This window comes from Botryllus schlosseri, chromosome 9 (genome assembly GCF_051294905.1).
Source record: "Botryllus schlosseri isolate E-star chromosome 9, Bs_hap1, whole genome shotgun sequence".
In the NCBI taxonomy this organism is placed as follows: domain Eukaryota; kingdom Metazoa; phylum Chordata; class Ascidiacea; order Stolidobranchia; family Styelidae; genus Botryllus; species Botryllus schlosseri.
Genome location: NC_137244.1, coordinates 22,928,912 through 23,052,180, shown reverse-complemented (window position 1 = coordinate 23,052,180; position 123,269 = coordinate 22,928,912). Strand labels below are relative to the sequence as shown.

At 41.0% G+C, this 123,269-nt stretch overlaps 16 protein-coding genes and 1 pseudogene across 19 annotated transcripts; 9 read left to right on the top strand and 8 right to left on the bottom strand.

Annotated features, from left to right (window-relative positions):
• Positions 1-7,142: 7,142 nt before the first annotated feature.
• Positions 7,143-8,855, top strand: LOC145446741 (glandular kallikrein-3, submandibular-like). The gene is made up of 5 exons (XM_080325096.1): positions 7,143-7,156; positions 7,216-7,366; positions 7,450-7,579; positions 7,623-7,798; positions 8,520-8,855. Exons 1-5 carry the CDS (start codon positions 7,143-7,145, stop codon positions 8,733-8,735), a joined length of 687 nt encoding a protein of 228 aa, XP_080181222.1. The 3' UTR covers positions 8,736-8,855.
• A 117-nt stretch (positions 8,856-8,972) lies between these two features.
• LOC145445991 (uncharacterized) lies at positions 8,973-17,627 on the bottom strand. Its single transcript, XM_080324174.1, has 7 exons — positions 17,489-17,627; positions 14,803-15,186; positions 14,200-14,256; positions 12,353-12,448; positions 12,168-12,270; positions 11,236-11,316; positions 8,973-10,481 (listed from the first exon to the last, which is right to left on the bottom strand). Exons 2-7 carry the CDS (start codon positions 15,133-15,135, stop codon positions 9,727-9,729), a joined length of 1,425 nt encoding a protein of 474 aa, XP_080180300.1. The 5' UTR covers positions 15,136-15,186; positions 17,489-17,627; the 3' UTR covers positions 8,973-9,726.
• Positions 17,628-22,536: 4,909 nt separating this feature from the next.
• On the bottom strand, positions 22,537-35,363 carry LOC145445996 (chymotrypsin-like elastase family member 2A). The gene is made up of 9 exons (XM_080324179.1): positions 35,283-35,363; positions 34,339-34,482; positions 30,428-30,583; positions 27,506-27,633; positions 27,350-27,432; positions 26,726-26,879; positions 25,948-26,050; positions 24,819-25,000; positions 22,537-22,847 (listed from the first exon to the last, which is right to left on the bottom strand). The coding sequence occupies exons 1-9, from the start codon at positions 35,353-35,355 to the stop codon at positions 22,635-22,637; spliced, it is 1,236 nt and encodes a 411-aa protein (XP_080180305.1). The 5' UTR covers positions 35,356-35,363; the 3' UTR covers positions 22,537-22,634.
• A 19,338-nt stretch (positions 35,364-54,701) lies between these two features.
• On the top strand, positions 54,702-57,160 carry LOC145445981 (ATP-dependent zinc metalloprotease YME1L1 pseudogene; annotated as a pseudogene).
• A 3,485-nt stretch (positions 57,161-60,645) lies between these two features.
• On the bottom strand, positions 60,646-67,525 carry LOC145445988 (anaphase-promoting complex subunit 7-like). Of its 2 annotated transcripts, none has more exons than XM_080324170.1 (12): positions 67,319-67,525; positions 67,024-67,215; positions 65,248-65,382; positions 64,998-65,178; positions 63,941-64,122; positions 63,033-63,225; positions 62,882-62,976; positions 62,376-62,532; positions 62,083-62,318; positions 61,932-62,022; positions 61,394-61,510; positions 60,646-60,886 (listed from the first exon to the last, which is right to left on the bottom strand). In XM_080324170.1, the coding sequence occupies exons 1-11, from the start codon at positions 67,426-67,428 to the stop codon at positions 61,439-61,441; spliced, it is 1,644 nt and encodes a 547-aa protein (XP_080180296.1). In that variant the 5' UTR covers positions 67,429-67,525; the 3' UTR covers positions 60,646-60,886; positions 61,394-61,438. The 2 variants fall into 2 exon arrangements, with proteins under 2 accessions (XP_080180296.1, XP_080180297.1); XM_080324171.1 differs by having other exon boundaries at positions 60,646-60,876.
• Positions 67,526-69,114: 1,589 nt separating this feature from the next.
• LOC145445990 (uncharacterized) lies at positions 69,115-80,396 on the top strand. Its single transcript, XM_080324172.1, has 9 exons — positions 69,115-69,283; positions 70,466-70,599; positions 73,261-73,373; positions 73,441-73,524; positions 73,606-73,738; positions 73,805-73,952; positions 75,824-76,242; positions 77,606-77,679; positions 79,455-80,396. Exons 1-9 carry the CDS (start codon positions 69,227-69,229, stop codon positions 79,856-79,858), a joined length of 1,566 nt encoding a protein of 521 aa, XP_080180298.1. The 5' UTR covers positions 69,115-69,226; the 3' UTR covers positions 79,859-80,396.
• Positions 80,397-80,560: 164 nt separating this feature from the next.
• On the bottom strand, positions 80,561-86,359 carry LOC145446009 (uncharacterized). The gene is made up of 4 exons (XM_080324194.1): positions 86,111-86,359; positions 85,135-85,267; positions 81,507-81,664; positions 80,561-80,960 (listed from the first exon to the last, which is right to left on the bottom strand). The coding sequence occupies exons 1-4, from the start codon at positions 86,357-86,359 to the stop codon at positions 80,808-80,810; spliced, it is 693 nt and encodes a 230-aa protein (XP_080180320.1). The 3' UTR covers positions 80,561-80,807.
• A 39-nt stretch (positions 86,360-86,398) lies between these two features.
• LOC145446011 (protein BRICK1-like) lies at positions 86,399-87,112 on the bottom strand. Its single transcript, XM_080324197.1, has one exon. It carries the CDS (start codon positions 86,630-86,632, stop codon positions 86,399-86,401), a length of 234 nt encoding a protein of 77 aa, XP_080180323.1. The 5' UTR covers positions 86,633-87,112.
• Positions 87,113-87,122: 10 nt separating this feature from the next.
• LOC145445969 (protein RRP5 homolog) lies at positions 87,123-92,765 on the bottom strand. The gene has a single exon (XM_080324135.1). It carries the CDS (start codon positions 92,763-92,765, stop codon positions 87,312-87,314), a length of 5,454 nt encoding a protein of 1,817 aa, XP_080180261.1. The 3' UTR covers positions 87,123-87,311.
• Positions 92,766-92,790: 25 nt separating this feature from the next.
• On the bottom strand, positions 92,791-95,225 carry LOC145445995 (transcriptional adapter 3-like). The gene has a single exon (XM_080324178.1). It carries the CDS (start codon positions 95,223-95,225, stop codon positions 93,939-93,941), a length of 1,287 nt encoding a protein of 428 aa, XP_080180304.1. The 3' UTR covers positions 92,791-93,938.
• Positions 95,226-95,244: 19 nt separating this feature from the next.
• On the bottom strand, positions 95,245-96,225 carry LOC145446010 (p53 and DNA damage-regulated protein 1-like). Its single transcript, XM_080324196.1, has one exon. The coding sequence runs from the start codon at positions 96,076-96,078 to the stop codon at positions 95,674-95,676; it is 405 nt and encodes a 134-aa protein (XP_080180322.1). The 5' UTR covers positions 96,079-96,225; the 3' UTR covers positions 95,245-95,673.
• Positions 96,226-97,812: 1,587 nt separating this feature from the next.
• LOC145445999 (replication factor C subunit 2-like) lies at positions 97,813-100,914 on the top strand. The gene has a single exon (XM_080324181.1). The coding sequence runs from the start codon at positions 99,255-99,257 to the stop codon at positions 100,239-100,241; it is 987 nt and encodes a 328-aa protein (XP_080180307.1). The 5' UTR covers positions 97,813-99,254; the 3' UTR covers positions 100,242-100,914.
• Positions 100,915-100,936: 22 nt separating this feature from the next.
• LOC145445980 (mediator of RNA polymerase II transcription subunit 17-like) lies at positions 100,937-103,374 on the top strand. Its single transcript, XM_080324160.1, has one exon. The coding sequence runs from the start codon at positions 100,949-100,951 to the stop codon at positions 103,019-103,021; it is 2,073 nt and encodes a 690-aa protein (XP_080180286.1). The 5' UTR covers positions 100,937-100,948; the 3' UTR covers positions 103,022-103,374.
• A 27-nt stretch (positions 103,375-103,401) lies between these two features.
• LOC145446001 (hydroxysteroid dehydrogenase-like protein 2) lies at positions 103,402-105,631 on the top strand. The gene is made up of 2 exons (XM_080324183.1): positions 103,402-104,075; positions 104,714-105,631. The coding sequence occupies exons 1-2, from the start codon at positions 103,402-103,404 to the stop codon at positions 104,925-104,927; spliced, it is 888 nt and encodes a 295-aa protein (XP_080180309.1). The 3' UTR covers positions 104,928-105,631.
• Positions 105,632-105,653: 22 nt separating this feature from the next.
• Positions 105,654-108,486, top strand: LOC145446002 (hydroxysteroid dehydrogenase-like protein 2). 2 transcript variants are annotated; one of them, XM_080324185.1, is made up of 2 exons: positions 105,654-106,324; positions 108,348-108,486. In XM_080324185.1, the coding sequence occupies exons 1-2, from the start codon at positions 105,657-105,659 to the stop codon at positions 108,484-108,486; spliced, it is 807 nt and encodes a 268-aa protein (XP_080180311.1). In that variant the 5' UTR covers positions 105,654-105,656. The 2 variants fall into 2 exon arrangements, with proteins under 2 accessions (XP_080180311.1, XP_080180312.1); XM_080324186.1 differs by lacking the exon at positions 108,348-108,486 and adding an exon at positions 107,619-107,693 and having other exon boundaries at positions 105,654-106,403.
• A 1,815-nt stretch (positions 108,487-110,301) lies between these two features.
• On the top strand, positions 110,302-112,102 carry LOC145446000 (hydroxysteroid dehydrogenase-like protein 2). Its single transcript, XM_080324182.1, has 2 exons — positions 110,302-111,062; positions 111,760-112,102. The coding sequence occupies exons 1-2, from the start codon at positions 110,317-110,319 to the stop codon at positions 111,950-111,952; spliced, it is 939 nt and encodes a 312-aa protein (XP_080180308.1). The 5' UTR covers positions 110,302-110,316; the 3' UTR covers positions 111,953-112,102.
• A 151-nt stretch (positions 112,103-112,253) lies between these two features.
• On the top strand, positions 112,254-117,613 carry LOC145446005 (glutathione S-transferase omega-1-like). Of its 2 annotated transcripts, none has more exons than XM_080324189.1 (6): positions 112,254-112,567; positions 113,239-114,242; positions 114,512-114,617; positions 114,953-115,181; positions 115,258-115,426; positions 117,263-117,613. In XM_080324189.1, exons 2-6 carry the CDS (start codon positions 114,215-114,217, stop codon positions 117,436-117,438), a joined length of 708 nt encoding a protein of 235 aa, XP_080180315.1. In that variant the 5' UTR covers positions 112,254-112,567; positions 113,239-114,214; the 3' UTR covers positions 117,439-117,613. The 2 variants fall into 2 exon arrangements, with proteins under 2 accessions (XP_080180315.1, XP_080180316.1); XM_080324190.1 differs by lacking the exon at positions 117,263-117,613 and adding an exon at positions 117,088-117,158.
• The last annotated feature ends 5,656 nt before the right edge of the window (positions 117,614-123,269 follow it).

Sequence of the window (123,269 nt, the reverse complement as noted above, 5' to 3'; positions counted from 1 at the left end):
GATGCCACGAAGTCCAACTATATAATCACTATATGTGACTGAAACACTGAAAACACGGCACCGAATAGTCGCGCAGCCAAATGACTTAACATTGATAGGTTTACGCGCACCTATAACATATAATCGATATTTTCAGAAACTGGAATGTGGGGATCTTGGAGCGAGAATGGCCCGTGCAGCAGAACTTGTGGTAGAGGCAGAATTGAATTATCCAGAATTTGCCAAACGACCAAGTGCAAAGGTCGTAAGAAGCGGTATAGAACGTGTCGAATGACGCGATGCCCAGGTTGGTTACATAATGTAAAGATAGTTTAGATATTAGCTGCAAATACAGGGTCATATAGAATTCAACATGTCAGAGTCATCTGGAATTTGGGGGCAATGGAGTACATTTGGGCCGTGCACCAAGTCATGCGGAAACGGCGTAAGACGGCGAAAAAGGGAATGTCAAACACACGGATGTCAAGGGTCGGCAATCAGTGAACAGGAATGCAACACCAATCTATGCACTGGTTTGTCAATTCTTTTGTGATAAGAGTATTCCCGGCTAATTCTATTATCGTGGGGTTACCATATTTTGGAAATCTGAAAAGAGGACACTTTTTCAGAATTTTCAGACTTGCAAAACCAGAGAAGAATTCTGAAAAAACAGGAAATTTTTCACACTTTGTTGTCGGTTGACTAAAAAAAAGTCATCTTTCCCGCCCAGCACCCAAAATACTTTCCGCCCATCTCCCGAAATACCCGCCGGAGCGTCACTTCGGTGCTGATTTACGTCATTTCAGTCGCATTTTGCTATAAATATGACCTACCGGGGCCTACGATACCTACATTCTCAAAAAAGAGGACAAAATCTCAAAAAAAAGGACAAAAGGGCGTCCTCCGAAGACACTTTCAAAAAAGTTAAAAAAAAAAAGAGGACAAAGCCTCTTAAAAGAAGACGTATGGTAACCCTATATTATCGTCCATAGTGAAGCGCATTTCATTTCAACTTTCAAGCTATGCCTCAGCGAGAATCATATCTGCCCGCTATGATTTGGTATTGCTTCATAAACGTTGCATACATGTTTATCAACTCAAAGTGATATTGATTATGAATGCTGACCTCAAATCGTACATATGTGAGCGGGCAACTTTCCTATTTTACTATTAACCCGACAATACTTCTGCCACATATTTCGAATGATTGATTGTAAGCATCTTTGTTCGATCAGCATAGAAGTGGATATTATTCTGAGGAAGAATATATCACATATCATTGTCGTTATACCAAGACTATCCAAGCTATCTTGTTCTGCCAACATATTCGTTTATTGTCGTTATTGGCGTTATTGCCTTGTTTGCCGCTGATGAGTTGAAGCCTAAGCCTGACGGAACCACTGTATCTACTATTTGTTATACAAGTGTTCTTTCTGCTCAGTGAATTCACTGTAGACTTAGCGCATAGATAAAAATTTAAATTACCCTGTGCTTGAAAGAAAATGAGGCAACGGTCTGGCCCATAGTTATGTACCTCGGAGTTCAGGCTTATGGATCTGTGGCCGATGGTCGCAGACACTCGTGAATACTGAATATATTCAACAATACAACCTCAATCAATGTAATCCAGGGGTCGACATTCGGCAAACTCCGGTTCGCCAGCTGTTTTGATCAGGTTCGCGAGCACCTGTTAACGTTTTCCCACAATCCGAGAAGGGTTGGTTCGATTATGTTTGAAATAAGATCAGTTTTGTTTGAAGGTTAGTCTCATGTTTGAAATAAGGATAGCCAAACATAATCGTACCAACCCTGCAGCACAATCCGGCGCGCGACACAATTTTTGTTCTGCATTTAATTCGTTACTACGCATCTCGAAGCAATGAGCATTCATATCGTAGATTTCTACTACCAACTTTGATATTACGCACGTAATCAAGCAACATCAACCACCCCATTGAATCCCTACACATCACGTTATTATCATAATTTAAAGAAAAATAAATTGCTTTCGAATAGCCTGTCGAAAATAACAAACGTTCAATAAGCATTCAAAGTAGCATAACCTTCGACGTGAATGCGACATGATTGGCCAATGGCCATGATGAGCAATGAGCATTCTCTATATCGGTTAGCGTATATCTTACCCGTCAGACTTGCAAATGTTATACCTGCGAGTCGAAAGGGTTGACCGTCTAGTCACCCCCTGATGTAAGCATTAAGCATCTGCAATCTGCATTCTGCAACTAAATTAATTTAATCATGACGTCATATGTACACGGCTAATTGGTTAATATGTACGCCGTCCATTGATTGGCTCGAAGGCTTTCCGTTAGGGCTTCCCTTTAGGAAGATTATAGTCCGCCTTTTTCATGAAATCGAAAACGTCCTCCGAGGGCGCCTAAATGTCCTCCTTTATGGAACAAGATTTCCAGTACAAATTGTAGAATCAGCAGATTTTTAGACCTGTAATCTGACTTTTATGATTTGTAAAAAGTGACATCCTTACCGGATTCCAAAATATGGTAACCGGCCTATTTCCGGTGTCTCTAATCAACAGCAGTCGACACACATCGACTTTTACGTGTTTACTGTTTAGCTTCCAATAAAGGCTGCGCCAAATTATTATGTTCAAAGCATTCCGAAATTTACACGCGGTGCACATCACCACATGATGTGCGGTAGAGAGGCACGCCAAGTCCGGCGTTCGAAAAGTGTATGAGCGATCGTTGCATTGATTGAGTCACCCAGTCGCTATCACAATTCACATGATGCTATCCTAAAGTGAATAGTGATTGCACGAATACTCTATCGCACTGATTCTCAGCCGCCTGTCCGTCAAATACAGGGCCGGTCACCCGAGGCCCGCGTAGTAATATTATCAAAAATGGATTGCACAGACTGTGAACTTGCAAGGCCAACCAAAAATTTGATTATAGTCTCGCCGCAACACTTGAGATGTGATGACTAAAATATCAGTTCCGACGCATTGGCAGATCCAAAAGCCAGTCACATTTTAGTAGATCTTTGTACACTACAATAAAGCAGAATAATTTGAAATAGATTTACCAAAAGTAAAAATTTTCTACACGCTTCGCGCAACATGTTGTCACTCAATTTCTTGCTTTTAATATTGTTACCCCTTTGTGAAAATGAAAGAACACCTAATGTATCAGATTGAGTCTAACTAAATTCGCGATTACGAGACAAAGTGTCGTTCAACATCTGCTACCTTGCTTTTGCGCTCGCAGAAAGACCGTCGACTAGTAAACCTAGGCACAAAATGATTGACGCATGTTGGTCGAAGCTTTTGATATCGATATGTCCATTGTCCAGGCGTTGAATTGTCCAGTCCTTGCAAACTGAGCCCAGCGATATACAGCAGGCCCGCAATATAGTCAAGTGACAATATTATTGACCTATGAACTTCGAAAAATCTTCGCGCTTAGCGCTGCTAGTGGCCCGCGCAATAGTTCGTCAATCGAATGTGAAGGTTGGCCATCCCTGGTCAAATACAATACAATTTAATATCTCAACTGAAAAATGAATGGATTTGAACCCTCGGTCATCATCGAGCACATACTTTCATATCCTGCATAACCTAGGCTTACCATATTTTGGAAATCTAAAAAGAGGACAATTTGAGACTTGCAAAACCGGAGAAGAATTCTCAAAAACCGGTGAATTTTTCCCACTTTGTGATCGGTTGACTAAAAAAAAAAAAAGGTCATCATTTCCGCTCAGAGCGAAATCACCGTCTTTCACTCCGAAATACCCGCCGGAGCGTCACTTCTGTGCTAATTTACGGCATATCACTCGCATTTTGCTCTAAATCTGACCTAAATTTTCAAAAAAGAGGACAAAATCTCAAAAAAGAGAAGAGGGCGTCCTCCGAGAACACTTTCAAAAAAGTCAAAAAAGAGGACAAATCCTCTTAAAAGAGGACGCATGGTAACCCTAGCATAACCTATTTTTGTTATAGCAGTTAATCCGTGTATTCAACAGGATATTGGTTATTCTCCTGATACCATTATAATATATTACTCGCATAACAAGGTATATTACTCGTATAACAAGGTATTTGGAGCGCGTGCACGAAAACATGCGGAGTCGGTACTCAGTACTACTACGATTCTGAAACATGCACGGACCCCGACAATCCAAATTGCCTTCGTACATTCAAAGAATGTAATACCCAAAACTGCGAATCAAGTACGTTTATCAGAAGTCTCCAACTGAATAGTATACAATAGAAAATGAGTTACCCCTCTAGAAACGTGTCCCCCAGGCTCCGAGTATCGTTACGGCTCAAATTCATCGTGCTGTTCGATAACAACGCATCGGAGAATAATCGGTGGCAGAACTGCCGATATAAAGCAGTGGAGCTGGATGGTGGGTTGAGTGAGTCTCAATGATATCTGCAGCAATAGCAACGGAGATATTATTCCTTTATTAGGTCTTACTCGAATTTCAATCCACTGCTATATGCGGAGGATCACTGATTACATCGAAGTGGGTTTTGACAGCAGGCCATTGCATGGAGTAAGTGATACTAGTAGCCTAAATACACGTCAATGTCGATGATATATTATAGCTAATATTTTAGGGTTACCATATGCTGGAATCGGTAAAGGAGGACACTTTCACCAAATCAGAAAGGTCTTTGCCATTTAGCGTCATTTATGCCCGTTTTCAGCCGAACCTGTCTATAATCCTATAGCTGTAAAAGCTGTAAAGGAGGACGAATTGTCAAAAAGGAGGACATTTAGGCGTCCTCGGAGGACATTTTCAAACACCTGAAAAGGGAGGACAAATCCTCCTAAATGACGACGTATGGTAACCCTACAATATGTACACTTCTACTTGGTAGCTGACCAACTGACTGACAACTTATTATTTAATCGACAGTTCATTTAATTGTCAGTTTAGTTATGTTTGAATTGATGCAAGAGTATACGAGTAGAATTATGGTCTTTTAGGCATAGGGTTCGGTTTTTCATTATGGTATAGATGACATTACTGCAGGGGTCTCTAAATTTTTTCGCCAATGTCGCAATGGGTCAGTTGGTAGTAGGCTAGTTAGCATACACCAGAGGTATCAAACACGCGGCCCGCGAGAGCATTTTTTGCGGCCCGCGACGGCATTTTGAAATTTCCAGTATTCAACAATATATTCAAGTGTCATATCTTTTTAGAGATAAGAACTTAACGTTCACGCTTAAACTATTGCAAAAACCACTGAAATCTTAGCAAACTTCACTATCACATCACTTTTAAAAGCTACCACGCGGTAGAAGATCAGCTATTACGTCACCTTTCTAGCTCATGATGATAAAACATGACCCGTTGATGATTGTTGACTGAAAATTGAGATTTGGTTTGGTGCGACCTTCTAGTAAAATTACTCGATTTCGGACTGACTGGGTGAATAAATAAAAATGACTCGAGTTTAGTCGGGTCAAAGGTTAATATCATAGAAGGACTTGCAACTCGGAACGGTGACTTGGTAATCCTATGGACGCAACAACCCCCGAAACCGTCATGGGGAAGAGCAATATATCAAAAGTTCGTAGCTTTGTGTTGTGTTGTGTAGGGTATAGCTATCTAAACAGGACAGTATGGCCGTGGGGACAGTATGGTCGTGGCGAGATAGAGCAGTGGTGTAATCCGCGGCTGCAACACCACTGGGTTGCGGGTTCGAGTCCGGCCGAGGTCGACTTCAAAATTCCTATACTTAAGTGTTGGAGGTTTCTCTTGGCTCCTCCTCGCCACCTCATCCGCGTAAGCGGTGTCTTGCAAAAAGCCTAGAAGTGGGCCGTGCTATTAGTCGGCAGTTACGGAATAAAAATGAAGAATATCGGCCTGGTGCAAATGACCATAGTAGTCGACAAACACCATGAATACCACGAACAAATAAATAAGGACAGTATGGCAACCATTGGTATTCTGTGTCCCCCGTGACGTATGTTGGTTACATGCTGAATGTTTGTTCTCCTTAGCCATGTTATTATCGGTGGCGAGCAAGGTAGTAATACGCTCTATACTGCTGTAACACCAATGAATTCTTCGCCGATTATACATTTCTATTCCAAGGGTTCTTAACCAGGGTCCGTAGACCAGATCGGGGTACGAAGTACCACATCAGGGTGTACGATATACATTGTGGAATTAGGCCTGTATGCTGTGGAATCTTGTCTTGGAAAATTTTTTCCACTGGAAAATCGTATTCGCACACCGCGCGATTTTATTTGAATGGTACCATCAGAAATTGTGTTGAATATGGACAGGGGCAACGAGAAATCTTATTGGGAGCACAAGGGGTGCGATCGCTAAAAAGGTTAAGAAGCAATGTTATAAATATGTCTCAATAATGATTATATTAAAGTTGTTATTATGTTCCAATAATAATCGAAGGCAAAATCTAAGGCTGATTTAATTTGACTTGGCAATGGCAGTAACAGTACCCTCTACATATCACGACTACATCAAAACCAAGATCAGGCTGCACCACTCAAATGCTCTGAACTCAGATCAATCTTCAGTATATTTTAAAATATTTTACGTAAAATTGTGGCACGTCAAAGGTCCACTAGCTGCAATATTATAACCCGGTAGTTTTACAATGTCATGATGCATCCTCTCGCATGATTTCTATAACTCATTAATTAAAAAATTTATGCCCGGCACAAAAACAAATTTATTCAAATATTTGAAAATGTGATTTTTTTCGTGTCAAGCTTTAATAGTACAATAGTAAATTACATTTCCATGATGTTTGTGGAATGCTTGTCTGAAAGTTCCCGTCAAATGAGGCCTATACTTGGATATTATACATTGAATATCCCTATTATTAATGCTGAGGCCCGCGGCGTCATCAAAAATTAGGAAATTGGCCCGCGACCACATTTGAGTTTGAGACCTCTGGTTATCTCACTATAGCGCGTTTACGAGGTGTGTTCAACTTTCAGCATAACTAGTTCTTAGTTCACATTGAATATAGAAAATTTATGTATCAAGTCAACCAAAGTGTCATCGCTCATCGGCAACGGCTAGTTAATTTTCATATCCGCGGTTTGGCGGCTTACCTATCAGTAGGTAGTTGCTTATAGTATATCAATAAAATGACCTTGCCATAGTCGATTCCAGTAGCCTACATCAGGTTAAATATGCACGATTGCACGTAACTGCAGTTTCAGCGCTAGTATCGCTCAATTTTTACGATAGCTTTTCGCATTGCAGCGAGCTTGGATTGGCAGGAATCCGTGGGCTTAAAATTTACGTTGGCATCCACAAGTTCGCCGACAAATTCGAGGCAAAACCTTATGCTGCCGAACAAATGCAAAGGCATCCGAAAAACAAAGCCCTAACTTATGACATCGCTCTGGTGAAGGTATGAAGTATATTATCTACATCCAATTATTATTTTTCAATATCCTGATAGTTCACTGATTCACCTCTGATCTTGTTCGTCAGTTGATCAATGCCATCGACGTGTCATCGAAAAATGTAGGCTTCATCCCACTTCCAAATGGCGAATCCACTCCACTGGATTCAACATGCTTCACAGCAGGATGGGGACTCAGTAGGACAACGTTGAGATTCAGTGCACCCTGACATAGGACGATGATATTATACATACTTTCCAGCCAATCCTCTCCTGTTTACACCTTCGGATGACCTCATGCAAGTCGATGTACAGATTTTGGATAACGCTGTATGCCACAAGGCACATCGAAGTAGCAGGGAAGTGAAGGATTACATTTACACGACAGATAACTTGGTCTGCGCCGGTAGTCTGACGAAAAGTAACGACGCGTGTATCGTGAGTTTACATCATTATTGTCACTATTGGTTAATGCTGAGCACTTGGCGCAATGGTTCTTGACCTTTTTCGAGCGCGAACCAAATCTGAGTCTTATTTGCATCTCGTGACCCAAACGTCAGATGTCGAGAAGGTGCAGACAACCAGTTCTACGCTATGCAGTTTTGTGAAAAACAATTCATTTTCGGCATGTTGTTTCTGGTCTGCAATTCCTGGGCCGGAACAGAACAAGACATATAACCTTTCGGGCAACATGCGAGCCAGTGAAGTGCCCTGCCAAAAGGATTAATCACCCCGAATGGCGATTAAAAATAGTGAACAAATTCCCCACGTTCTCACTAATAGTGAAATATTTTGTATTCATCAACGCATGGACAGGGTCAACGCCGCATCACGATTAAAACAAAGTGAACATATTTTTGGTTGTTCAAAATTGTATTCAATCCGACAATCATGGATATTTTGATAATTCTATGCTTTGAAAACAACACCGTTAATAGCATAGCGACCATATGACCCATAATTTCGCCCTGAAAATAAAGCATTCCACTGAAAAGCAATAGTATGGAGGACATATTTTGTAATCATTTGACTGGTTCGGCCCGTGTGGGTGACCAAAAGGTTTGAATCCGGCGTCGATTCAAGTCGAGTTGGGCACCCCTGCTATAAGCTCACTGTCCGTATAACGCGCGTCAGGACTGATGCGCCGAATTAATTTCAGGGTGACAGTGGTGGACCTCTAGTTTGCCAGCGGTGTTCTTCATGCCAATGGTATATCGCCGGCGTTGTGTCATTCGGCCCAGAAGGTGACTGCGGAAAGTCAGGATTTCCGGGAATGTACAGTAGGGTCGAGAAATTTGAAGACTGGATACATCATAATATTCCGTCGCTGAACACCAGCGTAGCATCAAAATGCGATTACCGATTTGGACCATGACGGGAAGACCCGAATCTGCGCAACCACTCATATCTGACGCATTCCGTACCGAAACCGCAAAAACACTCCCGAAACCAAGGCCCCGGCATCATGAAAGGCACTGCTACGTTCAACAGACTAAGTTTTTCCAAGTTCGTCCACAATGTTTGCCGTTACATTTGAATCATTTGAATTGACCGTAATTTTAAGCTATTACTACGTTAACGGTCATTCGGGTCTCATAATATACTCTCAGGCTTCTATATACTGAAGTTGATGTATTTACAAAGAGGCATCGTCCATTCCAATATCACTGAGAAAGAAGTCGAGGAATCTAATCATCGTGGGTGTAAAATCGTACAGAAATACATCCGTAGCATCTCGTGAACAGAGTTCCCTTCATCGGTAATTGACATTTTGAGTATCCGTTTTCCCTATAAGTGGACAGGAGTTAGGCCGATTTACAATAATGACGTATCTCCTCTTACAGCCTTCAACTTGGGTGGCGAAAGTAGTAAAGTTACTTCGGTTTATAAAAAAGATGCTAATGATAAAGAGGCCCGAGGACCTACAAATATATATTAGTGTGCGTGTGTGTGTGAGAGAGAGAGAGAGAAATAATTAGGAACACAATTAACCCATAAACGTAAAATTCGCGATCCATTATTCCAGCATTTAACATTCATATTATATTTTAAAAAAGTATAGATAATTCTTGGATCAATCCATGTCGAGCAAAGTGGCAAGCACAAGAATTGGAAATGATGTGTAGATGCGAGAAAATATGTAACTTCCAGTCAAACGGAAATAATCTTGAACTGCCCGATGCGACACAAAAGTGATGTTAGTCATTTAGAATTTGTAGATATTCTTTCGGGGAGTAGACTGAAAAGGATGTCGACAGGCACTTCATTATAGCCAGCACTTGGCATTACCAAGACACGGGTCACGCATAACGCCCGAGAACTACGTCAATCGTAACGTTACGATAATCGCGTTGCGACCACGATCTTCAAGTGTATTCCTCGCAGTCTTGCTCGTACTGCATCGCGATAACATCAGGATTATCACTGTGGTAGTTTTCCTCGTCCTCGCCCACCGAAGTCAGATCCCCCGAATCGAGCTGCGCTTCTAATTTCCTCAAGTGCGCGTCGTACCACGCAGCCTTCGTACGCAACAGTCTCATGTGAACGTCGTGCTGAGCCTGCGCGTGTTCCATCTGCAGTCGCATCCTTTGTATGTTGGATTCGTGCTCTTTTATTCTGGCGGATATCAATTTCAACTTCATTTCCTGGATCTTTTGCGAGTTCGCCTTCGTGATCATGGAGTAGTTCAGCAACGGGCGCGCGTTCCTGGACTTGTTTAGGTAGTCTACACCTAGCCTGCGACGCGTCGGCTGCGTAAGCGACGGTTTCAGAGAACGCACTGTTCTCACGTTGGTGATGATTGGTTGGGCGCGTGATCTCGCAGCTGTGAACGACGTCCTCTGTGAGGCGATAGACGACGATAGCGGTGCCGGCAGCAGCGGTGTCGCAGAATGGCTGTGCTGTGGCGGTACTGTTTCTTCGTTTGCGTGACGTGCGTTTGTAGTCGTGTCGTAGGGCGATGGAAATCGATTGTCGTCTGACGGCGTAGGACACGACTCGTTTGTAATCCTGCGTCGCATAGACAAATCTGTGGGCAATAATTCCCTCGATGGTGAGGAGCTTTCGATTCCCGTACCAGCATCGTCTTCTTCCATTGAAGTCTCGATGAAACCGCCAGAAACTGCAATGCCAATTGAGCGTATGAGTAGGCCTATGTCAAATTTCCGATTCAATTTGAGAAGCTTGCACAGTCTTGCAGCTCCACAAACTGATGGAGATACTGCGATTCATGTAACTCACAGAGAGGTGGAAGCAGTAGGCCTAGTGACAAGCACTGCTGCTTTGTAGGAGTACTCAGTAGGTTTTGCTCACTTTCACTTCAACAGTTTTTACGAAAAATAACTTACTTTTTACGATTGGGACCTTGAAAAGTGAAAAGTAGTTTTGAGATAAGTGATTACATCACTTTTATGGGTGAAATTTTCATAAGATTGCATCGCGGTAACTGGATATATTTCCAAGATTGTACCTATTGACATCGGTCATTCTACGTTGGCCGCGAGGATGCATCTTGCAATTTCAAAAGTAGCCATATCCGGTAACTACTAGAAGTATGCGCCTAATCGATGAAATCTACTTGTTCAAAATACTTGAGTACTTTTCAGACTTTTTTCTACAGCGCTACTTTCCCTTAAGTAGCATCGCTACCTTGGCCACATCTGGGTCCTGATCAGATCGGGCTTATCTGGGTCGACTTTGGAAAATATTTCTGCCCGATCGCGCCGAATGACCCGTCGGTCACTCAAAGATATAACGTATACAATGGTTTTCGGTTTCAGGGTATAATATCAACATTCGGATGCAAACTACTTTACACAGCCCGATTTGTCCTGATCTCATGCGCGTTCACTGTTCACTTATATGGCTTTACGTACCTTTCGCAGCTGGTAGTGCCATAGTGGCGTTTTCTTCGCCTTCGGCGGTAAGAGTAAAGGCGCCACTGAGAGACGTTTTTCCTGTGATGAAATTGATAAACTATGATATATCTACGAAAACGACTTTCAACATATAGCGTATGTATTTTATGTGGAACTCGATTTATACATGGAGGATATGGTATTGATCAACTGAGTAACAACTCTCAAGTGCCCAAGCCCATGTATCACTCAAATGCAACTGAATGTATATCGCTCAAATGATTTACCACCGAAATGATTCACATAGTAGGCATCAATGCGTCATCCAATTGAGCCGAATTTAAGTCACTCACTTGATACGCACAGTCGTCATTATCTATCCAACTATACGCGAAATTGTTCGGCACTTGTTGACGCTATATCACATTCCACCCTACACTACGCCGGAAAGTGCGTTATTAGATATTCGATGCTTTTACCCGAAAGTGGCAAAGTCAGTTTCATCAAGAATCAAGATGTCGGAATTCATTCAATCAAATTGAAAGGAACCTATCATGCGGCCTAGTCACATCTGTGTGGACAAGCAATATGGTCTGTAACTAAGTAGGTTATCCCTGTTCTTTCGAAGCAGGCTACTCAAGAATAGGTTTTGTTTTTTAGAAAACACTTCCCGTATGATAATAATAATAATTATTATTACTTGTAACTGACTTGTAAATCGCTACTTCTACTTGTACTTGAGTTCAAATTTACGGCGTTACTTCTACTAAAATACTTGCGCAGCAACGATGATTACTTTGACCACCTCTCGGAATTACTAAACTGAATGCACCACAACATTAGGGATATGCAGATAACAGAGATTGTCTTCAATAAATATGATGGAGCAAAACTGGTCTTGTAAGGCACAAAATACTGGCTTTGTGCATTATTTGCAGGCGATCCGTTACCTTGAAGTTTTTTTCCGCTGTACAGGGCGGCGGGATCGATATTTCCGCGATGTTTAAGATTCTCCCAACATTTCCGCAACTGCTTGATGCTCCTCTGGCGGACCTACGCGCGGAAAGACACGTCATAAATCGATCATACAATAACGACATCACAAGAGTGTGGAAATCTCACGCGCAACACTTACATTATCTTTGGAGTTGTATTCGATTGAGATCGCCTTCCACGCAGCGTTGGGTACTCTGCAGAAGGACGAAATTGAGTTCTTCTGATTGAACACACCCTGGAAAAAGTAACAAGCTATTGATTTTACGACACCACAAGCGCGCTAAAAATTGAACAGCGAGGAAAAACGTGAAAATCACAACTTGAATTGATTTTACAACTTCGATAAACAATAGCCTACATAGCAGATAGTTTATGAATTAAAATATGATCAATGAATTAAAATATGATCAATAACTGATTGGTGGTACAAAAACTTGAACACGGTTTTTAACAGTAAATTCATATCTATTGACTCGAAGAACTTTGCGCGTGCCTGTCATCAAGAGCAACCAGCACGACAAAGTATAGATAACTAACCTACGGATAGACGCGCATCACGTGATTCACGGTCGAGTGATACTACAGTCGCAGATTTGTTGTCGCTTCATAGCATGAAATGGCAACATAATTGCTAATCCCATAGAGGACGACCCGAGCGCTCAAATTGATTTACGTTGATGTTATTCGAAAGCTACAGTCGCGCTGATTCTGATAATATACATTAAATTTTCATCAAGGCAATGGAACCCCCCCGAAATAGCCTTCAAAGTCTGAAAATCGGCATTGTTCTAAACAATCGCAACGACGCAGCACAATGACCATAACAATGGTCCTTGCGTGGTTGCGACTGTTCAGAACAATGCCGATTTTCAGACTTCGAAGGGTATTTCGACGGGGTTCCATTGCCCTGATCAGATTTTGATGTATATTATCAGAATCAGCGCGACTGTAGCTTTCAAATAAGATCAACTTTATAAAAATTTGAGCGCTCGGGTCGTCATCTATGGGATTAGCAATTACGTTGCCGTTTCATGCTATGAAGCGACGACAAATTTGCGACTGTAGCATCACTCGACCGTGAATCACGTGATGCGCATCTATCCGTAGGTCAGTTATCTATAGACAAATGATACAGAAAACAGAACAGAGATGGATTCAAAACCAAATGGCGAATGTGAAGCAATAATGAAAATTTATAAATAACATGAATGGAAATTCAAGTATAGCAACAATGCAGCGTATATAGCAACAAGCAACTTGAAGAAGTAGTGCCCGTGAGGAATAACATACAAATACAATGAGACAATGCAGCAACACAGAAAAAAAATTGTACAAAAATACGGACGAACAGCTAAGCAACAACAACTAGTGTGAGATTTTAAGACTATACAAAAATTCTTTCTGGCGACAAAGGACCGGGTTGTTTAGTTTGATGAAAGTGGATTCCAAAGCTGTTAAATGAAATATGGATCTACCCTTGGATAAAACTGAAAACATGTCGTCTGAATAGTTGGAGGCGCAAGACGAGTTGTCGATCAAATGCTGGCCAATTGAAGAACTGCATCCCGACACTTGGCTGTACGATTGGGATTTTGATGCGTGTTTACATTGCTAAGTGACATTTTCAGAAACAGGAGACTGCGATGCCGATCTTGTCCTCTTAGGAACATGCTGTTTGATGCGTTCTAGCAAGCGCTGGGATGTGCGTCCCACGCACCGACTGTCACAGTGGCATTTGTATTCATATATGACCAGACTTTGATGAAAAGCATGCAGCACATCCTTTCGCGTGTTGGGCAAAATTTGTTTCGTTGTATATACAATCCTCGCATCAACAGTGTTGTAACACGATTCGACGCATGATCTGATTGATTTGGTGGATCGGACATCTTTCGACTATCGCGAATTGTAATTGCAGCACGCGATTACGTTGACACCTATATCTAGAGACATGTGCGTAGCGAGGTTGTCTGTTTGTATACTTACCAAAGTGGGGAGGTTGGTTTGCGTTTGTCCCATTTTCAAGTAGACGTGCTTCTGTATCTGTGAATAATGGGACCGTTAATAAATATCTCATCTCAGAATTTATTTTCACAAGTTTCATGGCAAAATGGATGGACCGATGGAAACAATTACCGTTGTAACCAACCAATCAAACAACAATTTGCATAAACTTTCAGGATGGCATACGCTAATTGAATTAACGTCGCCAAAAAGTCCGGTAAAAGTTTGACCAACGTTCAGGAAAGTTCAAATTTCAAATATTCCACCAAAACAGTGACGATTGGAGTCCGAGTCATTGCGTATCAGATATCACAGTCATTGTAAGGTCCGGACTGTTCAGGCAATAATATATATTCATAGGAATTTTACTAGTCTCAATTTCCAATGAAGAGCGGCCTAGACAAGCAGTTCCATTGTGCGATTTGTGGTTATCCACAAATGATAGTTCCTGATTGAGTTACTGAACAAGTCAGTTCCCTAGAATCTACCAGACATTAGTATATATCAAGCACCCCATTTCAAACAGTTAATTTCACATCAGCAACGCGTATGCGGGAGTCGCAATGTGTTGGTCTGCTGACTTACCAGGCAGCAGAGGAATTCCTTTTCTCTCTTTGTGAATGGCACCCTCGATCCGGCCGAGCCGAACTGGTTCGCCATCCAGCTTGTCGTCGCGATGGAATCAATCACGGAATCAATGGTCGTGTGTGGCTCCAATTTTACACCAGTGATCGCCGTACTGCTGCCAGGCGATGATGTGGCGAACGATTCGTTCTTAGAGTCGAACCCCGCGGAAATCGTGTACGGAGAGCTTTTCGCAGCACCCGAGGAATCAAACAGTCCGTCATTCAGGCCCATATCTTGATTTACGAGTGAAGATTCGGGAGAATTATCCTGCCGTTCGCTGTCGTCAGGCATGCCAGTTTATATCTATGATGTCGTTACTATAGTATACTGTACCAATATAGGCTGCGAAATGGAAGAGTGGATTTAGAAACCATAATACAGCTAATGGGTAACGACATGTCCATAAAATCAGCATAAGAACTTTTCCCATTTGAGATAACATCCACTCGGCGCCTACCATAAATATTGCAGGCCCCGATCCACTCATATATAGATGCGACTTCGCCATCTGAAATCAAGTCGGCATCGAAGCAAAGTCAGTCATACTCAATCATCAGTAACCATGACAAAATCACTCGGTAACGCCAGAGTTTTATTGTAATTTAGCAATCGTGTTGAACACGAAATCGCCGGATATATTATATGTGTAAGCAATCTTATTTCCACACACAAATATCCATAATTTTATAACACTATGAGGTATGCGAAAAGTTTCGAAATAACATGGTATTGATATTTCATAAACTTAGCTTCTCGCTGTCAAGAATCAGGAAAAGCAAACACAACACCAACGAATATACGGTACACGATAATAATTATATTCTGTAAGAAATAATTTTACTATGCTGTGAGTAGGCCTACTACGCATACTCTTGGGATAAAGAGAACGTATATTTCAAATTCAAGTGACTATGGTAGTGGCATGCGCAGAGTCGATAGTCGGTGATCAGAAAGTATACTTGTCATGGTATTCTGTAGCTAGATTGTCACGGTTCGTGATGCGCGTGTACTGTCACTTCTGATGCTACACAGGTTCGCGCATTGTAAGATCACCGTTAATGTTAATGGCTACTCCCATTGAAGATACCGCGCGATGTATGAAAGCATTTTAACGTGTAGTAGATAAGTTAGAAGGGCTATCGAACATATTCTCTATCGCTACAATTATGGCTATCGGATGTGTTGGCACCGGCACTCATATAGAAAACCTGATCGAGTGCATAGCGTGCACGATCGGCCGAGGGCCGAATATCATGATCACTGTCGACTGTCTCGCCTACTTTTATTCACAATCCTATCTGCGATATCTCCAAAGTAACCACCAGCAGCCATCATTTCTAGCTTCCACACGACTCGCGAGAGTGACTGATATTAGCGTGCAACTCATTCGTTTTTTTATCGTGACGAGGCATTAGCGCTAACGATTTTGACAATACAAATCAATATGTTGAAACAAAGCGAGACATCGCTTCAAATACATGATATTATATGACTTGAATGTTTCTTTTATATTTCAGATCTAAAACCAACTTCTGAAGTAGAGCGTCAATCCGTGTCATCTCACCCTTGTGAATTTCAAGAGAGCAGGTAAAATTGGGGAATGGGGAGGCATCAGTTTTAATCTCAGATGCATTCTGTTTTACGCAATAAAACTTGGAATTATCGCGTGATACCGAACAAACATTGGATATACTTGGTTTGGTATGGTATCTGATTAAAGGAAGTCGCTCGGCGCGCGCACTCCTTTCGCCTACGCTATTTGAGAGGTGCGTGGTCATTGAAATTCGACTCTTTTCCTCTCGAGAGTCTCCGTTTGAACGAGGGTATACTATATAATCGATACCGATGAGAGAGGATGTGGAATAAAACCAAGCCGAAATTCAGCGGCGCGAAGATTTCTCGATTGTTTCCTTGCGCCGCAGCCGCTACGCGCTGGCGGTTGAGAAAAATGCACGATTGCTTGAGTATAAGCGTACGCAGACCATGCAGTATACTCGATATGGTTACACCTCGGAAACTGAGTCAGACTTGTGATGCGTAGCACGAAAAGTTCAGAGGACATTACGCGTTCATTACACGATTCTATGGACTTGAGTACCAATTGCCACGGACACCATCATTAACGCAAACACAGAAACAATTGAATATCCAGTATATCTGCCACGATATGTACAGAGCAAGTCTTCGACAGTAGAAGGTCGAAATTCAATCCCTCGGGGACAAAATCACCTCATTTGATGTGATTCGCAAAGCGTGCGCATAACACGGCAGCTGCTCGCTGGAGGTCACATCCGTTGCATCATAAGTGCATCTTAATGCATTCGATTGAGCGCGGAAGAAACGCAATTAAGAGGACGAAGAGATTAATACACCATTGCGGATGTTCATCATTATAATAAGTGTTTTAAAATATCAAAATATTCAACGGATTCTTGAGTTTCACATATTCTAAAATGCCATCAGTAACAATACAAGAACGCAATGACACAGTCGATACGGAAAATATTTCGTTTAAATATAATTCGGTTATACCGTTTATTCAATTCAACTTGTTACATTAGTTTACGAATCACGCAGCTTTCGCTTGTAATTTTTAAACCACCGAGCAAATCAAGATAATTGAAAATGAACAAAAATCACTCACCCTGTAAACCCGCGTTTCCACCTCAAGTACGCAGTACGCGACAATAGCTCAGCTTGAGTAAAGAGGGTCGAATCGACTCACTCAACGTTTATATACCCGCAAATGTACTCAGAGGGAGAAAAAATGCGACAATCCGTGACGACACTCTCTCGTTTTCCGCGCACGACTGTCGTCTCTCGATGCCAGCGCACGAAAGCGCGTCACTCACTCGAGAATTTACTTACAGCGACAGGGACCGCGGCCAAGTCGTGGTCACTCGAGACTGCGCTTTTCGTGCGGTCCGGCGAGACGGAAGGTTGTAATCAATCGCTTTCTATGGCTTGTCGAGACTGTGTCGTGATACAACCTCTGCGCATCGATGATGTGATAATTTCGTGAGAACTGTTTTGTTTGCAGAGGACCGGTTATCTCCAATATCGCAGTGCCGTTATACATTCTAATCCGCATGACTCTATCAGTAAGGTTTGCAAACGACATGCATGCTTCCGTTCGCAGTTGTAACGGAACCTCAATCGCGAAACGCATCACGCGTAGACATGTTTCGAACGTGATACATTATTTACTCAGAATCGCTCGGTATGTCGCGATAGTATAAAGCACGAATAAACAAATGTAACGTGCTCAATTACAATGCCAAATCAGGCAATTACATACCGAAAGTGTGTTGTTTGAAAAACTGACTATAGTTTTGCATTTTCAACTTCTACTCTCTAAGCGGTGTCTTACAAAAGCCTAGAAGTGAGCCGGGCTACAAGTAGGTAGCTACGGAATCAAAATAAAGAATATCGGTCTGATATAAATTACCATAGTAGCCGACAAACACCTTGAATGCCATAGACAACAACAACTCTACATTATCTAGGCGAGGGGTTCCAAACCTTTTTGACACCGCAGCCCCCTATTTTTTCTACTTTTCGAAAAAATTAAGAAACGTTATTTTAATTGAGCAACTGATTTACGTATACTATAGTTACTGATAGTTAGAATGAATAAATGATATAAATATAACACACAATAATCATGCTAATGATGTCAGTTATTACATATTGAGTTAATTTGATGGTTTGAAAATGTCTGAGGCTGAGTTTGGAGGAGGGGTGAAGAAAGTAAACTAGATCTAGAAATAGTTTATTGCTGTAATAGTATTTTTATTACTATTTGATATATTTCTTTTGCTACAGTGGAGTAAGCTTGGAGATGACATTTTTTTAAATCCTTTTACGGCCCCTCTGAAAGTAAGCTCATGGCCCCGTAAGTTAAATTGAGCCATGAACACCACGTTAGGAACCGCTGTTCTAGGCCATGATGGATATCTGATTAAAAGACCTCTCCCCGTCGTTTCGGCTATACGTCCAATCTTTTGATTATATCACAATCAGCATGCTGTGTAGTGAATTGATGAAAATCATGAAGTTATTATTAAACTGATTCTGATACTCTGCATTCGTATACTGGATGGAATGTTGCGACTCTGCGACACTCAGTCGTACATATTATAATCAACTACGTCCGGTTCACAGAAATCCTATATCAATATACTAATGTGATGGGAGACAGGGGTGTAAAGCAGCAGGCATCATCCGACATGTCATGGTATATTTCGTGAATGCTAGGGTTACCATACGTCCTCCTTTCGGAGGACCTGTCCTCCTTTTTGACAATCCATCTTTCTTTAAAATGCCCAAAAAGACAACGAAAGACGTTAAATTTTGGGCTAAAAGATAGAGGATGAATTACGCGGGCTTCGAATCTGAAAAATGACCTTTTTTAGTCAACCCAATGAAATTGATTTAATAAATGACGTTTTCTATTCCGCTTCAGTAACATTTGGAGCCTGTGAGAAGTGTCTAGTTTCCCAATCTCAAAATATGGTAACCCTAGTGTATGCAAACTGCGAGATCAAAAGCTTAATCGATATCAAATAGTTTGGTCCCGTCGTCTGCTACTCTACCACAGAAAAAGCACGTGTTGCTGAATGAGGGAGAAAACACCCCGTTACAACGACCATGCTATCAGTCACCTTTGGCGCAGGACGAGAATAATCTTTGTGGTCGGTCGGTATACTTCGAACTTCGGTAGGGTAAAATATTTTCTGTTTAGGAGGACGTATCACTTATCACTTTATCCATGACTAAACTTCAAAAAGACGCTTTGCCAGCATCGTTTTGGACTGTTGATTATTACAATCATTGGTGGTGCAAGGTCCGACTTGTGCTCGAACTGATTATACTCCGAGAGCCATTGCTGCTATCTCCGATGTTTCAACACATAACATGCGGAAACATAGCTACATTAGGTCCATATATTTAACACAGCTATCACAAAATATGCTGCAGTAATTATTTATAATGTTACTAAAGTATAAAGCGCGCAATTAGGGCCGACACTTTTACATCCACATTCCATAAAGATCGAACAACCGCCATTATCCATTTTCTCCTGGCGCTACGACGTCATGACAATCAGTTTATTCCAATGCTCTGGAACCCTGTTTTATGGCGGGCACAATGTGTCAAATCTCATTCTGTCCTGATTGCGTCGAAGAATGCTCCCCGTTCATTGTCACTGCCCGAGGACTGATAACACGACATGTTCTAAACAAGCTCGCGAGTTCGACGATGATCGAATGGGCCGTTTGAAGCCGACAAAGAAAGTATATTCTATTCAGAAGCTTCACCTGCACGTGGATCTTTTACAGTGCGTAAAATGCAATATATATGTACAACATCACGAGACATGATGATTAGCAATGATTTAGTTCGATACAACCTAATTGGAATGGGACTAAAATGTGTTTCTCACTTACAATTACATGATATCGATTCCACGAAATTCAAAAAATATGTACCATGGTTGTAAGCGATAGGAGACCTTTGTGTGGTTGCATTTAAAATAAAAATCAATTTAATACAAACATGTTTAACACATGGCCCTCGTTCAAAACATATTTTTTATTGTTTTTTTTTATTGTTTTTTTTTTTTAGTCATGACGACGGACCAAATTGTCCGTTGTCTCATGCTACATGTTTATCGAAAGTATTTACACAATTATGGCATAATTATACAACGCTTGAAAAAAATCCAAAAATGCATTTCATTAAAACACTGTTTAAAACACCGTTTGTTTTAAATGCAACCCTATTTTGTACGTACGCATACGAAATTACTATTAGATAATATTATATCGGTAGGTGTCGCCTTAGAGCTTGCCTTGATGTAAATATATGCTCAATTACTCACACTGAGCTATATAAACAAAACACTCAGTAGCAGTAGCCTACTCATCACGGCAATCATACGGTAGTATGTTATGCATATGGAGAGGAGATGGATGACTCATCATTGTTTGTCTTTGTTTTGTTTTCCTAACTGTATAAGTATGCAAATCATTTATGTTTGAATAGACTATCATGATGACAACTTTCCCGAATATGCATCATGCGATGTTTTAAATATATGAAATTACTATTAAAACTGATATTGATGCTGATACCGATGTTTTCTCCAAACTGTTGTGGTATAACATTTTCGAAATCTTCCAAACTACAAATTCCAAAGATTATGTATCAGTTCCACAGCGGTCAATGCCCTGAAATTTCCAATGACTTCTTTAGCTCGGGATCAAAAGCACGTAAATAGGCTACAACACAAGCGCGTCCTCGTCGTCCTACTATCATATGGTCGACTTGAAAGATCACCGTTCTAGCAAGCATGCCGGACGAGAAGGATATTACGACGACAATTCGACAGTCGATGAGCATGTCCAGTAGGGGTATTCAAATATGACTTTTCTTCTCAAATCGTACTGGCTACTTGATAAAATTGTTGGGTTACCTAATTTAAGCCTACACACCAAATTTGGTTCAATTCCAATCAGTAGCCACATTGCTACAGGAGAAGAAAGTTTCTATTTATTATATAAAAATAAATAACAAAAAAAATTTGAAAGTTTTCTGTTCACCCCATGAAAGTGTTAGGTTGTCTATAGAAACGATGTTCACCAACTTTGGTTCAATTCCAACCAGTGGAAGCGGAGTTATTGCCGACGAAAAATTTGGATTATGAATAAAATAGTATTTACGGTGACCAATTCTTTAATTATTTATTATGATTCGCGCGGAACGAGAAAAAAAATGTCACCTTCAGAGGCTTTCAATTCCGCAATATTCTATTTCTGAGCCATTACCATGGGCTTTCACAAGGAACATCCCCGTCAAATAATTCTCGTATGGTCCAAAATATAACTGCATTGACTTGACAGTATTATGTCTTCCAGGACATGAGTGTAACTTCAGTCACACAAAAAACATTATTTCCTGTCATTCCGAAAAGTGTGACTCGTGGTCGTAACACCTGGTACAATTATTTGCGAATTTAAACCACCACAATATATGAATATCATTTTGCTCATGTCCAAAAATTATGTTTCTTTGCTAACTAAACCGACTCTGGAAATTCATGATACTATTTTATTCAAATCCAAATTTTTCCACCAACATCATATCAGATTTTCTTCTAACTTGTCTCTGTCTGTGCATCACCCCTCTACCAGTATGGTCAAAAATTCAATCAGTTTTATTGGTGTCAATATTTGGAAAAAGTCACCACCTAATCTCCGAAATTTAGACTCTTGAGCATTTAAAAAAATGTTTTCATTCTCTTATCTCTAACTACCGCTGAATTAAATTGTATTTCGAATTGTTCCATGATACTGTGTGCTGTTTTTCTTTTTGTTCTTTAGTTTTTCATTTTTGTTTATTAGTTATCAACTGTGATAATTGTTCCTGTCCTGGGTATGACTCGGCTCTGAAGACTCTATCCATCGAGCCTCCCGTCTACCTTGCCTGTCGCATTCCACTGTGTTACATTTTTGTTGTGAGATGTTGAATTGTTGATATGTAATGTGGACGAATAAAGATTTTCTCTCTCTCCCTCTCCCTCTCCCTCTCCCTCTCCCTCTCCCTCTCCCTCTCCCTCTCCCTCTCTCTCTCTCTCTCTCTCTCTCTCCCTCGCTCTGCATTGCGAGAATATTTGAAACAAAGAACAGCTTGTTTTACATGAGATTTTTATTGCTTTGCGTAAGTACGGAGAGTAAAATAGTAAAATGAGTGAAAGGATGCGAGTAGTAACGAAAGTAATTATTTGATCAGGGTCCGTATTGGTACGGACACCGCGATCTCCGAGTGTCCATCCCCGGAACGTATCGGCAAATCCACGATTCGAAGGAGCGGACCTGGGTGAACAATGACGAATATCCAAAGGCGCCGCAAGTGTCGTGGTGACTAGCGGTCGAAATTCCACTCAGGTACCAATCGCACGAGGTGCAGCGCTGGCAGAATATCGCGCTTCCGAAGTCGGCCTGGAACAGAGGTATTACTTTCTAATTCTGGTGTTTGTTTTATGGATGTGAGTCGACACCGACAGACACCATGGTATGGACAGATTTATCTCTGCCATATCACGGCAGGTGGCAATGAAGAGCACGTATACTTTGTGTAACGTAAGTGTAGATTATAGGGATGATGTGAACCCCTGAAAGGTTCAGGTTCGTGTGAACGTGAACCTCATGACGGCACGTGACGTCATATTGCTAATTGCAACCCTGCATTTCAGTAAAGTGATATACATTGATGTATTGTACACGATACCTAGCGACGACTCGGGGGCCTCATAATGCCACAATGCTGAAGAACATACTGACTTTTTAAACGTCGCCAAATGTATCAACTGGAGCAATCAAATGATATATTATTTTCCTATAAAATCAATATCTTCTGTCGCTTTGCCAACAATTTCGAAGATGAATTGCAAGGTAATATATGCTTACGCCTTAACGGTCTAGGTCAGACCGGAAAATTCATTCGGCGTCAGCGTGTTGCTACTCTGATATTGAGGGATTTACCCCATTAACAAGTTATACAGCAGTAGCCAACACTTCAATGGCACGGATTTGGTTTCTATTATACAATAAACATATGAAATCGAGATAGACCCCTTACGCTTGCTAGATTTATTACATCAGACAACGATATCAATATCATTGATTGGTTGAATAAGCCTCAATCGCTGAATACCTACATGTAGCGTATTTCGCTCTTGATGTTGTGTGATTGCGGGTCAAGTATACAGCAGAGAGTCACTAAATATTCACAAACAGAAAGCTGGATATTTCGAGCAAACTTTGGTGACGAAGCAGGTAAAATCTTTGAGATTGTCAAGGTGCATGCTCGTTTATTGGTGATTTTTAGGCTGCCAGCGCCATGGACAATTGGACATAGTGGCGCGCAGTTAAACTGCACTAAATTTCAACCAAAGATGTTATAATGACGAGAAAATTGTAATATATGAAAAGGTTCACAGTGCAGAACCTACCAAGGTTCGTTTGTGATCGTGAACCTTTGAATTTCCGAGGTTCACACACAGAACGCGAACGTGAACCTCACGTTCACACCATCCCTAGTATAGATTACTAACCTACGAAGTAGTTAGTAGGTTAATGTATAGGTAAAGTTGCGCTGAAGCAGCATTCTGAACCGTTGGTCAGCGTCGACTTTCCTGTCGGTCCGCGGAATACATTACAATTATACATCTCAATTGAAAAACGCAAGGCGTTGAGCGCTTGTCCATTAGGCAGAGAAACGAAACAACAAGTTTTAAATTGATATAGAAATTTTTGAGCGAATTTTTCTGGGTCGTGTAAGCCGGAATTATGGAGTTCACGGTGCACTTTGGAAATACGTCACTATGCAGCTAGTGTTGTGCGAAATTTTTTTAAAGTAGCCTACAATCATTTAAAACCAATTGCATGTGACAGCTAAGAAGACTTTTAAAACAAAATTCGTTAAATTTCGACATTAAAATGTGGCCGCCTTTGGCAATAGGCCAGTCAACTAGGCTAGTCAGCAGCAAAGTCGTATTTCATCCAAAAGAAACAGAACAATCAAAGTCAATTAATGGTCTTAAACGGAACTTCGCCTGGCAGAAACCAAGGATATATAGAACTCTATATATCTCTGACAGAACCTTTAATAGAGCCACGTAACGCCCGCAATATCAAAAGGCAGCATTTGATGAAGTTTCCCCATCTGAGTTGCGTACATTTGTCGAAATTACGTCTTGGATTACTTTTGATTCTTGAAGGTTCGCTGGTTCGCATGCTCAAAAAGTTTGAGGACCGCTGGTCTAAAGTCAGATCAATTTCGCACTCAAATTTATCTTCACAGGCAGACAGTGCACACGTAATTCATGGTCAAAACGATTGTGGTCTCTAAATTGTAGCAATACTGACTATGTGGAAAATTAAATTTATGACTTCATTCTATCGACTTACGTCACACATTCGATTATGTAAAGTCAGGCTTCCGGAGCACATAAGCTTCGGGAATTTCTTCGTCATTTGCCGACGAAATAAGGGGTCGTCTTGATAACGCCTCCGGCAAATTGCCATGTCCATAACTTGCTCGCGCAAGTGCTCGAGTGCATCGTTTCTCCGCATGAAGTTGCGTTGTCCGGCTAGATATCAATATAACATTGAATGTCAAGGTTGCAACTGTTACATATCTTTAATGGTCTCTTATCAACAGATGCGGTCAAAGTAGTACGTAATTGACACGCAGGTAGAGATAGAATTGATGCCATAACTTTCTACTCAATTTCAATTAAAGTACACTGCCGCACGCCTAGCATGCTTCAATTAGAATATTAACGGCTTGAGATAAGCACCCGAGAAAGTAGCTTAAAGAAGTAGAAGTACGGACGAGGCGTGGCAGACTTTTGATGTCAATGCTTCCTCCAGTTTTTAAAATTGCAAGATGCATATTTACGATGAACGCAAAATGACAGATGCCAATAAATTAGGTGCAATTTTTGCAGTTATAATCTGTTAACGGCTGGGCCTGCCTTGCCTAAAGTAACTTTTTCATACTATTTTACTCATAAATTGATGCGAGCCTATTTATATACTACATTTTACATGACAACATCTAAATAGTAGAAAGCGAGTATGTAGTTTGACTTTGAAAACGGTCGAACTAGAAGTGGAAGTAATCTGAAACGTAACGACTTGGATATGTAGTGTAGGTAGACAAATGCCATATGAGTAGCCTACTTGGAAAAAGTAAAAGTACTTCGTTGCTGACTACCGCTGCTTATCAACTGAATGGTAACTCATTTGAGAGACACGTGACCCATGACCATTGACCGTCCTAATGGAGTATGCTATCATGGGTGACAATTGACTTGTTTTCGGCCGATTATACAATATACTTAACAGTCTTGTGCGTTTAACCGGGATATTTCGACTTTGTTTAAATTTTACTTTCCCTTTTCAAATGTCGCACGATGCTCCACGGATTGCGTGAATGAATAAATTACATTATTGGGTTTTTAGGGAAATCACTTAATTGTCCCAGCGATACAGGACATTAACTTACAACATATCGTTACTACCATGTACTCACATAGCCCCCAGCCCGAAACGACGCAGGTACTGTCAGTCGGTGTCCGTTCTCCGCGCGGCAAGCTGATCGGTAGGACTAAATTTGAGGAGACCGACTCACGGAGCTGAATGACAGGAAATTATCTTTAAAATCGAGTTAACGGCAGGGTAATGATGAAATGCAATTAAAATGATGCGCTGCGTGCTGATACGGAAAGACGCAAATATCGCACTGTCGTTTTGTCATCAATGCTTGGTATAAGAAAATGAGCAAAATAGAATGTCTGGAATCCGATTACTTCTCGAACTTTCTTGAACTTGCACGCTTTGACGCGATCGAGATCATAGTAAGTTTGTCAAACACATAGTTTTAAGGCTGCGTTGGATCACCAAAAATGAGTGACTATAGCGTATCAGTCATCACCAGGCAATCACACCTTTCTCATGTCCGAGATAGTTTTTCACGGATCGATTCTAGTTTTTGCTGTGTGGAGTAAAAACACTCGACCTCTATGTTTTGCTACTGGAATGCATTACTGTCGTATCGTGATTTAAATCGAAAAAATGCTACATGCTAATCTTTCCAATCCTTGCTGAAGACTGAGCTTCTAATGTCAAGTGTTTCGTGTCGAGGATGAGCAACACCCCAGTGCATGTGATTACAAGGACCGCTTCTGTTTACCTTTTGAAATCCGCGGCTAATTTTCTACTTTGCGAGCGGTTTCGTTCTCAATCACGCAAAAGAAGATGTAGGCCTACTCTCCGACTCAATCTAAATTTGAACCGACTTGCAGTCATACCTGAAGGAGGGCGATGTTGTTTTGGTCGTGGCCGAACTTGGGATGAATCACAGAACGTCGCACGGAGTATCGACTTCTCGCCGAGGCGTCCGAGACCCGCTCGATGCCGACGTAAACAAATACTCGCAGAGGATTTATTCTCCTCATTCCCGATCTGCGTTAAGCGGTGTCGTGAATGTTTTTGTTTCGGTAAATGACAGGGAGATCCGGCCTATATCGTGGGTTTTAATTATGGACGGATTTGAAGACAGCGATCGGGATTTTCGACTCGGACATCACCGGTTTCGGTGGCGGACTTTCGAACTGTACCTTGAATTTTAGAGCGCTTTGTAATTATTGTCGGAACATATGGATATGGATTTGCAGCTAAAATCCGAACAAGTGCTTGGTTTTATATCCGCTTATCTAAGGTAAACGTAAATATGAGTAAGTACTCAACACAAACATGCTGTAACCATAATGTACGTAATTAAATTTCAACGGCATGTTCCGAAATAGTATCGTAGGCTATAAGTCAAGAAAAGCGGAATGTTGATAGAGCTGCACTATGATCGCATGCTAGATAAAACGTATGTCTGAATTTACAATGGCGACTACTTATTGGTCTGCCTAACGAATGCTTACGTGACGCAGTCGGCCCTCGTCAGCACCCATCGCTTGTGAATCAGCACCCCGGTGCAGCCGTCGCCAAAAGCAGTGACCATCACCTAAATTCGAATATCCTTACTTAGAGTAGGCCTACAGCAGGTATGGTGATAAAACTATGTAGGTGATACTTACCATCCAAGCGAATTTATTTTTGACTTTTCTAATTCCAGATCCCATTTGCGTGAACGACGGGGGATCCATGTTTTTACAGCAGATTCCGCCAGAATACCTTTTCTTGTAATAAGGGGGTATGCAGATTTCTGTGGAAATGAACGGAATAGGTATAAAGACGGCCACGAATATTATACTTTTCCTTCGAAGGATTCGTTGAATTCAATTAGCTAGTTTTGCTTTGCTAATTCTCGGTAAGGCAAGTGAATAGCGTGCAGACATCGTGGAAATTCAATCTCTCGCGCACAGAATTCTGTAACCAGTAAAGTTCTACTTATCCGTGAGCGGGGTAGATATAGAGCAGTGGTTCTTAACCTTGCCTCCAGCGCCCCCCAAGGGGCGCTGGCGATTTTGAAGGGGGCGGAAACGCTCAGGGGGCGATATGGGGGCGCTGGGCTCAGGGGGCGATATGGGGGGCGCTGGAGAAAAATGGCTTCGCAGTAGATGATGTCGTGGTGGGACATAGTCCTTAATGAGTATTCAGAGCAAATTAACACCGAAAACTTCGTTATATATAGCCTACAAAAGACCTATAGGTTTAATTGTCCATGGGCGCCTAAATGACTGGCAACGAATGTTCCTGTTTTGGCAATCTGAACCTCAGAAGACGAATTCCATCTGGCAGGGAAAAATTATATGCCAGTGAAGAAATACCAATTTGAAATCGTGTGCGTCTTTTAGTTTAGTACGATTGGGCGACAGGGATATATAAAACTAGAGATCCCTGTTGGGCGATTCTCTATTTTTTGATATAGCAGACAGGAGGTCACGAAATAACATCATGCAACGAAGTCATACCAACGGGTCCGCCCGCCCGAATATGTTTAATTATTAGTTACGAGCCCTACAGTTTACAAGACACCTCACAATGTTCGATCTACGTTTTGACGAGTCTGTGTAGTGTGTACAGTACACTCAACAACTCACTGCGCATACCCTTGGACAACAGTGCGTAACGATTAAAAAAAGGTCATAACTTCGGATTTGTTGTGCGTAGCGTAGATTTTCTGTGCGCAGAGATCGTGTCAGCACTGCGCACGTGCGCAGCTTAGAGAGAACATTGCACCTCACTCAGCTCTACCGGTAAATCTGGTAACGTGAGCAGAGAGGACAAGAAATTGATAGCAATATATATGCAATTCCCGATCTTATTGACCGATTTTATCATGAATTATCGAAAATTTTCGCGCTTCGCACTGGCTCGCTAAACAGTACTGCTGATTTTGTGGCAAAAGCGAACAACGTGATGGGGGGGGCGGGCGGTTTATCACCCTATGGGAGCCCAAGACCCAAGTTTTTTCGGGGGGCCTGACGAAGTGGCGTTTCGTTCCTGCCAACGGGTATACGCCCGAAGATGTATAATTATTATTGACGGGTACTACCTTTTCAATCACACATCACTCAGCTCTACCGGTAAATCTGTTTACGTGAGCAGAGAGAGGATAAAAATTGATATCAATATACATGCAATTACCGATCATATTGACCAATTCGATCATTAATTATTGAAATTTTTCGCGCTTCGCGCGTCTAGGCGACAATAGCAGGCTCAGTAAATGGACACCCAATGTAGATGACTAGTATCAGCAAATAGCGGATAGCCGACGGGGGGTCTGGGGGCGAAGCCCCCGGAGGTTTGGTTTATCACCCGATGGAGGGCCCAAGACTAACGTTTTTTTGGGGGGGGGGGCTGACGAAGTGCTGTTACGGCCCTGGCAACGAATTAATTGTACCTACGGTCACGCCCGAATATGTTTAATTATTAATTACGTGCCCTTTATTTTCCAATACAACAGCTCACTCAGCGCTACTGGTAAATCTGGTTACGTGGGCTGAGAGGATAAAAAGTTTATAGCGACTTATATATGTAATTACCACCTATTCATTCATGCATTATAGAAAATTTTGGTACCTAGGGCGACCAGGCCACACAAACTTTGCTGACCATCGTAATCACGCTACGGGGTTCTTGGGGGCGAAGCCCTCAGAAGTTTGGTTTATCACGCTATGGGTGCGCAAGGCAATCGTTTTTAGGGGAGTTGACGAAGTGCTGTTACGGCCCTCCCTCTTACTCATGGTCTTTATTACATTCCTTGCAATATGAGGTTGGGGGGCGCTGGAGCACGATAATTTTTGAAAATTTCAACAGTGATTACACAATACACATGACCAACACATTGTGACGTCGTCGAGGAAAATACGTCACACCAGAGATGGTCAGTAACGAATTGCCTCTACTTTTTGGATTAGACTAATTCTATCCGCTTTTTACACTTTATGTTTTTGAAAAATAGTTGTGTGATAAGTTTGCATCTGTTTTGTGAGTGAAATTATCCGTGAAAGAACCGCGTGGAATATTGCCCGTATCACGGCAACGGAATATATTTTCTTACATTGTACCTATTCGTAGTTTGATCAGTCGCAAAGATTCATCTTGCAATTTCGAGAACGGACACCCCCGATTAACTGATAGAAGTATAATGCGACCTCTTGACCAAATTAACTTCTTGAAACTACTTAGATGAAGTAGTTTTCAGGACTTTTATTTACTACCTTCACTTGATGAAGTTTTTAAGATGTCTATTTCTACTTGGTATTGAGTACTTCTACTTCTACTTCAGTAGAAATGCTGAATAATTTGTCTATTCAGCCCTCACCCTGTCGGAATCGAAAATTTTGGCAAGGGCACCTTTGTTATTCCTGGCATAGGATGCCGTATAAGTCAAAAACCAGATATTTCTGATATCCATCCACGATTTTTGCCTATATTACAATGTCAAAACTCTACATCCATAGCGAAATTGTAATTCAAATATGTTTGAAAGCAACAAATGTCAACTCTTTTACAGTTTGCAATGCGAATCACTTGTTTTAATATTTCACCTTCGGGACAGCGGGCGACGTTGCATTCCCGGAACCTTCGTTCACATCCCGGATTTCGTGGGTTTCTGCAAAAGGGCTCCACGTATCGATACTGAGTCCCCACGCCGCAAGTCTTGGTGCACCGGCTCCAGGTGTAATTCGGTAATGTAGGAGTCTCTGTTGAATGCAAAGATGGAAATTCATCGCTCACCGCCTTTATATATAAAATGAGCCGATTCGAACTGCGAATGTATTCCATAATTATAATTATAGAGCAGGGGTCAACAACACGCGGCCCGGGAGGTCATATTTTGCAGCCCGTGATATGATTTCATATTCCGGAAGAACGCTAAGTAAAACATTTTAAAATGCTGAAATTGATTCAGTTTCAAAATAATACTGTGGTTGTTGTTTCAAAATACGCTATTATCCTGTGTCCAACATCACTAATCCTCAATAGCTGAAACGGCATCGGCGATGGCAACAGCATTCCATCGAGGGAGAATCAGCTGATATGAATGGTGGACATATTGCGTTGACGTGCAATGGCCCAGACACCTCCAAGACAGAGACGCTTAAAAAACGGCTTACAGATTCCCTACGATAAAACTTTAGGAAGATATGATAGTCTTTCAGCTAGAACCGTGTCTCGCTAGTCCCTGTATCGATAAAAAGAGTTGCCAGGCATCGTGTGCAGTTCATAGTTGAACATATATTGAAATTGATGATCATGATATTTTTGCTGTATTTGTGTTTCTTTGATAAAATATTATTTCTTTGTGGTAACTATGCCCGTCGCTCATGTTAGAGAGCACAGTGTTGTACTGACAAAAAGATTTAAAAACGCAGTTGATAAATATTTGCGAATTATTTTCAATGATTTCGGAAAACCTGTCTGCTTATATCGCAGCATGCATATATCGTTGGGTCATCATATAGCTCGTAAATTGGATCCGCCTTTGTTTCTACATGTACAAGCACTTTGTAACATCGAAACTAGTCGCTGTAATAGGCCATAATTCAGCATTTGTTAGCGAAGCGAAGCTTATCACATTCTACCACGAAGTTGCAAACAATCAGCAAGATGTAATTTTCAGACTCGATGACGTCTGCAATATCAATTATAAAAATATTTTACCTCATATTACGGACTCCCCCTCTCTTCATGTGTAAACTTTAAAGGATTTTGGATAACAACAGACCCAATCTGGTTATGTTACAACATCAGGCTATTATGATCCTTCCTGCGCTATTTCCCTATACATAATCTAAGAAATATATAGTATATGGAATCAATATATTACAGTTTGTATGCACATTGCCCACGCATAACACTGCATGAAGGCAATAGTAAAGAAATGTGATTATAAAACTGAAGAGACTGCAGACAATCTCTATAATGAAACTATAGAAATTATTCGATAATGGATAGATATTCCTTATCACTAAGGTTTTTTGGACGGACGCAAGGTATACATTTCCAAACAATACCATCAATTCTTATGAAAATGGTTTCGGGATTCTAATTCTATGTTACCAAAATCTATCGAATCTGCCTCGAAACGGTTTTCTACTAGCATAAGCTTGGAAGTGTTGACAAATAAGATCCGAAGTAAGGTTAGGCTGCAAGTTACAAAATTAAAAGCCTGGTTTTATGAGAGTGATAAATTACACATTGATAAATTGGAGTGACGTAACTGGAGTGACCGTGGAATGGAGTTGCGGCCATATTGGAATAAGGTGAATGAAACAAGTTTGCCCGAAGCAACGTTCTGCTAGGTACGGAATCATTCCAGGAAGTTCAATATAATAGATCATGTTACAAACGGACTTTCGAACACCGATAGATGTTACAAGTATCGTGTTTTCTGTATGGTTTCGACGGCTTAAAGATAAATATTCTTGCTGCCATTCTTGCGCACACCAAGTATGGGTCAATTGCGTGGTAATATGCGACAGTAAGTTGAGACATAAGACATGAATGTACCGGATGTCGGCGGCAGCTGTAAATCTTGGCTAGTAACCCGTTGTAGTAGAAACTGACTGTGAGACCCTGTTTTGAATAATATACCTTTGCAATCACGGTGGCACTTTCCGAAATAATATATTTGTTAGAATGTCCCATCTACTGTCGCCCGGAAAATACTGAGGTATAGGCTACAAGAAGAACCGGCAAATTTTTAATTGTTCTGTTAAGCAACAATGATACGCGTCCCTAAGTTCTGAGTCAATGTAATTTTACGGTGAGAATTGGCGTGATTTGAAAACCACAATGTTTCAGTGCGTATTTTGTTGTTTTTTGTAGATGGCAAGCTGGAAATCCACGCTCATTATAATGCCATTATAGTTGTTGGACACGTTTCAGAGCTATGCAATTTCGCGATTTAACGAGCACCTGGATTTTAGACACGGCCAAATATCTGTGTATTATCGATTATATTTAGCGCTGTGTATTTTATCGCGGTGCGCATATACCATTGGTTCCAAGTTGGGTGCTTACCTTGCCGCACCGCAGTGCCGGAACATTATTTGCTGTGAGATATAATTATGTACAAATAAGGCGATTGTACAGTATTATAAACACACTTGTGGGTTTCGGGTCGAAAAAAGTACCCGAGTTTCCATGATAGGAGAGTTAATAATGGATTGTTATGATAGGCTACGTAAACATCGTTTCTAGAGAAATACCGTGGCGAGTAATAATTCACTTTTTTATAGCACCAAGTGCCTACATTGAAGGACATCATATTCTGAGTAGTTTTCTTTGTACGAAAATCCAAAACTCCTGCATTTCATATTATTACAACAATTCTCAGTAACGACTGTAGCGAATGGAAGATATTGCTTCATTTTAAATCGCCGCCGAACTTTAATTCTGGGTTTTTGTAAAGAAGATATCTCTGAGCACAGGCAATGCGATGTAATGTTTCATTTTCACGACTGTCGTCCGATAGTCGCTGCTCTTTAGTACTAAGGCAAATTACCGAACCAAACCTCCGCCCCGCCTTCGTTTGTAAAAACATCTAACCCCCATGGTTAATGGAAGGTTTTGATTTTCAGAAGTTATTGATCTGTGATAATATGTACAAAGCATTACTCATGCTGAGTCAAGTGAAAACAATGACTAACAGAATGACACAGTATAATTATAGTGTAATTATAGTTCGCCTAATATTTCAAAATGATGCTGAATTCAATGATATAAATAAACGCTTCGTATTTTACTTTCGTAAAAGGAAATGTCTTCACGACATAACCATACGCCTTCGGCTACTGATTGGCTTGGACCTGTGTGAACGGCGTGGATCGGCAAAGTTACCACACGTTTAGGGTCATTGCTTGACCTAATGATGCCTTCCAATCCTTTCGTTTCTAATAGTCGTATTATGATATGCTTGAATGAGCACAACCATATGTTCCTGTGGCTGTGTTTATGTTTAGAGACGTGAAATGACGGATGTGCGCTGGAGAAAAGTGAATGCACGTTTGAGTTCAACTTTCATTTGGTTGCTAGTCTGTGTTAGTTAGTCTTGGAGCTTAATGTTCAGCGATGATGGACTTAATGGCCCAGTATCCTAATTAGTAAAGTGTTCCTCAAACACTATACTTTTGAACGACTGCATACAGGCGTAATGGGCGTATAGTCAGGACGAAAATTTGGGAGAGGCTGTTGAATACTCAAAGGGAGCGAACTCTTCTTAAGAATGACGCCACATTACGATGAGCATTTTATGGTGGCACAATGAACAAATCAAAAATTTAGAGATATAGGCTACGCCAATATAGAAACGATACGAACACCATTTCCCCATAATGGCTCTGATACAGGGATACAAGTCCGTTTAAAACACATTCATTTTAAACGCTTATAACTAGCAGAAGAATTGAAGTGATGTATTCAGTATTGTCTGAAATAATCTGGTACAGCCTACCTGCTGTCTTCAAAAAAATAGGTTTAGTTGTAGGCGGCTGGCATACGTTGCACGTTCTTCTACAATATTGCTGAAACATTCTGCAAAGCGAGCGCGCCTGGAACATTTTGCAACTCTTTTCTTCGTAGACATCATCACACTCTCCTGTAAAATTAGTCAGCGTGCTTGAAGTTTTGTGCCATTACTTATAATTAGGGAGATTATTTTTTGACTTAAAATTGGGTCTAAATTTTTTGACTTATAAAGGACTCAATTAGTTAAGTCACGCAATATTGTAAGAAAAATCGAAATTTATTGCAGTACAACTAGAGATACTTTGCTACATATTTTGATAGTATATTGCTGGTGACGCACCCTGCTGCCTTATACTAGAAATGCTGTCTATATCGCAGTTGTTCTTCCTGCGGTTTTTGACATAAGTGTCCACGCGAACTTGTTTCAGGTACAGATTTGAGATATCTGCGTAAACTTCTTTTATCGTATATTGGAAGCTCTTCAGTCGTCATCTTTTTGAGAGGTCGGTTGACAGTCGTGCTTCCGCTCTGTTTACCAACACGTCATCGCCGCAAAATGAATTAGGAACTACGTTTCGAGAAGTGTAGATCATCATACCATATCAACCAAATTCTTTCTGATTCACATTAAGTTAACAATCTACCATCCACAACAGTATAAAGTAGGCTAAAAGGTTTAAAATGTAAAATGAGAAGTACGCAGAAGTGCAACCTCTAGGACACAAAGACAATTCAGCTTGCATAGAAATTTTTGACTTCGTTAACAATTCCGACAACTTTTGTACCCAACGCTACAATTTTGACAAAGCTCTGACGTGTTTTGACATGACAAAATTAATCGCCCAACTTATTATTATTGATATAGCGTAGACGCGGTGCTATAGATATATGTAGGCGAATATATATATTTCCATGCAGTTATGCACTCACCATGCACAGACGAATGCATGACACCGGACAACGCCAAAATGAAAAACGCAGCTGAACTCGTAGCGGCGGACATGCTGTTCTTCAGATGAATGATTCCATGAATATTTCCCACGCTTTTATAGGAGAGGGCGGGACTGTTTCCATAAAAGCTGTTTTCAATCGCTAAATTCTCGCAAGGCCGGCTGCATTGAAGAAGAAAAAAACACGCAAATGGAAACTAAACTCTCGGATTGCGCGCAACTATACGCCAAGAGGTCTGGGTATCACCCAGGCTTCTAAATTTATATGGATAATTGGTTATTATGATTTGGGAATTTCGGAAAATAACCCAGATACACTGACCGTATTTGCAGTAGCTGTGTGTGCGAATATGTTTTATCGGCGTAAACTTATGTTATGTAAATAATCAAATTTTTACATCAGAATTACATGATTTGCTTAATAATAATTCACTTAAATAAGAGTTTCACAGCGGTGATGCATGCTGAGATGATATACATAGGGTATAGTATAGACATCGAACATAATATCATACGCAAAGGAATACAATACAAGAGCATTTATGATAAAACTATAGATCCAGATTTACATCTTTTGCAGCGCGACATTGCGGCTACGACAACATGTTCGCATTGAGTTTCTATGAGCCCTGGACAGGTGAGCGCGTGGCCACAACTACAACGGTGTACCGGGCCTATATTTGCAGTGACCGATCTCGTCACATCTACACGGTACCCAGCACGCGTTCATCAGTCCTCAAGTTGGTGATGGAATTGTAATTACGCTTCCGAACGTAAAAATGCCACAGGGTAAAATGGTATTACGTCAGCTAATCGTATGACATAGTCAGTCTCGTCATATATTATACTGGCGGTTTTGGATTTCGGTGAAACGCCTAATCAGGGCAACTGTTGATGCATTGATGTGTCTACCTCCGGCAAATATTCCAGTACACTCGTATATTACCTTTACTTTAATTGAGAAAGAGATCAGATATATTTTCGTCTGGCATCAGGTATAGGCTTACTTTGACGATGGAGGCGCGATACGCCCTTTAGGTAATGGTAAGGTCATCTAGTCTTCACCATGCACCATTATTTACTCCTCCATGTTCCGTGGATGCTAAGCGCCTAGCGGGATAACCGTGGATACCAGTTTTTGAATTCTTAGGTCTGACCCGACCGGGGATTAAACTCACGACCTACCTATCAAGAAGCCGGACGCATCACCATTACGCTTTCTTGGCTCCTCCTCGCCACGTGACCCGCGTAAGCGGTGTCGTATAAAAGCATAGAAGTGGGCTGTGCTACAAATGGGTAAATACGGAATCAAAAATAAAAGGGATATCGGCCTGGTGTAAAATGACCAATGTAGTCGAAACACCATGAATATTAAACAAACTAACAAACCATTACGCTATCTATAAGAAATTTTCACCGGCTCAAGATCGCTCCTGCTAAAGTTTGATAATAGAGGCCGATTGGCCCAGTGGAAGCATGTAGATATTTTGCTATTAAATAGACAGACAGACAGACAGACAGACATTTATTGCTTCGTCAAACATAAAAATTTGACTGGAGGTGACGCTATGGCCTATACAGGCCTTGTTACTCGTCACCTCCATGGCTAAAGAATACGTGGATATGTCGAACATAACCAGTTGCGTTTGCAATCGCCAAACAAACATAATCAACGATAATAATCCGCTCAAGACACACAATGTAGAATGTGATACAATAAACAGATAATGATGTCGAAACGACCAGGTATAGGCTATATAGGTCTCTCAATCAAACATCCACATCGGCCTATAATACCCGAGGTAGTATACAGTGTACGATTTTGATCTTTCTACTGTCCTTTTTCCCTTTTAGACGCTTTTACGTCCTTTATTTTAATTGTTCTTATTCATTATATGTCGTTCTCTGGGGATTTTTTGCGAGGACAGGACACCATAATAACAGCGACTATTTAAGTCGCCACTGTGCGCGAGAAATCCATCTTCCTTTCGCAGAATCTTTGATCAGCTAGAGTAGCCTTAGAACAGACTTCAATAACAAGCAAACCGTGGCCTACGATAACTTATAAGTTATCGTAGGCCCCGAGCAAACATTCATCGCATTCAGTACATAACGAAGAGAAAGAGTGTTGTCGACAGTTGCAATAACGCGAATATATGTCGCCAAGGATTTACGTTATCGGTAGTTTTATTGTTTGCAGAACTGTGAAACTTGAAGCGCCAACACTAGGGTTACCATATTTTGGAAATCTGAAACGAGGACACTTTTTCAGCATGGTAAATTTTTCCCACTTCGTGGTCGGTTGATTAAAAAAAAGGTCAACTTTCCGGCTCAGCTACCGAAATACCCGCCGGAGCGTTACTTCGGTGCTGATTTACGGTATATCAGTCAAATTTGGCCGTGGATTTGACCAAAATTCTCAAAAAAGAGGACAATCCGAGGACACTTTCAAGGACGTATGGTAACCCTAGCCAATACCAAGATACTAAATACTGCTAGGTAATTTATAATAATAGATACTAGATAGTGTGAAGTCTGGTCGTACTATACAGCCAAATTCACCACGATGATAATGATATCGATAACCGCGTCAAAGCTTACGCGATCATGGTACAATCCCTTGGCTTGCTAGGCTTCGGCCTGCGCATCGCCTCCGCACTTATTTGGTGTGGTAGAAACAAGTAATCGCCCGATTCGACGCAATTTAACGAGAATGGAGTTGCTGTGGTGCTGTGATATTACAAACACAATCAACTGGGTTCGCACCGCGCATTGACAATGGTAATCTTCACGCTGTGAGAACCTTGAAACCTCGATTGCTCGTACACAAGCATCCAAAATATCTTGCATAAGGCCGCGAATTAGCCTATTCTTGGAAACGGCAGTCGACACTCAGTATGGTACCAAAACACGGCCAAGAAATGAACGTTTATTAAGATGACGTGTAACTGTCATTATATTTTTTCTGATCATGGAAATGGCACATATTGGAATTTTAAAATTCATAATCACGGTTATGACGTTTTAACAGGTTAATCAACTCGAATCTCTGAGCTTACTCGATTATGTCCAAACAGCCCTCGCGAAACCATGGCATGCCGGCGTGCTCACGTGCTCGCATATTAACGAAAGAATGACTTGATGTGACCTTATACTGATTAGGGAGAAATACTGGATTCTAGCAATTACCAAACTGGTTTCTTATTTCTAGTATCCACATGTGTTATTAGCTTATTACCCAATTCCATAGTCCCGATTAAACTGCACTTGTTGATTTTATAAAATGGCTACATGCAATCAAGGCCACAACAAAAAAACAGATGTTTTGCTCTAAATTGATGACAAATCCCAACACATGCTATCCACCAGCTCTGCAAAATACCACATTAAAGCCGCTCCATTGTACACTGTACAGCAAGGGTCGGCAACCTACGGCCCGCGGGCCGGATCCGGCCCGCCAAGCCAAATCGTCCGGCCCGCGACGAAATAATTAGTTACCACAAGAATACGGCCCGCCGCTTCGTAATGAGTTCCAATCTGCAGTGCAGCACTGCTACGAAAAATGTCAAAATTTATAATGTTTTCTTCCACTTACGGATGATGATTCCGGAACATGTAATTCACGCACCTACGGGGCTCGTTCACTTTCGGACCAAACTCAGTACAGCCTTACGGAGAAAAAGGGTTTTTGGTCCGAAAGTGAACGATCCCCGTACTGGTCCGGGTTCGTCATCACTGGCGTAGCCAGCGAGGGGCGAAAGGGGCGATCGCCCCCCCCAAATTTTTGGAAAATTTTTCGTAAAATCAATAAATATAACATTATTTTAGGGCAGATGAATGTAACCTAAAAAATTTCATCGCGCTTCGCGCGATTTCGTGTCCTTGGTCATACTGTCTTGATTTTATTATCGGTGTCCCGAAAAAAAATCTTCCGCAAATACCCACAATTGAATTTAGCTGCATTCCTAATTGTGAGAATACAACAGTACCAGTAGATATACGAGAGTAACCCAAGGTCGTTAGGTTGATTGAGTCTAGAATTGTCAGTTCAGTATGGGGATTGGGGACTGTTAGCTCCGACAATTTCCGTTACGGGACACACGAAGACATATAAAGTAGGTTACATGCGACTCCGCAAAGTGCGCTCCCAAAATGATCGACGGCCATAAAGCCGACGCATGTATTCGATATAGATTTTCGGGTGCTTCATTGGCTGGCGCCTAATGATCCTGTCCCTGCAATCAGACTTCTCCGACATGAATGCAACTGGCACAGGAAAATATCGCCATCTCCCGTTAAAAAGTGCTAATTTGAAATCACACGGCATGGTCTGGTATATATATCAGCAATTCCAATCTCTAAACTAGCATCAATCTTTACCAGAGGTCACTAAATAACCGTGCTTCAACGAAGCAATTAGACCGGAATCCACTTGCTCATATACACGCACTGATATTATTGATCAAATACTTTCATTTATTCAAAAACATTTACGCTCCGCGCGACTAGGTCTGAAATTCACACTGATTTCCATCACTTCGTGAAACGATTGCCTAATACAAGATATTTGGCAACTGGAAGCTTCCATAGGGTATGTGTGTGTGTGCGTCTAAGAATCGTATGAATAAAGGGTAGTAATGAAAATTGCCCGTGACAGGATGTACGGTTATGCGAGGTGTTTCCAAGGGGCTTTCTCCGCAAGTCATGAAGTAACAGCAATAAATGACAACTGTCCCGTCCGGCGCCCACCCTATAGAAACTCTAAATCAGTGGACCCCCAGTTCTTATTTCAAATTTGCCTCTATTATCATGCAACCTGCATCTGTCTTGTGCAATTATTAACTGTAGGCTAGTGATAAACAACAGCGAAATGACCTTTCTTGAAAATAACATCGACTTTTTATTATTTTAAAGCGAATTCTGTAGCTGCATTTCTTGAAATGCAGGGCCATGGCTTGAATATCCACGTCGTCGATTTGATATGAACGAGTGCCGAAAATCCATTTCCACAAAGATAGGTGGTGGCGAATGTAATAATAACGCGTAACGCTTCCGACGACACATTTGGCTATTATGGAAACATACATGGATCAATATATCCTCCAGCCTAGTCATTTCTATCTAGCAGCTCATCGTGAAGTTATTCTGGAATAGCGGTCGTGTATGTGATAGAAGAAGATGGATCTCTGCATACATTTTTTTCCAAAACCCCAGCAAAACATCCCTAAACAGCAATATGTTAGTATAAGTTGGCTATCGGCAATTAAAATGACTTTGCACGGTGGAATATTTCATCTCAGACAGCCATTCTCTGTATATGTAAGTCCTGAACGTTTAGCAGTTATGAAGCGAAAGTGCTTCATCATCTCTCTAATTTAAAACAAACCAAAAATATGTTATTATTATTAGGTTATCAACCATTTTGCAAATTTTGAGTTTTCGTGGATCCCTTGAAAATGCTTTGCGGACCCCCGGTTGAGAACCACTGCTCTAAATAGTCTTGCCGTGTGGTATGAACATGAACATAGTTCAAGTGTACTAGCCCTGAATGTTCGATGACACCACTTCTATCAGCCTTGCCGGTAAATCTGATAATGAAAACGTATATGCAATATGCAAGTAACAATATAATGAACAATTTTCATTCTTTACTCAAAAAATTTTCGCGCTTCGCGCGAAAGTCTTGACGTCAGAGTTTTCAACAATCACACATCACTTTATATGAGTGGAAGATATGCATAAAGATCGCCTCAAATGTTGTGTTAATCATCCAATAAGGGCCCAAGACCATCGTTTTTAACCCATTTTTCCTTATCTTTGAGTGGGCGGGGCTCATTTACGTCATCGAATTTTTCGCCCCCCCCAAATATTTTTTCTGGCTACGCCCTTGTTCGTCATATTCCGATTTTAGAATCAGGCTGCTGCGTGAGTCGCAGAATACCACTTTTTAAATGTTAATCACCTTAATAGCTCTCAGAGAAATGCAGAGATACCTCAAATGTTACTGGCGGTACTGAACTTGAATATTGCTCACAGAACCACATTCACCACAGCAGAATCCATCACCTCAAAGATCCCCCGTGTGCCCCCATCAAAGAGTTAACGGCACAATAAAAAGCACAAAGAGTAGGCCTATCTATGCAATCCTAAAATATTAAATAAAATACCGCTAATTGCCTGTGTTTTGTATGATTTGATTTTCTCTTGTCACTTTGTTATGACTACCGGAGTACCGGTACAGCTGTTGGCGATCCTTTTTATTATTGCATTGTTACATCATATTTTGCCAATTTGGTTTTCGTATGTCGATATTTCAGTAAGCTCTTCTTGTGTCGCTAACTCCTGACAAGGCGCACACGAAAAGCCTTTGAGTCAATATGTTCCACTGTAATGAATGCAGACCCAAAAGCAATAGTAAAGATAGGCCTACCCTAATAAGCATTGCTTTGTCACGTATATTTCAAACACAAGAACAACGAAACATAGAGCACTTCAACTATACAAGAATCTGTTCGGCATTCCAAGCGATATGCGTTTTTCTGAAGTTTTCCGTGTCTTGGGCAAACCCGTCGGTTGCAAGTGTCACTGGCAAAACGGGTACATGCTTTGTTACGTCGAGATGCTTGCACGAGTGTATGAACTGAGAAATGAAATAGCAACTTTCCTTGAAAATACAAACATCGCCGACTCATAATCTTGTCATCGAAAATGGGTAGGCTTACCATATTTTGGAAATCTAAAAGGGGGACACTTTTCCTAGGCTTGCAAAACCGGAGAAGAATTCTCAAAAACCGGTGAATTTATCCCACTTTCTGATCGGTTGACTAAAAAAAAAGAAAAAAGGTCTTCTCTTCGCTCAGAGCTCAAAAATAGCGTTTTTCTCTCCGCATTGCTAGGTGGTTGACTGAAAAAAAAAAGGTCATCTTTCCGCCCAGAGCTCAAATCACCGTTTTTCACTCCGAAATACCCGCCGGCCTTAAAAAGCGGCACGTTTGGCTGACTGGTCGGGACTCCGGGACAAGACGTATGGTAAGCCTAAAAATGGGTATCTAATCTTGCTTTCGTAGAACATTTAACGTCACATCTAAACAAATTGAATTTGCAGCTTCAGAGGGAAACAACTAAATACATTACATGTTGAGACGCATACGAAAAAAAAAACTGCGACTCTCGGAATGTCATCAGTACAAAGAAAGTCAAGCTCACTTTCCTATACTGAATGATAGTAAACCTAGTACCAGCACTATACATTTGTAACTGTGATATACCAAATTTAATTAATGAATTTCCATCCGCTTTTCCGACATTTGTTCTGTACAAAATAATTTCTGACTACCCAGTACTCCGTTTAATGTGGACGCCAATATCATTGCCAGAAAATTTCAAATGGGCCCATTTGAAATGCGATGCAGTTGAATTGAATGACAAATTTCATTCAAAGAGCATATTGCTGATTGACTTTGACAAAGAGTACGTTCTTGAAATGGGTCTTCATCCCAGCTTGATCAACAATGCAAAAGAAATAGCATCGACTTTTGGTAGCACGTACGCATGTGAACAATAGTTTTCAACAATGAAATTCACGAAGAGCAAGCTAAGATCACGTATTCCAACGCACATTCAGAATATGGCCTGATTCTAGCTTCATCTGACTTGTTACCAGAAGTTGAAAACCTATCACAAAGCAAGCTGCGCCAAGTGTCACATTTATTCGGCGTTGTTGAAGTGTAAATGCATGTGTTTTGCTCTTTTTGTGATTTGTATGATTGAGATTGCAGCATTGTAGGGTAATATACCGACGTGACTGTTAAATATAGTATTAAGAAAAATTCCGGCCCGCCAACATGTTGTGCACCTGAAATTTGGCCCGCGACTAGCAAAAGGTTGCCGACCCCTGCTGTACAGTTTACTTCCATTAACTTGTAGCCTAACCGATGATATAATGTTGCAATTAGAGATGAGAAATTGACAATACACGGTACAGAAATACCGGATTGTAAAATGCTAGCCGATAGTTTCAAATTATTATGTCGTCAATGTCATGTCTAAAGGCAAATTTAATTTTCCGCTTCTAATACGGAGGTAATTACAATATATTAGGCCTACGTAATTATTATGACGTGCTTGGAAAGTGCAATGTGTAATTTCGCCATTTTGATTTGGCCTTGAGTGACACCGGTAAAATTGACTTAATACTGTAGTTCGAATTCATATCGCTCCAGAAAGGCACCTGCATTCGTATTGTACACAAACAATTGCTGATTTCATGAATTGCGGTGTTTTCACGATTGCTCCATTATTTGCCCACACTGTTCAATAACTTCCGAAGATACGCAATGCACAACGCGGTTACCAAGCAGTATAGCCACTATGCTGCGTGGGGAAATAGAGAAACAACCTCCCGAAGTTCAAACACACCAACCTGCGGTAAATGCAGATGAATGGTGGTACCCGCCCCCGACTTCCCGTTGAAAACCATGGGTATATTGTATATGAGTCGCTTAGCGCCAAATAGCAGCTCGCGCAAATCAGATTATGTAGATCAGAGGTCTAAAACACGCGGCCCACGACGTCATTTTGGATTTTTAAGTATTCGACAATTTATTGAACTGCCACAGATCTTTGGTCGATTTGAGAACTTAGAGTTCACTCTAAAACTACTCCAAAACCGGAAATCTCATCAGATTTCAATACCACATCATTCTCAAAAGCTATTATGCGCTGGAAGATCAGCTATTAGGTAGGGCTGGGCAAAATCGAGTACCTGAATGATTCGATTCTGAATCACGTCAAATGCTTCGAGTCGAGTCGAGTATTCGAGTATCACTCATTATGACGTCACAACAGAATGTAGTATGTCAAAGTCCAAATATGAACCTTTTATGCCACCACGAAGAACATAATGCCTGTTATTCGTCACATTAACGATACGTCGGTATTTTTTCGTCCATACCGATTTCATTGCGCTTCTTGACAATGTTGTGGGATGATCATGACTTCAGAAATGTGCTATTTCCAGTAACGTTCGTAGCTTTGTACTATGTCTCTTATGCTGCGACACGGCAAATCAAGGTTTCAAGGCTGCATCAGTGGAAAATGGTATCAGACCAATAATTCTCGTCAGCAAATTAACTTTCAGTTGCGAGGAGCGCATAATTTCAGTACTCGAAAAAATCGTATTTTACTACTCGACTCGAATCATTAAAATTAATACTCGATTCAGATTCGAGTACTCGAATCATTGTGCCCAGCCATACTATTAGGTCACATTTCTAGTCCATGATGATAAAACACGGCTCGTTGATGATTCGTGACTGAAAATTGTGATTGAGACATGGGCCCAACATTTTGTAAAATTACTCGAATTCGGACTGACTGGATTATAAAATATAAATAACTCGAGTTTAGTTAAACGTTAAAATCACAGAAGGACTTGTGACTCGGAACGTCGTGACTAATTGGTACGACCACTTATGTAACAAACTATTAAACTGTCATGGGAAATAGTAGCCTGATATATCAAGATATCGTTACTTGCGTTACGTAGCGTATATAGCTATTTAATCAAGTCAACATGGAATCCATTGGCATTCAGTTACACCCGTTATGTACATCATAGGTGATCTTTGGTCTCTTCATCCATATTATTATCGCCGGTGGCGAGTAAGGTAGTGATACGCTCCACAGCTGTAACATCAATGGATTATTCAGTGATTGGATATTTCTATTCTAGGGGTTCTTAACCAGGGGTTTGTGGACCCCTTCGGGGTACGAAGCACCACATCAAGGGGTACGAGATGCATTGTGGAATTATAGGCCTATATGCTATCTAGAACTTGAAGTTATGTTGCAAACCAACCAAAAGTGGAATCTTTTCTGGGCTAATTTATTCAACTGATAAATATTTTTCGCACTATGCACGATTTTACGAGTAAAATAAAGCCTACTTGGTAATTATACATTGAATACCCCTATTATTGATGGTGCGGCCCGCGGCGTCATCAAAACTAGGAAATTGGCCCGCGAGCACATTTGAGTTTGAGACCTCTGATGTAGATCCTCCGCCGAAAAGTTGTTCAACAAATGGATTATCTGTAGCCCAGCGAATATGTTGTGTTTTACTAAGTTATATGCTGAATATATCGTATGAATAATTTTGTTTTGTGATGCAGCACTTCCCAGAGTTGTGAAAATACCCCAACACAAGTATGGCGACCAACCCGTAACCTTATGCTCATTGCATTTACATTTTGGGTGCCTCGTCCGTTGATTAATATTGACCGAGAATGCTATACCACGAAAATCCATAGTTTAACTATACGAAGTTTTTTGAACTATGGAAAACAGGTCTATGACATCAGATCGCGAACCATTGGGCTATCTTTCAGAGAACGCGGTTTTCAACTTTTTGATATTATCGTTATCATTTTGATGAAATGCTAGCGCAGGGGCGGGCAACTTCTATAGTCGGCGGGCCGGATAACGGAAATGGAGTAGTTGGCGGGCCGGATTCTTGAATCGATGCATTATTCGTGTATTTATCCACCTATACAAGGAATAATTAGTATTTAATGTAAACTTGATGTTTAAAGCATAGACCAAAACAGTATTTAATTAATTTATAGACTTAATGTACTTCGATAGCTGTTGAAATCAATGAGACATCTGCCTCAAAGTTGTCAACAAGTTCTTTTAACTCTGGCTCCATTTCGGACGTAGAAACCCTTAGTAAAAACTGCACGTAAACACCAGTTAGATTCGAACCCATAGCTTGTCTAGTTTATGTTCATGATCGAAAATATTTGCTCGCGTATGCACGTACACCCGAACAGAACAAGTATAGTTTCAAGGCCATCTTTCTCAGGTTGGCAAATTTGGATTCATTAGGTGACGCAAAAAAATTGTTCATATGTCAGGTTGGAATTTCTCTTTCAGCGTAGAATCTGTCTGCGGGTCGCTCAAACTCCCGTCGCTGGCCGGATCCGGCCCTCGGGCAGTAAGTTGCTCGCCCCTGTGCTAGCGCGAATGTACGACAAATCCGAAGTAAAAGGCCTGTCGCGACATTTTGAACTTTCAGAGGATTTGTCCTCTTTTTTGACTTTGTTGAAAGTGTCCTCGGAAGACGGCCAAATATCCTCTTCTTTGAGATTTTGTCCTCTTTTTCGAGAATCTTGTTTAAATATAGGGTAAAATTCGACAAAGATACAGTAAATCACAGCACTGAAGTAACGCTCCGGCGTCTATTTCTGGAGCTGAGCCGGAAAGTTTTTAGTCAACCAACTGATTATGTCAAAGAAAAACTGTATTTCGGGCGCTGAGCCAGAAAGTTGACTTTAATTTAGTCAACCGACCACGAAGTGGGAAATTTTTTTTTTAGGATTTTCCTCCGGTATTGTAACCGTATAGTAAGCCTCCAAGAAGTTGCATCGATTACCCTGTGGTGGTGGGCCCAAGATCTTTGCTTTTTTGGTCGGAAGTGGGCTGACAAAATGTTGTTTCGGACCTTGTTACAACACACAACCAGATAACCGCACCGACCTAACATTATAGTAGGGCTGTCAAACACGTGACCGGTGGTCCGCCAAACAATTTCATTCGACCCGTGAAGAAATCTGTTGCAGACCCAAGCAAATTCTGTAAATTCTGCGTTCTGGAAGATAACCTTTGGATTGCCAGAAACCCTACAGTCGCTTACGTCAAACTATAGATAACTAACCTACGACGAAACGAGAGAGTAGCTCAAGAGCAAAAGAGCCAGACAACATTGTTGCGTCCCAATGCCAATCTCCATAACAATGAAAAATTCGAGTCTGATTGTGGGGGTTCCAGGGCCACGAGCGGAATAAAATTTATATTTCGATTGATACCCGTTTTAACAAATTTAGTGCTCGGCGAGCCATTCAAAAACGACCGTCAAATTGCCTGTAGCCAAATGGAAATTGTGACGTGATACAATTTCACTGAGGCGTGAGATTTGCCTGTGTCGACACGATATAGGACACTATGGTCAAACAATTCCGATTTCAACCTTAGCGAAGCGGAACGATGCTGCAAATCGGTCGATGCCATTCCACGTTCGGGTTGCCAGATTGGCCCTTTCGGGGCCAAATTCGTTAAATTTGGCCCTTTTTAGAGGCAGTTGGCCCCAAAATAATAATTTGGCCCCTTGGCCCTTTATTTTCAATTTTTGGCCCTTTTTTGGAAGCAGTTGAGACATACCGTCAAACTAAGTATTCAAATAAATCTATCTCGCAAATTGAGCTGACAATGTATATGCCAATGTCAAAGATTCGAGTGGAAACACTGTAGAAGATTTGGATTTGTTTTTGTATAATGTAGACTGTGTTGGAATTGTAAATACAGATTTGTGAACAGGTGGACGAAAAACCATCGAACATAAATGGAAGCTATGTAGCAGAAAAAGTCTGAAGAAGAGCACCCTTATAGTACTTAATGATTGACAGAAATCTCAAAGAAAAAAATGCAACATAACCGCAGAGTTTTTTGGGTGAAAAACCTAAAAATTAGGTATATAAGTTGGATAAGTTTCACATGTAAAGAAACTATTCTCTTAATGTTTATTTAAAATTCATAAAATTTAATCTCTCTCATATAGCACAAAAAGTTTTATTTTACGATTTTATATTCAGTCGGAAAAGGCTTGAAATAATGAAGCAGTTATTGTAGTTGGATCCAGTGTAGTTGCAGGTAGTGGATTTGGTGTCCTACAACAGTATCAACAATATAAAACTGGAATTCCAGGTGTCTATGGGTAATGTTGCAACGTTATTGACGTTATTGAACAATTTGGCCCTTTTTGGCCCCTTTTCCGGCGCTGTTTGGCCCTCTTTCGCAAAAGATGTCTGGCAACCCTGCCACGTTTACACATTCGATAGTTCATACTTCACATACCTCATTGAATAGTATATTCATATATTAGTTCAATATGAATATACTATTCAATAGGCCTTTTGCAGGACTTCGATTACGTGACTAGGTCGCATAGCAACCACAAATTGGTTAGCAAGCTACTCTCTCGCGCACCTGCTTCAGTGCTAAATATCGCATATTGTACTGTTGATTTCTGGTTGTAAACGTTTCGGAAATTTGTTGTAGAAGTCATCAGAGATTCACCTATGCTAGATGCCAATCCTGTACAAAGCATATAGAATGATATCGTCAGAATTACGCAGAAATCCGTCGTTAACGTATCCGTATTTCGGATACAGTATATTATCGTTTTCGGGCTATAAACGTTTTATATAAAACGCAAGTGTCATGGAAATGCGCAAGGATTCAAATATGTTTGATGTCTTCGATTCATGAACTAGGTAAACTCCTTGCGTCAAAATGATCGACATTGTAGCCGTTATTTGGTAGTCAACTATGATTTTATGACACAAAATTCGACATTGCAGGACATTGACTGCGTGATATTTATTGCAGCATTAAGTTAGGTGTGGATAGTAAGTATATACTATACTATAGTTGTATTGTAGTGGTAGTTGGTAATCATTGCAGCATTTTGATGATTGATATCGATTGCAATATATATAGGATACTGCTATTTTTAAGCCTAGAGACAATGACTGCCAGTGCCAGTACGTTGATGTGTTAGGAATTCATGCCATGTGCTACATACTATATATATATTAAACATCCTATGCTATTGTATGGCTTCTCAGTTAAACAATTCAAAATATTTAGACCTCTACACCTATATTACAAGTTATTGATCATTCCGTCATGCTGCCAAGTGCCACTACCCGAAGAAAAATGATCATCAGCTCCAATTGAGGGTGCAGCAAACTGTCCCGAGGCCTGGATTACTTGATTGATTGCCTGGATTGGATTACTTCACTCTTTGGCACAGTGCAAATATCTTGAGTTTCAAGACATGGCTATGCCACATGTATACGAATTAATGATCTGATGGATTATCCCAAGAGAGCCGAACATAGGCAACTAAGAAATTGATGATACCCTCGTCAAGAATTCAGCCTGGAGCCAATTATTATCACCACATAAAAGTCGGTCATGCAGTAGAAGGCAGCGTGGTTCCACGCCAACAGAAAATGTCAGCAGATGATCTGGGCACTGACTAACTGTCGTGAACTTCTTTCCCGATGCTGATGTCTGCTTCGAAAATGATATTTCATTTGTGTGCAGCAAGACAAGCGCTCTTCCGTAGATGCTATGAATCTGTCTAGACAAGTGGCTATGGAGGTAGATGAAAATACATAGGCATAAGAGTCTCGGCAGTTATTGAACTTGATAAGGTTAACATGCATTTTTCTTCAACTATTTCTTATGCTCTGGGTATCGAATGCACAAAAATTAATAAATTGCACTTCTTTCCAAGTTTATTTGTAAATTCAATGAATCAAAGAATATCATAAGTTCAGAATATTACGGAGTCAATGCAAAAGAAACAATGTTCGTCGTATTTAGAGGATGTTTCTGAGTTGGTTGAACCAACACACAGAGGGCGTCAGCAACGAAGTACTATTTTACCTGAGTACTAGCGTCATTATGAGTTTAGGCTACTTCCACTTCTACTTGACACTTTTTAGGTAGTACTTTTTTGTCAGGTTGGGGATTTTGTCAACTAGAAAGTAGCTTTGGCGCATGATTGCATCCCCTTCAAGCGTGAGGTTGTCATAACAACTGGGCAAAATAGCCCCAGTACCACGGTAACTAAATTAATTTTTGAAAATTGCACATATTTGTGGTGTCATCACCCTTTTGCGTTGATCAAGGAGATGCAACATGAAAAATGTATACAGTTGTCACGTGGCATTAATTTCTAAAACTAAGGGACCCTCAACCAAATCTACTTCATGTAACGAATTTCTTGACTACTTTTCAGAAATTCATTTCTACTTCCACTTGAAGTACTTTGGACATGTCCTGGAAGTAATTAGTGCTACTTGTACTGGAGTATAAATTGAGGCATTACTTGTACTCGGTTCCCAACAATGACCACACACGTTGACCACCTCTGGGTATAGGATGACCGATCTTGTCACTGCGTTTGAGCGGCTCTAAGAGTTATTTGATAGTTACTTCCCTTAGTTCGCTAAATAGCGCACATATGTGCCATCAACTATTTATCAAAATCGCGTGTGATTTGCCAAATCCACTTCAATCGCAGTTGTGAAGTAGTGCTAATAAGATCGGCATTGTATAAGGCAACAATAAAGTGCACTGCTTTGCTCAGTCTTGATGCCAGGTTCTCCCAAAAGATACTTCCGATGTGTTCAGCGGTTTTATAGCAGCACGCCAGCACCCAAACCAGCAGACAGTATATCCTGATCCTTGCGGGTCCCGGCTGCTTCAGTCATATCTTCCATCCAAAATCAGTCTCCACAACAGACAAATAGTTCTGCTTGAACTAACAAATACTCTTACCAGAATATAAACCAATCGCTTTACTTCAAATGCGTGAATTTAAGTACACATGATCAGAGTTGAGTACCGTAATACGACTACGTTACCGATGGATTTCTGCGTAATTCTGACGATATCATTCTAAATGCTTTGTACATGATTGACATCTAGCATAGGTGAATCTCTGATGACTGATAATGTATATTGAAGTTCTGTACCTCCAAGGAGCACATACCTCATGTATAACCCACTAGCGCGCGCTAAAGAGTGTCCGGAATGCGAGCCACAAAAATATGATCATTTGTTCGCTAGCGTTATCTCTGTCAATGTATTCATTTTTATCATCTCTGTTATTTTGTTGTCCATCATGATTCCATCTTTTTTATTATTCCCAAGCAAAATTGTCGGGAAAATCCTTTTTCCGGTATGTATATTTGATCTTGTGATTATTTCCGAGAAAATCCTTTTTTCGGTATGAATATTTCATTTTGCGACTGAGTATGAGTATAGATAACTAACCTACGGATATAGATACCTACCTATAGATAACTAACCTACGGCCGTAGGTTAGTTATCTATAGTATGAGTAACAACGACCATGATCATATTTCAACCAGTGTGCATTGATAGCGTAATTACCTACGATTAATCAACCATAGTTCATTACCTAACTATGCTATGACCCGCGCCTCAGCCGCATATCCAAATCCATATTATGACGCAAAGCGTTTTCTGCCAGAATTATAGTGATAAACTCGAGTTGGTTGCACCACCTTACGTAAAATTATATTATATATAGGTAGGTTAGTTTTCTATAATTATCTATCCGTAGGTTAGTTATCTATAATTATATAGTCAGTCAGTTTTATTTATATTTTCATCATTTCAAAACATCACGAGACTGCGACACAATGAAAAGATAGGACTAGGTGTCGAAACAACTTGGAGTATAATAGCCTTGTAGACTGCTGGCCCTGATTGGAATCGCTGGCCTTTTTGCCTGATATATCAGGTGAGCAGCGATGATTTTCCAAGTTAAAGTAATTTAATAAAAAATAATTAAATAATAAAACATAGTGTGAGCACAGGACACAGATTCCATACAGGCTGCTGGCTATAACCTCCGTGGTATAGTAGGTTATGGTTTTAACTTTTCATCTGTATATACATTGTGTCATTCATTATCAATATCATCGGTCGTAGTCGTCAGCACCGTAACTGCCGCACCCCAAACCCCCCAATTGGGGGGGGCCCGAGCTCGATGGGGGGCCCAAAATTATTTCGTGAATTAGCATAAATCATCATCATCATCATCATTGGTTTATTAGCAATTTTATCAGTTCAATACACCACAAAAAATGCGATACAATGAATAGACAGGAAGATGTCGAAGCGACTTGGATTTGTCAATGGAATCGGACACCCACCTTGGCCTAGGCGTAGTAAAGAGGAGGCATGCACACTGAATGAAAGTAAAGAATACAGTATAGAAAAAGAAAGCGACAAGAAATAGGGCGGCATGTCATGGGAAGCGAGATCGATAGGTCAGTCGTGGTCCGGTAATCTTGAGGATGGACTGTATTTATTTAGTAGTAATTGCTTGTATTTCGACTTGAATGTGGACATGCTCGTCGACTGTCGGATGGCCGGCGGGATACTGTTCCACACATCAGGTCCGGCATATTTGATGGAGCGATGATCTTTTCGGTCGATCATATGATATTTGGACGACGTGGACGCGCGTGTGTTGTACCTGTGCGCTTAGAGTATTTTTTGAAAATTTATGCAATTTTTTCAAAATTTTTTCGCGCCGTGCGCGAATTCACGTAGCCATTTATCTTTCTTATTGGGTATTGGGCCATTACCGCGCCACGACCCACCAAGACATACAATCAAGTTTTAGGCCATATAACATGCGACTCCAAGAAGTTTGCCAGAACGATTGGCAGCGAGAAAAGCTTGGCCGAAAAGGTCTATGCCCTTATGCAGATCAAAGACTTCGCTATACATACAAAATACATACAGGTTTAATTGTCCATAGGCGCCTAAATGACTGGCGCCGAATGTTCCTGTCTTTGCAATCTGAACCTCACAAGACAAATACCATCCAGCTGGGAAAAATTTTATGCCAGTGAAGAAATACCAATTTGAAATCGTGTGCTTCTCTTAGTTTAGAAGCCTACGTTTGGGCGGTTCTATATTTTCTGATATAGCAGACTGGAAGTCACGAAATAACATCATGTAACGAAGTCATATCAACGGTTCCGCCCGCCCGAAGATGTTTAATCATTATTTACGGGCCCTCCCGTTTTCAAGACACTTCACTCAGCTCTACCGGTAAATCTAATTACGTGAGTAGAGAAGACAATAAATTGATAGCATATTATATATGCAGTCGCCGATCTGATTTACCGATTTTATCATAAATTATCGAAAATTTTCGCGCTTGGCGCTGGCTCTCAATACAGTACGGGTAATTTCGTGACAAACGTGAACAACGTGATGGGGGGTCGTTTTATCACCCAATGGGAGCCCAAGACCCACGTTCTTGGGGGCCTGACGAGGTGCTGTTTCGTTCCTGCCAACGGGTATACGCCCGAAGATGTTTAATTATTATTGAGTGGTCCTACCATTTCAAACACACCTCACTCAGCTCTACCGGCAAATCTGATTACGTGAGTAGAGAGGACAATATATTGATAGCATATTATATATGCAGTCGCCGATCTGATTGACCGATTTTATCATAAATTATCGAAAATTTTCGCGCTTCGCGCTGGCTCACAATACAGTACGGGTAATTTCGTGACAAACGCGAACAACGTGATGGGGGGGGGCGTTTTATCCCCCTATGGGAGCCCAAGACCCACGTTTTTGGGGGCCTGACGAGGTGCTGTTTTGTTCCTGCCAACGGGTATACGCCCGAAGATGTTTAATTATTATTGAGTGGTCCTACCTTTTCAAACACACCTCACTCAGCTCTACCGGCAAATCTGATTACGTGAGCAGAGAGAAGATAAAAATTGATAACAATGTATGCAATTCCCGATCATACTGACCGATGAAATCATGAATACTAGAAATTTTGCGCGCCTCGCGCGCTTAGGCGACTAAAGCTGATTCACTAAAGAAACTCCCAATGAAAATGATGAATAATGGTAAACAGTGTATCGCCGGAGGGGGGTCTGGGGGGCGAAGCCCCCCAGACGTTCGGTCTATAACACTATGGGGGGCCCAAGACCAAAGTTTTGGGGGGGGCCTGACGAAGTGCTGTTACGGCCCTGGTAGTCGTAGTACACTATGCTACAGGAGTCTGCAACAAACTTTGCTGATAAATGGGATAGTCTGGAATAGATCCTATCTTTTCATTGTATCGCAGTTTTGAAATGATGAAAATATTATAAAACACATTGATTGATTGGTACTGTACTTGTTATGGACTTCTGGTATAGTATGCCAGTGAGTGCGGCAACCATATTATGTGATATTAACGTGATCCTCTCTTATCTGTCCACCGTACATTATAAAAAGCAGTTGACTAAAATATGATAACGATAAACAAGCAGATTGCAGCAGAACAACATATATAGATGGAAACTGAACTTATCAATGACAATGCCTGAAATTAAAACTAATCTGATCTATGTGCAATTGTGCATGACGGGGTGCGCTATTTATTGTTATTCTACTGCGACTCTCTTTTACAGGCTCAGTAGGCCTATTGAAGATAAGAGTTTTGATCTTGGGTCGGGTGCAGCAGGTCGTATTAATAGTTGGTTAAATGGCATTTTAAATTCTATTGACGGAAGACAGCTTCGAAAAATCTTCGTTGAGTTATATTTTGTTTATCAGCTCCATTTTTTCTTTGGATGTTTCCCGAATTTTGTTGACCAATGCACGTTGATTCTAAGGCCATTCTCCCTAACCACAACCAGAGAATGAGAGATAACCTAACCCTTGGTTGGAAAAGTCTTGAAGCAATCCAAGAATTGCCTAAGATTAATAATTTTGTGAAACTGACATTTTTCTTTAACATTTAGCCTTAATTATGCTATCTGTAAATACATTGCCTTCATTATCATGGGCTTGGACAGCCGTATCTCAATATCAACCTCGGGCTATCAGACATGCCAATTACACGACCCAGAGTAACAATGGTACTGGTGCCACTAATGATGGAAGGAAGCCAACCGGTTTAAGCTTCAGAGAATTGAAAGTCGGAAAGAATATAATGGAAAAATTGTTACCAGCAGTGGAATTAATGCGCCGAGACGAATATTCAAGGCTAAATCTACTCACGCCAAATACAATGCTACGAAATATATTATACCCACCGCCGTATCTGATGCAAAAGCGTTATTTCCAGAAGCGATCCGATCAGCAAGGAATGAACATGGGAGACAATGACCAAGAGAAACATATCGAGAACATTGTGAAAAAGATGACAAAGTCCCTGAATTTGAATTCAAAAGAAGCGATGAGTTACACGCTAGGCATTAGGGAAGGTTTAAAATTTCCTTTGAATGAAGACAAAAAAAACTCGACAAGTCTCAAAAGGCTTGGCTACATCTTCTTGATAGGTGCGATACTGTATCTCATCTACAATACCGCTGCGTCGACGATCCAAGCTGGCCAGGAAGGCATATTTGGTAAAATGTCAAAAGATTTTGCTGCCGAAATACCGGATGTGTCCTTTGATGATGTTAAAGGAATGGAAGAAGTGAAGAAGGAACTACAGAATGTTGTCGAATTTCTCAAAGATCCCGACAGGTTTACCAATTTAGGCGGAAAACTGCCGAAAGGTATTCTGCTCGCAGGCCCACCCGGAACTGGAAAGACCCTACTTGCGAGAGCTGTAGCCGGCGAGGCTGATGTCCCATTTTATTTTGCGTCTGGATCTGAGTTTGATGAAGTATTTGTCGGAGTTGGAAGTGCCAGAATAAGAAAGCTGTTCGCAACGGCACGAGAAACAGCCCCTTGCATAATATTCATCGATGAAATCGATGCTTGTGGTAGCGCCAGAGTATCATCTCCTATACATCCTCACGCAAGACAAACTATCAATCAACTGTTACAAGAAATGGATGGGTTCAGTGCGCATGAAGGTGTAATAGTCTTGGCCGCTACGAATATGAACACAGTCTTGGACAAAGCTCTCACCAGACCTGGCAGATTTGACACTGAAATTAAGATTCTCCCTCCAGACATACAAGGAAGAAAAGATATCCTCAGCCTTTATGTATCAAAAATTGTGCACGGAGACAATCTTGACTTAGACAAACTGGCTAGGCTCACCGGCGGGATGACTGGGGCGGCCTTATCAAATCTAGTAAATCAAGCAGCATTGAGAGCCGCTCAACAGAATAAATCGTACGCGGGAATGGATGATTTTGAATATGCGCTTGACAAGTTGCATCTCGGCCCCGAATTGAAGACTAGACTACGTACGGAGAAAGAACTTGAAGTCACTGCTTATCATGAAGCCGGGCATGCACTTGTCGCTTACCATACCGCTAATACAATGCCGATATATAAAGCCACAATTGCTCAGAGAGGTCATGCTCTCGGCCACGTGTCAAGCATCCCCACGCAAGAAGATGAGACATCATCAACTAAAGCTAAAATGTTGGCACAAATCGATGTATGCATGGGAGGTCGAGTCGCCGAAGAGATTTTGAAAGGTAAAGATCACGTAACGACCGGAGCTTCTTCGGACTTGAGCACAGCGACTGATATTGCATATCAACTTGTTTGCTCCATGGGTATGTCAGAAAACCTGGGATTCATGCAATACTCCTACGACGACGCCAGTCCGAATACGAAAATGCGTATCGAGAAAGAAGTCAACGATATCCTAAAAAGCTCTTACATACGGGCCAAGGATCTGTTGACCAAGCACTCGCACCAACATAAACTACTTGCCAAGGGACTTCTGCGATACGAGACTTTGAGCTTGGAGGAAATCAAAGCGCTGTTGTCGTCTCAGAATATCAAATCCGTGGAAAATATGCGAAACCAGCAAGCCGTGAAGCAGTCTAATGATATTGATATAACGCCCGGTATGAACAGATTGCCAGTAACTATTAGCTTCGAAAATCCATGACATCCGTAATTCTCTGTCCTGCTCCATTGCGTTTTAACCGTATTTTATTTTGTCCGATACTTTCTGATATTTCGATAATTGCTTCAAAACATAGGTGTGTCTATCTCTGCCAGTTCTGACAAAGCCTGATGATCTATCAACAGTAGCTGAGATCTGCGTATGTTCCATCAAACGACGATCCCAGTTCACACTTGTTCGGTCAAACGTAGTGTGTCTGGTTAATCGAGATATTGAATGATATGACACCAGACCTTGTCACAGGAAAATGCTTTGCACAGGCCCAATGAGGCAGTCGATCTTGCAGAGTTTACCATGGATGTGTGTGTATATATACTATTTCAAATGAGATTTTCGCAAACCGTGAACTGGTGTCAGTGTGTAATAGTTTCTACTTAACTCAGCATCCACGGATAGCATGAGGAGAAAAAAAACGGGGGTGCTGGCTAGATGACCTTACTGTTGGCAAAAGCATCTTGATGGTGCAGGTGAAAACGAATACCGGCCCCTTCTCTCTCTACTTAGGGTTGCTAGGCAGTAGTTACAGTTATAATATTAATTGTAGAGTTATACGGCCACACAACAGCACAGCATCCAGAGGTACTCAAGTAGATCTGATTTTCTCTACTTCTACTTTGTAATATTTTGTGATCTACTTACTTTTCGCTATTTTCAGTTTGTCAAGTAGAAGAAGTTTAATCCCCCAATAGGAAAGATAGCCTTAGGGATTTCGGGGCTGTTTTCACGGAGTACTAACATTTAAAATTCATAAAAGTCAAGTTATGCCCAGAAATTTTGTTGCGCTTCGCGCACAGTAGTTATGTAGTGACAAATATGTTTTCACGAAAGTATCAGTGAATATAATTTACGTACCGGATGGCTTGGTTCCGTTTGCAGTGTTTGCACCACATTGTCTCCCATATCAAATATTTCATATCAGTAAATATGTCCCACCATAACGTTTGAAACTACCGTTTTGCAATCTAGCAATTACCTATCATATCGTAATCTAGCAACCCTTCCCCTGTCCTGCTAATCTTGAAAATCTGGCTTTTTTTAACGTTACACCTGTTTTAGCAGATCACCCAAGCTTTATGGACAAAAGACTTGAAATTTATTTTCCGCTTTTTAGAAGTGGTGATTGTATTTCACTTTCAATTCCGAATATCATACTTTGAGTTCTAATCACTTTCAGTTCTTTTGTCTGCAGAACATACATGTTGGAGCATAAAAGCAAGTGTAGCATTGCCTCTATTTTCCGAAAATAAAGCTACACTAAATATAAATTTTACCATCCACAATATTTGTTATTAACGTATACTAATCGCGCAAAGTGTTGCAACTATATCCGATGCAACTTCTCCTTATTGCTCTTCGCCTAAACTTGAGGCCTTGCAATATAGGGTATAGGGCGCTATGCCATTATATTCCCTAAAACGAGGTCTTCTAGTAAACACAGGGATAGTATCGCAATTTCTGTTAATACTATAATTTGCATCCTAAGATGCGAAAGAATTCTTATTCCGTCAGAAATTGATACCTCCTGGAATGCATCAATACGAAGCTTCTGACAGTCCATGCGATGAATTAAGACTGTCTTCAAAACTACTTACTTACTTGAGTAGATTTAAAGTCAATCAATTCTACTTCTAGTAGTTTTAGATGGCTTATGGAAGAAGTACTTCTACTTGTACTTGAGTAGATTTTTTCGTCGCAACTTCTACTTGAGTAGCTTTCTTGTCTACTTTGACCACCTCTGACAGCATCACACAACTTGTAGAAATAGGCAAAATATCTACGTTTGGTACTGTCACTGGCGGAACAATCAGAATATGCTGACATAGAATTGCCAGTATCTTCTACCAGAAAAGTAATTGAGTAAATCCCTCACTGGTTTGAACTGTTTCTGGATCTGTGGCATGACTGTTGATGGGGAGCCCCATCTCAAAATGCTCGAGTGATTCTGACTCTATCGGTGGAGTTGGTGAATCTATTGACCCAAGAGAGGTTTCACAATAGATCAGGCCTGGCAAAGTGCGGCCCGCAAAGCTATTTTATGCGGCCCGCGAAAGGTTGCTCGGAATTCAAAACATAAAACTTGCTTTTTGAATGACTAAAACCATATGCTGTATCAACTCAACAGGAAATTCCTTTATTTTGAAGCCTGTTCATTAATCTGCCACGATTACGCTGCCTACGTACATCACATGCGTGATCCAGATTCAAATAGACGCAATGTGGCAAAGTATGAGTAGCAATTAAAGTTACAACAAATCACTTCTTTGTTGCCATTGCCACATTACGCGTTACACGGTGTGTGTTTCAAATTGTTACGTGCTACGTTTCCAAATCCCTAATTCGTAAAACAAGTAAATCAGTGCTCGCGATTACTATATGACTCATCATATCTATCACGGTCCATAAAGGATTAACGGTCATGCCAAAAAAGAAAGCCGAAATCTGAAATTCAAAGAAGGTTCAGACTTAAGACTTTCTACCACTAAATATTTGTATCTTGCAGTCGGGGGTGAACCTGTCCTTGTAGTTTTTTCCGAGCATGTCGCCGAGATTATGTAATTTAATTAATGTCGGTCTTATGGCAAAAGTACGAAACACTCGGTCAAGGGAGGGCGAAATTCAGAAAAACGCAAGCATCGCTCAACATCATTGGGCTATTTAAGCTGCACATTGCTCGGAGGTCAGTGACCAAGAAAATAAGCTTTGTACTATTGCGCATACATTTCAGTGCAGTGGTTCTCGAAGTGGGGGGCGTGAAAGCATCAGAAGAGAGGCGCGAAGCCGAAGTTTAATGAAAAAATTTTCCGCGCTCCGCGCAATTTACCCCCTGATTACACTTATTGCTCTGTGTATTGTCCGACTTTGATATTTCAGAATTCACTCATCAACAGCCATAAACTTTCATGCCATCCAACTATCCGTTGGGATTGCTAGCATTCTAGTTGCACTTTTTAATATTTTCTGATATCACGATAAGGGGGCGCGAAATTTTTCACTACCATTAAGGGAGACATGCCTAAAAAAGTTTGAGAACCACTGTTCTAGAGTCTTAATATAGGCACGTGGATAGCGGTTTAAAGAGAGTTAAAAATGTATCATGTTTAACATTGTTTCGAATCATGACAGCAAATAGATTTTTTAATTAAATGTCAATTTCTCATTACCTGATATGAACACATTCACTGCGCAGCATGTATTAACAATGTAATTTCGAAATAAAACTAAAATACGCTGGAGAATATAACTAAAACGTTTCACTCGGCCCGCCAACGTTTTTTTTTACTTCTCATTTGGCCCGCGGAGGAAAATAATTGCCCACCCCTGCAATAAATCGAGCCGGTGAAATGTGTAAAAATCAGGATCAAACTGTTATAAAACAGTGTTTAGTTGAGAACTACTTGTCTTTGTAGGGTACAGCCATCATTGTTTATAAGAGTGTAATCGATACGACTGCTGACTTGCAGCTGTCTAGGGTAAGCAGCAAGTGGAGGTTTTCAATACCATTCTGATGACCTTCTGCAGACTAAGTAGCCATCAAGAAGTGCTACAAGCCCTTCACGGTATAGAAAATTCAAACAATAATTTGTAGGGGAAAATTTGTCAGGCAAACAGTTAAATAAATCAAGCTTTTTGACCAGCTCGTACACAAGAACGACAATTTCTGCACTAAATAAGCATATCCAAATTGAAAATAATATGATTATTGATTCATTAGTAACAATCCGACTTCAGCGATCATTACTCGTGATTTGAAACAACACTCCCACTGCTGTCAAGACTTTCCATCCCAATGTAAAAGTGATCTTTAAATCACCAGTAACTGAACTGCAGTAAATATACAAACTGAGTGTTTCCCAATTTAGAGCATTTATACTAAACGTGACGATATATTAAGAACACCGTTCCTCGTCGGTTACAACTTCAGCAGCGGTTTGCAATGGCTTGATGTTCCACAATCCGTGTATGTAGGGGATGGATTGCCCAGGAGCATTTGCCTGTGATTGCAGTGTATTTGGGCTGGCATCTTCACGTCATGAATCCAGAAGAGCAGTCAGCTGTTTTCATCCTGCATGAACCAGATATATTCAGTTACGAAAAGTTAATCAGACCTTTCCGCTATTGCAAAGGATTCCCTCTCACATAACATTCGATAACAAAATTTGACATCAGTTATTACTTGTGGAATAATTGGGTATTTGCAGGATACAGAGCAACGATCGACAAGTTAGCAAGCTACTTTCTTCTGCGTCTATACTTATGATAAAGTTACTGTATTAAATCTGTGTTGGAAACAAATCAAAATTTTCGGCCAAAGTTATTTACCACAATAGTATGTTAGATGTATTGTATTTGCTACTCTCTTCGGCAAAAACATGCTAAAATACAAAGTGTTTTATAACCGTATTACAGCATTTCACCATGACATCAAGATGCAAAATTCGTTTCCGTACAGATACATGCAGGCACAATATAATAAGTACAGACGCAGAAGACAATAACTTGCTGAAATGCCAACCAGTCGCTCATTGCTACGCACAACCAATGATGTGACCGAAGTCCAGCAAATAACTTGTTCAACTTACAGGAATACCCGACTGTGTACGAAAAGGCAATGGCAAAGGCACCATTCATTCTGTAAGCACCATTTCATCATCGCTATTCCCTCCTCCGTCGAGCTGTCCGCTCAAACCAGCACCGCTCTGAATATGAAAATCTATGTTGAAGTAGTTGCTACAAATTTCTTGAAAAAATATGGCAGGCACCATACAATTCCGTAATGAATAATATCGATGGTGGTGGCATGGGAGACTCAAACCCTTCGATAATGATGCCGATGGCAATCAATAGAAATGGAAACCCATCTATGACATGATGTCATCAGATCCCAAATCAGATAATCAGATCTAAAATCGTCAAATCCAAATTCGGGATAAACATTGAATCATGTCCGAACCAAATTACTCGAATTCGTTAGAAATTTAAAGAAAATTCAGTTACAGAAAAAACTCATGTTCACAATTCACATCAAGTTAGCAGTCCAAATTCAATGTAAACCGAGACTAATAAATCCAAATCTGCTTGAAAAATTCTAAACAATATCAAGACACAAAGACCTCTCACCGATTCTTCAAAATCAAACGTTCCGTCGTTATTTTGCAGGTTCGAAATAGCGCTGATTCCATCCTCGGCCATTTTATTTTCAGGATCCAAACTAGAAAACCACTCCTTTACTTAATCACAAGAACGCGAAATCAAACATAAAGTCGCCCACCTCAACGCCACCGTGTGGTGATTCATAGCCTTCGCGTGGTCGCTCATTATGTGGTAGCAGTTCCCCAGCAGGCTGTGCATCTGACTGTTGGAATGATTTTCCACGCATCTCGACAAGAATTTGACCGCTTCCTTGAATTTCTTGAGTTTAAATAAGATTTCTCCTTTCACAAGCATGGCATACTGGTTGTTTGGTTCTAACGCAAGAGCTTTATCGACGTAGTTAAGAGCTTTTTCCTGAATGTAAGCTACCGTGATAGTAAAATATATTTGTACAGCTAAAACAGAGCATACCTTTCCATTTTCCGCATTCATTTGCACTTTCGCACACAACACAAGACAATTTGGTTGCGGGCCAATGGCCTTCAATGCACTCTGAGCCGCTACTAGGGCATCAGTCTGTCTCATCATTGACAAATAAGTGTCCACAAGTTCTTTGTAACAGATGAATCTAGTGAACAGAAACGGTTGAAAATCGTTTCCAGGTAAACGATTTGCGGTTCAGTCCAGAATAACACATTTACAGCAAACTCAATATAGTGTCTGGCATTGTATGGAAGGATCTTATCAATGCCACAATATGTCTAGAATAATAAGCAGAGATAGCAAATGTTAAGTTAGCTTCCCAGATACAACAACATGTCAAAGAATATTCAGTGATCAATCCGTGTTTAGGTCTGAATCCCATAGTCAACAATCTCTCCAATAGCTTCTATTTTGGTAAACACTAAATATAGTTACGACTGCATACCGTAACCATGAGCCTGTCAAGAGACGTACAGAAAACAATTCACACATACTTCGCCGGATCTAATCTAGATGCCTCTTTAAAATGAGCTATCGCGTCTGTTTGTTCGTCAATGGCCCGCAAAGCGCATCCCTTCAACACAACAGCCTGTAATAAAGGAATATCGTTACATGACCCAGGCACATCAACCCAACCTGTCTTACCGAATTACACAGCTGATTTAGTTTGGTCGCTTGAACAGCCAGATAAATGGCTCTCTTGTAGTCATGTTTGCCTAGCGCTCGATAGCCAAGGGCCACCCACGTGGCGGGGTGTATTTCGGTGGTGTAGAACAGTTCCGTGGCTAGTTTATCTAGTTTCGCTAATTCTTTCTCCTCATACAACAGACAAGCGTAGCTGAAAAATAAAAATATAACGGTTGGAACCACGTGCTACACAAACTATTCTGAAACTTCCTTGAGTAGGAGTAGAAAAAAGGTTCGTAGAATACTCCAGTCGCCGGAAGAGGTGGGCACAACAAAGCGACCTACATGTGTTGCTGTAGTAGCTTATAGTATTACAAATAATGCAGATTGAGCAATCTTTTTCACGGCTGTGTACTTGCGATACAGGCAATATTAAGAGCTGTGATTGTAAGAGCCTAGCCACCAATGAGCAACTATAGAAATCTACCCGTAAGTAACTATTTATTTAAAATCCTTGTCACAAAGTGTTCGAACATGCCAGTGTCAGAAATATGGGAACTACAATTATTCTGATAACAACACCACTAAATAGCTAAGTAAAGACATTTGGACAATAGAAAAGTAGCACTACATTATCTGCCGACAATTATCTACAGATAGAGACAAATGAAGATTATGATTTGAAAACAAATGCTATCAAAATTTGTGGTCGGAATTGAGTAAGTTGATTTGATTTTGTCATATACACAACTTTGAATAAACGAAATTATAATTGAAATTGGACATAATATCAACGGTATTGAATAATGGGTCGATTTAAGGGCACTTTTGAAGGAGGTGAGTTAGAAATATCAACCTAGTTGTGCTTTTACATTTGAAGATGAACTTCGACCATGGCTTTCAAAGAACTGAAAGATAGTACTCACATGTCCATTCCGTCCAAAAGATAACGGTCCAGCGTTCTGGCCTTCTCAAAATGAGCAATTGCAGATCGGTTATCTCCGGTTCGCACTCTGAGATGGGCGAGATGACACTCGAGTCGCGTGTCACCCGCAACCATAGAAGTTTGACTCGCTGCCTCAAGTTGCGCAAACCCCCTGTGGTAATCCTAGAATGAAGACCATTCAACTTGCGGAGACGTACAGAACATATCATATATTGTTAAAGTAGTCAGTGATGATACTCAAGTTGAGTTAAAATGTGCATTTCTATTCATTTACAAGTAGAAGTAGCAAACAAAAGATATCAATTACTCAAGTAAGTAGTTTTGGGACGTAGGTTTCAATGAACTGTCACAGACTTCTGTAAGTGAATCATACATAGTTCATGACTTTCGAAATCTCAAATAATGCAGAATCACTAACAACAACACACCAGGGTTGTAACCAAGTCGCAAGATTCCGAGTCACAAGTCATTCTAACTTTAATAGTTTTGACTCGAGTCAAGTCGAGTATTTTCAATTCACACCGAGTCAAGTCCAAGTCATAGTGTGTGAGTTCGAGTCTAAGTCATCGTGTTCACTGTTCAGTTTTGAGTTCAATCCAGTTCAACCCACTTTTTCTCTACTCGAGTGATATAGAATGGCTCACATTCACAGTATCTTAATTTTCCTCAGTCCTAACAGTTTCTGGCCCTATTTTCCAAGTATCAGGACTGATAGACGAAATACCATTAATGTGGTGACTTTACTATTCTTCATGGTTGCAATGAAATGTCTGTCTAGGTCGTCCCAGTCTCAGGTCATACGATTTGGTTCGAGTCATGCGCTATGACTCGAGTACAAGTTGAGTCAATACACAAATTGACACAAGTCGGGTTGAGTCAATTTACGCGTTTGAAAAAATGACTCGAGTCAAGCCGAGTCATCAAACTATCGTGACACGAGTCGTGTCATTACAACAAATCAACTCAAGTACTTTGAATACGGTACTTGGTTACATACCACCTTTGCATTATAATTATGACATAGTCTCAGACCATACCTTGTTGTGCATCATGGCGTGACCTTTGACCAAACTCAGTATCCAATCCGATCCCGGGACAGCGACTGTCACTATGGACGCGACTTCATTAGCGTAATCACCGAGACTAAGTAGATTGAGAATAGCGTCGAAAGCCAGTGGATTTTTTCGTAGCACTTCCTTATAACACGTGACGGCCGATCTTAAATAATAAAGGTAATTAGGAGATCGAAGAACAATGAATATTCAAGAAGTTCGTCACATTTCTCACCTGGTCAGACCGAGTCTTTGGTACAACTTCGCGAGGATCAGATTGACTTTCACAGGTCTAACCTTCACCGGCAAGCTCTCCAGCACACTAACCGCCATTGGTATGTTGTCCATTCCTTGATAGCACAGGTAGAGTCTTGATGGAAAGAAGATCTCATTATAACAGTTGTGTTGTGTAAATGCGTGGATATTGCTGATCCTGATCAGGAGTGCCATAAACCGGGGTAACTTAAGACAATTTTCAACAATTTCGCTATATATCTTGGAAATGCTAGAGTGTAGGGGAGGCAAGTTTTGTGTTTTTCAAAGGTTATGGAGCAAAGATTAAAATTAACTAATCCAAAATTTACATGTACATAAATAGCCTAAGTACTTTATTTTAGTAAATTATCTGTGTCTAAAGTTACTACGGCATGTGGGGTAACTTTGGACAATGTAGTTTTTTGTATGTTTTTACATTCTATTGTTTATGAAACCTCTCAAATGAGGCTTATTTGGTAAGAGTTGATGAGAACAGTGGCTAAAACTGAAACAAAATATTATATGTCTAATGTCTGGCCTATTGCATAATTTTTACCTAATAACCCCCCCTCAAAAAAATTGGTTCTTTACGAAGGATAATGCCCAGTTATTCACCCCTTATCTCAATTTCCCCTCGTGTCTTACCCAATTGGGACTTGAGATGCCCTTTCCCTTTCCTATGTTCCCAGATGGATATATTTTAACGCAATTTACAGTAGGCCTATGCCATATTCAGCAGGCGCATTTCAAAGAATATGTGAAAAGTTTTTAAAGTTAGCTTACACCCGATTACAATCTCTTGGCTTATTGCCTACCCATTTTTTCATATTTTGGCAAACTCTTACTTTATTAACCTCTCATTCCCTTTTAAAAAGCCATCAGGCAGGTCGTAACGAATTGAGTTGACGATGCACTTTGACACAGATGAAGCAGCCACTTTCCAGAGCTCTAAACATCACATTTTCAACTGTCCAAATTTAGCCCATTTTGATGAAATTTGAGGGGGTAACTTGGGACATCACATTTTCTTATACTGATCTGAGGGTGAGCCCACTGAGATTTGTGCCCTAGATTAAGACTACTTAGAGGTGACTGCTGCCAAGTTTTGAATCTATGACTCACACGCTACCTAGGTTTGGTTGTAAGAATTTCAATAATCATCAATTTTGATGAAAGCGACACCTGGAAATAATTTATCAATGTGGGTAAGTTTATCTGGTAGTGAAATGAATCCACCTTTTATTGAGACTACTTGTGGTACTGTTGCCTCATAAAAAGAATTGGACATAAAGCGCAACCCTTTTCCATCAATAACCATTTAGGATTGCTTAGTGTCCAAAGTTACCCTGTTTACAGGTACACTAATCGATTACAATACAGCTTACATGCGACTACCGAATTCAGTAGTAAAACTTATTCCAATAAAATCCAGGAGTTAGTGTAAAGTATTCAATCCCATAGGACCAACCTAGCTCACATCTTTCATTATCTACTTCAGTTGAAGAACTTTTGCTATGTCCTAGAAAGCACTCAATGACTACTTTGATGACAATCTCTTAGGAAAACCAACTAAATATTTAATGCGAGAAGGTAGACAAACCATATTACTGAAAAGTCTGGCTGCTTGGACCATGCAGTTTAGCAGTCGGTTTTGGATTAATTTGGAGTCCTAAAATATTACGACACAAAATTCCAAAGTTTATTTTCAAAAATTTCAGGCAATCTTTGCCGGGTAAGAGCTATAAGCTACACTTACTTATACTTGATGTATGCCTCTGACGGCAATTTTGCAAAGCTGGGCGCCATGCCCTTCTGTTTCAGGCCGCTTTTTCGCACGATCAATGCATCCTTGAACGAGGCTTCAGCAGTTTTGTATTGCTTGTCTTTCAGTTTTCCCAAGGCATACGATACCAAAATTTCGTACTCATTTGCCGATGTAAATGAATCCCTGCATGCGAAAGATATGAAAAAACGGCAAGTTAATTTTTGTGGTATCGCAATGTTGCGGTGGTTGAGACTGATATTAATTGATGCATATTGGATGCCGGTACCTGTTGTTTTTCAAAGCGGTCATGAGAAATCCTCCCAGTAATTCCATTGAGGAATGAAGTTTGTCCGACCGCAATCCTCCAAGATGCTGCAGCAATACCTGGACTGACATTGTAATCTATTAGCCGTAATATGCAGTTGCCTAAGAGAAATCGAATATTGATATTGCAGCTTGACACTTGACGTTCCTTATCATGCAAACTTAAGAATTCATATACGGTATACCGCAACCGAATGAATTACGGGAAACTATAATGACGATGGTAGCAATGGCTATCACGTATCCTATGGTGACACAGATATCTTTGGCAGTGCACCATCTGCGGCCCTGAACTATAGATTGCTAACATACCGCACGTTACTAATCTATAACTGACCTTGTATCGCAGTTTTGTGGTGTTTTGCAATGATGGAAATATTATTAAACTGATATTCCCCCGCAGATTCAAGGAGCTACTTTCATCATCATCATCATTTAATAAATTTTTTATCAAATCAATTCACCACAAGATTGCGATACAATGAAGAGTTATGAGGGTGCCGAAGCGACTTGGAGTAGTCTTAATATCATTCAGGTCGATTGGTAAAATCGTAGCAGTAGTATTATAGTGATCGTCAGATTATATTTTCGCCTAATCAAGACACACAATGTACAATGCGATGTAATGAAGAGACAGGAGGATGCCGAACAAAGCGAACAACCAGTTGCGGTGTCTTGAACTCTCATTGATTTTGTGCCCAAACGTTAGCCTAAGCATAAAAATATTCAAGTTTATGATTTTTTCAAATGACTGCTGTCAGGACAGGGGCGGCAACTTCTCAAGTCGATGGACCTGATGTGGGAAAATTAGGAACGTGGCAGGCCCGATTCCTGAATCGATACATTAATCGCGGATTTATCCAGGCCTCTACAAAGAATAATCGTATTTAATGTGAACTTTGGGGTTAAAGCATATAGCCTTTACATAGGCTATGTGGTTAAAGCATAAATATACAAATCAGTGTTCAAAGAATTCATAAATGCAATCCTCTACTTCAATAGCTGTTGAGGTCAGTGAGACGTCTGTGGCCGATCAAAATTGTCAACAAGTTCTTGAACTCTGGCTGGATGTCGGAGGTAGAAACCCGTAGAACGTGAACACCAGTTAGATTGGAACGCAGCTTCGTCTTGTTAATGTTCATGGTCGAAACTGTTTGCTCGCAAATGTATGTACATTGTACATCCGACTAGATCAGTTTGACAAACTTGAATTTATTCAGTGACGCAGAAAAGCACAACAAAGAAAACAAGAACTAAACTATAATTTGACGCAGTATGTAAGTAGTGGGGGATTGCGGCAGACTGTGGCAGCGGGCCGCATTATCACAACAGTGGTTAAACCGGAAACTATCTGCGGCCTGCTCAGAATCCCGTCGCGGGTCAGATCCGGCCAGCGGGTCCTTTGTTGCCCGACCCTAGTCTAGGAGATGAAATCATGGCAAATCGAGTCAACCTTTAGTGTAATGTCGTATGAAATTTCTATTAACCAACAATGAAACTAAATAATGAATCTAATAATGAATGACAGTTCCAGCTCCCATTGGTACCCGCGACATATGGGTACAGTCCTACTCGGACCGTGACGTCTTGTTGCTGCGGACCCCACGCTTCTTCAACAATAATAATACTGTGATGCTGAAGTTGAGTTTTGCGGTATAGGCGCGCGTAAGTTATCGTTGTGAATGCGATCACTCGAGTACCGCGTCAGCGCACAGCGCGGCTACCGCCGCGTACCAGAGATGGTGGCAAGTTGCTCGTTGCGAATTCAGGGTTTGGCGCTACTAATAGCTTGTTAATATCCAACAGATTAGATACTGATTCTGATCGTAGTAGATATCGTTTCCGAGCATGATATTGCTCCGATATTGAGATGAGGCAGCGAAACGGGCGCCAGAAATTCCATGATCTCCGACTACTAACTTTTCAAGTAAGTGAAAATATTTTAATATTTGCATTGGTGGTCAAAGTAATCAGCATTTCTACTTAAGTAGAGGTCGAAATACACCCATAAAGTTCTATGCGATTACAAGTAATCGAAGACATGTCAAAGTTATACTTCTGATACAGTATAGTCTAAAAACAACCACGTGACGAAGTAGTATACAAGCATAGGTAAAACATATATACTTTGGTACTCTGAAAAAGTAAAAGTACTTCATTACCTACCACTATACCACCTATATGATTATATTTGTCTCCTTGATGTCTCGTGTGTTGATGGCATAGCCTATAGTTTACGTTTTGCTGCCGGCAAATTTAATCTTGCAATTCCTCCATGAAGTGATTGCAGATTATTTTATTTCTGTTACTCCATTGGCAGTGATTAAATGTTATGCATAATAGGTCGTCATCATCATCATCATTATATAAAATTTTTTATTAAATCAATACACCACAAGATTGCGATATAATGAAAATATAGAAGAGCGCTGAAACGACTTGGACTATAGTCCTTTAATCAGATACCCACCTTCTTGACCTACAGCATGTAAATAAGAGGCAGGCACACTGGATAAAAGAAAGGATAACATAAAAGTAAGCGAGAAATGAATGCTGCATGTGCCGGTAGCCTAGGTCGATATCTCAGGTCGTGGTCCGGTAATCTTGAGAGCTGACTAGTATTGATTCGGTAAAAATTGCTTGTATTTCGATTTAAATGCGGACATACTCGACGACTGTCGGATAGCCGACGAGATGCTGTTTCACAACTGCAAGTCCGCCATACTTGATAAAGCATTGTGTTTTTTGTATTCTGTACTGATTATATGGTAGTTGTTCTTTGAGGGCGCGTGTGTCTAATAGTTGTGCACTTTTGAAAAGAATTATAATAATAATAATCGTAATCAGTGGTTCTAATATATTTACCCCATCCAGACATAATGCAGAATGAGATGTACACAATATGTGATGAACGGATAAGAAGATGTAGAAACGACCCAGTACGGTCTGCCAATCTAACATCCTCCTCGGCTTAATACCCGATTTAATTGTAACGGAGTTTAATCTTGATCTTTCGCCTGTCTTTCAGAAATTCCATGAGACATCTTTCATCTGAGGCACAATGATTTATTGATATGTTATTCACAATAGTTTATTATGAAATTTGCAGGATTGGATTGTACCTCATTATAACAGTCATAGAAAAGTAACGAACATCATGAAGAACGGCAGGCTTCCTGTTTTCACCTATACGAAGATGGACAATGGACCGCCGCTGTCTCCAATCAGCTCACAATTTGCGTGGTAACTTGAAATTAACCATATATTCGCAGTGAACTTCTTAAGTGCAAACAAGTGCTGTATTTGCATCGGTATTCAAGGATTGCATTTGTTGTGCAAATTTTTGGTTAAATTGCTGCTGTGATACCAGAGGTGGTCAGTAACGAAGTACTTCTACTTTTTCGAAGTACTCAAGTAGTTTTCCTCTACTTCTGGTACTTACTCAAGTAGATCTGATTTTCACTACTTCTACTTCTACTTCATAATATTTTGTGATCTGCTTACTTACTTTTCGCTATTTTCAGTTTGTCAAGTAGAAGTAGTTTAATCATCCAATCAGGAAGATAGCAAGAGAGATTTCGGCTCTGTTTTTACGGATTATCAACATCTAATTTTCATAAAAGTTGAGTAAAGCCTAGACCAGAATTTTTGTCGCGCTGTGTGCGCAGTGGATATGGAGTAACCAGTATGATTTCAAGAAAGTATCGGTGAATATAATTTAGGTAGCGGGTTGGCGTGGTTCCGTTCAAACCGCATTGTCGCCCTTCGTCCATATGAAATATTTTGTCACAGTATATATTGCTCATCATAACGTTCGAAACTGATGTTCCGCAGGCTAGCATTTACTTATCATATCGTAATCTAGCAGTCCATGGCGTGTCCTAATCTGGAAAAGTGGACTCTGACTTTTTTTTAGTTGTGGAGCTGTTTTAGCATACCACCTTTGAAACTTTCTGTACTAAATACATGAAATACATTTTCCCCTTTTAGAAGTAACTATATTTCACTTTCAATTCCCAGTATCATGCATATACTTTTAGTTCCAATTAATATCAATTCTTTTGTCCGGATAACATACATGTTGAAGTATAAAAGCAAGTGTAGTAATGCCTTTAGTTTCGGGAAATAAAGCTACGCAATAAGGCATTTTTACGATCCACCATATTTTTTATTACCGTTTATAGTAATCGCGCAAGGTGTTTACACCGTATCCTATACAACTTCTCCTTATTGCTCTATGACTAAACTGCGGGCCTTATAATATGGGGGAGGGCGCGATACCATGATATTTTCTAAAACGTGCTGTTCGAGTATACAGAGGATTAGTATCGCATTTCCATATCAATATTAGCATTTTCATCCCATGATGCGGACGAATGCATATGCTGTCGAAAATTGGATACCTCCTGGTATGCACCAATATGAATCAAGCTCGGCACCTTTCGCATAGCTCAATTTGCACCTTATGACAATCCATGAGAACGAATTGCGATCGTTTTCACTACTACTTACTTGAGTAGATTTGAAGTCAGTCAATTCTACTTCTACTTCAAGTAGTTTTAGGTTGCTTATTGAAAAAGTACTTCTACTCGTACTTGAGTAGATTATTTCGTCGCTACTCCTACTTCTACTTGAGTAGGTTTCTTGACTACTTTGACCACCTCTGTGTGATACATGGTTATATAAATAGGATTTCACTTGAATGCATGATACTGCTAACGGTCTGGACTTGTAATGATTCACTACCATTCAAATTCCGTAGTGTAGAATATTTTTCATTTTTTGAAATTCACATTCTGTTTTATCAGAAAGTTATTTTGCCTAGGCTTTGATAGCGGTAATCATCTTAAATTGGCATTCAAAAATGATAACAATCAGTGGATTGTTTTCCATTGTGTGAATCGAGCAAGACTTTACAAAACCATATCTTGATCAATTATACTTTACAATCTGATCTTATAAACACTACAATATCTTCTTTACTTATATCTGTTCGTTTTGTCAATAGGCCCACTACAGAAGTACCAAATAAAGTATTCATTTCCAATTCAGATTTCCATGTGTAGCCTACTGTCTGTATCTACTTGTATTCATTATATTTGTGAGATTACTGAAATAAAATCTCTCTCTTTCTCTCTAAAATCTGTTACCAATGAGAGTCTGTTGGGAAGAAATTGATTGCTTCAATTTAGATCAAAATCTTGTTACTATATCAATATATGATGGTACTTTTCCGTAACTTGTATGACAGTACTAATCATCAACATGTTAGTTAAGTACAGTAATAATACAATGTGTCTGAAGAAATACAATTTCCAGGGAATAATTTGAATGGAAATCAGTAAATCGGGTGCAGTCACTTGCAAATATGAATTTATTGTGGCAAGAAGTTGTGTACATTTTGTGTTGCCAAAGTGAATTACGAAATCATTAGGACTTGGGTATCCTATGCCTCGACTCGCCACTTGGAATGATCCTATCATTATAAAACGGTTGTTAACGGCAAATTGTCTCATTGATGGACTCTCTCCATAGTCATTAAGAAAGTGGTATTGTAAAACAAACTTATTTGCTCAAACTCTTTCAAGTACTTTCGACGCTGGGAATGAAGTATGTTATCTCGAGTGCCCTTATCAAAGCAAGCACGGCTATGTTTCAACGAAGCAAAGATGCTACTTCTCGGTTCAAACGCTATCCGAATATACATTTGAATTTATCGTTTTGAATCTGATACTATTCCTATCCAATGAATATCTTATTCTCTATTGTGTATTTTGGAAAGCGTTCTGTACTAATGATATTCCAGATGCCTGGAATCTGTGACCCCATCTTCTAATACGCAAAGAATTAATCTTGGGTGCAATAGTGTTTAGTTAATAATATGAATTATCTGATTGTGTTCAGGGCTGGTCATGGTCACGTCTTGCCAGATTTGGTGCAAGAGCAAAGCGACCGTCTTTTAAAAAGGCTGGAAAGGCCCCGAACCGCCGACGGCAGAATATCACGCATCAGACACAGTTAGTCGATAGATTATCAGAACACCGTTTGGACAATGGCATTCAACCCAACAAAATATTTGTTCAGATCCAGTAAAGAATGGGCTCAATTCAAGGCCCGTCACCGCAGTCCCTACAAGAAAGAGGGCGTCATTTTCCACTCCGTTCAAGGGTCGGTACCTCACAACTCACAAGCAATTATACAATCATTTCTATATACTGACGCTCCGTTACATGTTACTACTATCTTCAGTTGATGGTCAAAAATATGAACCTACCCGTTACGAAGATGACAATAACGCTGATAGCGCATACAATATTGAAATGATGCAAGACGATAGAGGACCAATATCGAATGTGTTTCCAAAAAGGTGTAACAGTGGAAGGTACAGAGAAAATTCCACTTGATGCACCCATCTTTAAATGATGACGGTAAATGTAATGTTTTTCAGTCCAGCTAGCGAACGAAGCGACAGCCCAGATTTCATTGCAAACTTGTATAAAGAATATGAAATGAAGATCGCATCTGAAAGCACATACAGCCCATCATCTGATAATCATGGAAACGACACGCCTACACCACCTTTACCACCTACAAAGGTGAGACAATTTAACTTCGGATTTTGAAACAGAATAGTTACCAAATATGGTATTGCAGGATATAATATACATACCATACACGTGTATTCTGTGTTTGGTATATATATATATGTAAGTTTATATCCAATGCAGCATTCGAATACCATATATACACTACCTGGCAACTCAAATATTTCTCAGGTCATAATCCATTGATACATCATCCAGTCTTAATTAAAAGTATCCATTATTTCAGCAGGCTTGATATTTCTTGTGTGAGCTGCATTTGTGCCTCTGCCCGGGCTTTTGTTGGGCATAAATTTTGAACAAACAAAAGGCTGTCGCGACAAAACAAAGCTATTATTAAAATCCGACCGGGGCAGATGTCTTTTGTGCCCATTGACTATAATCTAATTGTATGGTTTAATTCATTTCTTGCTAATGTAAATAACTCTTTTCCTTTTCAAGAACTGAGAGCGTACTGTTGTGATATCCTGGGAGCTTAACTAACTAGCCCGATATTTTGATGCTTGGAATGTGGTTTACGTATTGAAATACGGTACTCGTATGTTTATTGCTTTCATTGACTATACTGTGTACAAATGGGATCTCTTTATGTTGTTAAGGGATCATGTAATATTGATTTTAGAAGTGCAGAAATCTAGTTGTGATTGTGACAACTGTTATACTGTAGCATGAAAATATTATAAACGTACTAGGGACAAACGAATCACACTCTGAAGCAAATATGATTCCTAGACATCCTGCTTATCTATTAAGCGTCATGCATGCTCATCATCATTTGAATGGGAATGTGCAAAAACAACTTTTCTAACATGATAATGGCAGAGGTGATCGAAGTTATCAGAATTGCTACTTAATTGCGAGTATGAGTAGAAAGTGAGAGGTCTGAAATTACTCAGTTGTTCCCAAAATCAGATTTGGCAGTTTTAGCAGTCAATCGAGGATATCTCCTTTCGAAATTGAAAGATTCACAATCGTGGCTAACTTTAAATGACTAATGACAATGTAAATAGGTAGACTTTTCGAAGATATATCAAGTTAGCATGATACTGGATGCATTTCGGTCAGTTGGAATGACAATCTCCACTGCGGCCACTTCCCCAATAACCTTAATAACTTCTTTACCCTGGTATCAAAACTTCATAAGTACGACACACGCGCGTCCACGTCGTCCTACTACCATATGGTGGACAGAAAAGATCATCGCTCCATCAAATATGCCGGACCTGATTTGTGGAACAGTATCTCGTCGGCTATCCGACAGTCATCGAGCATGTCCACATTCAAGTCGGAATGCAAACAATTTCTACCAAATAAATAATAGTTAATCCTCTAGTTTACCGGACCACGACCTGACATATCGACGTCGCCTTCCGACACATGCCACCTTTTTTGTCACCTGTCCTTTCATATTATCTTTTTTTACTTTTCATTCAGTGTGCATGCCTCCTCTTTTTACATCGCCTAGGCCAGGTGGGTGTCTGATTTCGAAGATTACTCCAAGTCGTTTCGACACCTTCCTATCTTTCATTGTATCGCAGTCTCGTGGTGTATTGAAATGATGAAAAGTGTAGCAATAAATTGATTTGTAAAAGAGATGCGAACCTATCCAAGCGCGACTCCGTACTTCATAAAATCCAATCAGTTATTAAAAAACAGTGTAAAAATGTGAGCAGATTTGCTTCAAAATTCGTTAGGTAGAAGTGGGATTTAGTCTAAAGACATATACCGTAGTAGGCAAAACCTACTTGAACACTCCGAAAAAGTAACTGACTAATATCACATTATATGCTACGGCAGCAGATCTTGTAGCAAAAGTATGATATGTCCTTCTACGGGCACGGTTCGATATCACCATATCATTACAGCTTCTGCGAAAACCGAACCCGAGACCTCGAATTGGCAGTAAAAACACAACTCATAAAAGCACGTCGTCGCAAACTTCTCCACCTGCAACGGAAAAAATAGTCCAAGTGCATTGCGTGGTGAAATTGCCCAGCGACCAAAACGACGTATCCTCCGAAGACAACGTTACGTTACCGCGGCATACCGCGGATCGTGCGAAATCAAGGAAACCGGAAACCTGGCTTGATTTGTCGGAAGTTGTACAACTGTCAGACGATGATGACCCCAACGGTGACCCCGATGGGTTACGTGAACCGAGGCCGTTTCTTGCGTCTGATACAAGCTGCAGTGTGAAGCTTACAGATATTCCAAGTGAAGTCGAAGACGTCCACGAATCGGAAAAGAAGCCAAAATCGAAGCCTGCAAGGCCGAGCAGTTCAAAGTAAGTCAATTTTGGCTTCCGTATTCTCTGTATTCCAGTGGTTCTTTTCTTAACCACGTTTCGCTGGAGGTCAAGACACACACCTTACTGATACAGCAGAAGTTTCACTGATTAGCAGTAAATGCTCATTACATTCTTTTTGTTTTATGTGGAAATCATATTTTAATGGTTTTGTACTTAAAACGCTGTTACTGACTTGCATTTCATTTTCTGCGCCAGTATTCTACAGTAATGTAGTGTGTACTATGGTAGATTTTGGTGCCGAAGTCTTGCAGACAAGAGTAAGGATTCACCAGGTTAAGAAAAGGGTTGTAACCAATGTTCCCTCTAAGCCTCGCACATGCGCAAATGCGCAGTGCTGACACGGTCTCTGCGCACAGAAAATCTTAGTGGCGCACAAAAAATCCGATGTGATGACCTTTTTTTAGTCGTTACGCGCTGTTGTCCAAGGATCTGCGCAGTAAGTTGGTGAGTGTGCGCAGACTCGTCAAAAATTAGAGGGAACATTGGTTGTAACCAAGTCACAAGGTTCTGAGTCACAAGTCAATCTCACTTTTATAGTTTTGACTCGAGTCAAGTCAAGGCATTTTCAATTCACCACTGAGTCAAGTCCGAGTCGTTGAGTAGAGGGTCGAGTCGCAGTGTCGTGACTCGAGTCCGAGTCCAAGTCATTGTGTTCACTGTTCAGTTTTGAGTTCAATCCGGTTCAACCCTCATTTTTCAACTCTGCTAGAGTGATATAGAATGGCTCGCATTCATAATATCGTAATTTTCTTCAGTCAACAGTTCCTGGGCCTATTTTTCAAGTATCAGGACTAATAGACGAAATACCAATCATGTGGTGACTTTACTAATCTTCGAAGTAACAATGAAATGTCTGTCTTGGCCGTCCTAGTCTCGAGTCCTTTCCACATATCCGACCACTATTAAGAAGAGTCAAAGTAGTCAGGGTTGCTAGAGAGAGATATGATATTCTTCCGTCGAATAGAAGTACAAGTAATGCTGTAAATTACTAGATTTAAAAGTAGAAGTAACGATATCTGAGATGTGTCAAAACTATTTCAAAAATGGAAAAGTACTTGAGTGAGAATTTTTGAAAAGTAGACTTGGTAGAGGGTTTGCGAATCGGTGACAGACTACATCGCAAGATGCATCTTCTCGCCTAAGGCATTATGACTAATGACGGGTACAATCTTTGACTGTATATTCAGCAGTAGCTGTGGTTGCTATTTCGGCTGCTCTTATGACAATTTCACAGATGAAAATGATGCAAACCTATCTTAATACGAATTTCTACTTTTCCAAATCCAAAGTTTAAAAAGCGACTCACTTCTTATATAATTTGTAATAATATCGTTTTGAGGTCCTTCAAGAGAGTGCACAACAAAAGCAAGACGAAGAAACGAAGGCCACACTCGTCTGTCGAAGAATCCAAAGGCATGGTATTTTTCTGTCGTTGTGTCCTTCAAGATGGTCCACAGTCGCACTGCTCTCAAACTTTATAGCAAAGTTGTAGCTAAGTCACAAGTCAATTTGAATTTTATAGGGTTGACTCGAGTCATTTTTAATTCACCACCGAGTAAAGTCAGGGAGCAACGAGTCGAGTCCGAGTCATAATGTTAAGACACAAGTCCAAGTTCAATTCAATTCAATTTATTGCTAAAAAATTTATCATTTCAAAACACCACAAGCCTGCGATACAATGAAAGATAGGAAGGTGTCGAAATGACTTGGAGTAGTCTATGAAATCAGACACCCTCCTGGCCTAGGCGATGTAAAAAAGGAGGCATGCACATTGCACACTGAATGAAAAGTAAGAAGATAATATAAAAGGACGGGTGAGAAAAAAGGTGGCGTGTGTCGGAAGGCAAGATCAATAGTGTTTACTGTTCATTATCGAGTTCAAGTCCGTTTCAACTGACTTCTGTGAAACTCTTGGGTGATATCGAAGGCCTCGGACTCATAATATACTTATTTTCCCACTCACACTTTTATAGTTTTGAGTCGCTACGGTTTTCAAAGAATACCTCTTTACTGAATCAATAACCTGTTTAAAAGTAATTGTAATTGTAATTAATTACATGTTTAAAAGTAATTGTAATTTGATATTTTTAGCATTGAGTAATTGTAATGTCATTGAAACATGCAAGGAAGTAATTGTAATCGTAATTGATCCAACTCTGGTCCGAGTCATGGTATTATGACTCGAGTCCGAGTCCAAGTCATTGTGATGACTGCTCAGTTTTTAGTTAAAGTCTCGTTAAACCCACTTTTTATAACTCTGCTTGGTGATATCGAATGGTTCGAATTTATAATGTACTAATTTTCCTCACTTTTAGTAGTTTCTGGTCGCATTTTCAAGTACCAGTACCAATAGACGAAATCCCAATAGTGTGGTTACTTCACTATTCTTCGAAATTACAATGAAATGTCGGTCTTGGCTGTCTGAGTCACGAGTCATTTCCGTATTTTGAGAAAATGACTCGATTCAAGTCGAGTCATCAGAAAATTGTGACTCGAGTCGAGTCATGTCTCGAGTCATTACAACCCTGAAATAGATAAACAACAGTTTCTGGGCCTACTTTTTAATTATCGGTCCTAAGTACGAGACTTGAATAAGTCATATAGAATTTGTTGAGTCAATAAACAATTTGATGCGAGTCAAATCCTTTTTTATTTTTAAGAAAATGACTCGATTCCCTTGACCATCGTGAAATCATAGAAGTTACAAAATAAAGATCATGCACAGATATTCTGTACCCGCATTAACATATACTGTATTAAATTTTTTCACCAATAAAATTACTTTGTTGTAGATTAGTAGCCGTGTTATAGGCCAAGTTTCTGAGCACAGTTGGAAACCCAGCATTTTCCCGTAAGCAGTAGCTGTGTGATTACCGCCCGGTATAAATTTAAATGATGGATAAGTCGTTCCGTGGAATGTATTCTAGGATAATACATCATAAATTTGAGATGTGGGTTGGAGTGCTCAGCTAATAAATCCCACGCATTCTAATTATGGTGGGCTAAATGTAAGATTTATTTTTCCTGATTGATAAATTTCCGCCACCGTGGTTGAGCTGATCAGCAGTAGAATTGCACATTTAAAGTGAATAAACAAGTCTTCAACCAATTGAAATACGATGGTCGAGGGCTCGAGGCGGCCACAGTTTATTCTCTCCATGTATTTCAAGTGTATTATATTATTTCAGAAAGCAGAAAACCTGCGATTTCGCGAACGAGAAATTGCGACAAACTGCGCGAGGAGATTGAAACGCAAATGTCAAAGTTGGATTTCGACAATACTGTACCGCGAAGGTCGTACTCCAAAAATATACCATTGCCGAAACCGCCGCCTAGGCATTTGTCGGCAGAGACTGCTAACAATATCTCATCACCGAAACCCGCACCAAAGGCTTTATCGGCAGAGACAAGACCCCGATCATGCAGGCTTTCGACTGTTTCAGAAAAATATCCTACGTTCACCGACACCAGCAGCTTCTTCACCATGAAAGGGGCTATTCCGTTAAAGAAGGTTCCAATTCAGATATTAACGGACCCGTTTTCAAGCACGTTTAAAGTATATCATGGCCATGATTATTCGGTGGGAAAATGAGACCCATGGTCCGAAACCGATGTAAATTGTGTCATCAAATCCACGCACAGTAGGACTCCTAGTAAGCAACCAAAACAGTTTAGCTTGCTTTGAGCTGTGACATTTTTCAATTCTGGGCATATAATTACTAACTTATGGAATAGTCACTGTATTTGAGACCCCTTTTCATATAAACCCTACTTTGGGATTAACTAACCTAATTTAAGTGAAGTCGTAATTGCAGGAAGGTGTCTGAAGCTCTCGTACATTATGGAGTCAAATCCCGTCTCTACTGTATACCTACACCCTGTATCTTGAAGCTCTTGTGAGAATGTACTACTGTATACATTCTACTATGTTGTATAGGCACAACTTACATATAAACCTGAACCAGTGGCGTTGATTTGAAGATGCGATTTAATAATGCATGGCAGCCTGTCAATTTTTGCCAGATCATTCCCACGAAAGTCTTTGTGCTTGCCTCAACCATTTACCTATTATTTCGTTTGCTGCTACTGGTAGCTATACTTTTCATTAACCTATTCGAACTTTACCTATCCCAACACACTATTAGTTCGTTGTGCGAAAAACTTTACCTATTCTGATTTGTCATGTACCTATTCTGATTTGTCATGTATGATTTCAAGATTTCAGTTTGCAATAAAAGAGTGAATTTTAAACTATCTCACTCTCATGATAAGCAGAAAACAATGCAGGCGTACGTGAAAAGGTACCACAGATATATTATTACACACAAAATGACAAAAGTAAATGTGACTGATTAATCGTTTTAGCACTGATTTTGCAACAGTGTTCGCATACGCTCAGCTGCTGCAACTGGGTAATTCCAGCGATGCGAACATAGAAAGATCAGGATAGAAAATTAAAATACTGGTTGTCTGTGTTAGGTACCATTTTACAACAGCGGAATGTCACACATCAACCGGAACGGCAGTGTCCGTTATAAAACTCAATAGTTTGCATCAAAATTTTGACGCAGCTGCCGTTTCTCTTCTTCCACAAACATCTTGTCCCGATTCGATTGACCCGTGCTTCGTTTCTTAGCCCCCTTCGCCCTGTAGTGTTGACCGTCGCGTTTACGCTTAACTCCGTTGAAAGCGACCTAAAATCAGGGAACAAGCTTACTAATTTAGTGCCATGTCGATATAGAAATCAATGTATGTATCCTATTTGCGACAAACCAGACAAGCCTATGCAATATTGTTCCAACGCGATGACAAGCCCCAGCACGCCGCACGGCATCCCACACACAAAGCATACATAAATATTCTACAGTTAAGTAGTACGCAGCAAGATTGATGACAGGGACCATATTCTATCGCCGTCATTCCTGTGGTTTCATAGCCATACAAAAGGAATTACATCCTACGGAAGAGTGACATCCCACGGCATTTCATAGCAAGGTCACAAAAACCTTTCGTTTTAATAGCGACAAAACATCAAAGTAACTAAAATACTCGATTCTTAAGCTGAAAATACGTCTTTGCTATTTGAAGCCCTTATATTATACATTGCGCAGGACCTGAATTGAACGATTCAACAGAGCTACCTTGTAGTTGACGGAAGATTAATTCTAAGCGATCTTCCACATTATATATGCAGGCTTACGCTGACTGCTTGTTTTCGCTAATATATAATGAGCGCGTACCTTCTGTGCTTCGAGATCGGTGAACAACAAGCCTTCCTCGCCTCCGATTTCCTCGGGCCTCACTCTTTTCACATTTCCCGAGGCGTCCATCGTTTGATACATTTTGGACCAATGCATGGCCGTGTCGACATATTCCATCGGTCTTCCTTCGAGCTCGCCTGGACCGTTGAGAAGTCAGAATGAGGCATTTTTTAGCAATAAAAATGTTTTATTGGAAGTATAAAGGTTCATTTGGACGATCTACCACTCGGTCATAATATAATATTTCTTCATTATTCCTACGTCATTGCAAAAGGTAGGTTATTCGAAATACATAGACTGGTTGGTCAGCACTAAGTTAATATGAATTAACAGGCCGAGGTGGTCAATGTAGTCATTGTTGGTGGTCAGGTACAAGAAGTGGGTGGAGTGAAAAAAGAAAAATTTGAATTTCAAAAAGCGTCATTGAGATTTGGTCACAAATCTCGAACGAATTACTTCTATCATAATTTCAGGTTCCTGCACCCTCTAGTGGCCGTGCAATTTCACCGAATGTGCCGAAAATAGCTAATTTTGCCATATCTTGATAATGCTAGAAAGCTGGTTTTGGGCTTAAAAGCTGCGGAAGCAACATGTTTCTATCTCACTTCCACAGAACTTTGTCTTGAAATGTACAGAAAAAAAGTTACAAGCAAATTATTGATTTTTAGACCGCCATTAAAATATATAGGTTTCTAGCATAAATCATGATAGAAGTAATTCATTCGAGATTTGGGATCAAATATCAAAGGCACTTTTTGAAATTCAAATTTTCCTGTTTTCACTCCTCCCTACTACTTATAGTGGCAGTAGAACGTGTTCAGTTACAGGGGTTATTTTACCCGGTTGCTATGACAATTTCTGTCATAAAGCTGACGCACACATAATTCAATACTACTTCCTACTCTAAAAAATCCCACTTTTATATAAAGTGAGTATTAGATGTGGCCTCAAAAACAGTTACGCAGAACTGAAAGTGGCCTAGAAGCATGACGTAAGCTAAACCTAGCTGTAAACAGGTGACCGACCAGCTCTGCAATGTAATTGTAGCGAATGTCATTTTTTAATGTAGAATTACTTTCTAAATTCAAATTCATGCTACAGTGACATAGGCGCCGACTTACGCGGTTACGAGGTGGCGCAGCCACCTCGTGACCATATTTACGAGGTGGCGGCCACCTCGTACAAAATGCCCAAACGTCCAAGTGATTTGTGACCAATAATTAATAATCAGGCGAATCGACGCGACCACGTTAGAGACGTCGTCGAGTTCGATACGCGCGTGTGCCAGGCGCGAAGCCAGGGGGCTTTCGGGGACAGAGATCTTTTGAAACGCGAAACCACGTCATTTTGAAACGAGCATTCTAACTCTACTATTCAGTTGCAATTCAATAATTGTATTATCATTGTTCCGCGGGGCCGATTTACAAGAAGCATGTTGTCAATTAGTGAGAAGATTCTGTGATGATCTCCCGCTGAGATGGTCGCGAAATTAGGTCATTCATTGCCGTGGCGATCGTCACTAGCCCGATTTATCGCGTCTCAAACAAGCCTGCATCTGGAATAGGCCCAGTTTACTCTATACCATCGCTTGCCTGCGCAATCGCATCTGTATTGGCGGCGTCGGCCTGGCGTACACGATATCATCGCTGGCATATACATGAGCATGAGCAATGAGCATCTGCGATAGGCCTGGTGCGAAAGATACAATTGCTGGCTTACCTATCGCGTCTCGGGACTAGCATACTTTGGCTTCTATCTCTCGCTGGTTTGGAGACAATGCGGTCGAGTTTACGCTAATTGGTGATTGCTTTATGTTTCATTGATTGAAGAGCGACATCGCAAAACTGAATAACATCGAATCGCTGCAAAGAGACTTTAACGTGCGTAATTGATTTCCGCTAATACTTGAACGTAACGATCAGAAGAAGTGTAACATGGCTTGAGTTCTAAAAGACTACACAGGTCTGAACCACCTGAAATCAGTGCCGTCAAGTTCGGACATTTTGATTTGCCAAAACTGTCATGGAGGCTGCGTAATACGCGCGCGTATTTAATTGTTCACCAAAGATCAAGGACTCTCTAATTGACAGCACTTCCGGACTCTTTGGCAAGCTTATCATACGCGTAAAATCGTCAACATGAACACCATCCTAGATCTCCTCTCCCGACCATTCGCCCAAATAGATGATCTGCTTTTCTATAATCTAAATGATGTGCGCACACATTCGTTTACAAAACCATTCTTGAGCTAGCTAGCTTCGTGTGATAGTCTTCGTAATCGGAGCGCGAAATTGGAGGGTGTTTTGGTGTGTGCCTCCAAATTGGAATTCATTTCTGTCCATATTCGTTTCTCTTAAGAATGCTTTGCCAGTGAGATTAATCGGGAAATGCAGCAATACAGCTTAAACACCGATATAATGAGAAAACAATTGACGCGACGAAAGCTACTCAATACGGTGTCAAACTCAAAACCCATTCGTAGCGATACAGATTAGAATACAGGCTTTCTCGTTTGCAACCATCCATATGTCTTGTTTTCTACTTGATACATTCGCACTCCGAAATTGTCGCAAGAAGTCATTTTTCAGTGTTCCTTTCGTTATTATCGTGCTGTAGGCAATGCCATGCCATCGTCAAATATTGACGCATAACGAGATTCTGGGTGGCACAAATTCTCATTTTATTCGATTCGTTTGAACAGGGAACCTTCTATATTCTGATCAACTTGATTGCTGGATGTACTCGTATCGAGAACAACAATATCGAATATTAAACTATTGGGCATTTGGTAGCCGGTGAATTTCGATTGATAAGATCGCGGCATGCGCACGGAAGTGGAATTAGTTCTAGCCCAGGGGCAGCCAACCAGCGGCCGTAGAAGGAAATTTGTGCAGCCGTCAACACGTAAATCAATTAGTATGTGTCGACATGCAAATTGAATTTACGAATTGACCGATGTACTCCCAAAATGCTTCGCGAACGTAAATCGGAAATGTACCAATGCCGCCAAAATCGCCGTTTTAATCTGCAAACAATTGCCGCGATGCGAGCTAATCAGCACGAAGCCAGAAATCGCAAGAGACAACTATATTGATTGGCTGCGCGATTTCGCGTTTGTAATCATCATTATTGTCTGCTTAAAACCTCATGTTCGAGAGTTGTCATGGTGTTAATTGCGAACTTGCCAGGCCAGTGCGTAGCGTATTTAGTTACTCACACCACAGCGCATTGCGCGTGAATAACATTGATACAACTCCAAATTCTCAGTGACGTAAATTCTAATTCGGTGCATTCCGTCGGACAGACTAGTAGCGCAGTTATATTTTCGTACGTTCGTACTCGTACCGTTTTAATATTTCATTTAATAACTCGACTGCATGGTTTGATATCAATGATCACAGGGCCGGTATTAAAACGCCACACGAATAGTTTAACGCTGCACGTAAACCAGCGGCATGTAGTAAAGTGCGTTTTAGTGCGACGATGACGTCATCGATATGGAACAATTATGACGTCACAAGACTTCGCCACCTCGTAAAAAAATAAAAGTCGGCGCCTATGTACAGTGATATATGTCATACACGCCATAAATTAAAGTTGCTCATACCTTCCGATTTGTTCGGAGCCGAAGCTCCTGGAGCTTGCTGCGCGAGCGTTCTCTCCTTTTTTCCGGCTTTCGTTTTGACCGACTTTTCTACGGTAGGCAGCCGCTCTTCCCAAGGCTTAAATTCTTTTTCAGGCTGGAAAGAAAACAAAACGTCAAGCTGCAAATGTAATAGTTGTGTTGTATTACAAAGATGTGGCAGACTGCCAGGTAAAATTCATTCCAGACAAGTCAGTAGCCTAGCTAACCACAACTATACATCCGGAGATAGCAATCAGTGTCCAACCAGGGGGATGTTTGGGGGGCATGACACCACCGTTGAAATTTGATGCCTCATATATAGATAGACAGGCAAACGCCCATGACACAGGGTCTATGTTATCGGCTTCTAGTCCCTTTTTAATTGCAACATGGTCCCATGGTGTACTACTCTGTTCTGGAAAATCAGATTCACGAGTCATGAGCAGAGGTGGTCAAAGTAGTCAAGAAAGCTACTCAAGTAGAAGTAGAGACAAAAATGTAGAAGTACTTCGTTACTGGCCCCTCTGGTCACGAGTCGATTGATTTTGTGTCGTGTAGTCATGCAGTATCTAAGGTGTTATTGCCCGGCAGCAATGAACCATGACAGTTTGATGGATTGAGGAGGCAGTATTTAGGATTTAGCAGTACAAAGAAGATTTTAATCGTGTTTCCGTGTGGAATGCTAATGTGCAATCGAATTATTAGAGCAAAAAGCGTCAGCTGAATCAGGAAATCAAGTGCAGAGAGTTTTGCCTTCTCGTTACTCATTTCAATGCCTACGCCTTGGTCATGGTACAACGTAACATCTAACATGCATAACGATTAATGCAGTACGATTTTCAACACCAGAGAATACAAATGTAATGTCTGTTGGATTCCTACTTTGAAAATGACATAGCACAAAGTTCATTTGGAGATGGTTTCGTCCGAAAGATTGTATCTATTACTTGCTACTCACCACTAACGGAGCTTTTTTAGTCAACTTATCCCAATCCACGTCAATTTCACACTCGTCCGTGACAAATTCCAGCTTTTTGGCGCCAGACAACACGTCGATGGGCGGCGGTAAAATCTTATTCCCACTTTTCTCGACGTTATCAACTTTCGCGAGACCAGACTTGTCGACGTTACTCTTGTCATCGTCAGAAGAATCGGAATCGTCCGAATCGTCGTTTGCGGCGAAAAATGATAACGGGTCTGACATCATCAGTTCGTTTAATAAAATGTATAAGTGAAAAAAAGTAATCTAGCTCAAGGTTTCACTTCTCGTGACCCTGGCTTCGATATACTCGATTCTACGCTCGAGCTTCGTCAGTTTCTCGTTGAGAGTCGCGAGCCTCGACCGGCACGACAGGTCGAAACCGTTCAGAAAGTCAGAAATCTTCTTGATGCTGGTGGTGATCACCTCGACGTATTCCCGGTTGGCCCAGTCCTGTTGGATTTCGCGTTGCACGACACTGCCCGTTCCACGGCGATCCATCACACGTCAGAATATCGACGATACATATAATTTACACGATAGCTCTAAGTAACCCTGAAAGACGAAAAGAGAAAGGACACTCATGATTTTCATCCGCAATCCGAGAGCGAAAAATTGCAATTACAGCATACCGAACGACATTTTGCACACGACCAGGCAGTGATGTTCAACATTACCTAAAAATTTGACCAACCGCAACAATGATTAAGACAAAGTCCTGGCCTGTGTTTTACGAATAAAAGCACACGCAATGGGGCGGTTCAAAATAACTTTCCCTATTTCACCGGCTAGTTATATTATTGCACCGTTTTACATGTATCGTTTTTCAGTGAAAGTGCTAATCACAATGTGGCTGTGATTGTTTCAGCTTTCGACAGAATTGACGTCAAATTCATTTCAAATACATTCCAATACTTCTTGATTTCATGCAATCACATACATCAAGACATGTAAATAAGCGTCACTTCTCGTTCTCAAGATACAGAGAAACAAAATGTTCAAAACATTCCAGTTGAAATTGTGCCAAATTTTGTGTGCAGCGTAATTTTACGCAACTCAACATTTTTACAACTAGCCAGTGAAATTCGGAAAAGGAATGATATTAGTGAACAATTCTAATATGAAAAAAAAACGTAAACGTCGCAGCACCAAAAATTCAGTACAAAAACTACAAAACCAATCATTCTTCCAACTCGACAGTCTTGGATTGTATGTACTCCAAAGCCTTCTGCTTGACCCGCAACACCAGTTTCTCGCTTCCGAACCTGCTCTCGAATTCCAAATACTTTTTGAAGAAGCTCTTCATGTTTTTCGTCGAAAAATTCATGGTCGTAACCCGTTCGAACACGTCCCTGGCCTCCGCGGTAAGATCGTTTTTCGTCAGCATGTCGATATAAATCGACCAGATGTCGGTACGTCTCGGGTAGCTGGCGAGCGCGTTCTCAAAGAGCACGCGGCCGTGCTCGGCGTCGCCGTACTTGTACTCGAGCTGCGCGAATTTCGATATCGCTTCCAAATGCGCGCTCTTCTCCAAGCTCTGCAGGCTGCGTTTGAAAATTTCGTCCGCCTTTTCGCGCATGCCGCGTCGCATCAAATGCGACACGTACAGCATCCACACCGTTTTGTTCTGTTTGAATTTCTTCACCATTTTCTCGCACAGGTCTTCGGCCGCCGAGAATTTGTCGCTCTTTTCGTACGCCGACACCATGTGCAGGTTGACCTTCAGCGGGTCGTTACGCTGGCAGGCACGTCTGATTGTGTCCGAAATCGAGTCATCGTCGCCGAATCGGTTCTCCAAATTCAATAAAGCGGCCCATACATTCCACCTTTCCTTTTCCTCTCTAAAGTCGATCGTCTTGAGGGCGCGTTCAGCGACAGCCCGCGCACGTTCGATGTCGTTCGCAAACAAGTGGAACGTCATGTAGCTAACCCATACGAAAGAGTTTTGCGGGCTGGAAACGGCCAGCTTGTCCCACTCCTCGACCGTCTGCGGAGTGCTGTCTTGTAGCAGCCTGTCTTCTTTAAACCGTATCTCCTCCTCCCGTTGTTTTTCCTCCAGTTTCTTGTCTCGTTTCGTCTTCTTCGGAGGAGGAGCAACAACCTCTTCCTCCTCTTCTTCTTCATCCTCCTCCGAGGAGCTTTCGGATTCAATTTCAGTCACAGTCTTCTCCGGCTCCCAAGAAAACCCAGGGTCGTCATCGTTTTTGACAGAACTAATTACAATTTTACACAAAGCAGGCACCGCCGCGGGCGAAATATCTTCGTCCAAACCAGAATCAGCATCTTCCATCTTAGCGACCTTTCCCTCTTTCAATTTCTCGGCACTTTCGCTGATTCTACGCTTCCTATTTTTCCTGCCTTCGATCCTGTCCACGAGCTGCACGGCTCGGTCGACTTTTTTACCAGTACGCATCTTCAGACCGAGGCTTCTCGGGACCATATCCGGAGCGCCAGTATCGCCCTCCAGAAGTGAAACCGCGACTTTGCCTTCCATTTCAGTGACCCCGACGACTGCGCAAGTGACCAGGCGTCCTTTACAGAACACTCCTTGAACGGCAGCGATATTGCTGAAAAAGTACTTGGAAATTTTATGAAGGGGGGCGCGGGCAACAACGGTACGCGAAAGGTTGACGAATAATCCAGCTTTCGACAGACTCGAAACGAAACCGCGTACTATCATTCCCACCGATATTTCCTTACTGTTATCAAAAACCGGATCCACGACTTCAAGTTTCGCATCTTCCGGCATCAAATGCGACCTTCTCATCGACAGGATCAAGTCTGTTTTGCCTGTACACTCGAGGACGCAACATCGTGCGATCTTTCCTACTCGCAAATCTTCAAAAACTTCCTCTGAAAAATCGTCCGAACAATTTGTGACATGCAATGTGCCTGCCATACCGTACGGCAGCTTCACAATCGCTTTATCGCCAAACTTTTTTTGGATAATCCCGTTTGTTACACAGCCTACTTTGATTTTGCATACGTCCGCCCGCGTGTTGCGGTCGATCATAGCGCCCTTGCCTGCGAACGCGATTCTCGGTTTGAGTTTATGGACAACACACTGCAGCGCATACGGCTTGCTTAAATTTTTCGTACATTTCATCACGGTCAGCGGGTATTCGGCATACAGCAACGACGGAACTTGTCCTGTAACTCTCGGCGACGCTTCTACGTGCATGGTTTCCGTTTCAGGGTCGTATTTTTTGAAAAAAACAGTCGCTTCGTCCCCGATTTTCAAGCCTAAATTCAGAGGGACTTCTCGTTTGCTCAATTCGGCGAAGAAGCTCTTAGCGCCTCTGTTTGTGATCGCAAGAAAGCTACGAGTCTTCACGTCGCGAATTCCTATCACCTTACTAGCGACGTTGGCATACAATTTGTGATCGGCCGTAGAAAAGTGACCTTTCAGCGGCCCCGGCAGTTCGCTGTAGTGAAGTCGTCCAGTAATAGGTTGCCCCAAGACTTGACCTTCACTTTGAGTCTCGTTGATTCGAATCAAGAAATGAGTGGGTCTCACTGACTTAATCACGCCAGCAACCTCGTCTCCGATTTTGAGACCGCCATATTGAGCTATACTCGATTTCAAGCGCTCAAACACTTCTTTCTTCACCACCGGCGTTACCTTTGTGATCTTACGTTTCAGATTCTTTCGCGTCGTGTCGACAAAAACAGTACCGCACTCCGTACTAGAAATAGCCCCAGTCACAATATCGCCCTCTTTCAAAGCGTTTGAAGGTTTACGCAAGTACGACTGCCCCGGAAAACCCCTCGCCATGCAGACCGCGGCGGTACGCGCCTTTTCGGAACTCGATATCAAGGTCGCCACGTCCTCGTTGACAGACATCACTTTCCATGACGATACGTCTCTCTTTTTAGCGCTGCATGACGATGTCTCGGATGACAGAAAAACCTCTTTTCGAGCAAAGTCGACCCGCAGCAAGGCAGCTTTTACCGTCTCTGATTTCTCGCTATCACCGTCCGTTTCTTCAACGACGTGACAAGTAAAATCAGCAGGAAACTCTTCGCAAGTGCACACACGTTTTCCTTTTGCACCAGAAACGGTCACCGAAAACACATCGCCGACGCCAAGTCCGCGACACCACTTTGGGTTGGACACTTTCAAAATGCCGGCAAACTCATTAGAGTACGCGTCAATGTCGAAGCCCGCATCCATACTTTTGCAATCAGATTCTTTGAGAGACACAAGGAACCGCTTCTTGTCTTTATCGAGTTCCACGACTTTAGCCACAACCGTCTGTCCGTCCTCGAAATTTCCCTCGACCGAAAACGTGAATCGGTCAGCGATTTTCGATTTCGGGCACAGCCCACTCAGTCCGCCCGGCAACTGTACGAACACCCCGTAATCCTCCTGACGACTGACAAAACCAGCCGTCAGTAATCCTTCCTTCAAGTCGTCAAACGCTAAATTTTTACCGCCCGCATCGACACAGCGTTGCACAAAAGAATTCTTCTTGGTGAAGACATTCTCTCTTTGGTTAACGAGCAAGCAGTTGTCCATCACATCACCTACTTTGATGCAGCTGTGCCAGCCTTTCGCGAGAGACGGAAAGTCAGACAAATGCATGAGAGGTACAAATCCCTTTCTGTCTCCAGTTAGCGAAACTACTGACAATCCGGCGTCAGATTTTTCGATTACCTTCAGACTGACGACAGATTGAGCTTCAATTTTTTTCTCACCCGGTTTCAATATTAAAGACAAACGCGCTTTTTCTTCATCCACGCGACAAAACACAACACGACATTTCACGACCTGTCCGACAAAAAAGGTTTTTCGAGGGTCGTCGATAAACTCCGCGGCTAACTCAGATTTCGGCACATACCCATGAACATTGTTGTAGAAGTTGACAAAAATTCCGCTGTCTCTCACCGAACTGACAAAACCATGAAGTATCATATCTCTCTCCAACTGTTCATACTCGGTGACGATCGGCAGTTTCGAATTCACAAGAGTTTTCTTTCTCGTAAACTTCACCCGTTCACGTTCCTTATTAATCTCAAGCACGCGACAAGTTATCACATCGCCGGTAGAGAATAACCTATCAGGATGCGAGAGAATAACGTCGGCTAGATGGATTTTGCTGACAAATCCTCGAATCGGCGAATACCTTTCCTTGCCGACCTTCACGACAAGGCCTTCGTCTAAAACCTCACGGATAGTACAATCCAAAAGCGTGCCAGGAGTTATATTATCGTAGCTATAATACTCGTTATCAACTACGCTCTTTTTCAACGTGACTCCGAGTACACCATCGACAGTTATGTTCTGCATGATCCTGGCTTTGAAGTTTTTTTGCTCTCCCAAGGCTTGCGCGAAATCAGAAAACTTCTGGTCGGACAAATGCCTCGAATGGCCCAAAGCTTTTATTCCAAAATCGGTCTCGAAAACAGCCCCAAAGCCGCGAATAGTTCCGGCCAGTTTAAGATCGCACTTCGTGCCTGCCGGCAAATCTGGCAGCCGTTCGTTCAAAAACTGCCGTCTGGCGTTAGCATCCATCACGAGAGAATTAGCGCAAAGTGACACATGCTTTGTCAGCGGGTTGACGTACATCACGCAGCATTTGAAGCTTTTCATCTCTTCCATGCACGCATCCATTACAGACTTCTTTTTCTTCTTTCTCTTTTTACCTAACGGCACGTCATCCTCAGCATCCTTGGACACTGAAGTTTCAATAACATTCTCGTTATAATCCAAATTTGTAATCGACGAATTGTACCCGAATATCTTCCCCAGCATACCGACTTTGTCTTTGGAGGACGGTTTAAAAAGTCCAAAGTTTCCGGGCTGCAGAGCGTCTAACGACACATTTTGCATCGGACTGATAACTGAATTTGTAACTTTTTCAAGGTTTGCGCTCACAATAATGATTTTACCGCCTCCGCGGACATTAGTAACCAATAACCTCAAAACCGACCCTATAACCATCTCTTTCCTATCGCACTCTTTGTAAGGTAAGAATGCTTTTACGTCCTGAACGCCGACATTGATCGTGTACCCGTGATCTTCTTTAGATTTGACAGCGCCGGTGATAATCTTATTAACAAAGAGATCGACTGCAGACAGGTACTTGTTAACGACGTCAGGGTACAGGGTGAGTTGAATAGATCGAGCCGTGCCTTGTTTCAAAACAGAACAGACGACTAAATCTCCAATCTCGAACATGTCTTTCAACGACGGCAGTTCGTCCGCGTCACTTTCATCGCTCAAATGCGCTCTGATCTGCGAAGTGTATTCTTCAGAAATTTGATTGGCTTGCACCTGCCCGGTGGTGCAGTGCGGCAGGCTTACCATCAACTGCAGCCCGCGGATTTCCTGCACGCATCCGAGAAGAGTCGTGCCTTCGCGGGCCGCCGACCGATGGAAAAATTCCACTCTCAGAGATTTCTCATTCTCCAGCAGCTCTCTGACGTCGCTTTGATCAAATTCTTTCAGAGTTTCGTCTTCGTAGTCCTCACGTTTCTTCTTTAGCCACGGCTTTTTCTTAGCGTCTCGACTCGTCTGATCGTTTCGTTCGATGAAAAGTCGGTCTGACGAATCTTCTACGTTTTTTTTCTTCTTCTTCGGGCCTGAGGACGGGCCGACTTCCGGCTTGCCTCTCGGAAAAAGCGTCTCCATTGCTACTTTAAATTAAGGCTACAACCTGTAAAGAAATTTCATTGCAATCGTAAATTTGGTTAGAATCTGAAGTGCCGAAAAATATAATGCAAAACAGTTGATGATAATCGCCGAACATCAATGTAGAGAACATACCACGACATAGTGTGTTACACCACGAGACGAACAAATATCGTGGCATAATCCTATGCTACTGGAGAGAATTGAAAACTTTATACGAGTAGGATTGAGACCAGACGCGTAGCCAGCCGAAAAATAAGGGGGGTTTCGGTATCTTTAAATTTACAAATATAGCATACAACTAAATATTGGTGCCAGAATGGTCATTTCAAAAGGACGGGGTTTCGCGTTTCAAAAGAGGGGGGGGGTCCGACCCCGAAACCCCATCCCTGGCTACGTACACGGTTAAGACTGAAGAAATTAGACACATTTATATCATACGCAGAAGCAACGCAACGATGGACTCTCACAGTTTTCAGAAATGCACGAACCTAATCCTCAGAAATAAATTATTCTTTAGGCTAAATTCTGTCATTGCACACCAGTGCAATATGCAGAACTGCTCGATCACAAAACGACACTTTTTTTTGTTTCCATACACATAACAATTCGACGATTCGAATCCCAATAGATTACTGGGATCCGATATTTTTGAGTACCGTAACCGAGTTACAGGCTAAGATTCCCTATGATTTCGGTCACAAAAATTGTGGCAGAGTTGAAACCTCGATGTGAGGTAGCATATGCTTTAAAACACGTAGAACAAGGCAAATCACATTCACGGTAACACAGGTCACATAATGGATGGTACTCAAATGTACTCGAAATCGACACACTCCGTTAATAGATTTTGCCGAGACGTAATTACGGTATAGCTAAAACTTCACAGATTTCCTGATCAAATTTGACAATAACTATCATCTTCGAGTTGAAGACGCAACAAAACAGTGGTTTTCAATCTTCAACAGTCCTTAGTCGAAGGAACACATCTGGTAGTGTCAGGTTACTTGCTATTGTGCGGCCTTGACAGAGGATTCGCGATAACGGAATGTCTTGATGACACTAACGTCACTAGCCAACAACTGATGGATTTTCGATAACATCACCATTTTTCATTGGAGAGATATCCACACTGCACCAACGTACGCACTCCGTTGAGGAAAGATATCGATATCAACCTATTTGCTCGAGTTGCTTCAGGAGAGTTTCCCTATCCTTCAAAGCCTTCATCGCCGCGTCCTTCTCTTTCTTCATCAGATTTCTCTTCTTCAGGCGAGCCGAAGAAATCTTCTGATACTGCTCCATTACTTCAGCGTTGGCCACCTCGATTTTTTCCCTAACGACTTGTTTCTCTTGATCAAGCTTCACCAGATTGAGGAGCTGCGACACGACCTCGCGGTTACGCGAATTAACCGCACGCAGCTCCTGCTGGCACCGTTTCAATTCGGACAACACTTCGTCGTCTTCCTTGTCGCTTTCGGCGCCTTCAAGTATGCCTTGCTCGATAAGTTCGGCACGGATTCGACTTTCCAACTTGGTAGTATGTGGAGCGCTTGCAGCTTTGCTGATTTTAGCAGCCGTACCTTCTGCTTCAGAGGGTTGGTTATTCGTCTTATCGTCACCCGCGCTAGTCTCAGGAGGTGCTATAATATTTTCTTGAACAAAAGCCGATATCAGACGCTGTGTTAACGAACCGTAAGGGCAAGGTTCCGCTTCTTCCAAACTATCCATTGCCTTTTTCAGTATTTTATCGGCCGACGATTTCTCCGGCGTATTCTCCGACAACCTCTGCCCTTCTTTCTCTTCGTGAGCCAATTCCTCTTCCGACCAAACAAGCGAAAACCGCTTACCCAGGGCTGGAACGTCAAAGTATTCTTCCGAAATCGGTTTCTCCATTTTTTCCAGCAAATTAATAGTCTCTTGCGGAACCGGTCCGCAGTAAGTCTCCATCATTTGCCAGAATTTACTCGGAACTTCAGTTGACCTTTGAACTACGGGGGTTTCTTCAATTGCCTCTGTTTCAACATTACGAGACGAGCCCTTTACCTTTGGTCGTGCGCCGCTCGGTGACACTGTTGAGGAATTTAAATGTGATGCAGCATTTCTCATAATTTGTGGACTGTGATGGCCGCTTTCTGTCATCCTGATTTTTTTTGACGGTCTTTCGTCTTGGTTTTTCGATCGTTTATGGTCCGCATCTTTTCCTTTTGATTTCTTCTCCTTTTTAACGACATCTTGAGGATCAGACAGCAGTTCAATCTCCTTCGTCATTTGCCGCATACGCTGAGAAGCGGATGCTAGAAGTTGTTCCAACTCCATTTGCAGCGAATCCAATTCGTCGATGCTAATTCCGTCATCTTTACTTCTGTTTATGATACTCGTGTATTTCGGGCAACACTTGGTGTGATCAATCGACGAGACATCAGGAAATTGAAGATTACAGTCTTTTAAGTCTGTCATTATGGATGCTACCTTTAAACTATTGATAAAAATGAATGGAGCAAATTATAACGTTAGAAAACTCAATTGAAAGCATTGCAGTTGAAAAAAATGACAGTTTGGAAATACATAAATCAAACATGAGCAAAATTCATGCAGGAACGTTTCAGAATACCGAGCACAATGGTATACTACTTTGTGATGATTCTTTACAAAAATTGGATGAAGAATACATCACATTATATTATAACCGACACATAAAACTGAGTGTTCACTGTTCACAAGTTCAAGTGAAACTCAATGCTTTGGCAGTTACTTATATTTAGACATTAAACTTCGATCAAATGTTTCCAATTATAGATAGAATACCGAATAGGCTAGTTACTATAAGATGTTGTTTATACTTGTAAACTGAAATTAAAAACATCACAGGCATTGCTACCGCAGCAAAATAGCAATCTTGCAGATTTTATAGCAATCTTGCAGATTTTAAAGCAGTCGCTTCATCTTTACTCAGTGCGTTTAAATCAAAACCTTTCAACTCACTTTTACCTTCGGCATTTCTAAGAGCCTCGACTTTAGAGTGCAAATTCTTACGCACTTCCGCTATTTCCTTATCAAGTTCACTTTGATCCGAATTCAGCATGCTAGTGGCAGCACTCGAGTCAAATTTGATGAACATGCAGCCAAAATTCAACCACGTCTTGTGCAGATTTGGAGAAGCAACTCCGTTCCTTATAGCTCTTAAAGCCTCCCGGTTCATGTTACGTCTTTTATCCAGGTCAATGATTTGTTGCTTATCTGCCAGTACATCTTCTGCTTTTTCTTCGATTTCAGCGAGATAATTCAAAACAAAATTTGGATCTCTTGCCATTATGATATAAGATTATGTTGTCTCAATCCTAGTCCGCCCTCGCAAAATTCAGTTGTAGTCAGGTATATCAGCGTAGGAGTACCCGTCGTATTTCTTGTACGCGTAGTACGCAATTCTCACGTGGTAGAAGCCAGGAATAAACGTAATCAATCCAATTATTATAACCGGCCAAGTGCGATCACTGTACTTGGCATCAATGTGCCCTGAAACAAGGAGGGCACCAACGACGAGAAGCACAGTGCCAACAACGAAAAGTGCGGTGGCGGAGGCAATGGCTCTCCACGGGACTTTAGTATGTTCCTTCCTATTCCTAAACTGCAGATCTATATACTTTTCTTCCCCGCGAGGTCTTGGTCTACGAGAGAGTTTTGAGTAGCGCACCTCCGGCATTTCTTCGACGCGACCACGCCGGGAATTTAGCTTTCCTTTATCGTAGATTCGTATGTAAATTTTCTGGGGTTGGTAAAAATTGGCGATGTCAACGACGTCGACGAGGCAAGGGTACGATGTGAGAGAGAGAGAGAGAGAGTCAGCATGAGGTGTCAAGGTATGCTCTGGGCCTCTGGCGTTGTCATTATAGAATCTGTCGGAACGGGTTGGAGCTGACAAGATAGCGTAATGGTTAAGCGTCCGGCTTCTTGATCGGTTGGTCGTAGGTTCGATCCCCGGCCGGGTCAGACCAAATACCTAGTAACACTGGTACCCATGACTTCCCTGGTTGGCGCTCATGCATTACTGGGATAGCATGGAGGGGTGGGGCAAGATTCAGAAAGGCATGCAAGGCTATATCTGTACCTTCCTTGTCCAGCGGCATATGCACAGATCGTGTGTATGTCTATCATGAGTCGGTGTATATATATATAGAGAGAGAGAGATGATATTCTTTTTCATTGATGAGTAACCGCGACTGCGTCAATATTAGTTCGCCCTCTAGTTTACCGGACCACGACCTGACATATCGATCTCGCCGCCCAACACATTAATCTATAGACACAAGCCACCTCTTTTTGTCGCTTGTTCTTTTATGATGAAAATAATAATAAACCTGATTGATCTATTATCTTCTTTTACTTTTGAATCAGTGTGCATGCCTCCTTTTCTTACATCGCCTAGGCTAGGTGGGTGTCTGATTTCGAAGACTCCTCCAAGTCGTTTCTACACGTTCCTATCTTTCATTGTATCGCAGTATTGTAGTGTATAGAAATGATGAAATTGAATCAAATTGAATTGAACTGCGTCTTTCCAGGAATTCCTTAAGTGATTCAACACATTTATATCGACTTCACCTAGCCGACACATGCAGTATTCATTTTGTCGCTCACTTATCATTTTTTTAATCCAGTGTGCATGCCTCCTATTTACATGCTGTAGGCCAAGTTGGGTGTATGATTAAAAGAGAACTTCGAATCGTTTCGGCACCCTCCCATCTTTTCATTATATCGTAAGCTTGTGGTGTGGTGTATTAATTTGATAAAAATTTTATCATAGAAATGATGATTTGCCTTCTTATCAAAACTTTCGGTACATCTTTCGAACGGTGCACAAGCCATTCTGTGTGATCAGGAACCTCTTGTTTATAATATGTTAATTATAGGATATATAGTATGATTTATAAACATTGTATTAATTTTCACATCGTAGTTCTGAATTTGGAAACTGATTTTTTTGTACCGTATCTATTTTCCGCATCACTAATCATTGATGTGAAACGCGGGTAGTGTTTGCATTACTCCTGCAAAGTTTGTTGGTAAAGTGATTGAGAATTGAATGGTGTGATCACCGATCGGCGCTGGATTTTCTTGATCGAGTTCGTGGCCCACGAGGATAAGAGTTACTCTTAGTTCTCATGTGAATGCTTGTTGCAATTTATGTATATATATATAGGCCTACTTTGAATTACCATATAATTATACCTTTTTGTGTTAGAAAACATAATGTCGCGTCCTAATCTATGACCTACGCAAGGCCTGCGATTAAGCGGAGGATATGAATAGTACGCTACTACGCACAAATTCCAAATTTAAACTTGGAACGCTAATTTATATACCAACAATATGATAAGTCCCCGTGCCCGCAGGCTGGAAACAGTGGTTGTTTTCGGCAATTAGTAGCAGGTGACAGTCTGACAGAAAGGTTTCTTGGGTAGAATGATTTAAGTAATTATTCGGAAAATTGCGCGTGACGGTGCCACCGATTCCGTTCTCGTCTATGTGCAGATAATTATATGAACATTGAACAAAGCGTTATGAGACGAATATGATCAGCATTATTTATTTCATCAAGACTGTACTGTAGTAGGTAGGCCTACGCATTAGGGTTTGGTTTCTTCCAGTAATGCTATGCCCAAGACCCAGATAGGCCCCTCCCCACTAATACGGTAAAATTCAAATCCAACTATCCAGATATTCATCCAAAACTGATGTCGGTTACTTGGTCTTGGTGCAACCACATGTCCCGCCAGGGCTGCCACCAATTCTACTACGTCAGTTATTGCCTGTATGGAATCGATGTCCTGTGCTCTCAAAATGTTTCATTTTCTTATTAAATTACTTTAACTTGGAGAATCATCACTGCTCACCTGTTTTATCAGGCAAAACGGCCAGTGATTCCAGACGGGAGTTATTGTGCCCCTACCACCAATTCAGCCAAATCCATATTTTCATCCAAGAACCACCCCTCCCCCTGCGCTGATTCGCTCTTGCCCATTTGCAAAGGAAATCCTTGCCCGTTTGCAAAGTGCGAGCACCAACCCTATAGGATCGGAGTTCCAAGGCAATCTCGCTTTCATAGTTTTGACTCGAGTCAAGTCGCGTCATTTTCAATTCACCACCGAGTCAAGTCCAAGTCATTGTGTTCACTGTTCAGTTTTGAGTTCAATCCACCTTTTCAACTCTCCTCGAGTGACGTTGAATGGCTTTCATCCATAATATCGTAATTTACTCGGTCGTAACAGTTTCTGACGCTATTTTCCAAGCATCAGGACTGATAGACGAAACACCAATAATGCAGTGACTTTATTATTCTTCGAAGTTACAATGAATTGTCTGTCTTGGCCGTCCTAGTCTTGAGTCATATGACTTGGTTCGAGTCATGCACAATGACTCGAGGACAAGTTGAGTCATTTTACTCCTTATTTAGTGGCATTATAACAACCTGTGAGTTGAGCCAATTTTTAGATGGAAGTTGATACTAAGCCAGCTTACGAGTTGCCATGGATAGAGAAATACCGACCAACAAACTTGTCTGAAGTTGTCGGGAATGAAATCACCGTTGAAAGACTACAAGTCTTCTCAAAAAAGGGTAATGTGCCGAATATAATCATCGCTGGACCGCCTGGCGCCGGAAAAACTACGAGCATATTATGCTTGGCGAGGGCAATGTTAGGTCCTGCGTATAAAGATGCAGTATTGGAATTAAACGCGTCCAACGACAGAGGAATAGATGTGGTTCGTAACAAAATCAAAATGTTTGCACAAAAGAAAGTAACCCTTCCTTCGGGAAGACACAAATTCATCATTCTGGATGAAGCTGACAGCATGACAAGCGGAGCACAGCAAGCGTTGAGAAGAACTATGGAAATATACAGCAAGACCACACGGTTCGCATTAGCATGTAACCAATCTGATAAAATAATTGAACCGATACAATCACGATGTGCGGTGTTGCGATATACAAAGCTAACTGATAAACAAATTCTCAGTCGATTGATGGATGTTATAAAACAAGAAAAAGTTGATTATACAGACGATGGGTTGGAAGCTATCATATTCACGAGTCAAGGAGATATGCGACAAGCTCTGAACAATCTACAATCAACTCATCAAGGCTTTGGAATCGTTAACGGCGATAATGTGTTCAAAGTGTGTGACGAGCCACACCCGGTCTTGATTAAGAATATGCTCGATCATTGCATAGCCGGTGAGCTGGACGAGGCGTATAAAATCGTCCATCATTTTTGGGCTATGGGCTACTCGTCTGAAGACATCGTCACAAACATATTTAGGGTCACGAAAACTCACCAAATGGCGGAATATCTCAAGTTGGAGTTCATCAAAGAAATTGGATTGTTCCATATGAAAGTTATCGAAGGGGTTCAGTCACTTTTGCAACTATCTGGACTACTTGCACGTTTATGTCGTGTTTCTGAGGTTCCGGATAATTAGAGTTTTGGCAAATTAATTTGGGAATAAGACTTTAAAAGCCTTTGTGTTGAGTTTACCCACTTTCGGTCATGATCGGCCTATGCCTTATATATGGTTGTTTACTTGATTTGATTAAAAGTTGGAGAACTGCCTCTGATAAATTACTGTAATGCTGCCTGGAACATAAAGTCCGATCATAGATTAAGCTGCTTGATGACGGCCATGTTATACTTTGTGCACTCGACTGTTCGCAACTTCGCATCGGCAATTGAATTACAATCATGATGTCCTAACCAGTAAATGTCTACATTTGGCTTCAATTCTGCTACGTTAACTATGATGTGGTATTACTCCTATACTGCAAGGGCCTGCTAAGTTGGGTTTGAAAGACTAGTTTCATAAAAATTGTCGAATGTATTTTATCAAACAGACAGCCCTGCTTGCTGCCCATGCATTGTAGCGTTTTCATACTTGATGTTTTGCTACAAACCTGCACAAAATTACTTTTTTGTTAGTCGCTGAATAGATGGTCCGTGTCATTTTTGAGTGATTTGATTATAGATTATGATGCTGAAATTCTAATGTCAGGTTTGGGTTCCAAGCATGTTTCAAAATCTGTGCCGATCAGCTTTGCTTTTTTGTTGAACTGCTCATATTTGTCTGTTTCTAATGCTATTTCACATCTTTTTTCAAGCGGTTGCTAAATATTTCTCAAACTACGGTACAATATGAATAACATGCATGGATCAATGGGAAATAATATTTCCTTGGGAAATCAAGTTGCGAGTGTGAAGCTGTCTGTGGAGGCTTTGCCCGAGAGCCGAATACAAGAAATAACTCTGGATGGCACGGAGACTTATTTTCGCTCGCTGACGATGTCCGAGCATCTCTGCAAACTGGCGTCGAAGATTGACTTCCTCGCCGAAGAGGAAGGTAGAGAAAGCAAGGAGGATGAAGAGGAAGAGTTTTCCAAGATGCCGTTTCAAAATCAACGCTGGCCTTGGGAGCCTATTCACAGCCGATTGCAGCAAGCTCTGACCGAAATTAATGTCTTGACAGATGTGCTATCGATCACGCAGAGCAAGGGTCCGCCGAAAACTGAAGGAATGCCGACCGAGGGGAAATACATGATGTTCGATCAAACAAGAAAAGACGTGCCACAAATTAAGTTGAACTTTCTTTTACCCACGAAAAAGAAAGGCCTCAACGCCGCCGCCGAGATTTTATTCACGGGCGAAAAGAGGATGAAAACCTTCAGCGAATCGAACACCACCAATTCCGGGTATCACCACGAACTGTTAAAGCTGAGAAAGTATTGGAGGATTCGTAAAGTCGGCACGAAAGTGCTCGGAGATTTAAGCTACAGAACAGTGGGTTCTGATTTTCTGCACGGAGGTAATTTCGAAGTCATCAAGACCGCCGATGATCGCGACGGTGAAGACAACGTTCCGTCTGCAGCTAGCCGCTTCTTCTCGAAACAAACGACGCAGAAATCTGCTCTCAAAGTAGTCGTAGGCTCTGATCTTACCGGCGGCGCCAATATAAAATTTACCGTGAAGAGATCCAGTGATAAAGAGTCCCCTAATTCCGGTCGGCAGTCGTTCACTCTGAATGGTCTTGTGAATAAAGCCGACCCGGGTTGGCATAAAATCTTGAGCTCCGCTCAGTATGTTCTGTACTGCCGCGAGTTGTTTGAGAAACTAGCGCAGCAAGCCGTGCAATTCAAAACTAGCTCGACGCTGACTCCGTTTTGGGTTGTCGGCAATAAGATTTCGGTGATGATTTTACCTGGAACTGACCTCGTGATCGAACTGGTCACTAGTTTTGCTGACGATGATAACGATCCTCTAAAAACCACCAGACAGCAGTCGGATCCTGACAGTATTTTCAGCTTGAAAATGGCTGCGATGCATCTTCTTATTGACGATTATCAGCGTGTGTTCAACATACCGGCGCCGCATCCAGCCGTTGCCGTCTTCGGATTATCGAGAGTTCAAAGAAGGGCAGCCACTGCGGCGTTTAGCGTTCCTCAAATGCAGAGAGTCAGTGCCGAAGACAGCAGGACTCTGGTAGAGAGACTAGTCGATATGGCCAAGCATTGGGAATTGAAGAGACGGGTCTGCGAAGCGATTACCGTTTTGTCGGCGGCGGTACAAGACCCATATATAATTCCGCAGTGGTCCACTCTTGGTAGCAATTTCGAGACGACTGTAAGACTCACAATACTCAGTGTTGGATACGAGAACTGCAACAGGACATCTCTCAATTTAACCGTAGGTACTGAGTCTTGTCGTGCTGTACAGAGAGACGGAAAGGTAATTGAACTTTCCAGCGACTCGCACGGCATTCGACTTTATTTACTGTCTCTGTTGTGTTTACATCAGTTGTGCACGGCGCAAGATATTTGCTCGATTTTAGGATGGACAATTCAGCATTTCACTCACCATTCTGGCATTGGTCCTAGGACGCCGTTGGGCGGCGCTAGCTGCTTGATGGCCGTTTCTCCGATGGGGAATTGCTGCGTGTCGGTAAAGTGTTGGGTTTCTGGTTGTGATGATGAAACGCTCGCGAACGCAAAAGTAAACTATCAAGTACATGCTCAGATTGCCAGGGTTGGTGAGAGTGGTAGTAAAGCGTCACGGCAACAACACGCGATTATTTCAGAGCTTGCTGCGGTGCAGGATCCCAAGTGGTCGCTCCTTGGCGACGGCTGGAGAGAGGTGGATTTGCCGAAACTTTTCGGACGTCATTTCATCGGGAAGTTTGAGAGTCTTATTACGTTTTTACGATCAGATTTTTGAGCTCTCTGTAAATTTGTGTGTGCTGTTTCGCATTGAAATATACCATGATATTTTCAGCTGACACTCGTCAGGGGTAATCGTCAGCAACTAGTAGAGAATTGGAAATAACATTGTATATCAACAATCGTATCACTAAATATGACGTCACCTACATGGACCTACCGATCTCTCTTGCCAATTCTCTACTAGTTGCTGACCCCGACGAGTGTCAGTCGAAAAAATTCGAGCTTATTTCAATTTGAATATATTATTCAATGGTATGTGCTTTTCCTTACCGAGTCTCAATCATGCCACTTGTTCGTGTTTTGCTTTTGATATCTATTCTTATTTTGTTATTTGTATAATTATTAAGATCTAGAACTAGATCCTCACCAACAATAATGCAAAACTGTGGGAAGCTAGCCGGATATACGATATTTATTACCGGGGCAAGTAGAGGTATTGGGAAATCGGTCGCTTTGAAAGCAGCTCAAGACGGCGCGAATATTGTGGTCGCGTCAAAGACTTCAGAACCGCATCCAAGCCTGCCCGGGACAATTCACACGGCCGCAGAGGAGATAAAACAGGCCGGGGGCAACTCGCTTGCCTGTGTGGTAGATGTCAGGACGGAGTCGGATGTGCAAGCTGCTATTGATGAAACTGTGGACACATTTGGTGGAATCGACATATTGATTAATAATGCAAGTGCGATCAGCCTTACAAACACCAAGAATACGGCAATGAAGACATATGATTTGATGCACCAAATTAACGCTCGAGGGACTTATATCTGCTCGAAATTGGCTCTGCCTCATTTAATCAAATCCAGGCAAAATGGGAAATCTCCTCATATTCTTAATATGAGCCCGCCGTTATCAATGAGCACGGACTGGTTCAAGAACCATTGCGCGTATTCAATGGCCAAGTATGGCATGTCAATGTGCACTCTGGGCATGGCTGAGGAGTTCTCGGAATATGGCATTGCAGTCAACTCGCTCTGGCCTAGAACCGCTATAATAACGGTCGCGTTGGAGATGATATCCGGATGGAATAAACAAGTGTCGTCAGTCTGCAGGTATGTAGGTGTAATTTGTCAATCTGGATAAGAGGGTTTTGCAAGTACAACATTCTGATAACTTCCTCGTTACTGCCCGTCTCTGTATTCCATGTCGTTTAAAGACGTTTCTGCCTCCAAGTAGCCCATCATGCCATCAGATTCATGAGTTTGTCTAGCTACGTCAGTGGTTCCCAACCGGTGGGGAAGTCAGGGTTTCAGGTGGGGGTCTGGGGTCTCAATTTTCCCATTATCAAGTCCTTAGTAAACGAAGACTTAACAAAGTTAATTGAAGGAAGTAGTTTCAAAGGGTGGATTTTAGGTTGTGGGGAGTGAAGAGTATACATCAGAAGTGGGGAATGAAGGAAAAAAGGTTGGGAATCACTGCTCTATATCATTTAAAGATACAGTTGTTTTCACATAGTTGATACGATTGTTGATGTACTAAGTTTTTTCAATTCTCTACTAGTTTCTGACGGTTAGCCCCTGACGAGTGTCGGCCAAAAATATTTGGGCTTATTTCAATATGGGCAAATTATACCATTGTATACTGTAGTTATTGATATATATTACACTTTGACCAATTTCCACCATAGTGGATGAATCCGTAATGCTTTATATACTAATCGACTTTCAACTGAAAAATCTTTACTTTACAGAAAACCGGACATAATGGCGGATGCGGCTTATGCAATTTTGAAGCGAGACGCTTCGCAGTGTTCCGGGAAGTTTTTTATCGATGAAGATGTCGTGAAAGAGGAGGGCATTACGGATTTGGATCAGTATGCCGTCGACCCGTCGAAACCACTTATTGATATTGTTAATCCAGGCCCGGCCTGGGATGGCATTGTGGCTGCCTTCAACAAGTCATAGTGATTCATTTAAATGCCAGAAACGATCTACCTGTGTGTGTTTTAGAAATATGTAGATTCTACCTTCCGTGGTATATATTTCGGATGTTGAAAGCAAGAGATTCGGCGATCTCAATCTCTCATTGACTTCCTTTGAATCCCTCGGCAATCCATCATAATGAGATATTTGACCTTAAGAATCATACAAAAATCACTTTCCTGAAGCCAGAATAATCCTTTGCTACCCTATAATTATTCAATCTACTATCATCCTTTCAATCCAAACTGGAGCTTCTTCATATCATCCAGGTATTGTGACATACTTTTTATGACGAATTCCCAATGAGCACGCGATTGAACCTGGCCAGTAAGATTCAAGATTATGTTTGCCTTTTGAAAGCTTTGATTGCATGCGTTGTTTAGTAGCTTGCTAAATAGAGAACGAATAGAAGTGATTCTCAGTGCAATAAAGTGGTATTTCGCTTTGTAGTGTTCGAATTTTCAAATTTATTCGTCACAATTCCGAGTAGCAATTGCTAATGATGTACAGTGGATGGATTTCGTTTCAATGTGGAAAATTATACATATGCAGTCTGTTTCTCGCATTTATGCAACAGCGCACCTGCACACGTTTATCAAGTCAGTCTTAACTTGTCTATATTGGATTTTTGTTGCATGAGCGATATATTTTATGCTGAAAAATAATTGTTCACTTTTTGCGTATAGTTTTGTTATATAAATGGGTTAAAACATGCGTAACTTAGGTAAACTGAAGGGTTACACTGTTTTTGTGACCGGTGCGAGTCGCGGAATTGGCAAAGCTATCGCGTTGAAAGTAGCGAAGGATGGAGCGAACGTTGTTATAGCAGCTAAAACCACTAAACCGCACCCCAAGTTGGAGGGCACAATCTTTACTGCCGCCAAAGAGATTGAAGATGCTGGTGGTACGGCATTGCCATGTATTGTTGATGTCAGGTATGACGAACAAGTACAATCCGCCATTGATCAAGCCGTGGATCATTTTGGTGGGATTGACATTTTAGTAAATAATGCCAGTGCAATCAGCTGGACTAAAACTCCAGCAACTTCAATGAAGACTTACGATTTGATGCATCAGATTGTAGGGAGAGGGACCTTCATGTGTTCGAAGCTGTGCCTGCCTCATCTAATACAATCGAATATAAACGGTAAAGAACCCCATATTCTGAATATAACACCGCCTATGAAGATAGAGCCCGCTCATCTCTCGAAGAACTCTGCGTATACGGTTGCGAAATATACAGCGTCCATGTACACGATTGGAATGGCACATGAGTTCAAAGACCATGGTATCGCGGTGAATGCGTTGTGGCCTAGAGGCGCTATCTGGACTGCGGCGATAGAAAATCTTCTTGGAGCACATCGTAAGCCAGAATGCAGGTATGAACTTGGTTGTCTGTTTGGCGTCATAGTTTTCTATAAGTTTATACGGTTAGCCGATGCTACTCTAGCTAGAGCAGTGGTTCCCAACCTTTTTCCACCCACGTACCATTTCCAGGTTTTATGCAGTGCTCGCGTACCACCTACATCCACCATTTATGACGTCACAATCACGTATTTGACCTATGCGAGGTGTTATAAGAAATTCTATTAAACTAGGCATTATCAGCCAGGGTTGATGTTGAGATGCATGGAATTGTTTTTTCACCACCAGTCACAAGAAGAACAACAACTTAATGAAATAAAAACAAACAAACATAAGCTCATTATTAATGCAGGGGTGGCCAACCGTTTTGCTATTCACAGCAGCATTTTGAGTAGTCATGTAGCTCACGGCCGCATTCCAGGACATAGTTCGTAATGAACAAACTGGATGACAAATACCCATTTTAAACTGTACATGTCCATTTTCGGTGAGCTCCAGACTAACCTGTTTATTCATATCGGCGTACGTACCGAAATCGCGAGTGGTCATGTTATGAATGGATATCTCCGGTATAAAGTTGATGGACGGCGTGTTTTCGAAAATTTAGGGCATCAGTTATAAATGATGATGTATCTTCGGGTGGACCAAATGTAATAAGTCACTTTGTTGAATACTGCTATTTCCTGACCTCCCATCAGGATTGGGGGGTATATTGGAAAGATATTGAAATCGCCCTAACGCACCATAGAAACAAATTTCTTTCGTGAGAAGGACACGATTCCAAGTTGGTATTTCTATCTGGGGCGCATCAGTTTTCGTTGCTGCTCACATCTGTACTGTGGTGCTCAGGTTGCAAAGGGCGCTACTACAATAATATCGAAGAAAATTTCAAGGTTAATCAAAATCTCCGAAAAATTTGGGAGTAAATTCGTGAATTCTATTTTCATGTCGACGGCCGCCAACACATACAAATTGAAATACGTGTCCACGGCCGCACAAATTTCCTTCTACTGCCGCAGGTTGGCCACCCCTGGTTTAATGCGATGACTGCATTTGTTTATTTTCCAATAGCTGGTCGATACGTGGCATACGTTTGCTCACAGCGCATCGAAAGTCATGCATGAGCGCAACAAGTTGGTTTCGTTTCATCGCCGTACCTTACCACGACGATGACGGCGGCTTCAGAAAACTCAAAATCAACCCCAACTGAACTAATAACTCCCTTCGGTCGAAAAAAAGCAGAATCTACTCGCGTACCACCTGGAAGACCTTCGCGTACCACAGGTTGGGAACCACTGAGCTAGAGAGAGGAAGAGAGATGTGATATTCTTTTTCGCCTGCACCGTTGAGATGCTTCGCCGACGATGATGCTATACATCCGTAAGGTCATTTAGTCTGCACCCCCATTTTTTCTCCATACTATCCGTAGTTGCTGAGCACCTAGCGGGATAGCTGCTGGTACCAATTTTCAATTAATTGGTATGACCCGGCCGGGGATTGCACCCACGATCTGTCGATCGAGAAGCTGGACGCATCACTATCGCACGCTACACTATCGCTCGGACAGAAGTAGTCAATCCGTGATGGGTCGAGATTGTCTAAAAGTTGAAGTAGGATTATACAAGATAGTGGGTGGAGGAAAAAGTTTTAGAAGTAGTATGGGGATATCCGTTTGTCGCCCATAATGACTTCCAAAATTTTATGTGCATGACGATTTGAATACTCAATCCATGCCGACTATGAAGTATTACGATTTCAGTCGATTATTATAACAAAATTATACGCCCTTTTCCACCAGTTATTTACAAGAATCGTTTTGATTCTAACTACCATTGTGAAGGGGCGATGGGTGTTGCCCCACAGCATATCTCACAAAGCAATATTAAACAGTTCTGGTCAATAAATCAAAATTATTTTGGATGAACTTTTCAAGTCATTTATTAGTCAAGTAGATGGTTACCTGATTACAACCCTGTCACGCTCGTTCCACTGCCAGATATTTTTGATTCACTATATTATAGTCAACGTACCTTTCAGGAGTACAGAAATAGTCTCTGATGCGAGTTATGCAATACTGACAAGGAGTCCGGCCAAGTGCTCTGGAAACTTCTTCTATGATGACGACGTTTTGACGGAAGAAGGGATAACTGATTTAAGTCGTTATGACATGTCTTGACTTGGCGTGTTGTTGTTGTCACACTTGGCTAGTTTTGAATTCGTAACATAATGTGTTCCCTTATGTGTGTCATATCGTATATTCTGAATTGATGAGACTATGCAATGTGTGGGGTTTGAAGACTTATCTGTCTCGTCTGTGTTGCCTTGCCTATTGGCAGGCCGTGTTATTTTTGGCATATGCCAAAACTGCCAAAAACAACTTATTTTTGGCATTTTTCGATTTTTATTTTTGGCAGTTTTGGCATCGTCCTCTAAATAGATAGTTTCAGCCTCGAATTAGTCACAAAAACGTTTTATTTGGGCTAGTTTGTCAAAAGACACCACAAAATGTGCAGCATCCACGTATAATCAGTGCCAACAAACAATAACAGAAGAAAAACCTAACGATTTCATTGGTTAATTATATCAAACGAAACCACAAAATGTGCAGTATCCATCGGAATCGGTGCCAATAAGCAAAAAAAAAAGAAAGAAAAGCCTAACAAACACGCTCAACAGCTGATTGTCACAGCTGTTGAATAGACTTAAATCGTTTGCTCTGTAGCAGTGCTTCCAAACTCAGGTCAGCTAAGTTTCCCCTAAATTCATTTCTCGCCCAGCGAATCTGGGAAATATCGGCTTCAACAGTAGCTGCTGAGGGAAAGAATGTTGCCAGTCATCCACAAAAGGTTTTCAGAGCTTCAAAATCTTTGGAGGCCCGAACCGACTTCCATGCATCATGAAAAGAGATCACTTCGCCAGTGCCATCGATCTCATCGCGGAAATAATTTTCTTCCTGATCCTTTTCCAGGAGTTTCCTGTGTTGTCTCTCAACACATTCTATTTAGTAGCCCGACTATCATTTCTCCTTCAGTCTACCGATATATTTTTGGAGGACATTTTTTCACTTCAGGTGGCTTTAATATTACCAACTCGCATGGAAGAGTCCTGGGAAGGTTAGCTTGTTTAAGAACATTGACACAACAAGACTGTCTGGCATAACGAGACTATGCAGCTCAGAAATAGCCAGACAGTTTGTTGCGTCACAATGTTCAACTCGATCACAATGCAAAAATCGTGGTTGATTTTGGGAGTTCCAGTTCCATTAGCAGAATATAATTTATATTTTAATAATCAGTACTGCGACAGTTTCTCATTGATACCCGTTTTATCAAATTTAGCGCTCGACAAGCCGGTCAAAAATGGTCGTAAAATTGCCTTTGGACAAATGGAAAGTATGACGTACACCAAATGCAGTCAGCCGTTCAATCTCGCTGTGCCCACACCATTTAGGACACCATGCTTTCACCCCTAATGGGTGGGCTGGACCCAGATTAAGAAACCTGCCTTTCACAAACGCTCTTCTCGCTTGTAACGCGGTCCTGTTAACACAACACCATGAACAAAATACACTATTTGGCAGGCCGTGTTATTTTTGGCATATGCCAAAAATTGCTTATTTTTGGCATTTTCAAATTTTTATTTTTGGCAGTTTTGGCATCTGGCTCCTGAAATGCCAAAAATAACACGGCCTGCCTATTGGTATTTGGATCATTTTTTTCAAACCCGTCGGCCGTGGGGGAGGATTTGAAAATTTATGATTCTAAAGAATTAGGTTAGTAACGCTCTCTTTTTGGTAAAAAAGTGCAATTTCGTGTACCCTATGTGTGAATTCTTGTTGCAAATTTTTCAGAAACATGTTATATACAAAAGATTATGATCAATGTAATTAAAGAATATCTTGGGAGGTACAGAACTTCCATGTACGATTGAATATTATATTATTAATTATATTATTCAATCGGTCAAAGTGATGTTGTTCAATAGTGTTTTTTCGTAATCATCGCCAATGTTACCATTTCCATATTGGAAAAGTGATTCACATATTGACCGTTTTTTTACAGTGATTAAGAGTAAATTATATGTCATGGAGAACACTGGCAAATTGAAAGGCTATACTATATTCATCACTGGCGCTAGTCGTGGTATTGGCAAAGCTGTGGCCTTGAAAGTAGCCAGAGATGGAGCAAATGTGGTGATAGCTGCAAAAACGTCTAAACCTCACCCGAAATTGAGAGGTACTATTTACACGGCTGCCAAAGAAATTGAAGATGCGGGAGGGAAAGCGTTGCCGTGCATTGTGGATGTACGCAGTGAAGAGCAAATCCAAGAGGCTGTGGACATGGCAGTTAAACGCTTCGGAGGCATTGATATTTTGGTTAACAACGCAAGTGCGATCAGCGTCACTAGTACCCCTACGACTACCATGAAAAAATTTGACTTGATGAATCAAATTAACACCAGAGGCACATTCCTATGTTCGAAAATATGCCTACCACACTTGATTCAGTCAAAAAAGAACGGACGACAGCCTCACATTTTAAACATGTCCCCGCCTCTGCCGCTGGAGCGTGGCATGCTGTCAAGGGGCGTGGCTTATGGCATAGCGAAATACGGAATGTCGATGTGCACCATGGGGATGGCGGAGGAATTTCGGGAGTATGGGATTGCCGTGAATTCGTTGTGGCCGAGGACTGTGATTTGGACTGCTGCCGTTGAAAATCTTGGCGGAGACTTTTTCAAGGAGGTTAGCAGGTGAGATGAGGGTGATCGTAAACGGGTAAGTGTACTTGATCATAAGACAGCGATGGTTTCAGTCGGTCTACTCCAGTACTGTCATGACTCGGGTCGTGATTTGACTTGAATCGCGTTTCTTAATGACTTGCCTATCGAATGTAATGCTTATTCCAGGAGGATGTGTATTCCACTTAGATGTCCTCAACTTCTAATCGAAATATAGCGAGATAATGCCGATGCCGAACCAAACTTCTGTATATCCTACCTTGCGATATTCATTCTGGAAACAGAACCAGATAAATGACGTTACTGAACCAGTTGGAATTCATTACTTTTTCCCAAGTTGTACTTCGCACAGCGTCTTTTCAATGCTGTGAGTGATTAGGCTCTGTTTTAAAAGATATACATAAGAATGCTTGAAATTGTTCTGATACACTACCGATCACATAAAACTGATGACTTTAGGCCAGCATCATAAAATCCAAGTAGTTGTGATGCATTCCAAACAATTTTGAGTTTACGGTTTGTTGAGGGGTCGCTCAGTGCGCGTTTTTTTTTGTATAAAGACATTGGGAAATACTGTTTTAGGGTGCTCAATCATTTTGGTAACCCATCATCTGCATGTATCACACAAATGACCATTCATTGTTACTCGAATGAAATTGAACCTATCCGATCTTGAATCATTGTCATTTATGGTCGTGTGTACTTGCAGGACCCCGGAAATTGTAGCAGACGCAAGCTATGCCATTCTGATCAAGAGTTCGTTAAATTGTACCGGGAACTTCTGTTATGATGATGACGTACTGCACCAAGAAGGCGTTACCAATTTAGGCCAATACAATATCAATCAATCTCAGAGTGGAAACGCCTTGGCACTTAAAGATTTCTTCGCAGCGAAGCTTTGAAGATGATAGTCTTGCTTTGATTGTAACTGCCCTTGAACGCTGCAGCGATTTTTCGTTTAACTAATACATAATATAAAATCACATCTATCCAATATGCAATGAAAATATTACATTTAAATTATTTCCATAATAAAGATTCCAATGACTTTGCATTGCTGTTTCATCAGGCGCATGGTGACTAGATGTGAATAATATCTGTACAGTGTGGCTGTGGTAGGCGTCAGTAGTTTTTCGATATTGTGACCCAATACAAGTAATGAGAGTCTTCATTTTCATCCAACCAAAATACATGAACACGGCAATGATGGTGGTACAGAAAATATGCATGCACGGTATTCGGTAGCAGATAGGAATGATCCATACGGTAGGACTGTGTTGGTCACCTAGTCTGATCACACCCGCATCAAACAGGTACACTTGACTCTTCACAGTCTGTCTGTAAAAAATGTAGGGTAAAAAAGGAAAAGAAAAATTAAACAATGGCATCAAATGATCAATATCTTTTCTGAAGGTCATCGTAAACAGATTAATATGGTTATCTCGTTCGCGAGTGTGAAGTAGGCAGTGGACGAAATCTATCGTGATCCACTCGCGCTTCGATGTAGCCTACGTACTGTACAATGTACATTAGGGCTCTTCAAAAATGACTTTTTTGCTCGAATCGTACTGGCTACTTGATAAAGTTGTTAGGTTACCTAATTTAAGCCTGCACACAAAATTTGGTTCAATTCCAGCCAGTAACCGCTTTGCTACAGGAGAAGAAAGTTTCTATTTATTATATAAAAATAAATATAAAAAAATTTGAATATTATCTGTTCACCCCATGAAAGTGTTGGGCTGTCTATAGAAACCATGCTCCCCAAATTTGGCTCAATTCCAACCAGTGGAAGAAGAGTTATTGGCGTCGAAAAATTTGGATTTGAATAAAATAGTATTTACGGTGAGCACAACTATAATAAATAAACAAAGAATCGGTCACCGTAAATACTATTTTATTCAAATCCAATTTTTTCGATGGCAATAACTCCGCTTCCAATGGTTGAAATTGAACCAAATTTGGGGAGCATCGTTTCTATAGACAGCCCAACACTTTCATGGGGTGAAAAGAAAATTTTCAAATTTTTTATCATTTATTTTTATATAATAAATAGAAACTTTCTTCTGCTGTAGCAAACCGGTTACTAGCTGGAATTGAACCAAATTTTGTGTGTAGGCTTAAATTAGGTAACCTAACAATTTTATCAAGTAGCCAGTACGATTTGAGAAAAAAAGTCATTTTTGAAGAGCCCTAATGTACATATGAACCGAGTTGCGTCAATTTTTCTGCAAACATTTCCAGTCAAGTCATGCTCCTTTGAAAACGATCGCAAACTCTTTGTAACAATGACTAAGCAAAATGTATAGGTCGTTGCCGTTGAATAGAACGTTAAAGTTGCTGTTCCTATGAGTAGGATAGATAGCTAGAATACGTGAGGTGCTAACATTCGGTAATAATAACATTAATGTCGCTATAAATTGTTATATCCTAGCATAGGCCTACAAACTCATGATATTATTCTATTTGCGTCAGACATAATAATAAGAGTTATCTATGTGCATTAAGACTGGTGGTTCTCCCAGTTCAATTATTATATCAGACAACACGCTTCATCACACCGTCGTCGTGTGATTGTACTGGATATTTTATTCAGATGACGTTTGTAACCTAATTATTTTACTGTCGGAATTACGCGATGTTGCGATAGCAGTAATTGATACATATAATCTATAAAATAAATTGGTATATCCAAGAAAACGCATTGCTCTATCAAGTATGCCGGACCCCAATTGTGGAACAGCATCTCGCGGCTATCCGACAGTCGTCGAGCATGTCCATGTCCAATTGTCCATATTCAAGTCGAAATACAAGCAATTTCTTCTAAATGAATACTAGCCAGTCTTCAGGATTACCGGACCACGACGTAACATCGACCTCGCCCTCCGCCACATGCCACCTCATTTTGTCGCTTGCGTCTTCTATTCTCTGCATTACTTTTCATTCAGTGTGCATGCCTCTTCTTTATTTCGCCTAGGCTAAGTTGGGTGTCTGATATTAAAGGCTACTCCAAGTTGTTTCGACACCTTCCTATCTTTTCATTGTATCGCAGTCTTGTGATGTTTTGAAACGATGAAAATGTTACCTATACGAAATCACCTATATCTTGGCTATTACCATGCAGAATTTATTATTTATAATCCACAATCCAGAACTATATATCGGCGATGGCACCACCAAGACACATGACTAGTGGTGAGTACTGAGTATATTTCTGCCCACCAGATGCTACCTTGTCAACGGGTATGTTTCCATTCCTCCTTAAAAACTAGCTTACTAGCAGTACCAAACTTAGTCGGCTATCATCAATACAGATATGCCTTGCCTATGTATGATGATGATGATGAAACAGAGTGCCTAGAATTTTCAAAACTATACTTTAAACTGGACGTAGGCCTGAATTATATATCATTATGTGTTAACTTACAAAACCAATTCATTAAACCGTTGTTTGCAATTTTCAGAGGATCCTTTTCCTGAGAAAACTCCGGGGAAGCTGAGGCTATACAGCATGCAGTATTGCCCGTATGCAATGAGAGCTCGGCTCATGTTGGCGAAGAAAGGCGTCGAGTAAGTTGAGTGAAAAAGATAGTCCATACAGGCCAGCTTTTCCGCGCTGCTGCACCCCAATAGGAACATAGCTGGTTGTAATTTCTCTTTTGCGGTCGATGTTGATGACCTTTAGTGATTCACTAGTGTCGAAGTTGATGCTTTTACGGAGCTAGAAATCATGAGTACGCAAATATAGCCGAAATATGATGTAACATAAATCGTGGTATTCACATCACCAAATATCACTCCAAAATACCAACAACTATAAATAGGGTTGGGATGGTCTTGTACTTTGCAGTCGATATTTACAGCAGCATCGATGCGGATGAACGATTTCTTTTTCAATATCTCAGCCATGAAGTAATCAACATACACCTCCGAAACAAGCCGCAATGGTTTCTCGATAAGTATCCGATCGCAACTGTACCGGTGATGGAACAGGATGATAAATTACTAGGCGGATCACTGGTGATCAGCGAGTACATCGATGAAGTCTACTCCAAGAACGGAGAAAGAACACTTTCTGCAGATCCTTACGAGAAAGGGAGGACAAATATGCTAATAAGTGACAAATACGGAAAGGTTGGGAATAATTTGGTCACTGTTAATATGAATAAGTGATCATAATTTAATTACTATTCCAAATTATATGCCATAGGCTATCAGTGCGGTGTACAAGCGTCTTAGACATGAGGAGAATTGGGAAGAGGACTTTTTCAAACATGTCGGTGAACTGGATAAGGAGCTGGGCGCGAAGAAGTATTTCGCTGGGGCAGATAAACCAACATACGCGGACTACATGTTATGGCCGTGGATGCGAGTGCTTGGTGAGTGTTCAATGAATACTTCACGAAATATCCTATTGCATTTTAATTTCATGCAATCAATTTGTCTTCGTATAGACATGTAGTACGCCATTTCTTTTTTCGCTTAGAATGGTTCAGTTGCGATTAACCAATTACAGCTCAACAAATTTATTCAATTTTACTCATTTGTATCGAATTATCGGAATTAATCAGTTATATATGAGTGTACACTAGGGTTGTTCAAAAGTAACTTTTTTTCCCGGATTCCAGCCATTCGCTGATTAAATTGTCAGGTTACCCTAAAAACGCTGCACACCAAATTTGGTTCAATTTTAACAAGTATAAGCCACCGTAGAGCCAATTAAAATTTTTACTCTAGTAAGAAAAATTGAAATGAATTTTTTTCAAATTTTACTGTCAACCCCATGAAATTGTTGAGTTGTCCTCAAAAACGATGCAATACTAATTTAACTCAATTCCAATTAGTAGAAGCGGAGTTATTTGAGTTTTTCGCTGATAATTCTGGGATTATCCATGAGAATGTCAGAATTGAACTAAATTTGGTGTGTAGGGTTTTTAGGGTAACCTGGCAGTCTATTCAGTGAATGGCTGGAATCCGAAAAAAAAAAGTTTTTTCTGAACAACCCTAGTGTAAACATCGATATTAACAGAAGTAGCGAGGAATAGGTTACCTTTGATAATAGAATAGATAGACACACCGAGACTCGTAAAGCCGTAAGTATAATGGCGCAAACCATAGCCACTACATCCTATCATAATATCCTGAAGTTTGTTGCAAAACACTAGCCTTTGTATCTTGGTCTCCAATCCCAAAGAATATTGTTAGGAAATTCTATAGAATCGGTATGCGTATTTGCGGTCGCGGTCGCATCGAGATGCATCTTGCTGATTCGTAAGTTGAAACCAGCGATTGACTAATATACAAGCCTACGACGATTTCTCCCTCTCCGTTTTCAAAACTGCTTTAAGTATTTTCCAACCTTTTTCGTTTTCCACTTCTGCACGGAATTTCATGGAATCCCATTCTACTTTATCATTTCAGTGGCAATTTACTACATTACTCCTAATTGTAATTTAGTAGCATAATTTGAACACGTTTATATTCAATATACGTTGATGCTGTCATATGGAGATAGTTACTGCACGGCGGGGTGCAATAGACCAGCGGTTCTTCACCTTTTTTACCTTGCGGACCCTAAATACGTCAAAACAAATGTTGCTGACCCAAAATGTAATTAGGACAAATGTATGCAACTCAAAAGCAAATATTGGAGACTTCATTCATTGCTGAGTTTTGATATTAGACTTGTTACACGAGACTCTATTGAAGTTTCTGCAAAGCGCAGTCCTTGCAAAAACAATTGATTTTGATTGTTTAGGTTTCTTTTGAAAGAAACGCAATTTGCTGTTTGCTACCCTCTATTACACTGCCAAATATCACTGTTATGTACTGTCGAAAATTGACGAATTTTGTTCTGAAGATATTCTTATTTCTTAGCTGTCACAATTGGTTATTAAAGCTACATTTAAGCTGTTTCATATGTCATGCTGCCATCATTGTGACGTTACCCACTATAATCCAAATTAAATCATAAGCTCTATAATATTATGACACCGTGCTGAGAAAGACCTTTCAAATCTCCAAATCATTTTTCTTCCAGCAATGTACAAGCGTCCAACTTTTTGCATTTTTGAACAGCGATGTAAAATTCTATAATATATATCTCACGGACCGGCGGTAAAGATGCCACGGACCTGCGGCTGAGCACCACTGCAATAGACTGCATTTCAAAATGCGTATAGCCGCAAGTTACGGTAACATTCGTTCGATTTCAGGGCCGGACTGTGAGATTGACGATGTGCTGCCAACTGGAAAGTTACCAAATCTCGTGAGATGGATTGAAGACATGAAAAAAGACGACACTGTTAAGGCATGCCACACGCCTCCCGACGTACTGAAGAGATTCTGTCAGGGATACCACACACTAAAATATGAATACGACCTGGAGTAAAACTATAGTGAACTCGCGAAAGAAGATACGTGTGAATTTATCAGACACATATTCACAATTTGGGAGGACTCCAGAAATTGCCTAGTTTCTGTATCAGTTCCGTTGCGGTTATTGATCCGTGGATTTCAACGATTTCTTCGCTTTCTGAACTATAAATTGCCTATTTGCAACCAGAGGTTGTTGTTGTTGTATTGTATTATGGTGCTCGGCAGCAATGGCCTTGTGCACTAGGTCGATTCCATACAACCAGAGGTAGTCTGGTCAGCAACGAAGGACTTCTCCTTCTAGAAGTTAGGTTTTGCCTACTTGCAATACTTTTATACTTACTTGTAAATCGCTACTTCTGCTTCTACTTGAGTAGAAATTTACGACATTACTTTCACTTGAGTACCGACGTTGACTACTTTGACCACCTCTGTGTGCAACGCGCACGTCTCCTCTTCGTCCAATTACCATGTAAGCTATTTGGAACGAATTACAAGAGCATATATTACAGGTGTCACCAACCTTTTTGAAACCTTGAGCTACTTCTTGGGTACTGATTAACGCGACGGGTTACTAACATCGGTTACTCCCGCTGTTTATCCGTGCTTAGTTGGATTTCTTCACTTAGTTTGACATCCACTGCACGCCGAATTGTGGCGAGATAGCGCGGTGGTATAATCCGCGGCTGTGACTCCAAGGTCGATTTCAGAAATCCTATACCTGAGTGTTGGAGGTTTATCAAGGCTCCTCGTCGTCGCCTCATCCGCGTAAGCGGTGTCTTACAGAAAGCTTAGAAGTGGGTCGTGCTATAAGTCGGCAGTTACGGGAAAACATGAAGAATATCGGCCTGGTGTAAATGACCATGGACCATAGTAGTCGACAAACACCACGAATACCACAAAAACAAAACTGCGCGCCGAAGCGTTAATCTCCGCTTCGAGACTCGGGAATATTAACTAGATTACCGTTTAGCGTGTGCGAAAACGAGCAAAGTCCCCATCCAAAACTGCGTTCGTATGTTCCTCAGGATCGACTGACCCATGTTCAACTGCTGTGGTTCAACTGCTGTGGAATGTTCAACTGCTGTGCTCATATGGAAACCTTCTCCGCTGCAACTTTCAAATGTATCATTTGAATATTTGCGACTGCGGACTTCTGGTTGGTGACCCCTGATCTATTAACTATCAGTATGACGGACTACGGCACATTCAAGTCAAATTCACACATTTCTGGATCACGATCTGGTGTGTCTGTTACGTCAGCCGAAACATGCCGATTCATATTCATGGCTTGTCCTATTTATGTTGTCTTTTGCTACTGTTAATTAGGTGTGACGTGTGAATATACCTCTTGTTCATATGTTGAACGCTAATCTGGACGTTTAATTAAAAGACTCCCCCGTATCTTTCAATTTATCGCAATCTTGTGGTGTTTTGAAATGATGAAAATTTTAATAAATCGATATATGAACTGAACCAAATCGAATGCAGATCTCAAGCTTAATCTCGGGGCAGCTGTTTGTCTGTATTTGATGTAATTCGCAGCATAATTGTACTTTCAAATGTGTGATTTTGAAAAGTGATAAAAATTACCTATAGCTTTGGGCACACTCTATAACGATTATATTTAAAAATGACCGAAATTATGTTCTAGCAAGATATACGTTTTACATATGGACTTGAGACGTGCTTGAAGGGAGAAGACACAGTCGTTCGACAAAACTCGTTCATTGGTTGTATCATGGGCTAGGCCTACTGTAGGTACTCACTACTATGGAAGGTGTGCCGTCTGATAACCTGCTAGAGTTGTAAGCTGAGTCCCACGTAATGTGTCGCTGGGTAGATAATACTTAGCTCGTGATGGTAGACGCACGTTCCTGCGTTAGTCCTTGATCTGACGAATTCAACGTGAATGCAACGACAGTATTACCTCAGATAGATATATTTGTCGATTATGCATGGAATATACAGTATATAGAATATCGCATATGAGTCGGCTTATTGATTGAGATACACGTGCTGATAAATGGTAAGTCACGTGGTACGAGAAGAAAGGCATAAATCACGTGGTATACAGATATGAAAGAGAGCCAGGCAGGACGTCACACTACATGAGTATTCACAGTGTGTATCAAGTAGTAGCCTGTAGAAAAGTATTTATAAAGGGCAGGGCAATGCAATGGTAGGCGATGATGTTGGACGACATAGCAATCTAATACGTCTTCGTTACATAACTTCCATTACCACGCAATTTCCAGTCGTCTAGAATAAGAAAATATATTAAGTCGTATCATAGTTGCAAGTTGCAATAGTTGCGCCCCCAGGTTCCAGAGAATGGCAGGAACCTGTAGAATCCCATTCGCGGGCACCGGATCGCCCGTAAGGACGAGATGAGTTGCTTCAGGTGGCAGTAGCAAGCATTCAAATGGGAGCTCTGAAGTGGATATGGGCTCCATGTGAACAGCAGTTCAACATGGGTCAGTCGACCCTAAGGAATATGAAGACACATTTTTTCGATCAGGGAGCGTTGCTCGTCGAAGTCCGAAAGGGAATATACTTAACATTCCCGAGCCCAGACGCGGACATTGCCGCTTCGACACCAAGTGCGGCAACGCAATTAAACCAGGAGGCACTGGTGTGAGTCCCGGGAAGAGTTATGTTTCTTGGTAAGCAGCAGAAACCCTGTCCAGAGCTCTGAATGTCAAAGTGAAGAAATTCAACCAAACGCGGGTAAACGGCAGGAGTGACTTGTAGCCCGTCGCATCAATCAGTGCCCAAGGTGTATAGCTATTGGTTTCAAAAAGGTTGGTGACCTATATGCATTAGGTATAGGCTCCTGTTTGCAGTCACCGTAGGAATATATAGGACTTTAGTTTGGACTCCTCGTATTCTCATTGCACACTCCAAGCGAGAAGAATGTGTATGCTATGTATGTATTTACACCCAAAGGGCCGAAAATGGTGGTATGAAAACAGAACCTAACTCAGAATTATATCGCGGTCATATATTAGGGTTGCCATACGTCCGGAATTTCACTGTAAAAACTGCGTCCGGGAGGAAATTCTAAAATATGCCTAAATGTTCGGAATTTTGAAGGCTTGAAGTAGGTTAAGTTATTTTCGTAAATCAACATAAATAATAATATTTTTAAGCAGATTTATGCTAGTTGAAAATTTTATTTGCGTAGCGCGCGATTTCATACGCCCTATTTTGATATTAATATGGGGACCACGCACCACCTTCGCAAAAAATGCAATCAAAAATAAATAAAAATAACCCTTATTTACTGAGATAAGTGTAATTGTAATAGCAATTATAAGATAACGGTATATTCCTAGAGTTGGTTAAGGCCGTTTGGATGCTTTAGTTTAGTCAAAAACAGTTGTTCTAAACCTGAAGGTCGTTTGCCTTTATTCTGGGGATCGCGAAGATGTTGGACGTCATCAGCTTCCAAAATAGGATGCGAGTAAGTTTGTCAAGCTGACTTTTTTATTAATCAGCCTATCATTTTTTGAGCTGGACCGCGGAACATTTTCAAATCTGAAATGAGCTCACGGCCATTATAGGTTGGAAACCACCGGATGAGCAACCTACTGGTGTATCTTATACAGAGGTGGTCAGTAACGAAGTACTTCTACTTTTCGGAAGTACTCAAGTAGTTTCCCTCTACTTCTGGTACTTACTCAAGTAGATCTGATTTTCTCTACTTCTACTTCTACTTCCTAATATTTTGTGATCTACTTACTTACTTTTCGCTATTTTCAGTTTGTCAAGTAGAAGTAGTTTAATCCCCCAATACGAAAGATAGCCTGAGGAATTTCGGGGCTGTTTTCACGATATACCAACATTTAATATTCATAAAAGTCAAAATAAAGACCAGAAATTTTGTTGCGCTTGGTGCATAGTAGCAGGGTTGTAATGACTCTAGTCAATCTGTTTATTGACTCGACTTGAACTCGAGTCATTGAGCATGACTCGAAGCAAGTTATATGACTCGACACTCAGACGGCCAAGACTGACATCTCACTGTAATTTCGAAGAATAGTAAAGTAACCACGCTATTGGGATTTCGTCTACGGTACTGGTACTTGAAATTGCGATCAGAAACTGCTAAAAGTGAGGAAAATCAATGCGAATCATTCAATATCACCAAACAGAGTAACAAAAAGTGGGTTTAGCAAGACTTTAACTGAAAACTGAACAGTCAACACAATGACTTGGACTTGGACTTGACTCGGTGGTGAATTGAAAATGACTCGAGTCAAAACTGTAGAAGTTAAATTGACTTGTGACTCGGAACCCCGTGATTTGGTTCAGACATGGGGTAATCGCGATTAGTAATCGCAATCGATTACGACGATTACAGCATTTTCAAGTAATCGTAATCGCAATCGATTACATTCGAAAAAATTCCGAAGTAATCGTAATCGTAATCGACTACTTCCAATATCTAATCGATTTCTTTGTGAAAGAACGATTACTTTTTATTTGTACAAGGACTATGACATAAACTGAATATTTGTGAACAAGGAAGATATATTATGCCAGGCTCGTGATAGCACAAATGTCTGATTTTTAAATGCCATTGCTCATTATTACGTCAGAAGTAGCCTATTAGCTTTGCTAGTCATTGCGTAAGAAGTATCCACAGCAAATAGATATTCGATGTACGTACATTAGTCTGATTGTAAGAACATCCACCGTGCTGTATATCAGGTTATCAAAACGTTCCCCATGCCAGTACCTCGCAGCAGGATAATTAATCATAGGCTTACCATACGTCCTCTTTTAAGAGGATTTGTCCTCTTTTTCGACTTTTTTGAAAGTGTCCTCGGAGGACACCCTTTTGCCCTCTTTTTTGAGATTTTGTCCACTTTTTTGAAAATTTAGGTCGGATTCAGAGCAAATATTAGCACAAAAGTGACGCTCCGGCGGGTATTTCGGAGTGAAAAACGGTGATTTTAGCTCTGAGCGAAAAGATGACCTTTTTTTTTTTTTTTTTTTTTTTTTTTAGTCATCCACCTGGCAATGCGGAGAGAAAAACGAAAATATTTTGAGCACTGAGTGGAAAGATGACCTCTCGCAAAGTGGGAGCAAAGTGGGAAAAGATGACCTCTCGCTGAGTGGGAAAAATTCACCGGTTTTTGAGAATTCTACTCCGGTTTTGCTTTTCCGAAAAAGTGTCCTCTTTTTAGATTTCCCAAATATGGTAAGCCTAATTAATCACCACTCTGCCTATAGTTTAAAATAGAAGCTTGTGTATTGATGTTTGGTTATGCTTAGTTAAACGCAGTTTGACAGTTGCTGCTTGGCGAGCAGTAGGCCTATGTAGTACGTACGTACACCGGACAAAGGTTTGAAATTTTTATACTCGTCAAATAAAACATTACGGTTTCCACATCGAAGCATTGTAAATCAACAGATGCTGATATATATCATAACCGAACCGTGTTTGCCGTTTCTCGTAACGGCAGCTTGCAGTACATTATCTGTATTAAGTTGAAGGCAGAATTTTATGTTCTCTTCATCTTATTCTCATATGACTCTACTTAAAACGGGCGCCAATCGTCATTTCACAATTCTTTACTCAACATTGGGACCTGCCGCCATAGCCATGGCTTATATATCATGTTAGCGTGGGTTGTAGCTAGAATTAGGACCAAAAACAGCAATTCGTCCCCCAGTCCAAACGTTGGTCTTTGGCCCCCATAGCGTGATATTTTCAAGTTGAAGACTGAATTTCTTCAATAATATTGGTAATAGCATTTTATTATTATAAATTTTTAATCCTCTCTCTGCCCCCGATGTTCAGATTTACATGTAGAGCTGGAGGCACGCAATTCATAA

Coding starts and splice junctions, on each gene's coding strand:
- LOC145446741 (XM_080325096.1), top strand. Junction 7,580..7,622: donor TAGGACAACGTTGAGATTCA/GTGCACCCTGAC, acceptor CATACTTTCCAG/CCAATCCTCTCCTGTTTACA. Junction 7,799..8,519: donor AAAGTAACGACGCGTGTATC/GTGAGTTTACAT, acceptor AATTAATTTCAG/GGTGACAGTGGTGGACCTCT.
- LOC145445991 (XM_080324174.1), bottom strand. CDS start 15,135: ATGCCTGACGACAGCGAACGGCAGGATAATTCTCCCGAATCTTCACTC. Junction 12,271..12,352: donor AATACAACTCCAAAGATAAT/GTAAGTGTTGCG, acceptor TTCCGCGCGTAG/GTCCGCCAGAGGAGCATCAA. Junction 11,317..12,167: donor CAGCGGAAAAAAACTTCAAG/GTAACGGATCGC, acceptor ATTTCATCACAG/GAAAAACGTCTCTCAGTGGC.
- LOC145445996 (XM_080324179.1), bottom strand. CDS start 35,355: ATGTCCGCCGCTACGAGTTCAGCTGCGTTTTTCATTTTGGCGTTGTCC. Junction 27,634..30,427: donor CGTCGCCCGCTGTCCCGAAG/GTGAAATATTAA, acceptor TCATTTCCACAG/AAATCTGCATACCCCCTTAT. Junction 22,848..24,818: donor TACATAATCGAATGTGTGAC/GTAAGTCGATAG, acceptor CCTCTGTTCCAG/GCCGACTTCGGAAGCGCGAT.
- LOC145445988 (XM_080324170.1), bottom strand. CDS start 67,428: ATGTCAGTCCAGGTATTGCTGCAGCATCTTGGAGGATTGCGGTCGGAC. Junction 63,226..63,940: donor CTTTTGGACGGAATGGACAT/GTGAGTACTATC, acceptor TTTATTTTTCAG/CTACGCTTGTCTGTTGTATG. Junction 61,511..61,931: donor CGTTTGATTTTGAAGAATCG/GTGAGAGGTCTT, acceptor TTTCATATTCAG/AGCGGTGCTGGTTTGAGCGG.
- LOC145445990 (XM_080324172.1), top strand. CDS start 69,227: ATGAGGCAGCGAAACGGGCGCCAGAAATTCCATGATCTCCGACTACTA. Junction 69,284..70,465: donor TCCGACTACTAACTTTTCAA/GTAAGTGAAAAT, acceptor TGAAATTTGCAG/GATTGGATTGTACCTCATTA. Junction 76,243..77,605: donor GCAAGGCCGAGCAGTTCAAA/GTAAGTCAATTT, acceptor TATCGTTTTGAG/GTCCTTCAAGAGAGTGCACA.
- LOC145446009 (XM_080324194.1), bottom strand. CDS start 86,359: ATGATGTCAGACCCGTTATCATTTTTCGCCGCAAACGACGATTCGGAC. Junction 85,268..86,110: donor CTAAAAAAGCTCCGTTAGTG/GTGAGTAGCAAG, acceptor TTTTCTTTCCAG/CCTGAAAAAGAATTTAAGCC. Junction 81,665..85,134: donor GGCTCCGAACAAATCGGAAG/GTATGAGCAACT, acceptor TCAACGGTCCAG/GCGAGCTCGAAGGAAGACCG.
- LOC145446011 (XM_080324197.1), bottom strand. CDS start 86,632: ATGGATCGCCGTGGAACGGGCAGTGTCGTGCAACGCGAAATCCAACAG.
- LOC145445969 (XM_080324135.1), bottom strand. CDS start 92,765: ATGGAGACGCTTTTTCCGAGAGGCAAGCCGGAAGTCGGCCCGTCCTCA.
- LOC145445995 (XM_080324178.1), bottom strand. CDS start 95,225: ATGACAGACTTAAAAGACTGTAATCTTCAATTTCCTGATGTCTCGTCG.
- LOC145446010 (XM_080324196.1), bottom strand. CDS start 96,078: ATGGCAAGAGATCCAAATTTTGTTTTGAATTATCTCGCTGAAATCGAA.
- LOC145445999 (XM_080324181.1), top strand. CDS start 99,255: ATGGAAGTTGATACTAAGCCAGCTTACGAGTTGCCATGGATAGAGAAA.
- LOC145445980 (XM_080324160.1), top strand. CDS start 100,949: ATGAATAACATGCATGGATCAATGGGAAATAATATTTCCTTGGGAAAT.
- LOC145446001 (XM_080324183.1), top strand. CDS start 103,402: ATGCAAAACTGTGGGAAGCTAGCCGGATATACGATATTTATTACCGGG. Junction 104,076..104,713: donor CAAGTGTCGTCAGTCTGCAG/GTATGTAGGTGT, acceptor TTTACTTTACAG/AAAACCGGACATAATGGCGG.
- LOC145446002 (XM_080324185.1), top strand. CDS start 105,657: ATGCGTAACTTAGGTAAACTGAAGGGTTACACTGTTTTTGTGACCGGT. Junction 106,325..108,347: donor CATCGTAAGCCAGAATGCAG/GTATGAACTTGG, acceptor CGTACCTTTCAG/GAGTACAGAAATAGTCTCTG.
- LOC145446000 (XM_080324182.1), top strand. CDS start 110,317: ATGTTACCATTTCCATATTGGAAAAGTGATTCACATATTGACCGTTTT. Junction 111,063..111,759: donor TTTTTCAAGGAGGTTAGCAG/GTGAGATGAGGG, acceptor GTGTACTTGCAG/GACCCCGGAAATTGTAGCAG.
- LOC145446005 (XM_080324189.1), top strand. CDS start 114,215: ATGGCACCACCAAGACACATGACTAGTG. Junction 114,243..114,511: donor ACCAAGACACATGACTAGTG/GTGAGTACTGAG, acceptor TGCAATTTTCAG/AGGATCCTTTTCCTGAGAAA. Junction 115,427..117,262: donor GCCGTGGATGCGAGTGCTTG/GTGAGTGTTCAA, acceptor GTTCGATTTCAG/GGCCGGACTGTGAGATTGAC.